The sequence below is a fragment of the Neovison vison genome, chromosome 8 (assembly GCF_020171115.1).
Source record: "Neovison vison isolate M4711 chromosome 8, ASM_NN_V1, whole genome shotgun sequence".
NCBI classification, from domain to species: domain Eukaryota; kingdom Metazoa; phylum Chordata; class Mammalia; order Carnivora; family Mustelidae; genus Neogale; species Neogale vison.
This window is the reverse complement of record NC_058098.1, coordinates 3,696,709-3,839,787: the sequence shown is the minus strand read 5'-3', so window position 1 is coordinate 3,839,787 and position 143,079 is coordinate 3,696,709. Positions and strand designations below refer to the sequence as shown.

At 48.2% G+C, this 143,079-nt stretch overlaps 1 protein-coding gene across 1 annotated transcript; it reads left to right on the top strand.

Moving 5' to 3' along the window:
• The first annotated feature begins 34,558 nt into the window (after window positions 1–34,558).
• On the top strand, window positions 34,559–124,426 carry ZNF831 (zinc finger protein 831). Its single transcript, XM_044262738.1, has 6 exons — window positions 34,559–34,628; window positions 57,793–61,518; window positions 62,565–62,701; window positions 79,153–79,304; window positions 122,264–122,427; window positions 123,140–124,426. The coding sequence occupies exons 2-6, from the start codon at window positions 57,829–57,831 to the stop codon at window positions 123,980–123,982; spliced, it is 4,986 nt and encodes a 1,661-aa protein (XP_044118673.1). The 5' UTR covers window positions 34,559–34,628; window positions 57,793–57,828; the 3' UTR covers window positions 123,983–124,426.
• The last annotated feature ends 18,653 nt before the right edge of the window (window positions 124,427–143,079 follow it).

Below are 143,079 nucleotides of genomic sequence, written 5' to 3'. Positions count from 1 at the left end.
ATTTAAATTGGGGCCGGGCTGAGGGCTGGCTGGAGTGGGAGCAAGATGGAAAGCAAACTGTTTTTAAGGACTTTGGCTCACTAGGTAGATGTAACGAGATGCTTCCAATTATAAATGAACCTTGTGTGTTCAAGTTCAGCGGGAACCGTGCTTGAAAATCAATCCATCAACAAATATTTATTGAGTGTCCCTTATGCACACGTCCCCGGCTGGCTAACACACTTTGTTAGAAGTTACTTCCAATCATTACCTATGCTGGAAAGTAATGAATGTCTTCAAGAAATGCAGTTTCTTCAGTGGTCTGTGTTTCCAGGGAAGCCGACTTCCCCACGGATGCACGCGCACTCGACGGCTGCTGTGTTCCCTTTCCAGTGACGTTGGTCCCCTTTCCCGACAAGCTGTGTGTAATCCGATGCTACTTCTGCCATCTTGACAAAAGGGCTATTCCTGACCTTGTATCTCCCTTCACCGCCACCCCATTTCTCTGCTCCCTATGCCCACGTCTCCCACGAGCAGACTCTCCCCCTTCCCACCTGTCTGCCATCTTCCTTCAGGCCCGGTGAAGGTTGGCCTTCACCCCACGCCCTGAAGACACAGCTCCTCTCCCGCTCACTAGGGGCCTCAGATGGCCCAGCTCCATGGTCTGCCCTCAGCCAGTAGCAGGACACGGTTTAGCCCCTCTCTTTTTCTGGAAATCTTTTCTTCTTTGTCCTCTAGGGCCAGCTCTTTCTTGGCGGTCTACCAATGGCATCCGTGGCCCTGTCTTTGTCTTCTTGGGTGGATTCTTCTTGTCTTCTGGTCTCCGGTGTTGGTGTCCCTGACTCTCTCCTCGGTGAGGCACTGAATGTATATACAACCCACATCTGCCATGTGTCTGCGTGCCCCGAGTTCACGGCGCTGCTCACACCCTTGCCTGTGGCCGCCAGCCCAACGGCCCCCTCCATGGCTGGCTGTTCCTCCCTTCTTGATTCCCCGCCTGAGGCTGCTGCTCCCCCGGTGGGCTGAGTTTCAGTTATTCTTGAGTAAATGTCAACTCTTCTTGTCATTCCGGGTGGAGTTCTTGATACTGTGACTCCTGTCTTTAGCTTATGCCCCCCGGAATCTGTCCTGTGGCTGCTCCAGTTGAAGGACAGTTGGCGTCTTTTTTTTTTTTTTTTTTAAGATTTTATTTATTTATTTGACACAGAAAGAGAGAGATCACAAGTAGGCAGAGAGGCAGGTAGAGGGAGAAGGGGAAGCAGGCTCCCGCCGAGCAGAGAGCCCTGGGGCTCCATCCCAGGACCCCGAGATCATGACCTGAGCCGAAGGCGGAGACTTTAGCCCACTGGGCCACCCAGGCGCCCTGACAGTTGGGGTCTTACCACCTTCACGCTGCCTACTAGGTCCCAGGTGCCCTCTCGCTTCCTCTGGGAGGTGACCCCCACTTTGCCTCCCCCCTACCCTACCCTTGTGTCCCTGTGGTCTTCCCTCTTCCGAGCTGTCCACAGGGCCCTCTTAGAACCGCAGTCCGATCAGAGCACTATTCGGTCGAACCTTCCCATGCTTTTCTCTTACTCATAGTACAGACCCAAGTTCTCATTACGGCCCCGAGGCCTGACATCTTTTTGTCCCCACGGAACAGGGACTCCTTGTCCTGCCTGGGTTGTCCAAACGTGCCTCAGCTGAGACCACCAATGCTTGTTTTCCTCTGTTTTTGGAACTTGCTTCCCTCAGGTGTGTGCCTCGGTCGTTTGTCCTTTTACGGGCTCACTACCCGGATGCATTCCTTTTTATTTACCTGCTGGGCAGTTTCAACTCCTGACTCGAGAGACGTCAAGGTGTTGAGCGTCTGTCACCCTTCCGAACGGAAGACCCTCGAGGGCCAGGCTTTGCCTGTTTCGGTCACTGCCGTGCACACAGTGCTCCGTAAGCATTCGTCCAATGAGCTGGTCAGCCTGTCAGCTGAAACTTCCTGAAATGGGTCTGATCTGGCCAAGACACAGGAACAGGATTTTGGGGAGGGTCCGAGGGAGACAGATCTGAGACCCTCGCTGGTGAGCTCACTGTGCCGCGTGCCCGCAGGGTGGTGAGCCTGGCAGGCGTTTACTCGCTGACCCTCGGCTGCACCTCAGTGGAGGGTTGCTGACCGCGTGGCTGTGCAGTGTGTGCAAGTGTGCATGTGTGTGTCAGGAAACAGGCAACACACAAGGAAACACATAAGAAAAGATGATGACAGACAATGACATGTGCCATGAGGAAAAGAGATAGCAGGATCGAACAGTTGCAATAGGCAGGGGTCTTCGACGCTGTGACCACATTTTTTAAATCAGGTGTAATCACACGAGGTACAGATCTGATCTGCACGACTCCTCCACGATCCCTTGGGCGAGCTTTGGCAAGTGTGCGCACCCATACCACACACTTCCACCCCTCTAGAAAGTTCTGTGTCCCTCCCGTCAGGCCTGGAAGGGGTCCTGTAGACGAGGGTTCCCAACAGTCCTCTCTGAAGAGGTGGTCTCTGGGACCCGGAGGAGGAGAAGGCAGTGGGCGCATGAGATCCAGGCACGAGCATGGCCTGATGCCGGGAGCGTACGGGGGCCACATGGCTCCTGGGGAGCAGAGTAGAGGCAGTGAAGGCGAGGAGATCACATAAGGCCTGTGGCCACTGATGCACCCGGCCTTCGGCCCACCTGAGAGACTGGTGGCCCCTGGGGAGAGCCACAGGGGGGGCAGCTAAGCGATGGTGCAGCTCAGACTGGGAAGTGGGAAGAAGCGGTCAGGTTCTGGAAGTATTTTCGAAAACTTTTTATTGTGGAATAATTTTAGACTCCCAAGAAGTTAAGAAGGTAGTACAGAGAGTTCCTGGGGACCCTTGGCCCAGCTTCCACCAACGAAGGCACCTTGTGGAGCCGCGGTGCGTACGGAAGCCATGACCTTTGTGCCATGCCGTCTGCGCACTGAAGACCTCACTGAGGAATCGCCTGTGTGTGCAAGCACACGCGTGCACGTGCGTGTGTGTGTGTAGTTCTACATGCTTTCATCCTCCGCGGATTCGTGCGACTCCACCACCACCCGGGTACGGAGCGGCCCGCCTCCCTGCGCGGCCCAGCATTTGCCGTGATGGACGAGGGAGGCCGTGAGAATGCCAGGCCGTGTCGTGAGCTCCTTCCCTCCTTGTATTTTTCCAACAGGACGTGAACCATTATAGCTGTTGGGCGATGTGTGGGTTTTGAAGGGTGAAAGGCCCCCTCAGTTTCCAGGATGCCCTGAACTGCTGAACTGTTCTGGTCCTGGCACGCTGGGCCGTCACCCGATGCGTCGCCTTCCAGCCTCCCCATCAGCAGGGGTGTGCCAGGAAATAGGTTTGGGGCCTCTGGCTCCTTTCCTCTGCTAACGTATGAGACGGCCTTTATAAAGGTGCCCGTGCGTGTTTATGCCCTTGAGCCCCACCAAACGGACAAGAGCACCTTTGAAACGCAAGGTGCTTTCACGGGGAGCTTGTCTGTGGTGGTGGAAGCTACTGGTCACACAATTAACCCACAGAGGATAAACGCCCCCAATTCCATGAGTGCAGAAACATGCACGACTGGGGCGTTTTAGAGTTACAGGTGGTTCCTAGCAGGAGGTCCAGGAATTTGGGGGTGGTTTTCCCAATCTCTACTTGCGAGACTTGGACCCAGTGTCCTGTGTCTGACATTTACTTTCGGTGGGACAGAGACCATCACGCGGGTCCAGATGCCATGACTTCCTCCTCCGCCATGAGGGCTGGTGATACTGTCATCAGGTAGTTGCGGGGCCCTAAGATGTGCGTGTGAAAGGGTGTGGTGCACTGTAGTGTCAGGACGTGTGAGCTGCTTCCGAGCGGGCCTCCCTTTAAAACACTCTTCTGCGTGGGCGAGAGGGTCCAGAGACGCTCTCCTCCCGGTGCTAACCTGCCCGCCTCTCTGGGCGTTTCCCGGTCTGAGGTCACTGGTGGAGGCCTCCTTCTGCATGACCAGCGATCTGACCACTGAGGCCCAAGGTCACCAGGCACTTCCAGCTCACCCCTCGTCAGAGTCTTGGTGGCTTCGGAGGGCAGGAACCACACTTCTAATAACAAGGGGGATTCATACGGCTGGTTCTCTCTGTGAAGTCCAGGCCGTCTGGAGCCCGGGCTCGGCCCCCACTTGCCTTAGCTCCGCATGAGGCACAGCCCATTGCATCTCCCCGCATGGAAGAGGAGGTGGGGTCCACTGCTCACTGACACACCGCCGGCGGGTTTACCTGGCTCCTGAAGCCTTGCCCCCCACGCCCCCTTCCCCGGGCTTCCTGCTGCCCGCCCTAGCCCTGCACCCTGGACAGGGTGCTGGCCACCCACTCCCAGCCCTATGCATGTGCCCCTCTGGGCATCGGCGTCCTCACAGGGCCCTGGGGCAAAGAAGGGAGGTGTGCTCCCTGGCACGGGCGGGAACTCGCCGGCAGGGTGTGGGGCAGCAGAGGTCTGAGGCCGCAAGGACCCCTGTGGGCAGGGTCGGCCTTGCAGACGCGCTGCTCTCTGGGGCGTGAGGCAGACTTACCTCCCACCCAGGCCTGGCAAGGGCCTTCGGAGTCTTATCTTCTTCGTGCCTCATTGAATTCGCTCGCTTTTTCAAATGGAAACCGTTTTTATTGTACTTTTTTCTGATTATAAAAACGATGCATGATCATTGTAAGGAATTCCAACCACACAGGAAAGCAGAAAGATGAAAATTAAAATCCCTCCGGTTCCCTCCGAGGAGGGGTAACGTTGGGGTCGGTCTTCGGCGGCGTCTCGTGGCACGCTGCACACAAACGCCCCATCCCATGAGCAATTCTGCCCACGTGGGAAGACCACAGTGCGCTGCTCTGTAACCGGCTGTTCTTCCCCCAAGAAAGCGATAAAGACATCTTTCTAAGTCAAAAAATGTAAAGTTATATCAGCATTTAAAATGACTGCACTGCATTTCATTATGTGAATGTCCCTTAATTTAGCTGGCCAAGGGTCTTTTTTGGGGGATTTAACTATTTTGTTTTGTTACGGTTGGGAGCATTTTCTGGCTTCGACAAACCACCTCATACACACGTGCTGTGAATTTGTCTGATCATGCTGTTGGGCAGAAAACTCCTCGATGATTAATCACTGTGCCAATTGTGCCCAGCGGGACTCCCCTAAAAAGCTGACCTTTGGAGGAGGAGTCAGAGTCAGCAGGGTAGGAGATGACCTGTCTCCGTCACCCTTGGCAACCCATGTTTGCAATATTTGACCTTGTTGTGAGCTCATTTTTACAAGCTTTTCTCTTGATGCTTTTCTTCAGGTGAAGCATCTTTTCATCTGCTCTGTGGACATTTGCATACTTTCTGGAACTATCTTTGCCAACTTTGGACTCTTGGTTCCTTTCATACTTATTGGTAAGCCTCTGGACTGCTAAACTGGTGAATTCACTCAAATCCTCGGCGAATGCTCCACTTCACCTCAAGTGTGCCTTGACTGGAGGAAGGTGAGGCCCTTGGGGGGGCCAGGCTACTTCCCCCGCCTTGTGGGCCCCGGCGATTCAGGCGAAAACCCTGCTGGGCGGTGGTTCTACTCTGCTGAGGTTCCCCGGGCCTGACGGGGCCCCTTATGCTGCTGGCCGCAGCTGGGAACTTCTCAACTGATGTGTTAGGGCCTATTCAACCTCTGCCCCCACATGACTTCTGTGGGGTCGCTTTGGGCTGTTGCTGTGTTTGTCTTTCCAGTAGGAAAACACACCTCGCTTGTCAAGCTCTTGCCCAAAGTCAATTTTTAAGATGATTTAAAGCAACGTATACTACCACAGATCTGCACAGGAGCCTCCGTGCGGAACGAGACAGCCCTGCCCATGGGCTGTCCAGGTGGCCCTATGTGTGGCTCCGTTTGACGGCTGCCAAGCAGGAAGAGGGAACTGAAAGCATCAATTTATAGCTATGAATGCAGGGCTGGGTGCACAGCAGGGGCAGACCAAGGCTGTGCGAGTGAGTGAGGGAGGCTGGCAGCTGGAGACTTGAGGGCTCATCTCGCTTTGCTCTTTCATCGAGAGCTTGGAAAATGAGGCTCAGAGAGGGGAGGCAGACTAGTGCCCAGGGCCGCCCCTGGGTGGAGACCTCATGCCTCCTCCTCCTCCTTTAGGCTCTGCTTGACTTCCACTGTGCTTGTTCTTGGTCTGAAGTTTAGATAGTCACTTCCATGACGTGTGGCTCACTGGCAATCAGCAGGGACGATCAGGGCCCTGATACGGGGACAGGTCGAAGCCCAGAATCTCCTCCTTGGTTCCCAGAGATGCCTTGGGCATGTCTCTGACTTAGCTCTATGCCAGCTTCTCGGTGGTACTGGGGACCACCCCAGACTCCTCCAACATGAACCGTGCTGCCCAGCATCTTACCAAACAGTGGACAGAGGGTAGTGGTACCAGGAGCCAACAGACCCAAGCCTGAAGGGCTCCCTCTCTTCCCACAACGCTCAGATTTGTTCATTTGGTTATTTACTTGTCTCTTGTCCTAACCCCCTTATAGGGACTGTGCCCAGCTTGCTCAGTGAGGTAGCCCAGTGCCAAGAACAGTGCCTGGCATCCAGAAGGAGCCCAATGATTGTTGAATAATGGAGGAACACTCTTAGGCTTTTAGTCTACCTTTCTCTCTGTTGGCCTTTAAATGGATGAAAGTTGTGACCTTTTTCTTCAGGCAGCCTGCTCTTGGAAGCTGGACAGCAAGAACCTAGGCTTCCCTGTAATCCAGGAAGGATGAGAGAAAAACCACTAGCTCCACTGTGGGCCATGCGCGGAAGGCAGGTGGTCAGCTGTGTTTGAACCCAAGACCTGCTGTTCTTGTGGATCCCGACTCCCTACAGACTGGCTCCCAGCTTCTCTTTGCTCACCCCTGCAATGGGGCTGGGGTGGGAGCACCTGGCTCCCTGGTCTCAGAGCTCTAGAACTCTGTGGCTTGGGTGGGGTCTCAGCTTTGTTTCTTACTGGCTGGGTCACCTTGACACTTTGTGCTTAGTTTCCTCTTCTGCAAATGGGACCAATCAAAGTGACCGCCTTATGGGTTAGTGGTAGGCATTGAGTAAGACTGTGTGTGTTAAGTGCCTGCCTCCCTCTGTGTCTCAATGGCCTTGGGATCCCCGAGGTGGAAATAACCACCACCCCGTGGTGTAGCAGGAGCGTGTCTTCATGTCTCTTCCATCAAGGGTCGGTACTGCCTTCTTCTAGCCTCCTATCCGCTCTCAGGAATGATTGCTATTCTTCTTGTGGACCCATGAGGAAAACAAGCTGTAGGGAAGGGACTTGCCCAAGGTCACTGGCTTTGTTTCCTATTGCTGCCACAGCGAATGACCACATGCTGCACTTGAAGCTGCAAGCGGTTAACGTCTCACAGTCCGCTGGTCCCCTGCACCAAGCCCCAGGATGCTGAAATCCAGGGTTCGGCAGGGCTGGACCTGCCTACTTCTCGTCTGGGGGGGTCTGGGGAAGATCCCACTTTTGGGCTCATTTCAGGTTGTTGGCAGAATTCAGTCCCACATGGGTGTAGGACTGAGGTCCTGTTCTTACTCACTGGGGCTTGGGGGACATCCTCAGCTTCTGGAGGCCATCCACACCCTCTGGCTCAAGGCCTCCTTCATACAAGGTCTGGTGGCTGAGCCCCTCTCCTGTTTCAGACCTGTTTTCCCTCCCTGCTGCTTTATCGCCCATCTTCTTCCCCTGAACCTCCGCCTTCCTTGTCTGCCTTGAAGGGCTTGTGTGATTACATTGGCTTCACCTAGATAATCCAGAATACTATTATTATTTTATTAAATTTTTTAAAAAAAATTTACTTGAGAGACAGTGTGCGCACGAGAGAGCTCAAGTACAAGCAGGGGAGAGGGCTGGGGGCAGGGGGCCAAGCAGACTCCTGGGTGACTGGGGAGCCCGACACCAGGCTGGATCCCAGGACTCTGAGATCATGACCTGAGTCAAAAATCAAGAGTTGGACGCTTAACCGACTGAGCCACCCAGGTGCCCCCAGAATCCTTTTAGAGTCTCTGCTGATTTAGCAATCTTCATGCCATCTGCCAACGTTGTCTGCAACTGTACCTAGCTCGTGTTTGATTGAATAACGGCAGCTGAGACTCTTGGGAGAGAGCTTTAGAATTCTGCCTTCACCGTCACCAAGAAACTAAGTGGTGGGGCAGGCTCTATTGTGTGACCCCGGAACCCAGACTACCTTCTACCACCCTGCCTTGCTCCACACTCCTGAGCTGATGCTAAGCCTGTTAACTATCATTTGCGGTAGATACTGTAGCTCCCTCTTGAGTTTGGTCCCCAAACCACCCTGTCCTGTGAGCTTCCATCTCAATAGGTGTTTGGCCCATTCTGGGATGAAATGTTGGAATCTGACCATATGCTTTTCTTCCTCCAGCAGCCTCCAAACTCCTGGAGGGCAACTTGCCAGGGCTTACAAGCTGTCCCCCTTCGTCTCTTTTCCTTTCTGTCTCATAGCTGAACACCTGGTTGCCCAGATAAAAATGAAACTTTCTATCTTCTCTTGCAGCTAGAAATGACCTTATGACTAACTTCTGGCCAAAGAACTGCAAAGGGAAATGAGTTATACACTTTCCACGTCAAGCTCTTACAGGGGAGGGGTGTACCCACCTCCACCCCTTTGTCCATCAAGAAGAGAGGTGGTGAGCCATCTTGGATTGTGTGGGCAGGACATCTGCCAGGGAGGCCGACCAACCAGTTAGAAGAAGCCTGTGTCTTTGACTCTGTGCATCTGCCATTCATCCCTGGACGGCCAGTGTCAGGACTGTTACACAGCAGAAAAACAAACGTCTGTCTTGCTTATGCCACTGTAATTTTTGGATCTCTATTATCAAAGTGCAAAGATTTTATTTATTTATTCGACAGAGATCACAAGTAGGCAGAGAGGCAGGCAGAGAGAGAGGAAGGGAAGCAGGCTCCCTGCTGAGCAGAGAGCCAGATGTAGGGCTCGATCCCAGGACCCTGGGATCATGACCTGAGCTGAAGACAGAGGCTTTAACTCACTGAGCCACCCAGGCGTCCCCAAAGTGCAAACTTTCATCCCAAGATGGTAATATCCAGATTGTTGACATGTCATACATGCTAATATGCCTTTCATATGCTCCCAATAAGCCCTTTTTTGGAGTGAATCAATGAAGCATAGTATACAAGATAAAAATATCTTGTGTTTTCCACTACATTTTTCTATTAGATGTGATGATTCCCTCTTTATTTTTGTTCACTGGCAAAGCTGAAATGGAGAACTGGGAGTGAAGAGATGCTACTTAGTATCTCTGGGCTGTAAGGGGTGGACAACCTCAAACTCAGCCTTTTTAGGTTCTCTTGGTTCCTCAGACTTTACACAGATGCCAAAGCTGCTATTCCCATCAGCTCCCCCCCCCCTTGATGTTTCCTTTAGTTCCTAGTAGTCAGGCAGAGGCTGGGCAGGTATTCCTGTGTTGAGTCGGGTTGTGAGGATACAGTCCATCTGTGGTTTGCAACCTTTGGTTTTCAGCAGCATCACCAACATGGCCACATCCTGGCAAAGTCTCCAGACAGACAGGAACAGTGCGAATGGAGCATCTGCAGTCACCCAATGCTGGGTGGAGCGGCCTGCCCATGGGTGCCCCTGGCTGCGGCTGTGTTATTCTAAGATCGGCTCTGACACTGCACCAAGCCCCAGGCCCTTTGTTTTTATGCTTGCCTCATCTCTGCACACACCCCCTGTTCTGAGAGCAGGCCCCTCCATCCCCAGGCATCCCAAATAAAACTGTTGAGGCCCGTTGGACATTACGCCTTGGCTACCTGCTTTCACAAATGCGTTATTTTCAAAATTCCAAGTGCCAGGTGTTAATATGTATCAGTTACTCAACATATTTAATTGGAGGATTAATGCTGAGACTCAATAAAGTATTTAAGGACACACTACCTGTATTATTTTAAAACTGTGATTAACACTGATTTTGGAGCATTTTGGAAGACTAATTAAATGACTGAAAACCACATTCTGGCGTTACAGTGTTTGCTCAACAAAAGCATTTGTGGAAATTAGGTGTAACTGAACCACCTCATTATACAATTAGTTGCTTAATTCTGTCCACAGGCATTTGAGGTCATAGGATGAAGCTGTGATTTCCAGAGCATGGCTGGGCTCTAGGACAGGTCTCTCCACTCTTCATGGTGGGTGCTGTCTTCTTCTGCCCCTTGTCCCCCCTTCCACCCTTCTCCAGTCACACTGACCTTCTTCCTTTCTCGCCTCCATCCCTATCACCATGTTCTTTGCGCTTGCCCTTCTCTGCTCGTGTTGTCATCATCGTTGCGGTTTCCTAAATCTGACTGGCTCTTCTCACAGACACACGGTAGATTGTGCTCTACTCCCTGTCCCCTGGAAGTTAAACAGTCCTAGTCATGTGATTTCACTAAAGCAACGTGGGCAGATGGACATGTGTCGGTTGTGGGTAGCAGATTTCACAACCTGTGTGGAATTTACCCCCTTCCTTTCTCTTTGCCATGGCAACTGGAGAATTCCAGACAGTGGCTTCTCCATCAACCTTGGGTCTTAAAATGAGAAAGATAACTTCAGTCTACCCGCATACGCACAAGAAGTAAAAATTAGAAACAAACCTTTATTGTTTTATGTAATGAGACCTGGGGGCTCTTTTGTTTTGCAGCATAATCTAACTTCTCATGTTGATACAGTCCGGGACACTTCCTCCTGATTTTCCTTTGGTCCATGGCTTCTTACTTTTCAAACTCTTTTCAGATATCCTGGCCTCAGAAAGGTTCTCTTTGTCCAGCTTCCTCACAGCCATTCTTGATATTTTCCTGCTTCATTTTCTTCATCACAGTTAAGGCCATTCGACATTATTTTATTTATCCACTTACTGCTTTTCATTATTTCTAAGATGAACACTGTTTCTGAAATTAGAATGGATCTTACGGTCCAGAGTGTGTCATGAAGGCCATGACACAGTCAAGTTGTCTGTGCGTGGCACAAACCTGAAGAAGCCCAGCCCCCAAGCCTGACACTCCCTTCTGCAGCAAACACATGTAACTGATACAGACCTGAGCAGTGTCAGTATATCGGAAGATCCTGATTTGGACTGCGAGCCCTTTTGTAACCTCTATGAATGTAGTAGTTGTAGGGACGGAGTGAAGGATTTGAGCAAATCATTCCTGTTTAGTGACATTGCTGAAGTGGGAAGCGAGGCAGAAAAAATGTATATAACTTTAGAGTCTGCTGAAGCCCCATGCTTATGACTTTTAATCCCCTTTTAAAATCTTTTATGCGACATCATCAGTGCTACGGATGAACGCACAGAGGAGGAGAGAGTGTGGAAAAAACCCAGACATTGATGAGTCTGAGTTGAAAAGTGATTCAGAAGAGTTGGACTCAGTATAAAGAAGTTTGAGGAATAACAACCAATTTATTTCCCTTGTATTTTCATTTTTATGTATGCACAATAGTAATATGTGATAAAAATCTGTCTAATTAAGTCTCAAAGAACTCTTTCAATAAGTAAAATTAAAAATTCTAAGCGATAAGAAAGCATTGTGTCATGGTTTAATTGGCAGCTTATTTTTCTTTCATAGCGGAACAAAAAATAATGGTGCTTCTTGCAATTGTGTGTCTTAGAGTTGATGAAATGTGGTATTTCTGTCTGAGGCTGCTCTTATCACAAAGACATCTGCTGTGTCATTCAATTCAATTTCAGTTGGGTTTAAAGAAGGCCTCTGGCCATTTAGAAAGTTGGCTCATTTGGACTCAGAGGCCACTGTGATTTTAAATTTGCCCAGCCCTGAATGGAGACGAGCTAGAGCCCTGCTTCTGACCTCCACTGGCTGTCTGTCTGTGGGTGGGACCAGGGCCGCTGGCACCAGAGGAAGGTCCATCCCCGAACCTTGGGTGTGTCTGTGTTGATACCTCAATTTTCCTGCTGAATTCATGAATTACTTATACTATTATGTAATTTTTTTCTTTTGAAACATTTTTTCAATAATTACAGACTCAAAAATAGTGGAGAGAGGTGCTGTTGACCTTTCATCATTTCAATGGCAAGATCTTAATAACTCTGGTATGATATCAGAAGTAGGAAAGGGACATCATACAATGCAATTAATTATGTTGTAGACCTCATTCAGACTTTACCAGTGTTCACGTGCACTCGTGTGTGTGTGTGTATGTGCCTGTGTGTAGGTTTGTGCAATTTTATTTATTTATTTATTTATTTTAAGATTTTATTTATTTATTTGACAGACAGAGATCACAAGTAGGCAGAGAGGCAGGCAGAGAGAGAAAGGGGAGGAAGCAGGCTCCCTGTGGAGCAGAGAGCCCGATGTGGGGCTCAATCCCAGGACCCTGGGATCATGACCTGAGCCGAAGGCAGAGGCTTTAACCCACTGAGCCACCCAGGTGCCCCGGTTTGTGCAATTTTAACCTGTGTGGATGCTACTAAGATACAGCTGCCTGTGCTGCCCCTTCATGATCTCACTTCACTGTCTGTCCCTAAGCCCCCAGCAATCACTGATAAGTTCTCCATCCCCATGACTTTGTCATTTTGAGAGCATTTACATAAGTTAATCATATAGTGCATAAGATTGACTTTTTTCCCCCTTGGCACAATGCCTTTGAGATTCATCCCGGTTGTGTGTATCAGTAGGTTTTCTTTTTCTTTTTTCTTAATAGTATCCCATGGTGTAGATGCATGAGTTTATTAAAGGACATTTGGGTAGTTCCCAGTTGTTGGCTATTGCTAATAAAGCACCTATAAACATGCATAGGTAGATATGTGAAAATGAGTTTTCATTTCTCAGGGAGAAACACCCAAACATGCAATCACCAAGTTGTCTAATAAGCGTATATTGAATTTCATTAGAAATAGCCAGGATATTTTTCAGAGTGTCCAATTTCTTACATGGGTGATCAGATGTGGGTGATCTAGTTTACTTAAATCTTTCCCAGTATTTGGTACTGTTGGTGTTTTTTATTTTAGCTATTGGGGTAGGTATGCAGTGATAGTTTTAGTCTGTGTTCCCAGACGGTGTTGAGCATCTTCTCATGTGCTTTTTGACCATCTGATTGTCCTCTTGGTGGAGTGTCTGTTCATGTTGGATGCCCATTTTTTACATTGATCTTTTTTTTACCATTCAGTTTTGAGAGTTATTTACATTTACATTTGAAGGTTCTTTACTACATCTAGACACTGGTCTTTTATCCAACATATGATTTGCAAATACTTTTTCCATGTTTTAAAAATAAAGACAATTTTTAAGAGTGGTTTAAGGTTTGGATGAACCATCTTTGATACAGCATCATCACTTAAGTATATAGCTTACAATAAGATCATTCTTGGTGTTGTGCATTTTACTAGCTTGGACAAATGTTTAATAAAATGCATCCATCAATATAGCATCAAGAGTAGTGTCATGGGGTGCCTGGGTGGTTCAGTGGGTTAAAGCCTCTGCCTTCGGCTCAGGTCATGATCCCAGGGTCCTAGGATCGAGCCCCACGTTGGGCTCTCTGCTCGGTGGGGAGCCTGCTTCCTCCTCTCTCTCTCTGCCTGCCTCTCTGCCTACTTGTAATCTCTGCCTATCAAATAAATAAATAAAATCTTTAAAAAAAAAAAAGGAGTATTTTCACTGTCCTAAAGTCCTCTGTGCTCCACTTACTCACCCCTGCCCTCTCATCCGTGGCAGCCTCTACAGTTTTTCACTGTCTTTATAGTTTTGCCATTTCCAGAGTATCATATCACTGGAATCAAACAGAGGATAGCCTTTTCATGGCTTGAAGCTCATTTCTTGTTAGCACTGAATAATATTCCATTGTTTGGATATAACCATTGTCTGGATATACCATGGTTCATTTATTCATTCACTTACTGAAGGACATTTTGGTTGCTGCCAAATTTTAGCAATCATGAATAAAGCTGCTATAAACATCTGTGTGCAGGTTTTTTTGCACACATAAGTTTTCAACTCCTTTCGGTAAATACCAAGGAGTGTGATTACTGGATTATTTGTAAGAGTATGTTTAATTTCATAAGAAACTGCCAAACTGTCTTACAGAGTGGCTGTACCATTTTGCATTCCCAACAGCAATGTACGAGAGTTCCTGTTGCTCCACATCCTCATCAGCATTTGGAGTTGTCAGTGTTCCAGGTTTCAGGCATTCTAAGGCTTACGTGGTAGCATCTTGTTTTTAATTTTCAATTACCTATTGACATATGATGTTAGGCATCTCTTAATATGCATACTTTCTGCCTATGGATCTTCTTTGGTGAGGTGTGTATTAAGGTCTTTAGCTCACTTTTTAACTGGGCTCTTTTCTTTTCTTCTTCTTCTTCTCTTTTTAAGGTAAGCTCTACATCTCGCAAGGAGCCCAACCCAGGGACTTGAACTTACGACCCTGAAATCAAGACCTGAGCTGAGATCAAGACACCTAACTGACTGAGCCACCCAGGCACTTGGGATGTTTCCTTATTGCTGAGTTTTAAGAACTCTTTTTATGTTTTGGATGTCTATTTTCTCCCCATGTGTAGCTTGTTTTCTCATTCCCTTGACATTGTCTCTCACAGAGCAAAAATTTTTAATTAAAAATGAGTTTTAATTTTAATGAATTATAGCTGATTGGTTATTTCTTTCATGGATGGTGACTTTGGTATTGTATCTACAAGATTATTGCCAAACCCAAGGTAACTTAGTTGTTCTCCTAGGTTATCTTCCTGGAGTTTTATAGTTTTGTATTTTGCATTTAGGTCAGTGATTTATTTTGAGTTAATTTTTGTGAAGAGTGTAAGGTCTGTGTCTAGATTCTTTTTTAAAAAATTGATTTTTAATAAATTTTTATTAAATATTTTTAATAAATAAATAAATAAATAAATAAATATTTTTATTATTTGAGAGAGAGAGGGAGACACAGAGAGAGGGAACAGGGAGAAGGAGAAGGAGATGCAGACTCTTTGTTGAGCAGGGAGCCCAATGTGGGGCTCAATCCCAGGACCCCAAGATCATGATCTGAGCCAAAGGCAGATGCTTAGCTGACTGAGCCACCCCAGGTCCCCAGATTCTTTTTTTTTTGCATTTGGATGTCTAGTTATTTCAATACTGTTTGTTCAAAAAAACTTTTTTTTTTATCATTCAGAGTCTTTTGCAGAGCAGAGGATTTATTTTTTTTTCAGAAGATTTAATTTTAATTAAAAAATATATTTTTTTCTTCGTGGGTTGCATTTTTGATGTCAAATCTAAGAACTTTTTGCCTTAACCTGAGGTCCCAAGGCTTTTCTCCCATATATTCTTCTGGAAGTTTCATGGTTCTACTTTTGGTATTTAAATCTACTATCCATTCCAAGTTACTTTTTGTATAAGGTGTGAGATTTAGCATAGGTTTTTTTCTTTTCTTTTTGCCTAAGACGTCCAATTGTCCCAGCATCATTTGTTGAAAAGATCATCCTTCCTTCATTAAATTGCTTTTGCACCTTTGCCAGAATCAGTCAAGCATATTTGTGTGGGTCTATTTCTGGGTTTTTTATTCTGTTCTATTGATCTATGTGTTTATCTCCGTCAATACCACAGTCTTGATTAGTGTAGCTATATAATAAGTCTTAAAATTAGATAGTGTGATTCCTCTGATTTTCTTCATCTTTTTCAAAATCAATTAACTATTCTAGTTCATCTAGATTTACATATTAACTCTTTCAATAAAATTGATATTTTAAAAATCGACTATTAAAATTTATTGAAAAAGGAAACACATGAGTTTGATCTTTTGTACTATTACATTAGAATAAAAATATAACTATGACAATTTAAAATAGTCATCTGTAAGTCATGTGAAATGACCTCGTGGACCACCAGACTGGTCCAGACCCTCATCTCCTAACACCACTGTATTGGGAGGGAGGCCTCCATAGAGTGCTGGCTTTGCCCTTTGGAGAAACTCAGTCCCTTGTCTAGGTCTGGCTCAGTGGTAGCTGGTTCACTCCATAGCAGTCATCTGTAAGGTGGCTTGTGACTCCTGGGTAAACCCAAAGGGCAAGCTCTGATCAGCTGTGAGGCCCTGGATAAACAAAGTGAACCAGGTCCCCTCTTGGCACATTTGAGTGTCAGGTGGAAAGAGTCAGGAATTGGCAGTGGGAATAGGACAGAAGCTATGAAAAAGTAGAGACATGAGGGAGCGAGGAATACAAAAAGCTGTAGACACTGAAGTGTAGAGAAACTTTTTCCCATGGTGGGAAGCACTGGTGTGCCTCCTCTGGCCCGGCAGCACCTAGGGAAGGGTGGAGAACTGCACAGCCAGGCATTCCAGAGCTGTCCTAGGTTCTGAACCTCCCTTGGTTAAGACCTCAAGTCCATGATTGGGATGGTTTGGGTCCTCTTCTTCTTCAACAATGCCTCCACATTTAAGGGACATTTTGTTGATCCAAAGCTTACAGTTCACAGAAATTGTGGAGTGTGAGAAGGCTTTGGATAGCACAGAATCTGGAGTTGTTTAATGATGCATCACCAAGTGGGAAGCTACTCCTTTTCCAGCTAACCCAGCCTAGATTGGTAGGTCTTTAACACCTGGTCCCTCCCATCCCTTTTTAACAAAGAGAGGTGGCCTCAGCTTTAGAGCTCCTGATAAGCATCAGTCTTCACGTAGAATTTCATAAAATTGTTGTTTTCATTGTTAATAATAATTTGCTTGCACAATTTTTTCCTCCTTGAATTGTGCTTAGTATAAAGTAGAGGTTCCAATTCTCAGCCAATGACTAAGTGAATAAATTGGATGTGCCTTTTTCATAATTCTTTGATTTTTGTCTTTTTACTCCATCTGACTATGAGCACTATGAAGGCAAGGGCTGTCCTTTGCTTTTTCTTCACCATTTTGTTCCTAGGGCCAAGTGAAATGCAGGCACAGGAAGTTCTCAGATGTGCGGTTATTGCTTGTCCTGGCTAGAGTGGATAGGTGAATGAGGAAGGCATAGGAAAGTCAAACCTAACAGCCAGGCCTTGCTGTTTTGGCTCCTAGAGGAAGCTGATGTAACTGGCTAGTGTGGGCCCAGTGCACTGTCCACGTCAGAAACTTGGCTTGTCATTCCTTCCTCGAAAGCCTCTTTGCAAGAGTGCTGGTTTCTGCACTGATTGCATACACAGCCTGTCTTCCTTTGCTCCCATCATAGCAGGCCTGGCCCTACCTGCCTCTCCTGAGTTCACACCCACCTAGGTCTTCACTACTGGCCAAGAGAAAATCATTTCTAAGGCCTCAGGTTCCCACTGAATGGGGGTGCATAGTGAGGCATGGTCAGCTTTTCTTTTTGAGGCTGGGACGTGAGCTGGAACAGGAGACCGAACTTTAATTTCACTTTCTCTTTTTGTTGATCTCTAATAATCTTCCATGTACTGTAAGCTTGGCTGAAGATTTCTTTAAAAGAAAACTTCCAACCAGGCTGGACACATTAGTGCTGTCAGCAAGACTGTTACCCTCCTTCAGAGGAAAGGTCAACAAATAATTTCAGCTTTGTTTAAAGCCTCTTTAATGGATTCTATAAAATGCTCTAATTGTCAATGATTATCCTTCGAAGTGCTTGCAAGCTTTTTAAAGCCTTTCTACACTCATTTCACTTTGTTCACACAGAGTTCAAGTTCTCTGATGTACTTAAGCAAGAGGAGGCATTTCTTATTTATTTATTTTTTTAAAATCGTGCAATTTGGAGTATTTGCAAGGCAGGCAGCCTTTCTCTCATCTTGGCCTGAAGCAGAGAGCTTTTACTCGACTTTCCATCTGTTTCCATCTTGTTGCTCAATAAGAAATTAAATGCCGTCTAAATGATATGGAAGTCTCCTTCTCACTAAACATACTGTAATTGCCTTCTGGTTTAGTCAGAACCCCATGTGGTATCTCATTTGAGCCCCATCGAGGGGGCCTGGAGGGTCCACCTGGACTGGGTTCCCAGCTTTCGCTGCCCTGTTGACACCGGGGCTCGATCATTCTCCTTTGGGGACCTCGCCGTGCGTCTCTGGATGTTCAGCCCTACCCTGGATGCTACCTACTGGATGCCGAGAGCACTCACCCCTCGATCTGACAACCCAAAATGTCCCCAGACATTGCCAAATGTCCCCCAGTGGTCAAAATCCGCCTTGGTTAAAAACGGTTTTTAGATGAGGAGGCTGGGGCTCCAAGGCCTTGCCTAGATCCCGACGATGGGGGGCCATAGGGCTGGCAGCTCCTGGCACTGATGGGCCACAGCAGCCCCCCAGTGCAGCGGAGCGCACCATCTTTTCTTCTCCTGTGCCCTCCTCCACGCCCCGGCCTGCCCCACCGGCCATTTCCAACAAGAAAGTCTCTGTCCGGCAACTGTACCTTCTGGAGGCGGCGCGTTTCCCGCTCTGTTCTCCTGCCAGCCAAGCACCAGGCTGTCGCCTGCCAAGCATCATGCTGTCGAGGAGAGCACAGCCCGGCCGTTTTCTGCACTGCGCGGCAGGGGCAGCGGGCAGGGGGCTCTCAGGCTGCTGCTGGCGGGTGCCCCACGGCGTGATCTCCCAGGGGTGCGGCCGTGGGCTGTGCCTCTGGGAGGAAGGAGCCAGGAGCGGACCCATCGGGCTGGGCGCCCGCAGCCCCAGGGGGTCGTCCGCGCCCCTGCGTTTCCCGTCCCGCCGGAAGCGGAACCGCGGTCTCAGCCTCACCGCGTGCGGCAGCCGTGGGAGCGCCCGCGGAGGTTCCTGGGAGGAAGTGAGCGGGCGCGAGGCGCGAGGGCGCGTGCGTGCGTGGCGTGCGCAGCCTGCGTGCGCCTGCGTGGTGTGAGCGACGGCGGCGCTGGTCAGGCCCTCGGCGATCTGTGGGCTGAGGTCTCGCACGCTGTGGAAACGCCGGGTTCAACGAGAGAAACGGGATTCTTAATCGCAGGACTTCTCAGAGCCTTGACTGGCTGACGCGCTGTGTGACTCTCTGAGAGCGATGCCGGATACAGCGGTTACCAAAGTCACTTGAGCGGGGCACCCGCTCTCTCTTCGCGGGCTCCGTCGCGCCGCGCGGTCTCGGGACCTTCCTCGAGGAGAGGGTCGCCCCGCTGGGAGGCAGCGTCTCCGTCCCGGTCTGCGGCTCTCAGGTAGCTTGGAGACTGGCAGGGGCGGGAGGCGGCCGAAGCCCGAAGCCCCGCGCCGCCGTGTTTGACGGCTCCGGGTCCGGGGTCCGGGCGAGGCCGTGCGGAAGGGAGACTCTCCCGGGGACCCGGGCTCCCCCGGGGCGGTGGGGTCTCCGTGGTCCGACGCCCCCGCGCACGCCGGCGGCCGCGGGAGCGGGTGGGGTGGCGGCGGGACCCGGGGCCGGGGGAGCGCAGGGTCGTGTGCCCCTGGGGCACCCTCCGACCCTCGACCGGGGCGCGGCGAGGGGCAGGGCGCAGGCAGGGGGGGAAGACGGCAGTTTCCACTGGTACCGGGTGGTTTGTTTTTTTATCTGTTTGCAAATGTTCAGTGTAATGGTTTGAAACCCAGCCGTGGAGCTGCCGCCGCCCACACACGGAGCTGCAGTGGCACTGAGCCTCGGCAGGCAAACCGTATCACCCGCGTCGGCCATTACACCCGAACCCACACCAGGGCAGGCTGCACACCTTCCCCGGCGTCCCTCTGCGCCCCCTCCGCCCCGGCACCCCGACACCCACCACCCTCCACACACACCACCTTTTTTTTTTTTTTTTAAATTTCCAGCACTCGGTTTTCTCTAGAGAAGGCATAAAGAGAAGCAAGGCAGAGATGGGACGAGCAGGGAGAATGCTCCTGCCTCATCGGAGCCACCGGCTTTCGGGAGAGCGCGGCAGCCCCCACCTGCCTGTGGACTGAGCACGTGAAGGTGAGAGAGGTCTTTGTGATTTCTTTATGCACCTGGAGGTCTGGGATGCAAGGCCGGATGAAGGGACCTTAATCATTGAGCCTTGTCTGTTGCCTCCCGAGTGATTCTCTCAGGCAAGCGTGATGGATGCTTCCTTCCAAGCACACGTCGTTCTCTCTGACACAAGCCCCCACGCAGGTCCCCGTGAGAGCTTTTGAGCCAGGGGCTATGGATCCCCCTCCTCCACCTTCCAGCAAAGCCTCCTAAGCCTGAGATGTAGAACGAGGTCCGATCCTGCCTCTGGCTTGACCTGTTGATTTCCACCGGGGGCTGCTGACCCTTCCTCCCTGAAGTGAGCGCCGACCTGTTCTTTTGGGGCTGTATGGAACGGGGCTCCATCCAAGGGGCTTCGGGAAACCTGTTTCCCCGGTGGCCCTGTGCCCAGTCATCAGAAGCAATCAGACCCAGCTGTCCAGCTAATCTGTATGAAATAGGCTTCCTTCCCAGTAGAAATCAACAAAGTTTAAAATAGAAGGGACCGTAATCGGAAACGCAGCTATAGAGTTCTGTGTGTGATGCAACAGGCAGAAACATCCGCATGGAAAATATTAAGTACAAATTACATAGCTCCCAACCATGTGAGCCAGGAAAAGAAATGACTTCCTTGCTTATTAAGCATGTTTGTGGGTCGGAGGGTAGCCAAGTGGGTACATCTCTTCTGGAAGGTTTAAACCTCTCAACAAGAAGGAGAGCCATAAAAGAAGAACAACAAAGATGGAGGGAGAGAAAAGAGGCCATAATCTAACGTACATGCAGAAGAGAAACAGATACAAAACCATCCGAATTCTGTGCAGTCAGGGGATGAATCAGTTGGAATAGGTCTATTTTTAGTTTCCAAGATCTGCTGTTACATTTTGCCTGGCATTAATTAGTGTCACAGGCATGTTTCATCCACTGGTTTGGAAGGGCCTTCGCATGTCATTCAAACTGGGAGGGGCTGGCCCTCATGTAGGGGTGCTCTGTGGTCCTACAAGTCTGTCCCTGACACACACGTGTCCAAGATGTTCTGCTCTCTGACCTTGCCCTCTCTGGGTGTATCCGTTAATCTCCTGACTCCAGCCCTTGGATATCTGGCCACTGGCCAAGGGAGAATTGTGATTGCTATGCTTTGTTTTTCAAAAAGGAAAGGCTGTACAAGCTGAAATTGGAAAAAAAAAAAAAAGATGTTGGATCATGGCTTGGATAAACAAAAATGGCTTTGGGGGCAACTCCACCACCACGAAGAAGAAGAGTGAGGCCCTCAATCTCCAAACGAGGCTAATTTTGACAAAGTAGATTTCATAACTGAGGAACATATTCCAATGTAATTTAGACAAAGTGTAATATTTTAGCAGGAACTAATTATGGGGCTAGGTTGATCACATGTTGGCTGAAATGGTGTGTGAGGCTAATTACCCTGAGAAAGCCTGTTCGTGTTCCCGAGCCAAGGCTGTAAAGCTGAAGTGTGGTTTAAATGTAGGAGGTACCATGAGCAGGGCACCTGCCTTCCGAGGTGGTAGCAGGACAGCAGCCAGCTTGAGCACGAGCAAGAAGGAGAAGTGGAAGGCAAAGGTAGTCGAGCTGTTGGGACTACTGTTTCTATACGTTTGTGACAATTATTAAGTTAGTTAAAAAAGCGTGAATACATTGCGGCCCTTAAAGAGACGTGCCTTTTACTCTCATACGTTATTCACAGTATTCTCTTGCTGTCCTAGAGTCAGATTGAGTCACTGCTAATTGTTCAGTGCCGTTTCTCAAGACCTATGTATAGTCCTCCTTTAGTTTACAAATCGCTTCTGCTTGGCCCGTCCAAGTCGGGAGCGCGGACAGTCTTCATAGTAGGCTGGGAGAGTTCCCAGGGCCCATGGCTGGCCTCTCTGTTGAGTGGAGAACCAGAATGTTGATGAGCACTTGCCAGATTGGTCTTCAGTCCTGAAGAAGCAATGCCACCACTGAGTTTCTGAACTTCTTGAGAAGAAGGGTCAGAGGGTATGAATAAGCACTGACCTTGGGTCATGCCGTGAGGCCCCACCCATTCCATCCACCCAGACAGCTGATTCAAGGGTCCTGAGCCCACCTGTCTCAGTTATGTGCGTCTGCCCTCCTCACTACACCATGCTCTTTGAACACTGCTGACCATGTCTTTCACCTGGGCGCCTTTGGCCTGGCACCTCAGCACGCACAGTTGGATTATTATGGGCTGGGAACACCTGTGTTCAGCCATGGCAAGAGGTCATAGAAGAGGAGCCAGTGAATGGTCTCTCTATTGGTAATGAGGATCTCTGGCCCATTTTAGGCCGGCCACGTCTGTGGCCGCAGATGTAGAACATGAGTGTCTGTCTTAGGCAGTGGCCTTCAGACTTTTGCCCTGAGACCTGACCAGAGGCTGCCGTTAGAAAATCAAATGAAATCTTCTTCTGGTGCCCAAAGCCCAGAAAGTTCTTTGTTTACTTCATGATTCCTTTATGCACAGGGAGGTCTCATATACACGATCAGATGAAGAGATCGTAATTCTTGCGTCCAGTCTCAGCAGTGATCAGAGTCCCAGTTAGAGAAGGGCCTACTTTTGCCTGGCTCTATTCTGGGGAGAGGCTTTACCTGCATTTCTTTATTCAGTCCTTGCAGTGGCCCTGTGTCTCTGAGGATGGCGTGCTTTCCATCACTGCTTTAAGAAGGAGGAAGCTGAAAGTTTCAAATTTTATTTTCAGTGTTTTATTTAAAAATATGAAAAATTGGCATGGCACTCTATAGTATTTCCATTGATCTGACTGTAAATTAACACTTTCCTTTAAAAAAAAAATCTCGAAGATTGCCACTCCTGTGCGCGGCACATGCTGATTGTAGTGTCACTAGGTGGTACTTCCGTGGCACTCTGCCCATTCTAGAAGAACAGGAAAAGCTCGAGCTCAGCATGTTAGAGGGTCAGACTGCAACATCCTGAGTACAGGGACCATGTTCTCCATGCACATTTCGTGCTCAGGCCTTCTGCATTTGATGGTAACTCCCAGTGAAGGATGGGACTGTCTCAGCACTGTCCCTTCCTGCTAAGGTGAACCGCTGAGTGTAAATTAGGTACTGGATCACCTCTGTGTCTGCAGAGGGTCCTAGTCCACTGGCGTGTAGTGGGGAAGTTGGGCAAAGGGCTAGGGGGAAGAGACTTTTATCGCATGGGGGGCAGGTTCTTTCAAGGGAGCCCCCAGAGTAAGAGCCTCCCTCCCAAGCAGCCCCTGCCCACAGGCCCTCCCTCTTCCTCTGCGACCTGCCATGGGCCTCACATCCTGAGAGGAGCCCTAGAAACGGGCCCTGTTGATGCAAACACATGTACCCTTCGCCACAGGAAATGTGGCCTCACGTTCACAGTGATAACCACCGGGCTCCTCACAGAGACCAAAGAGGAACAGATTGTAGATTTTTAACTAAATTAGGAAATACATGTCCCTCCCCTCTCTCTTTTCCCGCCTCCCATCAGCAGTTCTCAGTTCACCTCCCATGTAACTCTGTTCTCCCTGACTTCGGAAGCTGGACATTTAGGAAACAAAGTCCATGTTCTCTGGGTGTAGGTAAACGCGGTAAGTGGACAGATAATTAGTAACCTCGAGTCCTCGAGTCCCAGGTAGGGTTGTCAGATAAAATACAGGACCCCCAGTTAAAATGAAAATTCCAGGGGCCCCTGGATTGCTCAGTGGATTAAGCCTCTGCCTTCGGCTCAGGTCATGATCGCAGGGTCCTGGGATCGAGCCCCACATTGGGCTTTCTGCTTAGCAAAAAGCCTGCTTCCCACCGCCCCCTGCCTGCCTCTCTGTCTACTTGTCATCTCTGTCTGTCAAATAAATCAAAAATCTTAAAAAGAAAGAAAAGAAAAGAAAATTGCAGGTGTGCAACAGATGCGTTTTTGGTATGTGTCCCAAATGTTACACAGGCCATGCTTATGCTAACATTTTGTTGAGATTTAACTAGGTGTTCTGCATTTTTATGTATTTGCTACAACTGGTAGCCACAGCACAGGGAATCCACCATTTGAGGCTCAGAAAACATCTTGGCAGAGTGTTGGACCATCTACTCCACCCAGACTTGCTTTCTGGTCCCAAGAGCAGGAAAGCGACCAGCTGCAGGCACACGCCGGCACTTCCTGTGCAGGAAGGTCTTCTTGGGTCTGCCCGGTGTTGGTGTAGGCTGTTATTTGTCATTCAGGGGAAAAACTGAGGCCCAGGGTGGCTTGCCCAGTGCTCAGAGTCAGCTCTTGGCCCGTCTCACTGCATAGTACTTTCTGGCAGTGGGTGGTAAGCAGACGAGTGCTGAGAAAAACCAGGCTTTGGAGGAGCAGTAATAACAGGTTAGCTTGGAAGTGCTCTGTGCAGAGATGGGAAGGCTGTGTCAGGGCATGCAAATTACATGCAAATACACCTTGCCCCCTCACAGGCTCACCTATCTGATGGGACCCCCATGAGCACAGCTCCTGCCAGCCTGGCTTTCCGGTAGGGCAGGTGTACCTGGCTGAGCCCTGTTGGACCCCTGGCGAGGTCCACGTTCCCAGGGTGCACGTGGGCTGGGACAGGAGGTGTGTGTGTGTGCGCGTGAGCAAGTGCACACACACGTGCTCTCTCGGCGTGGCTGAGGATGCGAGGGGGCTGGCGTGGAGGTGGACGTGTGAGGCTGGAGGAGCATGTTGACGTGTGCGTGACTTGCCACCTCGAGCTGTGCACACCTGGCAGGCTGCATGGCTCCTGTCTCCTGGCATGACCTCCCGAGGCAGGAGAAAGCCCCTTTCCCTGGGCACCCCCCTGCTGAGGTGGCCGGCCCCAGAGATGACTGATGAGAAGGGTCCGGATGGTGATGCCGCTGTTGACGTTGGCTGAGGCTTGGAGGTCTACCTGTCCTCTGGTGAGCATCTTGTACCTCATTCTCCTGAAGGTGCCTGTGTGGTGATTGTCCCTGCCTGACGGACAGGTGGACGCACAGAGGCGTTGGAAGGTAAAGTAGCTTGCCCACAGTGGCTGAGACACCCAGCCGAGCTCAGCCCCAGGTGCCACTGGCTCTCGGGCTCTGCTGCCCGGTCGGGTGAACCTCTGCTCGCTGAATACAAGGCAGTCTCTAGACCTGGGTCCTGCGCATGAACTCTCTGACGGCGGAGCACTGTCTTGAAAAACTCTTTATGGAGCTCTGCACCGGTAGAACTGAGGTAGTTTGGGATGGGTGCTGGCAGTGTCGGTGTGGTTGGCCTCAGACGTTGGTGCCGTCTGAACACCTCATGCTGGGCGGCGTTCTCCAGGTTGGGCTCTGAGCGCAGGGGGTCCTGATGGGGAGTGCACTGCCTCTTGCTGTCTCTCGTGGGCTGAGCGAGCGGAGCTTGGTTTCAGGGCTACGCATGGGTGGCACTGGTAGTCTGGGTCTAAAGGGTGTCTTTGCTGATGCCTGGCTGAGTATTTGGGTCAAGTTGCCTCACCTGTGTGAGCCCCCTTTCCCCACCTGTGAAATGGTGTGCATGAGGGCTGCCTACCTCACACCGTGGCTTGGAGGCGTGGCTGGTCTCTCGCCCAAGAAGTTTCTGCTGTTATGAGTCATTGCTGGGGCCCTCCCAGGTGCCAATGGGGTGCAGTAGTATGGAATGTGTCGCTCTCACCTTTGATGGTCCTAGAACTCAGGAAACCAAGCTAAATTCATTGCAGTGGGGGGGGGGTAAAGATACCCCCCAGAGTGCCACAGAGTATGTGCTGCTGACGGGACCGCTTCCAGGCCGTTGTCGGGGAGGCAGCATTTGGATCTACCTTGATGAGCAGTAAGTTGTGGGAGCGCCAGGCTGAGGGAGCGGTGTGAGCAGGAGTGTGGGGTGGGGGCTGGTCTGAGCTGTCCAGTTTGAGTGGATGATTTGTCCGTTGACTCACTCGTGCAGGGCAACAGCCTTGCAACTGGTGACAAAGCAGAAGGGTCCCGGCCTGTGGGGTTTGCGTCATTTAGCATGTGATGTTTTGCTATAACTGTGCTGAACGCGGTGTTCTGGCTTGGTTAGGGAGCGGGCATCCCAGCAGCCCCTGCCCCCCACCCCCACCCCAAGGAGCCGGGAACTGGCTGAGAGCTGAAGGGTTAGCGGGGGCAGCGACATGGGCTGGACTGTGAGGGGCTGCGTGGCCAGCAGGGCTGGGATGCAGAGATCAGATGAGAGGCTTGGGGAGGAGCTAGGGAGGTGGTGGAGGCCGGTGCCTGTGGATCATGAAGGCAGAGCCGATCGCTGAAGTTTCAAGAACAGTGGGCACTAAGGGCTTGTCACCAGTGTGAGGTGGTGGATGTAATTGTGTTTGGGAACCATCCCTCTGGCTGTGGCTTGTCGGGGTGTGGATCTGTCAGGAGCCAGGGTGAAGGTAGGGAATGGCTTTCACCGACTGAAGCCAGTCTGACCAGAATCCTGCTTGGCCACCATTGTCATCCCCAACCTGCTGAACGGCTCACAGCTTGCGCCGGGAGCAGCGTGTCATGCAGACCCTGTTCCTGAGTCCCCCCTCCCTTGGCCTCCCCACCACCTTCCTGGGGAGAACACGTGCGTTGGCTGCTAGCCCACGCACTCTCAGTTCTTCCCCTTGGAGCCAATTCTGTGCAGTCAGACCCCAGGAGAACAGGAAGGAGCCCACAAGATATCAGGCATGCTCCAGACCCGCTGCCGACTCTGGAGGAGGTCAGGGCTGATTTCTGTGTGGCGCTCCTCGCCGGGCCGGGCACGTCTGCATGGGCTGGACTTCCCGGGGAGCAGAAGGCTTGGCAGGAGGAGCGGACGGCTCCACTGAGAGAGGCCCCCAAGGTGAAGAGCTTAATTGTGCTGGATGCGACCCAGACAGCTTGGGTCTCCCGAGGGCCAAGACCTGATTGGGAGACTGGACGGACATGTGGTCCCGAGGGCCCCCCAGCACGCCCCGTGAAGGGCAAGTCAGAGGTGGGGTGTCCCTGCAGAGGGACGGGGACTCTGTGGGAAGATGCCTGGGCCAGCGCAGCCTCAGAGAGGGACGTCCTGCCCTGCTGCTTCGTGCTGCAGCGAGCTCCTTTGAAAAAGCCACGGGCCGCACTGGGTCTCCCCTCACAGCTGGGGGTTCTTGCTCAACAGTTGCTTACCAGACACCTACTCGGGGGCTAGGCCGACAGAGTTAAACTCTCGTCCCTGTTGTCGAGGAGTGCGTCATCTAGTGAGAGAGAGTGATGTGTAAACTGATCATGGTAGCACGCCATGCTGAGTGTGCAAGGAAGGACGTGCCCGCGGCCATGGGACCCTGGAGGGGTGGAGGTCCCCGCAGCCTGAGCCAGTTGGGTCATGTCTTATAGAGGAAGGAACATTTGAATAGCCTGGACCCATTCTTCCCACTCAGGGATAGGGAAACAGGCGTCCAGCACGGGGACTTCTCTAAAGATGCACACACGCACAGTCACACCTCCTGCTTGATCCCACAGGATGCACGGCTGATGCCTTTAGAATGGACACTTGTGTGGTCTCTTGTCAGAGCAATTCCATGAGCATCAGGTCCGGGGCGGGAAACAGTAAGTGATTGGATAGTGCGTGCTTCTTTGGATTTTTTCAGTCCCGGGAGGTCGAACCATGACCCACAGCAGCACTTGTAAAATTTCTTCTTTCTTTTTCCATTTACTTTCTCTCATGTAGAGTCCATGAAAAATTCCTCCCTTTGTTCTGACCCTGCTGTTTCTGTCAGTTGCTCTCTCAACCTCCACACCTTGTCTGATGCCTCTTAAGAGTACAGTTGCTCCTGTGGCCTAAAAAGCTCTGCATCGTCAGTCGACTGCCCACCCTTTCGCCTGTCCTCTTTGCTATTGCCCTGATGCCCTTAGCTTTCTGCTGGTCTTAACCTGCTAAGGGGGTGCTTGCCCCGGGGCCTCCCTCTGTCTAGAACCCAGTGCCCTCATGTTTCCTCATGGCCAAATCCTCCTCCTGTTTCAGGTCCCTTCCTAGGCGTGCTCCTCCTTCCCTTTCCCTCACTCCTCACCAAACCACTGTAGTTTTCTGCTGTCATCACCCTCATTTCTGTCTGAGGTTACTCCACTCATTGATGTGTTGTCGTAGTTACGATGATGTCTCTCACTAGAATGTCAGCCTCGTGAGGGCAAGGACTTTGTCTGTCTTATTCTTCCCTGATGCTTTGACCTAGAGTTTGGAACCTGGTTGGTACTCAAGCAGTATTTGGTGAATATGTACCTGTTGAATGCAAGTTCCCAGACATCTGGGAGGGGTAATGTCTTCTTCTTTCATTGCTTTTTTGGGGGTTAGTGTCTGCCTGTTTGGACTTTGTCCTTAATTTCTTTCAATTATCTTGATTATGTATCACATGAAAGAGTGAAGAGTTGTTTAGTGAAGACAAAATCCTCTCAAGCCAGCGGGAAGTGAAGGGACAGCCTGGACCAAGCAGGTTAGGAAAACAGGCAAGGCTGGGGACATGTACCTGGACGTGTGTCTGCAGCTACATGTATGTGCGGGTAACACGATGACAAAAAATAGTGGCAGCCGTCGTTTGGTATTGCGGGGAATGGCGTGGGCTCCGGTGAGAGGTGGGTTCTGGTCCCCCTTCTGTGATCTTTACAATGCGGAGGTGGCTGATTGGTTTTAGCTCAAGTACAGAATCTCACTGGGGATGTTTCCTAGAGGTCCAGATAAAGAGGCTTCCGATGCCTAGCTCTTGGGGAAGAGTGCTGTGACCAAGTAGCCCTGGGTGCCAGGAGGGGCGGGGACATGTGTACCTGCACTTGACATTGCTGGGTTACATGGTCCTTGAAGAAGCTTTCTCTCTGAATTCCAGGCAGTGCTCATCAATTGGGAATGCTAAGAGATGTGTTGGGGACCCTGAGTGAAGGGGCAAAGTCTCCCACATCGGGAGACTTCATCTGCGGAGGCTGATCTTGAGAGATGTGCTGAGAAAGCTCTCCTGGGGGTAGGGAGTGATGGGCGGCTGAGGAAGGTATGGATGAGCTGTGTGTTTTCCCTGCTGCTCAGCCAAACCCCTGAAATTCCCAGCACCTAAGTGCAACTCCTGCTGGGGGCTGGAGGTCTCTGTGCTGCTGGAAGCATGCTTTTGAGGTCACGCCAGCTCTTTCCTCTGGTTGTGGATGGGACTCTGGAGGGAAATTGGGTGGCTTACAACTTGAGCCTTCCTTCCTTCCAAAAATGCTTCGGGGGAACTTACAGTAAGAACACACCCAGAGGCTAGGACAGTGGGAAATAAAGCCAGAACGTGAGATCAGAGGCCCCCAAAAGGAAGAGAACACCGAATCTCCAGGAAGGTCCAGGGTCTCTCAGGCCAGGCCTTGGATTCGAGGAATAATCATCATTTGGTTTCATAAGGACAAAAGGATTTTTGGCTTGGAAAGGCAGCTGGCAGAGGCTAATATACAAATCTGTGTTTTAATCTGTTTATTGAAATGTTTAAACATATTGTTTTTGTGAATACATCCAAAAGACACTGATTAACCAGTCTCCCAAGTGGTGGGGTGTGGTGGGGTCTTAACCCTGCCATTTTGTTCCCCATCTGGACCTTTAAAAAAGTAAAAATAAAAAATAAAGTCCTTACATAAGGAACTTTTTGAAGTGTTGGGGGGGTAGAGAAACCAGTTTTTCTTGTTACAGCTGATATGTAAGGGTTTTCTTTCTGCTCTAAAAAATTAATCTACAAAAACAGTGGGTGACGCCAGCAAGATCACTTCAGGTGCTGGAAATGATTTCATTTTTACACTCTGTGATTAAAAGTCTGATAGCCAAGTGCTCAAGAGCCACATCACATCTTCCTAAACAGGGATACAGTTTGTAGGGAAACAAACGCCCTGCCTTTCCCTCGCTTTTCGTCTGTCACTCAGGCAGCCAGGGCGATGGTTTGGGGAAATGAGTGGCAGCTGGCAATTACGGCAGGAGAGCATCGGGTGTAATGGGCTCTGGGAGGCTTTGTACCTTTCCCCGCCGCCGCAGTCACAGCCGGTGCGAGGCGGGAGCCAGCCTGATGGAGCCCTCTCCATCAGCGTGATGGGAGCTGTTCTGGAAAGGGTCAGGGAAGGGAGGCATTTATTCCCAAATAGCCTCCGCTGCATCAGGACAGTTGGGGGGAAGCTGGCATGTGAGTCACAAGGACATCATCTGAGAGATGTTCCGCCTGGTATCTTTCAAAAGACTCTTTTTAAAAAAGCATAATGCTTAAGGAGTTATTTTAATGGACATCACAAAAATAATTTGAGGCCCACGTCCATTAGTATTATTACAGTAATGATACTGTTTGGGACACATTAAGTGGTGGTAAAAGCAAGTCAGTTTGAAGAAATCGGTCGTAACTATAAATAAAGGTGCCACACAGCTTGGTGCTGAGGGACGCTGTGGTCCAGCCCCTTCCCGTCACAACCCCCCTGAAGGGAAGGGCGTTGGTCCACGTCCCCCAGAAAGCCAGTCACAAAGTCCTGGCCAGGGCTGGGATGCGGCCGCCAGCCCAGCGCCCCTTCCACAGTCCCACAGCGCCTCTCTCCTCTGCGGAAGGAAGGAAGGAGGTGGGGGAGAGGGAAACTCTCGGTGGGAATCAAGTTTCCATTTCAATTATTCAGCTGATCCTTGACCCCCATTACCATGGATAATCAAAAACTGGCTGGATGCATCATGTTTTAAATAAAAACATTGTTTAAGTGGCCCCAAGGACGTGCAGACAGATAATTGCATGGGGGCACTCGCGCAATTACCCTTCGGGGGGGGCCCTTTTCTATCTGCACAGAAATGAGAACGGCAGCCGTCAGCACGAGGTCACACATCTGTGGAGTGCTCCTTTCTGAAGGGGCTCGACAGGTACACCTCATTTCCCAGCCCACATGGATTGTGATTACAAACCTCTTCTGACAGTGAGGACAGCGTGTGGAGGATGTGGAGGGGAGCTGAACCCCGAGACTACTGGGCTTGAATGCAAATTTGAGTATGCATGTCCCCAAGGCAACTCGTTGTAGAGCGCAGAGCTGGCTGTCCCACCGCCCCCTGCCCCCTGGAGAGGCCAGCCTCTGGCTTCCACGTCAGGCAGGTCCCGCCTGGTTTGTATGTTTTTGTAAGGAAGGCTCTTGGTGCAAGGTCTGGGTTTGTCCCAGGGAGCAAGGGGTTTGATAGGGCTCGTCCTTCAGCAGACGCTGCATGAGGGCTGCCTCTGTGCCCGGCCCCATGTGGGCTGTGCAGCTGGGCGTGTGCGAGGGCCTGCCAGAGAGGAAGTGCTGGCGACACACGGGGCACGCGGCCCAAGAAGGGCAGCATGCGCAGAACAGGAGATGGGCTGTGTGTGTCCATCTTGGGAGAGTCTGCAGAGAAGAAGGGGTGGTATCTGTCTTGCTTGGCTTTGTGTGGCCTTGGTAGTTTACGTACTGGCTTCAGACAAACAAATGTTCATTTATTTGGTCCATACTTTTGGGACTGTGACACGGTGCTAGGTAGGCACTGTTCAGTGTCCATTCAGTGCTTTGCAGAGGGCCAGCGGAGGTGGGGCAGGGAAAGGCAGGTGGCACGTGTTGAGAGAGAAGGGCAGCACTGGAGGACAGTCTGGCAGCTGCTCTTGACTTGACCCAGGCAGCAGTGGGAATGACTTCTTTGTGCCCTGCTTGCCGGTGAGGCTGGGCGAGTCCCCAAGCAGTCTGAGGTGGCGGGGGGCCGACTACAGCCAGTGCCTCTCCCTTCTTCTTTCCGCTGTGGGATGGCACACTCGGGGACTGGGGAAGGTCCTGAAACCGAACCCCAGAGGCAGGGGGGCATTCTGCTTCTAGCTGCGGGTTCTCAGTAGGAATGTGTGTGTGTGATTCTTCCTGCCTGGGCTCAATGGGACCCCCCGGGGTGTCTGGTGTCTCTCCTGGTTCTGTTGTTGCTGCTGCTGCTTGTAGCTGCCAAGCTAGCTTTGTCCCGTGAACAGTCCTGGAAGACTGTGGTGTTGCCAGATAAAACTTGCTCCTGGCAAAGGAGTGATCTTTTCTGTTTGTTTCCTTGGGGGTAAAAGGCTGGAGAGAGCAAGTTCACCATTCTTTGGAAATTACGTTTCTTTTCCTTTTTTGGTGACTATTGTCAATGCCAAGCTCACCGGCTATCTGCACCCACTCTGGAGAGTTAGGTCATTCTGCTCAAGAACTCGACCCGGGAGTGATTATTGTTACATTGAGGTAGGAATTGCACACAATGAAACCCATCCCCTGAAAGTGTGCAATTGAGTGGTTTTTAATATATTCACACAGTTGTGCAGTCACCACTATGATCTAGTTCCAGAACATTTTCAGCACCCCCAAATAAACCTTGAACCCATTAGCAGCCCTTCCCCCAACTCTCCCCACCTAAGGTGACCACAAATCCACATTCTGCCCTGTGGGGTTGTCTGTTCTGGACACTTACTAGAGATGGAAGGCCACAACATGAGTCCTTGTGTGTCTGACTTCTGTCAGTGTGACGTTTTCAAGGGTTGTCTGGGGGATAGCAGGTGTCAGGACTTCATTTCCTTTCTGTTGCCTAATGATGGTCTGTCCATCGTATGGGTGTTTGGATGTTTATCTGTTCATTGTTGACATACTTATTTTCGATCAACTCCAAAAGGTGTTTTTTTTTTTTCTATTACTGTTTTTAATCACTGTTTTAGCTCTTATACAGGAAACTTTGTTAATTTATCTTAATGAGGAGTGTTCAGACTGTAACTTTGAGGAAAAAGGCAAATCAAAGTCCTTTTAGGACATAGAGACGAATTTGTCCTTGAGGACCTTCTTGGCTAAGCCTAGGGATACATCTGAGTCCGGCCTCTCAGAGAATGGGGGTGGCAGTGCCCCAGGGAGCCTCACCCCTTTCTGCTTTGGTCTCTCCTTTCCAAAGCACTCAAGCTGCTAGGGCCTACCTCATGGCCGGCAAGGCCCTTGTCTTCACCGTGAGAGCTTGATGTCTTGTTGACTCGTGCTGGCTTGTGTTTCCAGTCTCCCCCATGCCCCTGTCGTCCAGTTGCCTGTGGCCCTCTCCCTGTTGGGCAGTGGAACATGTGAAAGTCTTCGGCCTTCATGAACTTTCCGGCCTTCCCAGCTTGCCTCTTGCTGCCACTTCTGCCCATCAAACTCCTCCACATGTGGCAGTGCCCAGCTCATCTGTCATTTCCTCCAGGAGCCTCCAGGCTCCTGAAACCTTCTTCCTCTGGGCTCTGGCAAAGTTTTGTTTGTATGTCTGTTGTGGCCAGGGGTGTTTCTGACAATATTTAATGTCAGAAGAGGTACAGGCCCCAACAAACCAGACCAGACTAGTCAGAGCCAGGCAGGTATTTACTCCTGGCTGCTGGGTTCGGGAGATACCGGGGCCCAGGGTGGGGGGGCTTGGGGGAGGGGAGGGGACACTGAGGTGTGGCTGTACCACACATGCCAACTGGGTTCCATCTCGCTCACACGGACTGGTCGAATCAGAGCTGGTTCTGCATCAGTCACTTTCCGGTCTTCAGCTGCGCGCTCCCTGTGGCCTCTGGAGCCAGGGAGGTGCCTGCTTCCTAATGCCAGGGGGCGGGGAGTGGAAGCCACATTGATCTGCACCATTTGGTTCTTCCAAAGCCCAGATCACTCAGCCAGATGAAATCCGCCCCCAAACCCAACCTAGCTGAACATGAGTCTTAGATACTTGACCAGCTGGGCATGACTGATGGCAAAGTGGGGCGAGGAAGCCTCTGTCTCCGAGTGAGAACTGGTGCATTCAGAGCAATGGGACGCCAGCCTACAGGAGTGCACATGCCCCAGTGCACCTGTCCAGAGCACATCTGGCCAGCCTGGGCCCTCTCTTGAGTGTACTTCTTTCCAGCAACGGGCCCATTTTGCTCTCGGCCTTCACCTCTTAGAACAGCTGTGTTTTTCATCCTCTATCACGGTCATGTTTGCTCCTTTCAAAGTTGTGGGGAGAGAGGAGGACTCAGCATGGGTGCACAGCTTAAGGGACACCCAAGGTGCAGTCACTGGATCATAGTTCACTGCACTGTGTCACAAGTAAAAATGAACACGGACAGTTCCAGGTTGAACAAAATATCAAGTTGTAAGTGGAGACAGCACCGCAGAGATCCTTGTGAGGTCTCCCACCGTCATCACCTGCAGTGGAAATGCTCATTCTGGGCCCTTGGGAAGCTCCAGGTGTGCATGTGGAGGCTGTGCAGATGCTCTTTCCAACGCCACAGCCAGGAGGAGGACCACACTGGCTCTGCTTCTTACCAGCCTGCCTGGAAAAATCTCCCCTGTGATGCACGGGACCACACACCCTCATTTCCAGGGGGCAGCCTCTGTTTATGGGCTGTTAGATCAATAATCACAATTACTAGATATGAGCTGTGGCTTTGTTTTTTTTTCCCCCATCTGTGTCGTTCTCTTCCTGTTTTCTAAGGGCTGCTACTGTGACATTAAGTAATGTATAGAAAATCATGTACTTCCTATTTCGGAGCCAGCTCGGGTTTCGTCTGGTTGAATCTCCTCCATGCTGCTCAGAATGGTGCTTTTCTAGTTCAACATGCAGTTGACTCAAAGGCCAAGCAATGGGGGAGTCATCCTCTTTTGTTTTATTTTCTAAGATGCAGGGAACATCTCTCTGTGCTTTGAGATTCTGCCTGCGGAGTTGGGATGGTGGAAGATGCACTTTCTCGGGGAAGAGTCGCAGACTCCCTACACAGAGGAGCAGAAGGGCGCATGAGCCCCTCTGTCCTGAGGGAGGGGGGCAGCCCACAGGTCTCTTTGGGATCTATGGCTGTCTTCTCAGTTTCTGGCCAGGTCATTTGTATTTGAGTTGGAGCATCATTGACTGAAAATCACCAAGCTTCATAAAGGTATGTAACATGTCCCCTGAGATAAGCATATAGAAGATGTCAGCTTAAAAAAAAAATAAGCTTTCTTTAAGCCTGTGTTCTTAATAATATATTTATCTTTAAGCATGCAGTTGAAAAGAAATATCACATAAAACTGGGTCTGACCCAGTTCAGTAATTCTCTTGTGTGCTTAACAGCACTGTTGGTTTTGTCAAAATATTTACTGCAATTCATAATGGCTGTCAGAAACCAGGTCTGCAATCCACGTTTGACTAAACATGAAAACAAGCTATAGGAAATTTGTGGCTTTGTAAGCAGTTTTTTCTAGTGATAGACCTAATTAAAATGAAGGTGTGAATTGTTTAGAAATACTAGTTATGTTAGCCTGAGACTGTGCAAAACTAAATGTACGGTAGATTCTAAAAAGCTGTTTGATACAGAGCCTATTTATAGTGCTTCTGCTGATCACCCAAGGGTAGCATTTTTCAACGAGATTTACAAGGGACCATGGACCCTGGACCACGTATTTACACACATACTTGGCTTCCCAGTGTCCAAAATAGCCAAGAGCTGCAGGGTCTGTCAGATAAGCCATGGAGCCGTGCTCTGAGAGGTAACGTGCCTCTCTGTTCCCGTAGCAAATCTTTCTGTGAGAATGAAACCAGAGATGTTATCTGCCAACATGCAGCGAGGGACAGGATGCGAGCTAGAAAAATGATAGCGTCGGCTGGCTGGGAAAAGCAGAATCAACGTCAGGGCCAGTTCAAAATAATGTGCCTAATTCTGCTGCCCCAGATAAGAGCAGGCATTTTGGACCACAAGGCTAATGTCAGTTCGAGGGAGCGTGGAGGTTCTGCAGCCATCTTGGGGACTGTGGGAAGATCCTGAGGACACAAAGGATGAAGATGGGCTTCCTCAGTTGCACTTCAGCTGAGAAATTGAGGGGGGAGTGTGGTCACGGAGGAGGGGAGCCATGTGATCCGGGTCATCCAGAAGAACCTAAATGATCACTGCGTGGTGGCCTGTGGGAAATGAGGCCACCACAAAAGGCAGACGGGTACCGGCCAGAGACTTCTTTCCTTGTAGAAATTGTGAACATGTATGCAGAGAACCAAGCTAGCAGAAGGGAGCTGGGGGAGTTCTGTTTGATTAAGAGGGAAGATCCCAACACGTGGGGCATCTGCTCTGCACACACCGATCACATCCACTGTGTTTCCAGTTCTTTGAAAAAGTGGACATGAGCCCCCTTCCTCATATCCAGAGCGCTCGGTGCGGAGAAGTTGGGTGGCTTAGTCAGAGTCACAAAGCTTGTCAGGGGCAGCAGACTCGAAGACAGCGGTTGTCTCTGGGGTCTGGGAATTCCAGCCCCCACGCGGCCCTTCAGGGTGTGGTGCCGTGATGGTGGCTGAGTGGCCCTGGGATGCCCGCACCGGGGGGTGGTTTCTGCAGGGCCCGTTTGGGGCATCGGGAGGTAGCCTTTTTTCTGCTTTGGCTTGCAACCAAGTGAGCGTGGTCTTTGCAGAACTTCATTGCTTTAGCTGTGGTTTCATGATGACCACTCGGTATTCATAGCCATGGCGGAGCTTTCCGTATGTGGTGGTGATGTCCTGTGGGCTTCGAATATAGGAATACATAAGGAAAAGGGGTTGGTACAAAGAAGACCATGTCAAGGAAAATGAGTGCACGTTGAGGCCGTTTCTCTAAGGGGAGCCTTGTGGAACTCCAGGCTAGGAACATGGTTTTAGTTTAGGGAAACTATGGGCGCTGCATCAGATACATTGATTCACACACTGGCAGGGTGGTTCCTATTTCAGTTATTTATTTATTTATTTACTGTTTATTACTTTAATAAATCAGCCTTTTGTTTTGATATAATTGTAGATTTGCATGTGGTTGTAAGAAATATTCAGAAAGATCCCTTATAGCTTTTATCCAGTCCCCCCTCCTTCACCCGTGGTAACGTTTTGCAGATCACAATTAGGATACTGACGTTGGGAAGGTCAAGTTGCAGATCATTTCCATCATCAGAAGTGTCCCTCCCTCATGGTCTCGCTCACTTTTCTCCTGCCCTGCTCCTCCTAACTCCTAGTAACCACCAGTGTATCCTCCAGTTCTAGAATTTGTCACTTCAGGAATGTTAGATGGGTAGGACCACACAGCGTGTCTTTAGGATTAACTTTCCTCGCGCAGCATAATTCTCTGGAAAGTCATCCCAGTTCTACGTATTAGTAATTTAGCCCTTCTTTTTTTTTCTCCCCTGAGTTTAGCCCTTCTTACTGCCAATTAGTATTCTATGATGTGGATGTACCACAGTTGGTTTAAACATTGGTCTGTTGAAGGACATCTGGGCTGATTCTAGGTTTTGGTTCTTATAAAGCTGCTAAGAACATTTGTGTACAGGCTTTTGTGTGGACGGAACCTATCCTTTCTCTGGGGTAAATGCCCAGAAGTACAGTCCCTGGATTGAGCGGTAGTTGTATCTTTAATTTTTTTTTTTTTTTGAAACTGCCCAGTTCTTTTCCAGAATGACTGTACTTTTCCACACTCACACCACCAGTGTGTCTGGTGAATGCACTTCCGCCCCTGTGTCTGGTGGTGTCACTGTGCTTTGTTTTTGCCATTCTGATAGGTGTGCAGTGATATCTCACTATGGTTTTAATTGGCATTTCCCTGATGGCTGACAGTGTTGAGCATCTCATGCGCCTGTGAGTCTGAGTCTGCAGTACTCTTTTCACTGTCTTCTAAATAGGGGCTTTCACACAGCAACGATTTTTCATCTTTAGCACAGGTCTGAAAAATTTTTTTTTTAGGGAGAAAGAACACAAACAGGAGGAGGGTAGAGAGAGAGGAAGAAGCAGACTCCCTTGATGTGGGGTCTGATCCCAGGACTCTGGGATCATGACCCAAACTGAAGGCAGACACTTAACCAACTGAGCCACCCAGGGGCCCCTGAAAACTCTCTCCTGTGCCCTAGAGCCTGAAGATTTTCTCCAGTGTTTTTTCCTAGAGCTTTCTGGTTTTACGTTTTATATTCAAGCCCATTTCACATTTTGAGTTAATTTTTGTCTACAAAAGGGGTGAGGTTGAGGCTGAGTTTATTTTTTGTACCTCTACATGTCAGTTGTTGAAAAAGTTACATACTCCCTCCGCTGAATTGCCTTTGAACATTTGTTCACAATCAGTTGGGTATGTTCATGTGGGTCTAATTCTGTTTTTTTAAGAAAATTCTTTTCTGTTGATCTGCGTGTCTGTTCCTCTGCAAATACAGCACAGTCTTGGTTTTGTGGCTGTGTAATACATTTTCTTTTTTTTTTTTAAGAAAAATTTTTAAAAGATTTTATTCATTTATCTGAGAGAGAATGAGTGAGAGAGAGCATGAGAGAGAAGAAGGTCAGAGGGAGAAGCCGACTCCCCAGGGAGCTGGGAGCCCGATGCGGGACTTGATCCTGGAAGTCCGGGATCACGACCTAAGCCCAAGGCAATCGCTCAACCAATGGAGCCACGCAGGCGCCATGTGTAATACATTTTCAAATCATGTAGACTGATTTGATCATTTCCATTTTATTATCCATTTTCAAAACTGAGTTATTCCAGTTCTTTTACCTTTCTATATAAATTTTAGAATAGTCTTGTCTATACCCATAAAAAGTCTTACTGGGATTTTGATAGGAACGGACTTGAGCCTGCGCCAGTCTGGTGAGAACGAACATCTTTACTAAGGTCAGTTTTCCACTCTATGGACACAGTGTCTCCTTTTGCATTTAGACCTTCTTTTGCTTCTTCCATTAGTGCCTTGTACTTTTCAGCAGATAGGTCCTGCACAGGTTTCATTAGATGTATTCCTAAGTATTTCCATTTTTGAGTGATTTTAAGTGGCATTGTATTTTAAGCTTTGGCTTCCAGTTCGTTGCTAGTTATGAAAGTAGAATTAACTTTTATATGTTGAACTTGTATCATGTGACTTTGATGAATTTATTAGTTCTAGGAATTTTTTTTTGTAGATTTCTTGGAATTTTCTACATAGACAATCATGTCATCTGCAAAAAGGGGCAGTTTTGTTTCTTCCTTTCCTATCCATAGGTCTTTGATTCCCTTTCTTGCTTTATCGCACTGGCTGGAACTTCCAGGGCTGTGTTGAATGAGAGTGGTAAGAGAGACGTCTTTGTCTTGCTCCTGATCTTAAGGAGGACATATTTCAGCTTTTTGCCATTAAGTGTAGTATCAGCTATAGATTTTTTTTTTAAGATTTTATTTATTTGACAGACAGAGATCACTAGTAGGCAGAGAAGCAGGCAGAGAGAGAGGGAGAAGCAGGCAGAGAGAGAGGGGGAAGCAGGCTCCCTGCTGAGCAGAGAGCCCGATGCGGGTCCGGATCCCAGGACCCCGGGATCACTACCCGAGCCGAAGGCCCCCACTGAGCCACCTAGGCACCCCTCAGCTATAGATGTTTTGTAGATGCTCCTCATCACGTTGAGAAACGTTCCCTCTATTTCTGTGTTCTGAGAGATTTTATCACGTGTAGGTTTTGACTTCCACTGAAAGCTTTTTCTACATTTCTACATTGGTGTGATCATATGATTTTCCTCCTTTACTGTGTTAATGTGGTGGATCCCATTAGTACATCCTTGGAACTCTTGGCCGTGAAGAACTATACTGTAGAGTCTGTTAATATTTTTGTGAAGGACTCTGCCTCGGTATCCATGCGGGATGTTGCTCTGTAGTTTTCTGTTTTGTGCTGTTGCTTTGGTGTCAGGATAACGTGTAGATTCATAAAATTAGTTAGGAAGTCTTCTCTCCTCTTCTGTTTTCTGCAAGAGGTTGGTGTTGATTCTATTCTATTCTATCCTTTTCTTTCTTTCTTTCTTTCTTTCTTTCTTTCTTTCTTTCTTTCTATAAAGATTTTATTTATTTGAGCAAGAGAGGGAACACAAGCAGGGGAAGTGGGAGAGGGAGGAGCAGGCTTCCCAGTGAACAGGGAGCCGGATACTGGACTCGATCCAGGACCCTGGGATCATGACCTGAGCCGAAGGCAGACGCTTAACCAACTGAGCCACCCAGGCACCCCAATGTGTTGATTCTTTTTTAAACATTATGTAGAATTCTTCAGTGAAACCATCAGGGTCTGGAGATTGCTTTTTTTGGGAGCTTTAAAATTACAAATTCTGTCTATTTAATAGAGTGGTATACAAATGATCTCTTTCATATTTGGCAACTTGTGGTAGTTTGTGCTTTTTTGAGGAATTTGTCCATTTTATCTAGGTTATCAGATTTACCTGAGTATCATGTTTATTCACAGAATTCCCTTTTTATCCATTTGGTATCCACAGGGTCTGTAGTGATATCCCTGCTTCTTTCCTGATACTACTAATGGATGTCTTCCCTGATTTTTCCTTTCTCAGTATTCACAGAGATTTTGAAGATCAATTTTATTGATCTTCTGAAAGAACAAGCTTTTTCTTTCATTGACTTTATTATTTTTCTCTTCCAACTTTATTGATTGCTTTCCTTTTCCTTATTATCTCTTTCTTTCTGCTTGCTGTGGGCTTATGATGCTTTTCTTTCACTAGGTACTTGAAATAGGAGGTTAGATTTTTGCTTTGTGGTTCTCTTTTTTCTTTTTTCTTTTTTTAAAAGATTTTATTTATTTATTTGACAGAGAGAGATCACAAGTAGTCAGAGAGGCAGGCAGAGAGAGAGAGAGGAGGAAGCAGGCTCCCTGCCGAGCAGAGAGCCCGACGTGGGGCTCGATCCCAGGACCCTAAGATCATGACCTGAGCGGAAGGCAGAGGCCTCAACCCACTGAGCCACCCAGGCGCCCCGCTTTGTGGTTCTCTTAATGCAAGCCTTTAGTGCTCTCCATTTCCCTCTGAGCACTGTGCTAGCTGCTCCGCACAAACTCCGAGAGGCACCACTTCGGTGGTGGTGTTATTGTTGCTACCCTTGATGCTTCGTCTTTAAACACCTGGGTTGCTTAGTGGTATGCTGACTCTTTCCAAGTGTTGGGAGATTTTCCCATTACCTTTCTGTTATTGACGTCCAGTTTGATTTTATTCTGGGCAGAAAACACTCTCCGTATGATTTCAGTTCTTACTAAGGTTTGTGTTACAGTCTGGGAGATGGTCTCTCTGGGTATGGCATCTGGGTCCTGGCAGGAAGTAGAAATTACACAGGTTATACAAGAGAAAGTTAAAACCAGAAGTAATATCCTTTGTTGAGAGTGACTATAATATGTAAGGAAATTTTGTAGGGTACTTTAGGATTGAGAGGAAGGACAAACTTGGAAGAGGTTTCTACCTCATCGGAGAGGCTATGGCTTGGATCTCGAACAGCAGAGAAGCTGGCTGATATAGCCAGACTGGAGCTTGCCTGGAGTTGCTGGGTGAACAATAGGCCACATTCCGGATCGTAGGCCGTCAGCAGGTGACGGACAATAGGAGACATGGGTGTACATTGGGCATCTGGACACCAGTGGGGGCAGAGGCCTTTGGAGCTAATGGGCTGCATGGGTGGGAGGTGGAGTGGTTGTCTGTGGACACTGCAGCCACTGGAGGGCTGCGCACAGGATACAGAAGAAGCTGCACAACCTAGCTCCAGCCCTAGGCAAGCTTTGATTTCTGCGCGTGGGGGTGCGGACAGCTCAGTGTCAGGCTGAGGCTGCAGGATCGCAGGGGCGTGTGTGTGGGGACCGGCAGGGCGGGCTCTGGCAGATGTCCTTGGCACCCACACCGCTGACCCTCTCCTTGGCCCCTGCTAAAAATTGTAGGAAGCCTCTTCTTCCTGGAATGTCCCTTAACATTGTGCCCTCTTTAAAATCTTAAAGGAATTGCACTGTTTATCATATAGCATATGTCGAAGGGTGCATTTGGTACTGACAGGCAATAAATTCATAACTGACATGGCCTGCCCCTGCTTCCATGTACATATTGGGACTTCCTTAACACAATGAAACAACTCTGTATTTCTGCCTAACGAGATACATCTTTCCTTCCTGCAATTGAAGAAGTTTTAACTCTTTCAAAGTAAGAGTAAACAGTCATTATATCCATCACAGGATATATTAATTACTACCCGGAGTAAGTCAAGGGCTTCCTGAATATTCTCTTCCCTAAAGACCAAGTTGTAAAGTTTACCTCCAATAATAACTCATGCATAAAATCTAAAAGTATGAAGGAGAAGAAAGAAGTAGAGGATGATTACTATATGTAAACAGACCCTTCGGTACAGCATGCTTAGAGATCACACATAAAGCTCTTCTTGTTGTCCTTTCTGCAGGTGGCCATGAGGTTGTGGTCTATTCCAGAGTTTTCTTGCCCTCAGGGCAGGACCTCAGCTGCTATGTGTTCTTTACCCTTGGATTATGTAGTATTCCCTAGAAAGTTTGAGTATTTAGTTTTTCCTCTAGTTACTGTCACTCTAGTATGTGGCTAAAGGTCCCTCTGGGGAAGACTAGAAGGAAGATCAAGTGTGTCTTTGTGGCGAAAGCAGGGGCTCCTCTTTCAGGGACCTGGCACCCCTGTCCTTCAGGGACCTCTGACCTGTGAAATGACTTAGATCTGAAAACTGGATACAAGGTCATGATTGTCCATTTGGTGACTTGAGTCGGGTTGTTTACTACCACAGAGTGTTTCTTGCCATGTAGACCAAGCAATGTCCTAGCAGGTTGACTATCTTTTTCACTTTTTTTTTTTTTTTAAAGATTTTATTTGTTTATCTGACAGAGAGATAGCAAGGGAGCACAAGCAGGTAGAGTGGCAGGCAGAGAAAGAGGGAGAAGCTGGCTCTCTGCTGAGCAGAGAACCCAATACAGGGCTTGATCCCAGGACCCTGGGATCATGACCTGAGCCGAAGGCAGGTGCTTAACTGACTGAGCCGCCCAGGCGCCTCCACCTTTTTCGCTCTTAGGGACACAAGGATCAGGCAACCACTTCTAAAGATCTCTGAGGACCAAAGAATTCTGACTACTGACATGTCCCCCTGCTGTATGGTTGACATGCCTACTTTGCCTTTGACAATTAAGTGCTGCCACTTGGTCTTTGCTATACTGGGATTCAGACATCACATTGAAATCAAGGAGTCTATCCCAAGGGTGGCATCCCCTACAGTCATGCTTGGCTTGTAAAAATAGCAACCACAAAGGTTTTCAGAGACCCAAGTGGCCCCTCACTAATGTATTTCTCAATGTCCTGAGAATCCATTCCCACATATATATTCCCCATGTTTCTGTGACTATGTATTGGCAAAGGCCTCCAGCTCTTTTGGTAGATAAGCTGTTTCCTCCAGGGTCACAGTGTATACTTGTCCACCCAGTCATGCTGAGACATGATTCTTGTTAGGGGTCTTCTGGCAACAGGGGGTGGTAGGCTGGGTTCAGAGAAGAAGGGGCATCCCTTTTCAAGGTGTCTGCCTCAAGTGAGGGTATCACAAGGCTTTTTAAACTGATGGAGACAGGTCTTGGACATCGGAGGGGAATCTTTTGCTGCTGCTAAGAGGGACTCAGGATGACTCAGATGTCAACATTGTCAATTTCTTGAGGTCCAGTAAGATGTCCTTATTCCACGTTTCAAGGATCTCCTTTCCCCCCCATTAATGGCCTCATTTTCACATGAGAAACTTGGCAAGACTGTGAATTCAGCTGCCATTTTAATTCAGCAACTTACACCATTACGTTTTGTGTTTGATTTTCAGCAATGTCAGCCCTGTGGCTATGAGAAAGAAGGGATTTTTTTTAGGGCTGTCATGGAGGCTGTCTGCTTTTCAGACCATGACTTGAGGTAGGAGTTAACAGACCTGAGCTTGTCATTTTCTCTCCATAAGCACTCAGGGGCACTTAGAAACGTTCATCCCACACCACAGCCTTTGTAGTCATCATTACCACCACGTGGCAAGAGCAGAAGGCACTCGAGCTCCCGAGGAACATGCTCCAGTTGGCACTTAATCACAGTCAACCACAGATGATAGCTTGATTAATTGTGACGCCACTGCATGTCAGGGGTTACAAGCAGCACATTTCTTATTGGCAAGGAACTTACCATCACACTCAAGTCCAGGGGCATGACCAGATCAGTCCCTAGATCCATCTTTAGGGATCTGTGTCCTGGGACCACTCCTGGAATTCTGTAGTAATCTACGTCTAATCAGGAGACAGAAACCACAGTAGTTGACACTCCAGAAGTTTAACATAAGAACAATGAACTGTAATAAAAGACCAATTTTTTTTTTTTTAAAGATTTTATTTATTTATTTGTCAGAGAGAGAGGGAGAGAGAGCGAGCACAGGCAGACAGAGAGGCAGGCAGAGGCAGAGGGAGAAGCAGGCTCCCTGCCGGACCAATTCTAAGATATAAGAAACTCTCTGTGGTACCGTAGGGTAGAGAGATTATCCAAGAAAGGGCATACTTGGAAGTGATTTGGACCTCAGTGGGGAAGCTGTGGTTTTGCCATTGAACAGCAGAGGAGTTAACCAGGTTAACCAGATTAGAGCTTGTCTGGTGTTGCTGGGTAAACAGTAGGTAAATACTCTGGAGGGCAGGCAGGAAGCAGGAGATGTGTTTGTATACTGGGAGTTTGGACACTGGTAGGGACAGTGCTCTTCAGAGCTCATGGGCTGTGTGGTGGGAAGTAGGTCTTGCTGAGGGAGCAGCCCCTTGTGTTGACCTCCAGCCACAGATGGGCCGCGCTCTGACTCCTGGGGCCCTGGTTTCTCTGTCAAGAAGGCTACAGACACATCATCTCTGGTCTTAGCCTGTACCGTTTCAGAGAGACCATGTTTGTGGCCTGTGGCCTGACTCCATCGGATATCCCCGTATTGAGTATGAGGTTGCTCTCTGTATGACATCGTAGACATGTAGTTCATCCGAGTCCCCTCGTGTCATTATTTTACCATTGGGAATGAAGTGTAACAACTTTTTCTCCATTTACCCTCCCCCATTTATGGTTATCTTAAATATTCTGCTTGTGTTCAGGGCCGCATCAGACTGCTATTCTTGTCTCAACCATCAGTCATCATTTAAAAAATTCTAAAGGAAATTGAGAATTTTCGTATTTTTTATAGGTATACTAATATTACCCGTATTTACCTGTATTTTTACTCTGTTACTGTTTTTCCTTCTTGATGTTCCAAGTTTCCTACTTTATTATTTCCTTTCTGTTTGGAGAACTTCCTTTGGCTCTTTCTCTAGAGTAGGTCTGCTGGCGACAAAGTCTCTTGGTTCTCTTTTATTTGATAATGTTTTGATTTCACCTTTATTCAAGGAGGGTTTTTTTTTTTTTTCTGGATATAGAATTTGGGTTGACTGCTCCTTTATTTCAGCCCTTTCAAAATGTACCATTTCCTTCTGGCCTTCCAAGTTTCTGATGAGAAATTTGCTGTCATTAGAATGGTTTTTCCCCTCTAGGTAAGGTGTCATTTCTTTCTCATTGTTTTCAAGACTTTTTTTCTTTGTCTTTAGAGTTTAGAAGTTTGACTCTGATGTATGCTGGTGAGGGTTTCTTTGGTTTTATCTAGTTTGGGGTTCACTATCTTCTTGAATCTGTAAGTTTTAGGTCTTTTGCGAAATTAAAGTTTTCAGCATTATTTAAATACTGTTTGAGCTCAGTCACCTTTTATTTTCCCTGCCAGGACTCTGATGACATGAATGTTACACTTTTTGTTAGTTCCACAGGTTCCTGAGGCTCTGTTCATTTTTTAAGCCTGTTTTCTCTCTATAGTTCAGACAAGGAATTTCTATTACTTTATCTTCAAATACATTGATTCTTTTTTCTGTTCTTTCCATCCTGCTCTTGAGCCCATCCATTGGGTTTTTAAAATTTTTGTTAGCTTTTCGGTTCTAAGATTTCCATTTGGTTCTTTTCCTCCTCCTCCTCTTCTTCTTCTTTGTTGAAACTTTCTATTTTTTTTTTTTAAAGATTTTATTTATTTATTTGACAGAGATCACAAGTAGGCAGAGAGGCAGGCAGATACAGAGAGGAGGAAGCAGGCTTCCTGCTGAGCAGAGAGCCCAATGCGGGGCTGGATCCCAGGACCCTGGGATCATAACCTGAGCCAAAGGCAGAGGCTTTAACCCACTGAGCCACCCAGGCGCCCCAAAACTTTCTATTTTTTTAATTTGTTTCAAGCATATTCATAAGTGTTCATTGAAACATTTTTATGATAGCTGATCTAAAAATCTGTGTCAGGTAATTGCAACATTTTTTACATCTTGGTGTTAGCATCTGTGGATTTTTTTTTTTTCCCCAGTCAGTTTCTTCCTGTTTCTTGGTATGACAAATGAGTTTTGGTTGAAATATGGACTTTTTTGGTGCTGTGTTATATGAGCCTGGATTGATTCAACCTTCAGTTTTAGCTGGCTTTCTCGGATACTGCTCAGCAGGAGAAGTGGGTGGTGAAAAGGCCAGGTTGATCACTCTGTCTCAACCCCCAAGGAGGAGCTTCTCGTTGGTCCTTGGGGCGGGGGTGGTTTCGCTCCCCACTGGGCCATCACTGATATCTCCCTGGGAGATAGCCATGCCTGGAAAACATACGATGCCTTGTTGGTGCTCCCCATATGGCTTCCACTGCCACCATTGGCAGGGATGGCCTCCTTGCTGTTAGACAGTGGTGAATGTCCTGACCCTGCAACCTTGGGTTTCCTCAGACCCCACCCAACAGGTGGGGAAAGTAAATAAACAAACTATGGCGCATCCACATATCGGAATACTACCCGGCAATAACCAGGATGAACTAATGAAACATGCAACCACTTGGGTGCATCTCAAAGGCATTATGGTGAGTGAAAGAAGTCCCACTAGAAAAGTTACTAGAAAAATATAAATTCCATTTTTATCCCATCTGGAAAAGGTAAACCAATAGGGCCGGAAATAGATCTGTGGTTGCCAGGCTAGGGGAAGGGAAGGGTCTGATCAGAAGAGATGTGGGATAATTGGGAGGAGGAGGATGTATTCTTCTGTATCTCCGTTCTGTTGGTGGCTACACAGCTGTATCTACTTATCACAATTCATAAAGCCGTATACTAAAAAGGTAAATAGTACCGTATGTAAATTGTAGCTTAATTGAAAAAGTGTGGTGCAGGCTGGAATTGACAAAAGATGGAGAAGTTTGAGGAATACCATCGCCTGTCAGCCAGAGATCATCTTTGTGCCTTTAATGAATAGAGCCCACAGCCCCCTGTAAGGTGGATCTGTGCATTGCCTGTAGTTGTGCATTGCACGCAGTGCACACAAGGTGTGTATGTGCAGAGAATGTCTGCCTGTATGGGACATTCCCAAAGTGGCCAGTTGAATAGGTAGGGGTTGACTCTTGTAATCTTCTGAATCTGATCAACATTTGGAACCCTCTTTCCTATTCTGCTTTGAATTCAGCACTACATCTGTTCGCAGCTTTCCTGCCTAATTAATATAATTATAGAAAACAGTAGCTATCTCCAGTACCATATTCTGAATTATGTTTCATACCGTAAACACACAAATCTATTTATAGCCTGCCAGGTGATCATGAATTGTGTTAATGTACCATTTATTTTATGGGTTCTGAGTTGCAGGGGTCATGATAAGCCTCCAGTGTGATCAGGCCCGTGATACGGAGAACTGGTGTTGGGATGCACGACATCTAGCCAAGGTGACCTTCGAACTCGTGTTCTGTGGATAAAGGGAGGTGGCCCTGGAGGATAGTTCTCCCCATCTCTTCGCCAACAAGACTGCTCTAAGCTGTGCTTTCTCCATCTGCCTTAGAGGAGAGAAATAGTGACGGGGGTGATAGGGACAAGCGTCTTGTCATTTTACTGAGAAGGGTCCCTCTATACCTACAGTTGTAGGTCACTTTGTACCTAGACTTTTTTCTTCTTGCTTGGCAGCTGAGGAAACAAAGATCCAGGGTAATGGACTGTCCCTGAGAAAATCACAAAATAAAGTTGGGCAGGTTGGTATCTGTGAATGAATTTTCCTTTTTGTTTAGGGTATCATGTCTCAAGCATGCCAAACACATTCCCACCTCAGTGCCTTGGTACTGCTATTCCTGCTGTCTGAAACCCTCTTCCCCCAGATACCCCTGCGGCTCACTCCATCAGTAGCTTCCTATGTTTGTTTAGACATCACCTTCTAGGTGAGGCTTAGCTGACCCATCCCATTTCAAATGGTAGCCCTTCCTCCTTGCCTGCCTCTTCCCCCGCCTCACTCCTACCTTTCCTTACCATGCTCTACCTTTTTCTGTAACACTTATTTTCTGATGCATTATATAATTTATTTTAAAAAATTCTCTCAGCTCTCTGTGTACTGGTGTATCATTAAGGGAAGCCAACACATGAAATAGCACCCGACCCAGAGTAAATGCTCCATAAACACTTGAAAGGATCAAAAAATGAATTTTTAATACGTGAAAACTAAGCTGGACTCCTCTATTTGATGTCATCCTGAGCAGTGCTAATAGAGTCTACCGCTTTTTGTTTGAAATATTTTACTAAATAAACCGAGCTTTGTGAATGAGAACACCCCCACCATTTTGGCACAATGTCTAGCTGATGAGACCGAGTGGGGCAGAACATACAGTATTTTCTAAGCCAGGGAGGGTGGGATAGCCCTGCTGTGAGCTCTCTCAGCCAGGGAGAACTCTCCTTTGTGTCCTGTGGCCTCTCTCCTCGCTGTTTCTTTTGCATTCCAACAACCAGTGTTGATCTCAAATGGATGTCGAGAAGCATGCGAGTACTTGCCTTAACCAGTGGAAGATAATCTTGCTGTAGGTTAAAATGCTAACTTATGAGCTGTGGGGGCCCTTCAGAGAAGTGGGTGAGAAAACAGAGGGCAAAGATCAGACACAGAGGCCATCACCAAAGCTTAGTTGGCCTGGGAGGGTGACCAATAGTGGGAAAAGGGAAACTGAAGAAACTCTATGTCAAGACCTTTCGATATTTGAAGACAAAGTACTCTGCCACTGCCAGAGGAACTAATTAGTTCTGACCCCTTTCACCGCTGATGCAGTTGTCTGTCCCAGCAGCGAATCCCAGGGAAAGTGGCTTATTGTGGAGTCACAGCCTGTGAGGGATGTGGTAAGGCAAAAATCGCCGCTGGTCAATATTACCCTCAGAATTCCCCAGGTGGGCACCATGTTGCTATCATACTATTCAGTAAGCTCTTGCTACCTGACAAACATCCCCAAACATAGTGGCTTAAAGTGACAACCGTTTGCTGAGCTTATCATGCTGTGGGTCAGAATCTGAGGCCGGGCTCATTTGAGTGGGTCTTATCCTGGCTGGGATCACTCAGGTGTCCGTGGGCAGCAACTAGCTCTGTTGGGGCCTGGCTGGACGGAGGCGGCCTCCCTGGGAAGGCTTGTCTTGGCTCCACGCGGGCTCTTGTCCCCCAGGCGGCTCGCTGGGGCTTGTTCTCATGGCTGAAGCAGAGCGGAGGCAGATGGAGGGTTTTTGAGTGCCAGGCTTGGAGCCAGCTCATGATCATAAATGCCACTCTGTTACCCAGAGTCGAGGGGTAGAGAAGTCGTCTCCGGATCTCAATGGGAAGAGCAGCGAAGACCCCTTGCAAAGGCTGTGGAAACAGTGAGGGGTGAGGGATTGAGCCGGTTTTTGCAGCCTGCCAACGGTATTTCTCAGTACCTCAGGCTCGGTCAGTTTTTCCTTTGGTGTTAAAGCTTATCTTGTTTCCTTGTTTGAGCACCCCGTGCGGCCGGGGACTTGTCTGTTCAGGGCACGGAGCGTTAACCATACGGCCGGCGCCGCGGTCGTGCTCAGCGGTGAGGGGCTCATGGAGTGAGAAGCAGGCGGGCTTCAGGTCCGCTCCTTTTACCCTGCTCTTTGCTTGTGGAGTCGACGAGGGGCACTGCCAAGAGATTGAGATGATTAGGTTTACTGTTGCTCAACCTCCCCGCTGTATGAACCTTTGTTCTGAGAGGTGAGAGACGGGGGCAGCATGGCTTGGTCCGTGTCAGGTGAGGACTCTCTTTACACTGGAGTGTCTGGCACGAGCCTCCCCTCCCCCTCACTCCTGATTCTGTGGGGACACGGGACCTGGGAGTGTCCTCTGCTTTCATGCGGCCCTGATTATGGTTGACTTCTTTCTTAAGGGGAGAGGGTGGGCAGTCACTGGATGGGGCACTGAATCTGCCACAGCTCCCCATCCAAGCTAAGCCATTTCTTTATCCTCTTCTCTAACACTGCACTCATTCAGCAGTTAATTTATTGAATACCTACTACGTGCTGGGCCGTCCAGACCAATGCTTAATAATATACAGCCATTAAGTGTAATGATTCTGAGAACTGCATGGCACGGAGAAAGAGCACTCACTCTGCGGCTTGGGCACACATGGAGCAGAGCGCGCTCCTGTCCTTTGCCTGTGGCTAAGTGGCTCTTCTCTAAGGCCCTGTTCCTGGCTAGCAGGAGGCAAGAGGAAAGTTAGCACGTGTTTACTGGCACTTTAGGCCAGGCACACTTCCAAGCCACATAGCTCTCACCACCCTGTGGAGTAGGTATTACTGTTTCCCCATTTTACAGTGAGGAAACTGAGTCACAGGGAGGTTGTGCAGGTCATCCGAGGTCACAGCACGAATAAGTGCAGGGTGAGGTTTGCAGCCTGCCTCCCAAGCCCCTCTCTCTAACCTCTCTGCAGAGTAAATTAAAATAAATGTCCTGGGTCTCCTCATCTCACATCCTTTGGCCGCTCCTTCACCCACAGCGTCTCCAAGATGGCATCTGGTGGTCTACTCGGTTTGTTCTGGGGTTTTGTTAACAGAGCTCTTCTTCCTACCATGTAACCCCCTTCCCAGCACCATGTGAGCCTCAAGCCAGACCCTGGTCAGCCTCCAGGAGGACCTGTGGCAGCTCCGGATGGCTTAGCCCCAGGAGTCTCCCTCTGCCCAGCCTTGCCTGGCTCTGGCCATCTCCTTACAAAGGGCTTCAACAGAGTGGGGGACAGCCCGGGATTGCCCAGCCTTACACCCTCTCCTGTCCTGCTTGCCTTCCTCTTCTGGGCCCGTGACCCCTTCGTCATCTCCCAGAGCCAGGAATTGGAGCATTTTCTTCTGTTTCCCACGTGAGTGTCCTGGGGCTGCTCTAACCAAGTCCCCCTGCAACACTGGGAGGTTCGAAACAATGGCTGTGTGGTCTCGCACCGTCTGGAGGTGGAAGTCGGAAATCCAGGTGTGGGCAGCGCAGGGCTTGCTCTGCAGGCTTTTGGGAGGCTCCTTCCCATCTCTTGCCTCTTCTGGTGGCTCCAGGGGCCCCTTGGCTTGCGGCCGCACCCCTGTCTCTGTCTGGTTGCACGGTCTTCACGTTGGCTGTCTGTGTGTGCCTCGGTGGCCTCCTCCACCTTACACACACACAGGGACCACTTACTTCCAGGTGCAGGTCGTCTTGTCTTGGAACTCAAAACGTCAAACGAAGAGAGAAAGTAATTGGGAAAAACCTTTCGCCCTCAACAATAGTATCTGCTCTCAAGATTAACGTCTGACCAGAAATCTATTGTGCAAGTGGGAAGCTGAAGCTTACTTACTGGTTTCTCTGTCCGTCTCCCTTCTTCAGGAGGGAGCACGCTCCCCCGCAGCTTGCCCTTGGGCAAGTCTCTCCTTCCCGCAGCCTCCCGCTCCCCTGGAAGCCCAGCGGTGCCTTCCGAAGCGGGAGCCTGGTGTGTACGGGGCGACTCGCCCCTGGAAGGCACTGGGGCTACTGACTGACACGTGGCAGGCACTGGATAAGGCCCAGCTATGCCTGCTGCCAGCCTGTAGGAATCCTCTCTTTCGGCTGCTACATGCCTCGGGCTGACCAAAGTGAAAGTGATTAACTTGGAAAAGGAAAAAAGAAATGTCAGTAACTGTCAGCAGATTTTTCCCCTTTGGTGCTTATGCTGTCTTACGAGCCTGTGGGGGGGGTCTCTCTCTTATCCTCCTTGTTTATCCCCATTTTACGATTGAGAAGCCTAAAGTGAAAGGAACTTGCTGCAGCCACACAGCGGGGTAAGTGTCGGAACTGGAATTTGAGTCTGGGAGATGGGTCTTCCACCAGGGCCCGTGGGCCCCAAGGATAGCTGACCAGAGATGCTGCCTGGCGAACATTGGGCTTTCAGCAGAGGGAAGGCGCTCCCTCGGAACCAGTCCTGTCCCCTCTCTCCACCCTCCCGCTCTGACTTGCCAGTCTTCACCAGAGGCCCGGGGAGCCGTGGCTATCCCTGAGGGAAGGCACAGGGAAGAGCCTCTGCTTTATCTGGAGGGTCTAGCTGAAGGTGGCCCAGGTCAAGATCTTAAATTGGAGATGATTCCCCACAGCATGGGACCATACCACTCGGTTGTGCTAGATCATCTGAGGTCCCCACAGATACACGTTTAAAAAGACTGTTACATATTTTAATAATAGTTCTAAGGAAAAATAATCTCTTTTTTCCTCCAATTATTACAAGAATATATTCATTTAATTTACTCTGATAGGCAAAACAGGGCATCATTTATATACACCTTGCGGTTCTTGGCTTTAAGGATAAGCGTCTTTTCATGTGTCTTTCAAAACATTGTTCTGATTTTTTTAATTTTAAAAATTAATAGACTTCATTTTTTAAGGACAGTTTTAGGTTTATGGAGAAATGAAGGGAGAGTACGGAGAGCTCCCAGGTAGCACTCACCCCCAGCCTCCGTCTGCTCTGGCCTGTGTTTAACGTCTTGCATTAGTGTGGGATGTTGTTACAGTTGACGAGCCAGTATTAATACGTCATTATTTTTATTTTTTAAAAGCTTTTATTTATTTATTTGACAGAGAGAGACCGCAAGTAGGCAGAGAGGCAGGCAGAGGGAGAAGGGGAAGCAGGCTCCCCACTGAGCAGAGAACCCAGTGCAGGGCTTGATCCCAGGACCCTCAGATCATGACCTGAGCCAAATGACTGAGCCACCCAGGTGCCCCTTAATACGTAATTATTAACTGAAGTTCAGAGTTGACATTAGGATTCCTCTTGGTGTTCTGCATTGTGTGGGTTTGGACAAGTGTATAATGGTACGTATCTGCCATTACAGTATTAAACAGAATCGCTCACTGCCCTGAGCATCCTCTGCGTCCCACCTGCTCATCCCTTCTTCCCTTCCATCAAACCCTGCAACCACTCATCTTAGAATTACCTCCATAGTTTTGCCTTTTCCAGAAAGTCATGTAGTTGGAATCATACAGGATGTAGTCTTTTCAGCCTTGCTTCTTCCACTTAGTCGTATGCACTGAAGGTTCTTCTAGGCCTTCTCACGGCTTCCTGGCTCATTTGGTTCTAGTGCTGGGTGATACTGCACTGTCTGGACGGACCACAGCTTCTCCATCCACCTGCTGAAGGCCGTTTTGGTTGCTCCCAAGTTTTAGCAATTAATGACGAAAGCTGCTACAGACGTCCCTGGGCAGGTTTTTGTGTGAGTGTAAGGTTTTGGCTTATTGGGTAATGATACAGCAACCCATCCAGCCCATACCTTTTTTTTTTTTTTCCTACGTTTTGAAAGTTGTAAGATACACACAACATACAGTTTATCATTGTAACCGTTTTTAAGTGTGCAGTTTAGTGGCACAGAGCCCATTCACTCTCGTGCACACAGCTCCCTTTTAAAGTGACCATATTCCGGGGCACTGGCTGGCTCAGTTGGAAGAGCATGCAGCTCTTGATCTCAGGGTCATGAGTTCAAGCCCCACATTGGGTGTAAAGATTACTCAAATAAATAAACAAACTTAAAAAAAAAAGGAGAGAGAGAGAAAGACTTAAAAGAAGAAAAAAGTAAGTATTCCAGCAAACCCCAGTTACCCAAGGATGGGGAGGAAGTAAGGGTGTGAGAGGTCCCCACACAGCAGGTGACAGGCGGTGGCTTGGGAAACTTGTAGCTAAAACAGTGGACTCAGCACCAGATTCTTCCTGAAAAGTTCAATGTGTTTAACACCTTGGGTATGTTTCTCCAAAGCCTTCTCTTCCATGGCCGCAAACATGCATTTTTAGAACCTATTTGTGGCATTTCCATGCTCTTTCTTTCCCTAGGCCCCTTTATGGGTTGTTTTTGGGAAAAAAAAAAAAAAGGGAGCTTTGGAAATAGTCCCTTTCCTATAACTTTCTGATGCCTCTCCATTTACCTGCCTGTAAAGCTGCACACTCATCCCAACGAGTATTATGAGCTTGGGGAGCTCAGAGGAGGTGCGGGTCTGCACATGTGGCAGAATGGAGGAGGCGAGGGGTGCTTCACGCTCTCCGCACGTGGACCCTCAGGACGGCAAGGAGGTGAGTGCCTCGAGTGAGTCTTGCCAACCATGTGGTCTTCCCCGAGCCTTGCCTGACATGCCTGCCTTCTCCACCTTGTGCTTCAGTTTCCCCATTCGGCCAGTGGGGATAATAGGACCTGCTACTGCCTCGATTCAGAGTGAGAAAAATTAGTGGCGGCCCTTTGAGGTTTCCCTGAGAAAAGTACCATCTCCCCGGAGGAAGGTGTTAGTTGGCTCATTATCTTGCGGGCAGGGATCAGCTGCTCCTAAAGGGCGTCGGTTTTGCTGTGATCACAGAACAGGCTTCAGGGAGAGCAAAATAATCATCATGGCAGGTGTGTCAGAAATGTAGCACACTTTCTGGAATTTCTGCTTTGAAGCCCCTTGCTTCCCTGAGGCACTCTGGGCTGCTTTTCTCCTTCCCCCAAGGGTGGGCTGATTTCAGGGGGCATGTGCTCAGTCCTTAGCTCCCCAAGCAGGACTCCCAGGACCAACTGGAGTTTCTCTGGGACTCTGGTATTCACTTGGGGGCGTGGGAGCCCGGTAGGCTTCTTCAGTCCTGTGCACTGGATGCGCACAGTGGGCTGTTTTTGCTCTGTCCTGGCCCCTCACCTGATTCCCCCAGCGAGTGGGGTCGAGGTCACCCCTCCTCCCAACTCCCCCTGAAGCCAACTGACAGGGCTCCTCCTTTGCCTCCCACTTCTCCTCTTTCCGCCTTCTCCCAACTCAGGGACCATCATAACTGAGGACTGGGAAATGGATTTCCTCCTTGGGGTTTAGGCTCTGGAATCCGGAAACTTGACTCTGTTTCTGCCCTAGCAACTCCAGTGGGAGGCCTACCCATCTCTCCCTGCACTTGTAGGAGCCAGCTTTGGGCAACCCTTCGGGCCTGATGGCACTCTGGGATCCGCAGAGCTGCCTGCCGTGCGCCCGCGGCCAGCTGCGCCTCCAACATCTCACCGCCCTCAGGAGGGCTGTCGGCGTATGACAGCGCCTTTCCTGGGTGGGGTCAGTGAGGTGCGTGCTCTGTGTTGCTCTCTCATCATTCCCCCTCGGGCTCCATTTCTACCTGCCCCACGATACACACTTTGTAGCTTCCCTCCTCTCCTCTCTCTCTCTCCCTTATGAGTGTTTTCAGGGATCACCTCCCAAATAGAGTCCTTGTGATGACATCATTTTGGGGGGAGCCCAGCATGAGACCGCATCTCTTCCCAGAAACAATAACTGGGGTCTGCAGACTGATGGGGGAAGCAACAGGGTAGGGGAGAAGAGAGGGCAGGGGAGGATTCACTAGTGAGTAGTTCAAAATATCACGGTGTACTTTGGAAACCCAAATAAGTGGAGCGCTTGCTCCGTGTCTGGTGCCATGCTCGGTGTTCCCACAGACTGTGTCAGGAGGGCTCCCTGTAGCTCTGCCCAAGTGACCTGCTCTCAGAGAGGAGGGATCTGGATCTGAGGGATTTCCACCGGCAGTGAGCAGGGACAGGAACTCAGTCCGATGGCTCCTCTGGGAAGCATCTCGAAATTCTTTAGCTGGTAGAAAGGACACAGTGCCTTGGGATAAGCCGTTGTCTTTCCTCGATGTCAGTCAGCTCTGAGGAATTCCAGTACTCTCTTCTGATCTCTAAATATTTTTGTCTTTAAATCTTCCCTTAAAAAATTATAACCCGTCCAATGTTTTGAGGCAGGTGGCATGGCGGCACGAGATCCATAGTGTTGGACAGATCTGTGAGGGACAGAGACTGGGAGAGCTGGTTTCAGGATTAAAAAAGGACTGGCTTGTGGCATTTGCTGATTTCTGTGGTGTGATACCCCCCACTGTGGCCAGTCCCAGGCTATGAGTGTGCCATCACTGAACCCGAAGTCAGGACGATATTGGGATGCGGAGTGCCGCACCATCACATGGCATTTCCGTCACGCTGACGCAGTCAGCACCAAGGGCCCCCAGAGCACCGGTAATGGGAAGAAGAAATAGAATAATTAGCAATTGATGAGCTCTAAGTATTTAGAACCTTTGTTATTGAGGTAAAATTCACATAGCATCAAACTCAACATTTTAACTCTTTTAAAGTGGACATCTTGGCAGCATTCAGGTACATTCATGTTGTGCCAGTACCTTCAGCTCAGGTTATGATCCCAGGGTCCTGGGATCCAGCCCCACATCAGGCTCCTTCCTCAGTGGGGAGTCTGCTTCTCCCTCTGCCTGCCGCTCTCCCTTCTCTTGTCTGTCAAATAATAAATAAGTAAGTAAGTAAGTAAATAAATAAATAAATAAATAAAATCTTCAAAAAAATAAAAGTTGGTATAAAATTAGATTTAAAAAGTTAGTATAGAATCACACAAAATGCTATTTATATAGTTATTTTTCTTAAAGATACATTTAAATGTGTTAACAGTGCCAGGTTTTTATTTTATTTTTTTTAGGCTTTCAGCATAAAAATTTCACTTCAGAGGTACACATTTAACATTGTAATCTTTGGTTATATTTTCTTTCTACTTTTTAAAAAATTATTTTTATTATGTTAGTCGTCTTATAGTGCATCATAAGTTTTTGATGTAAAAATTTTTTTAAAATTGCTTTTGCTTTTGATGTCATATCTAAGAATTCATTACCAAACCCAAGGTCATGAAGATTTACTTCTATATTTTCTTCTAAGAGTTTTGTAGTTTTAGCTCTTACATTTAGGTCTTTGATCAATTTTGAGTTGATTTTTGTATATGAAGTGAGATAGGGATTTCAACTTCATTCTTTTGCATGTGAATATCCAGTTGTATACCTTTGTTTTTAATATAACTTATAAGTTTATATAATTGAACTCTTAATTATGGCTATGTTTAACAACTGGCTTGCAAAATTTTGGAAAATCAGCTCTCATGAGCCAGCGTGAGCTGGTATGAACCAATAGGAGCCGGTTCCCTCCTGCCATTACTCCTGCCTTACCCATCTTGCAGTAAAAAGCTGCTGTATGTATTGGTTTTCTGAAGGAGCTGAGCTGGGGGACAATCAAAGCGTGCTTATGGAGCTCCTAGGGAACGGATATCTGAGCAGGAAGCACCTGGAGACCCCCATTCCTGCAACCACAGGCCTGTCCTGCCTCTTGCTGTTGTATTTGTCTTTCCCTCCCATGGTTTGAGGAACGTGGCTAGGTCTCTCCTGCTGCCTTGCCTCACATTGTCCAGCTCTTCCCTCTGACTGAGAGGGAATTGATTGTGTCCCAGTTGGCTCTGGAGGGGTTTTGGAAGCCCCACCTTTGAGCAGAGACCCAAGTGTGATCCTGAGTTTCAGGAAGTGCTCCTTGTCCTAGTGGGTTAACCAGATAAAATACAGGCTGCCATTACATGTGGATTTCAGGTAAATAGTACATAACTTTTAGTATAAGCATGACCTGTGCAAGATTGGGATGTGTGCATACTAAAGAATGCTGAATCTGTTAGGCTTCCCTTCAGGTCAGTTTTCGTCCTTATTGCCTTCATCCAACAGCAGAAGCTAAGAACTCTGAGTGAAAAGGTCCTAGGGAGGTGCTGATTCTCTGCCCATTTTACAGATACGGAAACCGAGTTCCAGCATGGAATCACTTTGAGGACCTTGCTAGGCTACACGACTTTTCTTTTTCATGAAGGCAGCGCACTTTCTAAGTGTCCCCTCTGCACAGACCGTTGTGCTGGGTGTTGGGGGATGACAGAAGCGAGCCTACAGTGTGTAGAGGGCAAGGGTCAAGAGTTCCTGTAAGGCATGTGGAAGAAGAGGCAGGATTCAGACGGACCTGGGTCCAGACCCTGCTTTGCTGTGTATTAGCTGCACGTCAGTTCTCTTCTCTCTGAGCCTCTGTCTCCCCTTTAATAATGTGAGGATAACCCCTTCTGTGGGGGGATTGTTACCAGGCTCCAGTGGGGTGATAAAATGCCAGATGGGGGCCGGGAAGGGTTTACTACATGATGAGAGAAGAGAGGTGCCCGCGGTAAAGTGTGGTTGTTGCCCACAGGTCGCCAGGCATCCTGAACCACCCAGATGACGCAGGATGGAGGTGCCAGGACTCACTTCCCCTGCCTCGCCTGCCAGGGACCAGCCAGCGACCGCTCCTGGACACGCAGGAGCCCCCGGTGGGCAGGTCTCACCTCACCTGACCCTAAGCCCTGTTGTTCTGCCCCCGGAGCAGGGTCTGGCCCCTACAGTGTTCCTGAAGGCCTTGCCCATCCCATTGTACCACACAGTGCCTCCAGGGGGCCTCCAGCCACGTGCCCCCCTAGCGACACGCAGCTTGGATGGGGGCGGCGCACCCTTTCTTCTCAACCCCCTGCTGCGGCCTGAAGGACCTGGCCCTGCCCAGGTGGGGAAGCCGGCACTCGTGTGCCCGGCTCTCACCGTGAACATCGTGGGCACTCTGCCTGTCCTGTCGCCGGGCCTGGGGTCCACGCTGGGGAGCCCGGGCAAGGTACGGAATGCCGGCAAGTACCTTTGCCCACACTGTGGCCGGGATTGCCTGAAGCCCAGTGTTTTGGAGAAGCACATCCGGTCCCACACGGGTGAGAGGCCCTTTCCATGTGCCACCTGTGGCATTGCCTTTAAGACCCAGAGCAACCTGTATAAGCACAGACGCACCCAGACCCACCTCAACCACTCTCGACTGTCCTCAGAGTCTGACGGAGGTGGGAGCAGCCTCCTGGAGGAGGGGGACAAGGCTGGAGAAAGCTCCAGAGCAGACGGCCTGGGGGACGGCAGCAGCCAGAGAGTGGGTGATGGGGCCCGATCAGAGAGACCCCTTTCTCCAGGCACCCAGGGTGCTGGGCACTGCCCGGTGCCTGCCATGCGCCTGTCTTCTGTTGCCAAGACCCTGGGTCTGAAGTTGGAAGCTGTTCCCTGTCCAGGGTCCACATTTGCTGACAGAGAGACCCCTGTAGACTCTGCCCACACAGCCTCCCCTGGGCTCGCCCTGCCTGGCTCCCAACCAAGGTGGAAGCTGCCAGAGCAGATGTCCCCGACCGCCGGCCGGCTGTGCTCCCTACAGCAGCAGCAGGCAGCCACGTCTTCAGAGAAACCCTGGGACACCAAGGCCTCAGAGGGCCAGCTGCGGAAGTGTGAGAGCACTGACTCGGGCTACCTGTCCCGCTCGGATAGTGCGGAGCAGCCGCCGGCCCCTGGCAGCCCCCCGCGCGGCCTGTTGGAGCATAGGGCCGAGTCCGAGGGGGACGTGGCACTGGGGCCTGGGGGGCCCGGCCTGCAGCTGGAGAAGAAGAAGCTAGAGGAGCGCATCTCCTGGCTCATCTCCCACAATCAGGCTGTGGTGGACGATTCCCAGCTGGACAACGTGCGGCCCCGCAAGACAGTCCTGTGCAAGCAAGGCAGTATCGACCTGCCCATGCCCTACACCTACAAAGATTCCTTCCACTTTGACCTCCGGGCGCTGCAGCCTGGCCGGAGGAAGCCTGCTGCCCTCAGCTCGGCCCATTCTACCTTCACCCCCCCAGACAAGTTACGGCCGCTCTTCTTTCACTCGGTCCCCACTCAGCTCTCCACCACTGTGGCATGTGTGCCGGTCACCAGGAGCAACTCACTGCCTTTTGTTGAGGGCACCAGGACATGGCAGGAGCCCCCGGACCCCCAGGATGCCTGCCCCAGGAGGCAGAAGCCTCTGAGCCCCAGGCCTGCCCCCGCCCGACTGGTGGATGTCCCCAGTGGCCACCCCCGGGCCCTGGTGAGACAGGCTGCCGTGGAGGACCTGCCATGTCCCCCTTCTGGAGACAGCCTGGTGCCTGCAGAGGACCCGGATGGAAACAGAGCTGCTGCTGGGGAGGGGGCAGCCAGCAAGGGCAGAGCAGCCAATAAGAAATGCAGCCAGAGGAAGCTGAAGATGTTCTCCCAGGACAAGTGGCAGGTGTATGGGAATGAGACGTTCAAGAGAATCTACCAGAAAATGAAAACCAGCTGCCATGGAGGCAAGAAGGCAAGGGAGATGACTGTGGGTAGTGGGACAGAGCTGGACCTTCCTCTCCAGGAAGAGGTAGCAGGGAATGAGGGCACAGGACCGTCCCAGGACGGGAGGAGCCCTGTTCATGGAGACACATCTGCGGGGGCCAAACCAGGGCCTTGCCAAAATCCACTGGCCCCGGAGGGCTTCTTAGTGATGGAACCCCCCAAGCAGAGGGCGATGGTGGCCCAAGCGGGAGGCAGTGACCAGACTCGGGTGAACAGGGCCATGTCTCCTCCCACCGTCCGCTGCACAGAAGCCTCCTGTTCAGGCGGAGAGAGCCCCCTCCTTTCTCCAAACAGGAGGCTGGAGCTGGGGTGTCAGTTGCCCCCAGTACCTGGTCCCCTCAGGGGAGGTGATGGAGAGACTCCCAAGCTGGTTTTGCCAGACCCTAAGCTGGAAGGAGGCACCCTTGGTGGTGGGGACAAGAAGGAGCCCTGTCAGTGGATCCAGACTGTGCCGAGGCGGCCCAGTGGTAGCTCTGGGGAACCCCAGCCCTCAGAGGACAAGCTCCCCTCAGAGAGGAAGAAGCTGAAGGTGGAGAAGCTGAGCTGCCAGGAGCATTCAGAGCCTCTGGGAACAGAAAGAGAGGCCCCCGGTGGCCCCATGCAGGCCGCCTCCCCACCGTCTCAGAACCAGGACAGTGACCCTGGGGAGAAGCCAGGGGAGCTACGGGAGAGTGCTGATGGCATGGCGAGGGCCAGGGCTGGGCAGCCAGGCAGGCCCTTGGAGCTTGCTGGCGCCGCCTCTGCTACTCCTTCTGTGGCCCAGAGGCAGGCGGAGCTGCGGGAACAGATCTTGCCATGTCCTGCAGCCACGTCCCTTGGGCATCATCCCCACGCGGCACCTGGTGTCCTCACTGCTCTGGCGGACACTGCCTTCCCCCCCAAGTACCTCCTCAAGTTGCCTCAGGGAGAGACCTGCCCACCGCCTTCTGTCACCCCGAGGCCGGGAGAAGGCCAGGACCCTGCGTGCAGGAGCAGGCGGCCTGAGGAACTGGTTTCCTTTGTTGGGTCAGGGCTTGGGACCCGCCTGCCTCCCCGCCCAGCCTCAGGCATGGCCACTAGTGGGGCACACAGTTTCAAGGAGGACCCCAGCTGCTCTAGGCCATGGGGCAGGAGAAAAGGGGTACAGGGAGAGGAGAAAGGAGACTTGGACACTGGCACCCCAGCAGGGGGGCAGTCCCCTGGCTCATCCGCCGGCACCCCCAGGGAGACCGCCTCCTTTCTGCCCACCCCAGTGTGTGCCACCCGGCAGAGCGGGCCCCCTGACACCCGTCACCTCTGCATGGGCAGCACCGCAGTGGGCGCCAGGCCATCCGGGGGTGTCCCGAGTCCCTGCGCACTCAGGGAGTTGGGGGGATCTACAGAGAATGTCCCGGAAGACCCTCCTTCAGGACCTCTGGCTGGGCTCAGTTCCTGCTGCTCCTTCCTCGCGGCCTCCACACCCCCCGGCTGGCCGGAGCTGGCGTCGTGTACCCACTCAGAGACCCAGTGGAGTTTCAGGGCCCACGGCCCTTTCCCGTCATTGAGGGCCGAGCCCCGACTCACATGGTGTTGCTTGAGCCGAAGCCTGCCTCTGCCCACAGAGCAGAAGGAAAAGGCTGCTTCTGTGTACTTGGCACTGCACTTCCTTGGTGGCAGCACCCAGGCCAAGGGTCCAGACACCCGGCCCGTGAGCAGGACGGTGGGAGGACGGATGAAGACAGGCCAGGGAGAAGGAGGGCAGGTCCAGACGTCAAAGGTAACATCCTCCTTTGCCTGGGGGCCCAGGGCTGGGGGAATGTGTTTGGCACACAGAACTCGAATGATGGAGAGGAGGCATGAAGCCACCCTGGGGATACCTGCTCTTTGTGATACGGTCTTCTCAGCCTGTTCCTGAGGGAAGACGGGGCTGCCACATTCATGGCAGGGTGGGATAAAGGCCAAAAATGTAACACAAAATAATGAGAAGATGCATTTCAAATGAGAGAATTATTGTACCGAGATCCAAGATGAGATAGTTTTCATCATTAGACATTAAATTTAACTCTGAGCATCCTGGTAACAGCAGCAAAGAGTGAAATGAAACACTGCCCAGGATTATAAGCCGGAAATTGTTACTGAGAGATACACTGCAGGTAGAACACCATCTCTTAAAAGGAGAAAATTATTGAGGTGCCTGGCTGGCTCCAGTGGTAGAGCATGGGACCCTTGATCTCAGGTTGTGAGTTTGAGCCCCACATAGGTGTAGAGATTACTTAAAAATAAAGTTAAAAAAGAGAGAGCGAGCAACAGAGAGAGAGAAAGAGAGCTATTGTATCAGGAATGTGGGTAACAATTGCTATGATCAGATTCAACTTAATGTCCAAGTTCCCTGGGAGTGGCTAAAAGGAAAGGGGCCGAGTGCTCTGGAGCTATCACTTGGGGACTAGTGCTAAGTTTGTGGTCCCACTTCGAGCACGAATCTATGTGTCTGGACTATGCTGCTCTGGGAAGTCTCAGGCCAGGGCAGCTGAAGAGGTTCTGTTCTGATGTAACCGTGGGCAACACTGGCAGGGCCAGGATTCCAGAGCCTCGCAGGCACTTCCTCATTCCGAGAGTGGTGGTTAATAAAGATGTGCTGAGGCTCAGATGAGGGGGTAGGGTGGGCTGAGACCCAGTTGGGCCCTCCTTCCTCCAAAAGGCAGGGGTTCCTAGAGAGGTGGGGTTGGGGGCTGGGGGGGAGACCTGGCCGTGGTGTTCCCTGGGCCTCCAGTTCACACCACAGGGCTTTGAGCAATATGATGCCAACATGTCTGGTGTTTTCAGCTCTCCTGCCCGGTGGCCTCAGGGATAGTGTCCCAGGAGCGGGTGTCTGAGCCTGAAGGGAAGAAAGGACTGCTGTGGAGGAAGGCGAAGATGTTTCGGGGAAACGGCAAACGGAAGCTGAGCGTCTGCTCCAGAAGGTAGGGGGCGTGGCAAGCTCTGTCTGTCCGGAGCTCTTGGGGTGATTTGCTAACCCAGGGAAGCCTTCACAGGGGTTCCAGCGGCGTCTGTGTGGCAGTGAGGGTCTGGAGATTCATGGAGGTTCCCCATCAGTCCATCCGCACAGCAGACCCCCGGCCTGACTGTGTGCTTTCTGGGGGTGCCTCTCCAAGACCAGGGATCCAGTAAATTTTGGAAATAACAGAGTCGAAACACACCCACCCACCCATTGAAGTCCTGAGGAGAGAGTGCTTTTTTATTTATGCGAGCGGTACGTGTCCTTTGCAGAGGAGTTTGGAAAGAGAGGCCAGCGAGGAGGCCATGCTAAAGCACCCTGGTACCGCCTCTGCCCTGGGGGTGCTGCGGGTGTGCAAGGCGCTCTCTTCCAGACTTCGCTCTGTGACGCGGGCACGCGCAGCATGCCCACACAACAGATGGGACGCACAGGCTTTACTGACCCCACTCTTTCATCACGGATGGTCTTGCCCCTAGGGATGAAGGGGAAAGGCCACTTTTTCATGAGGCCCCACTCCTCTGTGCCACCAGAGAAGCTGTTGGATCTGGTGTTCCTGTGGCCTCCGGTCACAGGCCTCCTGCTCAGGGTGACTTCGTGCTGCCTCCACATTTCCTGTTTTTGAATTTGCACTCTGAGCCCAGAGCCCTAATGCTTTCCTGAATTCCCCCTCCACATCTCAGCCTCCTACTCTCCTCTTCCTGGAACCTGCCTGCCTTCTTCCCTCATTGTTGGTATTTGACCCAAAGCTGAGATATTCTTCAAGAAGCAGTGCAGATTCCTGATTCTTCCCTACAGCTGCTCAGAACCTCCATGGCTAGAGATGATGTGCCGTCTGGACAGGCTTTGAGATGAGGCCTCTGCCTGTTTCAGTTGTCTGCCGGACCGCATGTCCAGAGCTGGCATCACCGAGGGCTTGCTATGTGCTGGGCACTGTGTGACTGTGATCACCGCCCCCGTCCCCGCTGCCATTTTTCCCCTGAGGATCTTGAGACACAGACAGATTGGGCAGCCTCTCCAAGCACCCTGATGTGAATCAGCAGGTCTTTTATTTTATTTTAATTTAATTTTATTTTTAAAAATATTTTATTTTATTTATTCCAGAGAGAGAGAGTGAGAGCATGAGCATGTACAAGCAGGGGGAAGCAGCAGAGGGAGAGGGAGAAGGAGGCTCCTTGCTGAGCAGGAAGCCCGATAGGAGGCTCCATCCCAGGACCCTGGGATCGTGACCTGAGCCAAAGACAGATGCTTAACTGACTGAGCCACCCACCGCCCCTGAATCAGCAAGTCTTACCTCAGAGCCCCTATGGCAGAGAGCAGCTTGCTATCTTGCTGTCTGTGCTCTGCGCTCCCCAGCCTGCAACAGGCACAAGAGTCACCTGGGTTTTCTTTTGATGCTGAGACACGTTCCTCAGGTCTGAGATGGGGCCTGAGACCCTGCATTTCTAACAGGCTCCCAGGTGATGCTCAGGGTGCCGGCCCCTGGGCAACACTCTTGCAGGAGCTGTTCTTTGTGCTGCCCCAAACCACATTGCATCCTTCCCAAAAGGAGCCCAGCTGTTCAAAACTGAGCGAAAGAAGGGTCACTGCCTGTGTGACAGGGATATCCAGCCCTACCACAAACCCCTGAGCCATGTAGAGCAGGGGAGGGATGGCTCCTCAGATGGAATGGATGCTAGCCAGAGTAGCTGCTGATGGATTCAGAGAGTACAGGGATGTTGGCAGGTGACCTTGTGCCCCGTTAGTATCTCACATATTGGTCCGATGTGGAAGAAGCACTAAATTGCATGGAGTGACAGCTGCCAAGCCTGCTTCTGGGCCTCAGTCATGGTCCAAGGAGATGTGGGGTGAGGGACTAATGCTGAGTGCCTCATTGATTCCTTCCACCTCCCCAAGGCTTCAGTTTAGCTAATACAACAGATTGTCACCATGGACCTGCTAGGTGCCAGGTGCCACATATGGAGGCCACAGGGAAAGCGTCCCCATACCAAGCTGGTGGCGCCAGGTTTATTCTCTGGGAGGCCTGGAGAGATGTCTGCAACACCTCCTGGACCAAGCGCAGCCTGGGTGAGAATCTCGTTAGGCTTGACCAAACTTAAATTTTTGACTCTTAGTAGCCAAATAAATACCAAGAGATTTCACATAAAAACCTGAATTTCTAGCTTGTCTTGAAGTATTTGGAGCTCTGGAGAGGCTTGTCCTGTCTTCTTGCATGGCGGCAGCTAGCGGGAACTTAGTAGTGGCCACCCCCACTGAGCGTGCCTGTGCTCTGCACCTTGCTTCGGTCCCCACCTCTTCCTGTTGTGTTACATTTGAGTTTGTAATCATAGTCTTAACATCTGGTTTTGTGGGAGCCAAAAAACTGCCTCCTCCATCAGTGAGCTTCTAGGCAAGGGCCCACAGGTGGGAAGGTAGGAGAGGGCGCAGGGGTAGAAAAAGGAGAAGTCTGAATCCTCGATGAGGACGAGGCTGTTGAGGTGTTTATGTCTATCAAGCATTTATTGGGCAACCACGAATGAGCCATCATTTGTGCCTTTACCGGCCTGTGACTGTCCTTTGAGTTCTTTCCAGCTTGCTGGAGCTTCCAGCTCCAGTCTTGGCAGATCCTGTGCCTCCTCCTGCACAGCTCCCCTCTGGCTGGCCTTCCCTTGTCTCAGCAAAGACAGCACTATCGCGATGGGACCTCGCTGACCCCTGAACCTCAGTGTTCTCCCTCCCACTATCTGGTTTCATTACCTTCCCAGCGTTTTGGCAAAATTTGTTTTTTTTTGAGGCACAGAGTTCATGGTAGCTTGCTTCATCAGCACCAACAATGGAGACAGAATGTGCCTCTGCTGCCTTAAGTCTGATCTCCAGATCTTCCTCTGAAGGGCTTGCCTGATTAGGTCAGGCCCACCTAAGATAATCTCTCTCTTGATTAGAAACTTTAATTGCATCAGCAAAAATACCTTTCCCTTTGCCATATTTGTTAGGAGCAAGTCACACCACACTCGAGAGGATTACACAAAGGTAATTCTAGGGTATGTCTGCCAGAAATGGCTTTCCCTGGCTCAGCCAGCTAATGGGTGAGAAGGCCTTCACTTAGGGCTGCAGTCTGAGTTTTCTGACCTGGTGTCTTCCGTCATACCACTCATGGTGAGTGGTTGCTAAGACTTCTCCTTTTAATGAAGGATACACCTCTCTGGAGAGGTGTTCAGAAGGGAATGTGATGCTGGGCTTATAAGAAAAGAGTTCCCTTTAATGGCAAATTTCTTACTAAGCCTTCTATCAAACTATCACTGGTCTGATAGCCTTTGGGATACAAAGGTTTGATAAAGGAGATGACCGATTTTTTTTTGACTCACACGAGGTCTCAAACTCAGTTCATTTTCTGGTTGGATGATAAGAGCTTCTTGGAGAAGTACCCTCTCCGTTTCTGTCATATTTTAGTCCATCTTCAGAAACGGGGGTTTGATGCCCAGTCTGAGGGGCAATATCGGGAAAACGCTGAGAGGTAGTGCCTGGTCTAAAGGAGTTTTGAGTTCACTGTTCAGGAGGCCATTTGCACAACTTATTTTTCCTCTTTAGTATGTTGAAATCTGTCCATTTCTCACATAGTAACTTCTGGCTGGTTTGTAGCAGACGTTAATAGTAACAGGATTTGTTTACTGTGTACTTATTTTGCAGATAACCGAACAGGAAAACTTTTGATGAAGGGTCTCTCATCTACCCTCCATCCGTCTTTATCGGTATCTACTCTCCCACCTACATGTGGACCATCCCACTAATTAGTTTTCTCAGGGTACTGGGATCGAGTCCCGCATCGGGCTCTCTGCTCAGCAGGGAGCCTGCTTCCTCCTCTCTCTCTCTGCCTGCCTCTCTGCCTACTTGTGATCTCTCTCTGTCAAATAAATAAATAAAATCTTCTATTGTAACAGAGTAACTGCTGCTGTAACAAATTACTAGTTTCGTGTAAATTTTGTTTTGAACACTAGTTTATTATTTTATAGTTCTGTAGATCAGAATTCAGTATTGGTCTCACCTGACAAAATCAGAATTTCAGCAGGGCTGCATTCTCTCTGGAGGCCCCAGTGGGGAATCCGTTTCCTGCTCATTTGGGTGGTTGGCAGGATTCTGTTCCTGGCCAGCAGCTGCGCTTCCGTGTCACAGACCACCAAGGGCAGGCTGGGTCCCCTTCACACTTGAGGTCTGCTCCTTCTTGTTTAGTCTCACTTTTCAGACCCTATCTTCTGCCTCTTCTTTCATTTTGAAGGACTCATGTGGTTAGTTTAGGTTTACCTGGATAATCCAGGATACCTTATCATCTTGGGGACTGTGTCCTTAGTCACATTCACGAAGTCCCTTTTGCCGGGCACGTCACATAGTCACAGCTCTGGGGATTAGCACACAGACATCTTTGAGGGTGGAGGCATTATTCCACACCACCTACCTGTCCGTCTGTCTCCCCACATGTGTATGATGTATATGCACTTGTACACATCAATTTATCTATCTGTCTCTGCACTCACATATGTACGTGTGTATGCGTGCATCTCTCTGTCATTTATCCATCCGTGTGTTCTCGATAAAGAGGCCTGTTTTCTTTCTTTCTTTCTTTCTTTTTTTTTTTTTTAAGATTATTTATTTATTTATTTGACAGACACAGAATACAAGTAAGCAGAGAGGCAGGCAGAGAAAGAGGAGGAAGCAGGCTCCCGGCTGAGCAGAGAGCCCGATGTGGGGCTCGATCCCAGGATCTGGGATCATGACCTGAGCCGAAGGCAGGGGCTTTAACCCACTGAGCCACCCAGGTGCCCCAAAGAGGCCTGTTTTCTTATTCACGTTCCCATTTCACTTCAGTTGTCTTCACATTCACCAGAAAATGAAATACTGCAGCAGAGATTCTCTGCAGGCCTTAGCTCCAGCACATGTGGTGAAACCCGTGTTGCTGAGTATCTGTTGTTTTACTTCTTGTTTTGAGAAACATTTAAAAATGCAGAACAGTTCAGAAAATATGCAACAGACTCCTGGGTAATGATCCAGAATTAGTAAATATTACCATTTTGTTTTATTTGTTTCTGAGCCTTTAAAAAATGAAATAAAATATTACTTTATATTTTATATTTGAAGTATATATTTATATTATACATATAGCATATATATACACGTATACATAAATGTTAGGTAGTTTTACATATTTGGCACGGATTCAATCTGTGTTTTCATAGTTTGCAATTCAGTGTACACACTAATGATATATACAATTGTTTTGAGTCCTTAAAGCACGTGTATAAATATCATATGGAATTAATCATTCTTCAGTTTGATTTTTAAATTCAGTATCATGTTTTTGAAGATCGAGGCATGTTGGTCAAATTCATTGATTATAGGTGCCATAGAGGGCTCCTTCCCATGAGTATAACACATTTTATTGTCCATTCCCCTATTTATGGGCATTGAAATTGTCTCCAATTTCTTTCTTTCTTTCTTTCTTTTTTTTTTTTTTTTGCTGATTTGCAGTGAATGAATGTATATACATATATGCCTCCTTAGGCTCAATGCAAGAGGTTTTCTCAGTGCTAGACCCGAAAGTGGAATTGCTGGGTTACAAGGTAATCACATCTTCAACTTTACATGTCATTTCTGAATGGCTCTTGGGAGCTGACGGGTCACTTTTTGTTTTTCTCCAGCTGTGAGTGAGAATTCGCCCTGCTCCCGTATTTCTACTAAGGTTTGTTATTAGCATATTTGTATGCTGTGCCCATCCAGAATTTGTAGGTTTCAGTATATGTTCTAGGTTTGTGTATGTGCTTTGCCATTACAAACACTGTAGATATTTTCCCAAATCTGTTCTTTTCTCTTTTTAAGCCCATTTCTGTATGTTTTTTACCCACATAATTGCAAATGTGTTTCTCTTCATTCTTTTTTAATATCAGATCTTACTTCTGAGATTGTTTTTTTCTGTCTGAAGCATATTTTTTTTAAGAACTTCTGTAAAAGAAGAAAAATCTCCACTCTCATTAGTCTGAAAATACATTGATTTCTTCCTTGTTGTTGAAAAATGTTTTGCTGGGTATACGACCTTAGGCTGACAGTTACTTTCTCTCCACACATCAAAGCTATTACCACACTGTCATTTGGCTTCTATTTTGTGGTGGAAAATTCGGCTATTAGTGTACTCATCTGTCTTTTGAAGGTATCTTATCTCTGGCTAGTTTTAAGATATTCTTTTAATCTTTGGTGTTCCATAGTTTTACTTTGATGTGTCCAGGTGTATGTTGCCATTATTTATTCCATTAGGAATCCACTGGGCTTTTATGATTTGTGGATTGATGTCTACCTAGAAAATTCTCAGCCATCATTCTTCAAACATTGTCTGTATCCCATTCTCGGTCTTCTCTTTCTGGAACACTGAAGTAATGTACCTTAGATCTTCTCTTTTATGTGTCTTAACCTCTATTTTCAATAACTTTGTCTTTCTCTGCTAAAATCTAGATACTTTGTTCAGGTCTATCTTTAAAATTTTACTAATTTTCTCAGCCTCCTGTGTTATTCTTTTTAAAGCTCTGTTAAAGTATACTGAATTATAGTGTTATGCATATTTAAAGTATACCATTTAATAGGTTTGGATGTATGTACACACCTGTGAACCAATAACAGCATCAAGGTCATGTGTCAAAAATCCCTCAGATTTCCATGTGTCCTCCCTCCTGCCATCCCCAGGTAGCCTCTCGTGTGCTTTCTGTAACTATATAGTAGTTCCCTTTTTCTAGAATTTTATAGAAATGGAATCACACAATACATACTCTTTTTGGGGGTGGGGCATTCTGGCTTTTTTTTTCACTCAGCATGGTTATTTTGAGGTTCATCATGTTGCATGTATCAATAATTCATTCCTTTTTTTTTTTCGACTTATTTATTTATTTTAGAGAGTATGCAAGTGTGAGGAGGGGCAGAAGGAGAGGGAGGAAGAGAGAAGCCGACTTCCCAGTGAGTGTAGAGCCTAACACCAGGCTCTATCTTACCACCCTGAAATGATGAACTGAGCCAAAATTGAGAGTCAGATGCTGAACTAACTGAGCCAGCCAGGCGCCCCAGTCATTCATTCCTTTTTGTTGCTCAGTAGTAAGCCATCGGGTGGATATGTCATAATTTGTTTATACATTGACTTGTTGGCAGACATTAATGGTTTGTTTCAGATTGGGGCTGTTGCAAGTAAAAACTACTATAAATATCCATATGCAAGTCTTTGCATGGATATATCCTTTATTTTCTAAAATTCTGAGTTGGTTTTTTTGGTTGCTGTTCAAGTATAATGAACATACAGTGTTATATTAGCATCAGGTGTCCATACAGTGATTCAGCCATTCTGTACGTTTCTCGGGGCTCATGACGAGAAGTGCGCTCTCTCCCTGCTTCACCTGTTTCACCCATCCCCCACCCAAAATGAACAGACAGAAGAAAAGAGACAAAGGAGCAGACTCTGAAATGTACGGGTATACACTTTAAATTCTCTTGAGCAAATAAGAGTGCAGCGTCCTGACAGTGTAGTGGATGCCAGACTCTTTCCCAGGCGGCAGTATCATCTCATACTCCTGCGAGCTCTGCGTGAGGCTCTCGGCCTCTCTGCAGCCTTGCCGAGACATGGCGTGGCTGTTCTTTTTCCTTCAGGCATCCTCATAGGTGTGTAGTGGTGTCCCGCAGGCTGGAATTTGTACTTCCTTCATGACTCATGGGATGATGCAGCTCTTCATGTGCTTATTTGCCTTTCCTGTATCTGCTTCGGTGAAGTATCTTCTCGACTCTTTTGGCCATTATAAAAATGGGTTGTTTTCTTATTTTGGAGTTTTGAGGATTCCTTATACATTCTGGTTTTTTTTTTTATGATCCCATTTATTTATTTGACAGATCACAAGTAGGCAGAGAGGCAGGCAGAGAGAGGGGGATAGGAAGCAGGATCCCCACCCAGCAGAGAGCCTGATGTGGGGCTCAATCCCAGGACTCTGGGATCATGACCTGAGACGAAAGCAGAGGCTTTAACCCACTGAGCCACCCAGCTGCCCCAAAGAACATATATTTTTAATTTTGGTGAAGTCCAGTCATTATTTTTTTCTTTGGATTGTGCTTTTGATGTCATCACCACAACATCTTTGCCTAACTCATGGCCACAAAGGTTTCTCTCCTAGGTTTTCTTCTGAAATTTTATACTCTTAGGTTTAACATTCTAGCCTATGATACATTTTCACCTAATTTTTCTGTATCGAGTGGTATAGATGGAAGTTCCCGTGTTTGTGTGCGGACATATAATTGTGTCTGTGCCCTTTGTCCATGTCTTGGTTTTGATGCAAACACCACACCGTCTTGGTTACACAGCCTGACTTTAAGACTTACTATAAAGCTAAAATATCGAAGATAGAATGGTATTTGCATCAAAGTAGACGAATAGGTCCATGGCACAGAATGGACAGTATAGAAATAGGCCCCTTGTATTTGGTCAGTTGATTTGCCCCGAAGGTTCAAAGGAGAGTATAGTCTTATCCACGGATGGTGATGGACCTGGGAAATCCCTTCACCAGGAAGCTGAGCAATTACAGGATCTGCCTCATCCATTTCTTTACTCTCAAGGGATCACTGCTTTCATTACATGATGTCTCCTGTCCTGAAAACCATTGTTTTATATATTTGCCTCGTTTTTTCTTTGGGAGAATAAATGCAGTTACTGTTAAACCGTCTTGCTCAGGAGAAAAAGGCCCCGGACAGTGGCAGTAGCTTCTTTTTTTTTTTTTTTTAATTTATTTATTTGACAGATGGAGATCACAAGTAGGCAGAGAAGCAGGCAGAAAGAGAGGAGGAAGCTGGCTCTCCGCTGAGCAGAGAGCCCAATGTGGGGCTCGATCCCAGGACCCTGGGATCATGATCTGAGGCAGAGGCTTTAACCCACTGAGCCACCCAGGCGCCCCGGCAGTGGCTTCTTAATTGCACCCTCCCCCAGTTACCCTCCTATTAATGATTTATCGAGTGTTAAATCTGATTGTTTATGTATATTGTGCTTTATTTCCAAAAAGTTCCACTTAATTATTTTTCAGATCTGCTTGATCATTTTTATAGTCTCTTGCTCTTTAGTCTTCTTTTCTTTATTGAGTTATGAGTGACATACACAAAAGCTCTACAAGTTTAATGTATACATCTTGATGAGTTTGAAGATATGAAAACATCCATGAAACCATCCTCACATATGATGTCCTAAACTTACCTTAATTTCTAGAAGCTTCTTCCTTTTTTTAAAATCAGAAAATTGACAGAAGATCTACCCTCTTGAATTTGTAAGTACACAGTACAGCATTGTTAACTATGTGCACTATGGTGTCCAGTAGTTCTCTAGGATTCATTCATTTTGCAGAAGTGAAACTTTGTACCCTTTGATCAACACCTCCCGATTCCCCCTTCCTCTGGTCCCGGCAACCACCATTCTCCTTTCTGTTTTTATGAGTTTGACTGTGTCAGATTTCTGCTATCATTGGGGTCATGTAGTCTTTGTTTTTCTGTAGCTGGCTTATTCTATTCCAAAGTTCATCTATGTTGCAGCAAATGGCAAGATTCCCCCCCCCTTTTTTTTTTAAAGGCTGAGTAATATTCTGTTATATATATACCGTATCTTCTTTATCCATCCATTCATTGATTGATGGACATTTGGGTTGATTCCATATCTTGGCTATTGTAAACAATGCTGCATTGAATATGGGTGTGCCGTTATCTCTTTGATATCCTAATTTCAATTTATTAGGGTATATACCCAACAGTGTGATTGCTGGATCATAAGGTAGTTCAATTTTTAATTTTTTGAGGAACCTCCATACTGTTTTCCATAGAGGAAATACTAATAGAGGACATACTAATGTACATTCCCACCAACACATGACAAGGATTCCTTTTTCACCACATTCTTGTCAATACTATTATCTTTTATTTTTATTTTTTGATAATAGCCATCCTCACAGGTGTGAGGTGATCTTTCACTGTGGTTTTCTTGTGCATTTCCCTGATGATCAGTGATGTCAAGTACCTTTTCATGTGTCTGTTGGCCATTTCTATGACTTCTATGGAGGAAGGTCTACTCAGGTCTTTTCCCCATTTTTTTAAAGTTGGTTTTTTTGTTTGTTTGTTTCTTCCCTACCTCTCCCCCCCCACCCCCCTGCTATTTAGTTACATGAGTTCCTCAGATATTTTGGGCATTAACCTCTTATCAGATAAATGATTTGCAGGTATTTTCTCTCAGTCTGTGGGCTGCCTTTTCATTTTGTTGATGGTTTCCTTCACCATGCAGAAGCTTTTTAGTTTGATGCGGTCCCAGCTGTATATTTTTGCTTTTGTTGCCTTTGGTGTCATATTCAAGAAATCACTGCCAAGGCCAATACCAAGAAGATTTCCCCCTGTGTTTTCTTTTAAGAGTTTTACAGTTTCATATCTTATGTTTAAGTCTTTAAACGATTTTGATTTGATTTTTGTGTATAGTATAAAATAAGGGTCCAGTTTCATTGTTTTGCATGTGGATATCCAGTTTTCTCATTGTGTATTCTTGTTTCTCTTGTTGAAAATCAGTTTATAGTAAATGAGTGGGTTTATTTCTGGCTTCTGTTGCTCTCTTTTCTGTCCCATTAGTTGATACGTCTGTTTTTATGCCAGTGCCATAATATTTTTATTACTATAGTATTGAAATATATTTTAAAATCAGTAAATATAATACTGCCTGCTCTGTTGTTCTTGCTCAAGATTGCCGTGGTTAATTGGAGTTTCTTGTGGTTGCGTATGAATTTTAGGATTGTTTTTCAAAGTTTCTGTAATCTTTACTCTTATTCTCAACCTTTTCTAAAAACACACTTAATATTTTACATCTGATAATACCAACATGGGGAGTCATGGCACATCTGACTCTGTTTTATGTGTCATTAGCTCTCACTTTGTAGTAACTCATTTCCTTGTTTGTTTTCGGATTTTTGATGGTGAGCTGAGATTTTTGGACTTTGAGACTTAGGGTGGAGGTGGGTTTCTCCAGTAATGATTTGTTTTGCTTCTACTAGGTGCCTGAGCGCATGCACTGGGTACTACTTTAAATAAAATTGTTACTTTTTGGCTTTTTCATGTTATATGCAGTGTGAATTCAGATTACAAACCTATGAGAAGACTGTCTTACTGTTATAAAATCAACAGAAGAGACTTTTGCCCTTTTTACTTAGTGATAAGATTGGAGTTTTTCAGGGTCCCCTGGGAAGGCAGTGAGGGTTGGGTGTAGTATTTCTAATTCACCTGTATATTGAGGGTCCCTCTGAGGTCTCAGCTTTTGCAGGATTAGAGGTTGGATCTTCCACTTGATTTGCACCTAGGGTGGATTCTGGGTTTGAAGCCTGCTCCTCGCACCCCACCAGACCATAGAAATGGAAGATCAGGCTCACGTGATTTGGGAAATCCTCTCAAAATGAAAACCCTCTTACCTTTTCAGGTTTCAGTTTTCACTTGGTTTTTGATGTTAAATATATTTCACTTTCTAATCAGAACATCAATAGATTTATGTAGAAGTATTGAACATTTTTATGTTTTAATCTGCGTTTTTAGTTGTTTTTAATATAGGAGTATAGCGAGTATAGCGGTAGACAACCAGAGTAACTGGTCAGCTGTACTGTTGGAAGTGGACTTCTTTATATCATCAAGAAGGTGTATATTTAGTTGTATTCAAGTGGAGCTGCCTTTTCCTTTATGATTATTACTTTTGGTCTTGTCTAAGAGATCTTTCATCATTCCTAGTCTCCCAGTGTCAAAAACACAAAAATGTATTCCCTTATGTTCTGTGTATATTAATGTAAGGAAGGATTTAGTTTTACCTTTGTCCATATGGAAAACTATGGTTTGTGAGTCAGATTTGACTTTTGACCTGTTTTATATACCCTTGTGAGCTAGACAGGTTGTGACATTTTTTAAAAGCACATGTATGCGCACGCGCACACACACACACGTGTGTGTGTGTGTGTATGATATATATATTTTTATTGTTTTATATACCCTTGTGAGCTAGATAGGTTGTGACATTTTTAAAAGTGCATGCATACGCACGCGCACACACACACGTGTGTGTGTGTGTGTGTGTGTATAAATAAAAGAATATGGGGTAGAGATGGTATGTGGCCTGAAAAATATTTATTTCTGGACCTTTATACAGAGAACTTGCAGAGCTCTGGATTAATTTACCTTTTTTTTCTTTCTTATTTGCTGTATTTTACCTTCCCATTTATACCTGGAGTTTATTTCTGGGCCCTCCACTTGATTTTATTTGTCTTTTCATTTGTTGCCAACTCTAAATACCACACTGTAATGAAAATGGCTGTTTTCATTAGTGAAAGTACATGAGCTAAAGGAGAGGGATTAGAAAATGCAGGATCCATTTTTAGAGGGGAAATGGAAAAACGTAGAAAATTCATACTTGGATGCCTAATTGCCCTGACATAAACTAGAGGCAGAGAGATTCAGAGCGCCCACAGACTACGGCTCTGCCGTGCCCAGAGCAAGCGCTGGACCATGGAATTGGATTTTATTGATGAATTTGTAACTGTGCAGTGTGCTGTATGAAGCGTGCGACGCTTGTTCGGGGACGCTTCTGACAAACGGAACAATGGGTTGTGAGGTCCCGAGTGGACCAGAATGAGTGAGGAAGAGATTGGGGGTCACATGGAGAAGTGTGCACTGTAAACCCTAAAGTATATGTTTGTCATTGAAAGTGGGGGAGAGAGAGAAAACTGGGCCCCGAGAATAAAATCTTTCCCTCTAGAGTGGATGTTTGTCTGTCTGAGGTACGTGTCCGCTCACTTCAGTCGTGACTCAAGTGATGATGTGCTTGTCCTTCTGTAGCTGGCTTATTCTATTCCGGAGTTCATCTGTGTGCAGCAAATGGCAAGATCTCCTTTTCTTCTCCTTTTTTTTTTTAAAATTTTTTTTAATTTTTTTAAAAGGCTGAGCAGTATTCTGTTGTATATGTACTGTATCTTCTGTATCCCCTGCAGTTGCTGCTCATGTCAAGTCATGACACAGTTTACCTGTTCAGGGAAGTAGTGCTCTCAGGGGCGACGGCGCAGTCTCTGAGGTGAGGTGGAGATACACGTAAGAGATATGGTGGTGGCCACCACACCTGGCTGAGACATTTGTCACATTCACCAAGGCGCCAGAGGCTTTGGTCACAGTCCTGCGTCCTGCTTAGCAGCATGCAGAAGGTCTGCAGGCCTCCACTCTGCTTCCTTTTGCTTTCTCATTTCCTGTAGGATCCAGTGGGAGGAACGCTATGACAGCACACGTTCTTTTCCCCCCAGAGCAAGCATGTGTGAAGGGACCTCACTCTCTCCTTGGATGCACCTTCCTTCCCGCAGACTTGGCTGATGAAAGGAGCAGGGAAAGTGTGCGGGGTGGGGAGGAGCGGCTGGAGGAGGCAGGGTGGCCGGTGGCTTCTGTCGGCCTCAGGATACAGGACAAAAACTCCACTCTGCCTCCTTTTGAGAGCTTCTCACTGAACTCTAGTTAAAACCAGTGTCTCCTGAGTTCTTGACCGTGGCCAGCCAGTCACCGGTGTCTGCTGGAGCTGTTGTGGGGTAAGAAGGCTTTTTTTTCTGATCAGTTTTTCACGAGGCCTATCAACAAAACGCCTGTGCTCGTGTTACGTAAGTGTCGGCGATGCAGGCTCTTAAAGCAAGAGCTCTGGAGAGAGGCCGAGAGCACAGGGGGTACTCCGAGTGTAGGAGTTACATTCAAATCTGGACTGTAAGTGGCAGTTTATTAAAAATCCTGGGAGCCACTCTGTAGATCAGCTCACAGCTAAGTAGACACAAACACAGAAACCTAGGTGGACTGGAGCGGTGGCCTCCGGTGAAACCACAGTGAGAGGAAGAATGGCTCTGGAGGACTACGTCCCGCACAAAAGCCACACCATGTATTTATAAGGGTCCTTGCGTATTTAAGGATGTTTGTCGACATATTTGAGCGAGACTCTCTGGGGAGGATGGGCCAAAGGACTCAGAGGAGAGGGAAACACTTGAATTATGTGTCTGGGGTCAGGCTCCCCAGAAGGGAGTGCCCGAGATGGGCATTCCCGGGCAGGCGACCTGAGAGGGCAGGCTCTCGGGAGTGAGGGAAACACACCGGGGTTTGGCAGCCCTACCCGATCCTGTGGGAAGGTCTGGAGTATGAGGTGCACCAGACATTGCCCTGCTCAGAGAGAAAGGGGCTGAGCTGTCACCTTCTGCAACTGTCGGTCAGGGGCTAAGGGCCCTTCCTGGGGTGAGTGCCCGCTTCCCCAGGCCTCTTCAGGCAAGATGGCTCCCATCAGCCAAGGGCAGTCCTCTTGAGAGGGGGGTAGATGTGAATCGTAGCAGCTAACCCTCGAGCCTCTGGGACACAACGTGTAGCCGGGTGAAGGCTGTTGAGAGGGGTCTTCATGGCATCTGCCGAAGTACCGGAGGCCTTGTTTGTCTCGTGCTGGTGACAAGCTAGCCTCCCCTGCCACACCTGTGTGTTCCTGCCCAGAGGAAGGGGTGGCATGCAGGATGCTCTGAGAACCCAGGACAGGGAGCAACAGGCCCTGCCCATGACTCAACAGAATGCTGCTTTGGAAGCTACGTTAGGATCCTCTAGGGCTCCCCCAAGGGCTAAAGGGCCCAGATTCCACCTTCCTGAGACCTGAGTTCAGGGGCCGGGGCTCTCCTGCCGTCTCCTGGTGGTTTTCATTGAGCAGAGTCCCTCACTAGGCCATTTTCCAAAAGCAAAACCTCCCAGCAGTTCAAACTGTGCCATTCTTAACACCTGCAAGTTTGTGGCAGTCACCCACTGAATCGGAGTAAAGGTGACCTGGCAGCACATAGAGAAGAATTCTCCCTGTAACCTCCACCCCCTACCTCCTTCCTCCCTCTGTCTCTACACTTCCAAATCACTCTCCGCCCAGGCCCAGCAGGAGCCCTGACTGGTTCCGGGGCTTGTGATTAGCTCCCTACCCAGGCGCAGATAACTCTTTCAGGAACCTGTGGACTTGACAAGCAGGGACGACTGCTTCAAAGAATAAGGCAGGCACCCCTGGGGAATGACAGCTCCTGCCCGAGGCCAGGGAGGCAGCTGGGTCATGTGACTGGAGCCTCTCCGGAACACGGACTCCAGAAAAGATGAACAAAAAATCACTTTCTCATTGTTTTGATGCTGTAAAAACCAGCACCTAAGAGAATACAGCATCCTGCAGATCTTATTTAAAATTCTGTGAGCAGCCCTGGTGATTAGGGGACTGCAGCTAGAGGCTGGCGGTGGCTCAGACAAATGAGAAAGGAAAATGGCCGAGCAGGTGGCCTCACCTTCCCCCACAGGCTGAAGAGTGTCTGGGAGTAGAATTCGTGTAAACTGAGGCTTGGAAAAGAAAGGGCATCCTGGTGGCTTTGGGGCATAGAGAAGCAGCGCAAAGGTCTCTTCCAAGAGCTGACCGCTGATGGTGGCCTGTCACAAACCAGTACAGAGCACTGGACCCAGGGTCCTAGCTCCAGTTGGTGAAGGGGTCTTAAGTGTTTCAGGGCTCTCAGGCCCTGCTCTGCGGCGGCCCTGGAGCAGCGTGTGGGTCTGTTTCTGGTTACATGTTTGGTTGCACATCCTAATACATGCATAATTGCTTACTCAAATTATACACACGTTCTACTCGACTGATGTGTTATGTATATTATAAAGGGCATACAGCAATAGATTCAAGAAAGTCTGGAAGAAAACAAATATAAATATAAGCTCCAGTATTTTCTTTCTCAACTTTGCCGTGCCTTCCCACTGGGACGGGAATACTGTTTCAGAGATTAGACCAAATGATCTGATCTGGAAGGTCCTCTCCAGATGGAAAATGTACAATGCCCATTTTTTCAAAGGCCCTCTAAGCCTGCAGTGTCCAGTACAGTAGTCAACGGGCACATGTGGCTATTTAAATTCATTAAAATGAAATAAAGTAAAACTCACTTCCTCTGCATTTCAAACACTGCATTTCAAATGCTCAACGGCCGCATGTGGTCAGTGCAGATCATAGAACATTCCTGTCATTGTCGGAAGTTGTACAGAGCCGCGTGTTTGTATGTAGTCAGGACCGTATGGCTCAGGATTTCATTACAGCCACTGGCCTTTAGTAAGCACGCACTCTGCGCAAGGCGGCTCGGAAAGCCCTTCCTATGCACCGTCTCATGTCGTCCCTCCAACGGCCCCTCGAGTTAGGTCCTGCTGTTGTCTCCGTGTCCTAGAGAGGACAAGGAGGATAGAAAGGATAAGGAGTTTCTAGGCTGACCTGAGGGTTTATTGTCTGAGTGTTGCCTTTGTAAATGTTTGTGTGTCTAGGCTTCTGGGCACACGTTCTCAGGGAAGGCTATACAGCACACGTGCTTCTCTGTCCCACAGGTACAAAGGCAGTTCTTTACAGAGCCGCATCCAGCTGAGAGGGAGTGGACTGTGCAGGCCACCCAGGGTGGTGAGAAGAGACGGCCACCCCTCTCCACTCGAGGGGCTGGACCCACGTGGGACCTGCAAGCAGCCTTCTTCCGAAATGGCAGGTAATGTTCTCTTTGGAGGTGAATCCAAACTGGGCACACCAAAGTGCCGGGCTCGTTGTGGAGGCTGGGTGTGCAGGACGGGTGGGAGCCGGCTGGTCTTGCTCTCGGGAGCCTGAAGGTATGCTGACAAAGGTGGGACATCTGTGGGACAGTCAGTGTGACCCCAAACTGGGGCGGGGGCCATACTGCGCAAGAATATGGAGAAGTCAGGGTGTGTCCTTCAGTCCTGGCCACGTGTGCTGGGCCCGGGGCTGGGTACAGATCTCCTCCGGGACCTCAAGAACGCGAGTCAGAACTCTGGGTGCCTCCATGTTCCCCGGTCTTTTAAAAGGAAGTTCACTTGATTCTTTCCACAGGGCCATTTCGAGGCTACAGTGGGTCAGTGGGGGGCCTGAGAGTCAGTGTTGGAGTAGAAAGAGGAGCAGCCAGCGCGCGTGGGAGCTGCAGGGAACATTGCTTACATGGAAGGCGTCAGAGGTGCACGTTTTGTCATGCTCAGAAATAAATCAAGGATGAACTAATGCAGAGTGCTTCCTGGAAAAAGGACTATTTTCAGCTGTAATCACTGGGCAACCAGGGCAAATCACTGCACTTCTCCGGACCTTTGTTCTCCCCTCCGTTTCTCCTCCGCCCCAGCAGCCATGGGCCCAGCTTTAGCCTCCTTTGCAAGGTGTTGAGGGGGGTGGGTGGATGGAGAGCTTCTGTGGAAAGGCTACAGGGTCCCATCTGGCCAGCTGTGACTGAATTACCATCCTTTTGTGGCTGATTATTGTCTGTTTGGCTCCAGGGCTGACCCTGGGCTGTGTCTGATGGCTGAGGTTTGGGTCCCTGGGGACAATTGGCTGGGGGCACCTCCCCCTCCAGCTTTGTGTAGCTCCAGTGCCCCCTGCCGGCAGATGGCTCTTCCGCGCTCCCCCTCCCCACCATCCCCCAAACCCTCTCTTGTAGGCAAGGACAGGGGTTTGTCGTTTGTTTCTCAGTGAGAATTTAAATCAAGGTAAGTATTTGCTCTGGAGGTTGGCCAGGAAGAGCACTGCTAGGACCACGGAGGTTTAGATGGTGGGGGATGGTAGCGCGAAGGCCCACAGAGCCCAGCTGATTCTTCCTTCACTTCTGGGCCACATTCTCAACTTCATGACTACTCTTCTCAGATGGGTACAGCAGAGGGAACTGCCCAAGGGCTTGCTTGGGTGACCCCCGCCTCCTCCAACAGAACCCACTGGCACGCTGCCGCTTGTCCCAAATGGCAGAACCTTCTCAGCAGCTCTCTTCCCAGCGCCTCAAAGGGGGCTAAGTCAGGCTGCTGCTGGAAGCTCGCGGCAGCTGCCGTGCGTCTATTCTGAAGGCTGTGCTGTGCGCTGAGGAGGAGAGAGATGATCCTCTGGGCTGCAGGGAGAAGCCCGATGGGCTGGTGGACCTGCTCGTCCCCCTTCGCTCAGCCACATGGGGGATAACACGGCAGGTCAGTTAGCTGCCCCCTGGGATCTGTGTCCGCACAGCGAGGCTGTTGGTAAAGGTTGTACCTACCCAGTGGCTCAGTGGGCGTGTCGGGCGCACGGCTGTATGCAGTAGGCGCCACGCGACTCCACAGCAGATGATGGGTGCTGACTGTGGCGATCTGCTGGGCACGGTAAGCACAGCTGCATAAAGCAGGCGGGTGCCGCGTGCCAGACGAGTGTGGGGCACACGGCATAGACGTGTTTCTGTTGTGGGCAGAGGATGAGGTCAGTGTTGGGGGAGGGACCGAAAGGGGGAGTTTTCTCCAGAGACATAGGGCTTCATCTATAAATGCAGATGTGGGGAGAACAGAACAGAGGCTTGCTGGGTGGGGAGTGGGGAGTAGGGGCTCAGGGGCAAGAATGCAGACTCTGGATAGGGAGGCTGGAGCCCAGATGCGCCAGTGTGCTGGGGCCGGTGGGACAGGGGACAGCCACTGAAGCCGGTGCCCCACTTGGCTACCACCTATACTAGTTCCTACAGCTGTGGGAGAAATTGCCACCAACTTGGTGGTTTAAAACAACAAAAATTAGTTTTCTCACAGTTACGGAGGCCGGTTGTCTCACACTCTCTCCAGAGGCTTTAGGGAAGGAGCCTTCCAGCCACTTCCAGCTTTTGGCAGCTCCGGCTGTCCCCTGGCTCGTGGCTGCATTTCTCCAGCATCTGCCTCCTTCTGCACGTGGACTTCTCTGTGTATTTCTGTGAATCAAATCTCCTCCTCCTCTTTCCTTGTAAGTATACTTGTCATCGGACTTAGGGCTGATCCCAAACCCAGGCTGCTCTCACTTCCAGTCTCAATGTAATGACACCTGCGAAGACACTTTGTCCAAGTAAGGCCACAGCCACAGGTGATGCAAACTGGGACTTGGACATACCATTTTGGGGTCACAGTTCAGTCACTGTACCACTTTTACAATTTCCCCCCACTGCGAACCAACAGAAGTGACCTAAAAACACGTTTCCGAGTGAGAAAAGCCGCAGCACACGTGGACATTCAGGGTTTGATGAGGCACGTTGTGCTCTTACTGGGTATACGCAGTTTGGGTAGGAAAATTCTGTTCGAACCAAACCAATACACAGTCAGTAAGAGTCACCCAGCCCACCACCAGCAGGACATGTTCCAGATTTGGGGGAAGAGTTTAGGAGTAGCTTCAACACCAGGACCGTTGTGTTGGGGTAGAGAACCCATTAGCTTCTCTTTAGGGAGAAGCCCAGGGACAGACGGGGTAGGGCGCAGGCGAGCCCTGCAGGTATGCCTGTGTGGATTGTGCCCCCGGGGCCTGCAGTTTAGTTCCCAGTGGTGTGTCTGGCCTCACCCTCTGACTATGGGGATGTCAGCCCTGACTTCTCTCTCCTCTGCCGCAGCCTGTAAGTGGAAGTGGGTGCTTCTTCCTAATGTGGACAGGTGCCCCGTGTGCTCATGGACTGGGGACCCCCACGTAAGCAGAGACACCAAGCGGGAAGCCTCTGACCTGTCACTGTCCTTTACACCCCCTTCTTCCCTTTGAAAGTTTCTCTCAGCCTCGGGGGTGGTCCTGCTCCCACCCATATGGACTGATGGAGGGCACCTGGAGACCCCTTCCACGTCGAGACATCCCTCTTCTATCTACCTCCCATCTCAACGGCAGCTTTTCCTACCAAAGCCTCCCAGCAAACTGGGGCACGGTGAATCGTGGATGAAAAACAGACCCAAACAAACAAACAAGTCAGAAACACAGTCTGAACGTGGAGCTGAGAAAGGAGAGGCCATCCATAGTTCAAACGTCCCCTGGGATGTGGCCCCACACGGGGCTATTATAATGCCCTAGCAATAGCCCAAGTGGTGACAAATGTCTCTGCTTTCATGTTTATTATTTGAGAAGCGGATTGAGCCAGAGGTCTGGGTCACTGGTGCCCATTTTCAAAGGGCTCCCTCCGCCGCAATTAGGAAGAACATGGAGGATGTCCATTAAGAGCAGGTGTGAGCCTGCGGGATGTGGGCTGAGCATTGGCCCGTGGAGTATTAATCACTCCCTGTCCTTATTGAAGTGTCCCGAGTGGGAATAGGGCTGGCTGGTTTACCCAACCGGCCAGCCCAGGGTGGACAGGTCATGATGGACACCAAGTCGGAGGGTGGTAGAGTGCATTAAAATAAATACCTCCTGGAAATCAAAGGGGCTGGGGAGTTTATTGCCACTGCTTGCCCCTACCAGTACTTCACATTTGAGTGACAGGCACTCTGAGAGCTGGGTGTTCGAAGACAGAGTGCCGCTACTTCAGAGGAACCGAACAGTGGGCCTTGGTCACCCACCATCTACAAACAACTTTCTTTTATCCTTTGACCTGGCAGGTCCTGCATGGAGAGATCAGTGCTGGCTTCTGAGTGAGGGAGCTGGCCTCGCCGTGTCCGTGTATGTGTGTGTGTGTGTGTGTGTGTGCACACGCGCACGCGCCTGTGCAGGGATGTGCCTGTGAGTGCATGTGGCTGTGGATATGTTTTTGCGGGGGTGTGTATGGCAGGAGGTCCTGTTTCCCATGGCGGGACAACGATAGAATCATCTATTTTGGGTGACCTGAGGGGCTGTTAAGTTTGGGGGAACTTGACGAAATGCAGCAAAGAAATTAAGAATGGTCTTTGGGGGGAACTTCCCAATTAAAAGATAGGGAAAACCTTTAGCCCTGATCCTTAAAAGTCAACTAGAATCAGAAACATCTCTTCAAATAAGTAGGCATGAACACTTGTGTCCGGGGGCTGAAAGAAACTATCATAACCGGTTCTTTGTCTTCTTCACTGTTGGTGACTCTTCCTGTCAACAGTGTATAAAGATGAGAGGAAGAGGATGTTTCTGAAAAATATTTTTTAAAAGGATGCTTAATTTCCCTTTTCTTTAAACTATTCTGATAGCTGGGTACTAATCACTGCAGTTGACAGATGGCTTGGCAGTGAAGTCATCTGCAAACAGAAGGCCAGAGAACTTAGGAAGGATAAAGATCTAATTTATAAGATTTTAGAGTGATTGGAGTCTTTGAGACTCTCCTGAGAACTGAGTCTGTTTTTAAACCTGAATCCAGTGGTCTGTGCCTTCCATGTTTCCAGCAGGAGGGCCAGGGAAGCTGGAAATCTCTCTTGAAATAACAAGTAGGGATGAATTCCTAGCAGCAATGGTGACTGTCCATTGTCAGGGGTGTCGCTGTTTTGGAGCACTGCCTTCCTCGTTCCTGTGCACCTCAGGATCGCCAGAGAAGCATGGCGTTAGGTGGTTTTAATCTCAGAAGCTCAAGGTTCCTCATTGAAGGAATTCATAAAAAGATGCTTTTTAAGATACTAAGTCGTTGAATATCCCAAGGAGAGCATACAGCGATTTGAGGGAAAACATTATAATCCAAACTTTCTTTATGGGACGCCCCAGTCACAGGTTGCCTGGGGAGGTGATGATTGTCAGAGGATGAGAACATTCTCCAATAAACTGACTGCTTATAAATTTAGACTCCTTTAAAGTACCACTTTCTCTGTGTCTCTCTCTCTTCTTAGCATAGCTTTCATTCCTGCCCTTCAGATTAATTTTCATGACATAAATTGATTGCCAAGTGAAATCACAAATCATGCTCAGGCCGTAGAATTTCATGAAGTTGATGGAAGTGACCACTGCCTTGATGGAAACTCAGTGACAGAATCTGACTAGTTGACAAATGGACAGGCGAACTCCAAGGAGGCTAATTCCAAGAGAGCGAGGTACATGTTGGAGAGTTAGGAGAAGCCCCTTGGGAGAATTGAGGAGGCCATATAATATTGGGGAGGGGCGGTCCCTCTTAATCTTCCTGTGAGCGTAAATGTAGATTGAAGAACAGCTCGTAAAACTGCTCTATGGTTTTGTCCCCATCAGCACCGGATTAACCTTCATTGATTTCAACAATTAGCTCACAGTTTGCCGTGAAGGCTTATTTTTATTTTATCTTTGTTGGTTTATCAGCTTACTTTCACAACTTTTGATTTCAAGATAAATTCTCAGAGTCCTTAATAGAGTTCCCACTATTTACTGTGTGATTTTTGGTCCCCATGGTGAATGGATTCCTTTTAGGTGGCCTTTCCCCAGTGGCCTTTCCCAGCTGCCACTGGGGAAGCTTACTCATCTTGGTGAATAAGGGCCCTATTTGCCAAGCTGATGGGTCATCTTTGCCTTTGCGCCCGTGCCTAGCACGTTGTCAGGTTCTTAGCAAGCATTTATGGAATGAGCAACTGAACAAACAGAAGGGAGTTGCCCTGAACCTCAGCCCAGTTGAAAGGATGATCAAAATCAACCCCCAAGGCTTCTTGGAGAATGAAGGAAGGGGCAGGCAGCTGGTAGACTTCATCTCTGGTTGTATTTTGGAGCATTGTCAGCAACAGGAGTCCAGTGGGTGTGTGGTTTGGATGGCAGGGAATGAAGCAGCATAAAAGAAACCTTATCTTTATTTTCTTCATAAAAGAAACCTTTTCATCTAAAATGAAACTTCCATGTTCCCCTACCTTTGCTGGGCTCAGTTTTGTACCGTCTTCAACCTTAAGGATCATCTGTCTGTCTAATGCCACCTCAGGTGTACCGATGGAAGCCCCGGAGAGGTACATACGGTGACTTTGAACCTGAGGATGCTCACTCTGATGTCTCTTAACCTGGGGTCCTCTCTGACACAGTGGTGGGACCAAACCTTGAGTGGGGGATTTGCCGAAGCCCGCACTTCAGTCGAAACAACCTGTGGGCAGCGCTATCTTCAAAAATCCTGTAACTTGGTTGCAAGAGTGCGCTCAGAGTCTGTAGCTCTGAGAAGAAATTCTCATGCACAAGATGTTTGAGGACCACAAGATGTTTGAGTAAAAGAAGGAAGGAAAAGAGGCAGTCTGTCTGTCCCAGCTGTTCGAAGATCAACAACAAACCCTCCCTCTAAGGAGGGGAATGAGGAACTTTCCAGTGTCCTTGCTTTGCCGCACAGTGTGCGCCATTTGGATTTAGCATTAAGCCTCTCAAACCGCTCCGGCATCTTGAGGGACTGGCTTCTTGTGGTGGGATTAAGATACTGGAGTTGTGTCTTCTGGGCGGTGTGGGGAGCAGCGTCTCAGAGTTCAGAGTGTCGGAATGTGCGGTGGGACGCTGGTGTTTCTCATCTGGTGCTGGCTTAGCGCTTGGGGGCGGTTCTCTGGTTGGCAGCTGCTCCGCACCAGTGTGAACCAGCTGGTGTAGGTCAGCCAGAGACCGTCTCTTCTGCTGTAAGGGGCAGTTCGCCACCAACCGTTGTCATGACAGTGGTTTCTTTATTGTTTACTTCCCAAGTTGGGGTCTCATCTAAGAAGAGGATTTGTGCAGATGTGTGTGTGTGCAGGCGCATGTGTGTGTGTGCGCGTGTGCATGTGTGTGCACACGTGTGTGCACAGCTCTCATTCGAAGGTTATTTTTCCATTAGAAAAGCAATCGAAAAACCCACACATCCATATAAAGTAGATGACACCACCTGAGCGAAAGCAGCTACTGATTCTCTTTTGTTGTGGTTACTCAGTTCCCAGTGTGTTTCTCCTGATGAGGTCACTGCTCTGAAATGAATACTTTTCTTTTCAAAATGGGGGGCGCAGTGGAGATGAACACAACATTATTGAATTCTCTTTGCATTTCAAGTGGGACTTTCTGGTCTCTGGGAGCTTAAAACCCATGAGCATGCAACCCTATTAGCGGTTTCCTAATATCACCGTTATTGACCCTGGGCTGCAAAAAAGAATCTCATTAGGTGTGCCCTGTTTTCGTGTTTATATGCACATCCCTTTCTCTCTAGTCGATGACATATCAGTTTTTATTTTTTTATTTTTGAAACCCTTTGTGTTAAAAGGACCTGTTCCATTAATTGAGACCTGTTCTATTTACTCTGATGCTGGGATACATTAAAACATTCCATGGTATAAAGAGCGCGCTTATGTATTTCCTTAGAAATGTGTTTTGCAGAGCTGAATGGGGAACATTGATGTGGCTGAGGTTAATTATTCGGGTTTCGTCGGGCACATTGGCAGCCGTACACTTGTGCTGGTGCACAAACTAAACCTGGAACACTGAGGGGAGCCGAGCACGGCCCTCTGCCTGGATGACATGTCTGAAGTCCTACCGATTGAGGGGGATGTTTTATTGAACCATAAGAACTATACCATGTTTATGGTTTTACAATTTCCTGCAGCCGGCATGGCTTGAAACACCAACATGATAAAGTTCAGGGCTGTGTTTCACAGTGAGATTTTAGAAACTCTCCCAGCAAGCTAGTGATAAGGGACTCTTCATGTTCTTTGCAGCTGGAGAAACCAAGATCCAGAGAGGCGTCAGCAGCTTGCATGGGGCCCTGGCGTGATAAAGCTGGTGGTCAGCAGTGTTCTCTGCATTCACATAATTCACGTGTCACCTCTAGAAATGTTGCGTCTGCATGTCACTTGTGTGAATGTTTGCTCATCTTATCCTTTAAACTCATTCACCAAAAACGCAAATACATTTATTTTAAAGAGAAACTATTTCTGCGCACGGATAATGGAAAGCCAACATCACCTGGCATTAAGAGAGTGCCACAGGGTAAAAACACTCTAATGTTCGATGGTAAATGGATTCCCGCTGCAGTCTGCTGTGGGCAGAAGGCCAGGCGCCCTCGGAAGGCCCCCCTCTGCTGGCAAGAGAGTGTGAAGTCTTGAGGGGCGTTAGAGGTCCATTAGCACCCAGTTGAGACTTTCTTCTTTCCCTTGATGAGAGGGATTCCAAGGGCATGGCTCTCTCACTGTGTGATGCAGTTTTATTTAACTTTAAGCTGGGAATCTCCTCTCCCTGGGACTTTGGTGGCTGCCACACCCTTTCCTTGACCAAAGGAAGGACCTCCCTCAGCTTGTGTTGTCCTAACCTAATGTTTCCTTAACTTTTATAAGGCCTTGCTTGACCTGTATAGATTTAAACTCTGCATTCACCAGAGTCAGCTGCCGAGGCCATGCGATGACCTGCACGGACCCTCCTGGAAGTCTGTACCTTCTCTGCCTCCTTAGGGGTGGGCAGGGCCTGCCAGGGGCCTCCCAGGCAACTTCAGTCTCTGTATATCTGATTCCCGCACAGCGCCCCAGAGGCTTCTGCTGAGGAAGGAGGTGGTGAGAAAGGCCTGGGAGCCCAGGTGCCATCAGAGGATGCAGGAGAGGCCGGGTACTCTTTGGGCCTTTGCAGACATTCGGGTGGGGCGTTGATCTTGCTTCTGAGGAAGACGGAGACCTGCTGATGGATTTGGGTACAAGGAGGAGGGCAGCGGGGAGACTGTTCACTGGAGGCGTTGAAAAGATCACTCTAGGCACAGAGTGGAGCAGGGATTGTGGCAGATGGCATAGTCCCCAGGAGACTGATTGGAAGGCCCTGGAGACAGGCTGGGCACATTTGTGTTTAAAAAGATCTTGGGAAAATTGATGCTCCACCTAGAGGTATAAAATAGTGAATTATTAATTTTTAATTATGTGTGTAAGCATGAATGATACTTCCTTTAACGCATCAGAGTACAGTAGATAAGGCTAATGCTCGCTTTGACCACCTCCCCCCCCCCGCCATTCCCAGCACCCCCTCAGATAAAACGGCTGTTTGGAGTGCATCTGCCAGATGGTTATCTGTGCATGTGCGTGCGTGTGTGCTTAACAGCCACGTGCATGTGTGCTTAACAGCCACATGTATGTCTCATTGTGCAACTCGCTGCTTGTTTTACTCAACCACATTTCATAGTTTTCCACACTGTTAATAAATACACAGAGACCTATCTCAACCTTGCAGATAGGGACAGAGCCTCTCTGTGTGGGAGGGCTCTGAGTTATGGAGCTGTGCTAATCAGGGGGAGTCTGGCATTGCCAGCCTTTCACTGTTGCATCCTGCTCCTGGGACCGGCTGCTCAAACTTCTTGGCCTGAGCGGGGGGGTTTCTATAGGGAGACCCAAGTAGAGGGATGGCTGGGTCTCTGGGTGCTGGGTTGCACATTTCTGATAGATCTCTCCAGATTGCTTCTCTGTTTACATTCCCAGCTGTAGCATTTCCAAGTACATCTTCTTTTCCTTGATCTTCTCCAACTTTTACAAAAAGTTCCTCTGATGGCTAAAAGATACTGCCTCCGGCGCCCATGGACAGCGTGGCCTTCCCGTCCCCTGGGACCACTCCCCAGATGGACCATGTGGAAGGCTGGCCTTACCCAGGGAAAAAACTTGGAGGAATCACAAGACTGTTTTTGTTTTTGTTTTCTTTTCTCTTAAATCGCAGGGAAGTGAGTCTCTCTTGACCAGACTTTAGGGCCACCAGTACAGTTTGATGTTCTCTCCCAATATTAATAGATTGTTCCTCAGTCAAGGCACGACGTCTTAGTCTGCTTTGAGAGAGCTCTGTCACTGTGGAGGACACAGAGCCACGCAGGCCTTCTCTGTGCCTAGCCAATTCATCAGACCCGGGGAGCAGTTTGCAGGAGGGATGGATCGATCTGCCGGCTGCTGAGCCCTGAGCGTTGCCCAGCTCCCTCCCAGAGAGCTCAGGCACCCAGGAGCTCAGGAGAGCAAACAGTCATATGTGAGGGCTTTAGAGAGAGGCTGAGCAGCATCTTAGCTCTGCATTATAAACAGAAGGCAGAGAGATGGATTTCTCAGTCCTTTCTGGTTAGTGTGGGATTTGGGGCCACAGCCCAGACTTCCAGGATAAAATGAGAAGGCTCACAGAACTGTGTCTGCCAATATGATAGCAATGTTTCTCTCTGCAAGCTTTTATTATCCCCAAACAGACACCCTGGTTGTCTTATTCGGAAATGTTGCCACTGGAGGTGGAGCTCTCCACTCTGCATGTGGTGGTAGGAAGGGCTCTGGGTGTAGGGAAAAGGGGCTCCATTGAAACTGGCCTGAGCAAGACGATGGCTGCAGGCTTGGCCAGGTTCAGAGGTATGGGTGATGCCATCAGGACGATGTTTCTCTCCATCGCTTGGCCCCTCTGTCCTCTTGGTTGTCAGCTGTAGCTCCCCTGGGACCTCCCAGCCCATTCACACTCTGCCCAGCTCCTTGCCCGAGTTCCCAGGCTGAATTTTGCTGGCCCGAATGGGGCCATGTGTCTCTCCTGAGTTAATCACTAGGGATTTGAGTGGCCAGGTCTGGATCGCGTACCTGACCTTGTTTGGAGGGACTGGCAGGGGCCTCCTTTGCCACAGCAGTTAAGGGTCAAGGAGAGCTGGTCTCCCCAAAGAAGAGAGGACAAGGCAGGTAAAGAGCACGGATGTCTAGATTACCTCTTACTTCTGGGCTAATGCAGTTCAGCACACGCATGTGACGAGTTGAGTCCCCTTTTGCCCCTTGAGAGCTCCAAGGGGGAAGATGACGTGGGCCCTCTTCTCAAGGAGCTTAGGGACTGTTTGGTGGACGGGGACGCCTTTGTGGCACAGACTAGAGTCACACAGCCTGAGGTTCACATGCAATTACTGGGGCCTGCTCTGTGCCAGGCAGTGTGTGGGAGCAGGAAGAGAGGCAAAGAAGAACATGACGCGGCCCTTGTCCTTAGGGAGAGCCCAGTCTGGCAGAGGGAGCCGGCACAGACTGGTAAACAAGTCATTACAGATGCAGTGCGGTAAGCTCGCTGATATGATTAAGCTGCCAAATGAGGGACTCTGACAAGGCCGGCTGGAGCGAGAAGGGAGAGTAGGCTAGCATAAACAGGAACATAATGAGGGGGGGCCGCCACGCTTCTGACACCCCCCCCCGAAGGCCCCTCCACCTGGGCCCCCACCGCGAGTGGAGTGATGGCAGCACGCGGCCGGCCCGAAGGCAGCCGTCCCCTGTCATCCGTCTTTTCCTCCTTGGATCATAAAGAAATTTTGCCATATACACTAAACTGCTGGAAATGGAGGCGCACAGCACTTAACTACTATTTACTTATTTATCTAAAATGCTAAGTGTTTCCCTTGGCAGTCACTAATAGATTCCTGTAGGAACGGAGCGATACATTCTGAATTCTGATTTCTGTGCCAACGGAAGGTGGGAACGTGCACTCATGGCTGGTTCAGTTGAGGAGGTGGGAGGGCAGGATGATACAGTCATTTAAGGAGAAGTTGAAATATGGGCATTTGAAAGATAGATGTATGTTTATATTGAGAGTTTGAGAGAGAGAAAGACAGACATACCTTCAATCCCAAACCTAAAATGAAAACTGTCCTGCTTTTGAAGGACCTTCTGGAAACCATTCTCAACTTTGAGTTGGAAGAGCCTCTTCTTAGCAGATCCCACAAAAGAAGATCTGAGTCTTGTTCTAGAATTTTCTGTGTGAAATGCTAAAGCCCGTAGTCAGATAGAGTCAGAGGATGAGACAGAATGAGAAATGATGATCTCTGGCATTATGTTCAGCAGACCTCCAGCTGGCATGCAGAATTACCAAGGATTCAGAACTCACCTCGTTGGGTCTTTCTCTTCCCACTTCCACATCATACCTTCTCTTCAGGAGGGGGGAGGTTTGGAGACAGGTGATCCTCTAGGAGTAATTCTGACTAAGGTGTTAGTGGTAAGTTGAGGCAGAATGGTGGCATCGGCACCTCTAGGTGAGCCTAGAGGAGGAGTGATCCTGTGACACATACAGTAACATTAAAATACATCAGTCATAATGAGAAGGTAATTCTCTTCTTAATTCCCCTCTAAGTCTCTTGATTATATCACAGAGAATGTCTTGTTTTGATGCTACTACTTAATGCCTGCTAACCAACTCTTTACTAATCTCCCTGTTAAACAGAGAGAGGTTAGGTTTCAAATCCAGCTAGAATTTGAGAGCACAGTTCTGTTTTTATTACATTTATATTTACAGGTATCCTTGTGTGCTGGACATCTCATCTTACCCAGCTGATTTGTACAAAAGACCTTAAAAAGCCAATAATCCCAGTACCCTCCTCTTAGCCTTTTTTAGGACAAGACTGGTACAGGGAAGAAATTTTGGTTTTGGAGTCAGAAGAATTTGTTCAAATCCTGACTTTTCCTCTTACTGCATTCTTGGGCAAGGGCCATCCCTTCTCTTTGCTTCAGTTCCTCATCTGTCAAAATGGGGGTGTTAGATAGATCTCAGAGGTGTTCACCTGCACTGATTCATTTCACCTGACCCCTGAAAACCCCATGAAACTGGTCTGGGAATCTGTCCAGGGGGCTGTTGAGAGGCTCAAGCTATGTGTGTTGGTGAGGAGAAGGGTGTTTTGTCAACCATAGAGGACTCTGTCAGCATTGTGGCTTTCATGGCTGACAATGGGAGGCTGTGTGCTAAATTTCCACCCCAGGTCTGGAGAAGACATCTACAAGTCCCATGAGTCCATGGCTGGTGAATTTCATTGTTATTGGGGAGCTGTTTGGGGGCACTTTGTGACACATGGTTGCATAGGTTCTCTCCCTGTCTCAGGCGAGACCCTTTGAAGGTAGAAAAGCAAGAAGCATCCGAATAACCCTCTGTGACCCAGCCCCACCCCATCTCCCTGGCAACCCCCAGCTCTGCTTAGGGGCACTGCCTTCCTCTGAAGACGTGCATCCACACTGGCCCTCACCCCAACATTGGATGCTGGCAGGGAGCACAGGAAATCTGCTCCAGCAATAAGCATTGCTCTCTGCCTGAGCATTTGGAGAGTTTCCTCCAAGTGTTTTTCCTCATCTCATTTTCACTATGACCCCGTGGGGTCGGGAGGGGGGTATTGTGGCCATCCTCCATCCCAATTAGGAGTCCTGCCTGAATTCAAACATTGAGGACAAGAAATGCAAGTTGAGCTCCAAGGTTTTTCCTTTGCTAAAACTCTAAAAATTTTGGCTTATTTCCTTAACTTCCAGAGACACGAAAAAGTAATTGTTGTACCCTCCACGTAGACATTAGTGATCATTTCCAGTCATTGTCAGCTCTCCCTTTTCTGCTACAAGGCACCTGGCGTGCCGGGAATGGACAAAAACCATTTTTCTAAGTACTTGCATTTGAAATTATTAAGTGTTCATTAAGCACCCCCGGGTGCAAAGCACTCTCGGAGATGTTTGTTTCTCAATTTTCTATAATTTCCTTATTTTTTCCCCCTAGCTAAAGGCAGATTGAAAAATGAACTCAGAGCATTTGAGTCTCTGAATCATAGTTAATGTGCGACGCCCCCTCCCTTAACTGCGCTGTTTTCCTTCTGCCTCCTCTTGTCTCTTGATTTCTTATGAATCCTATAAAGTTCTCATTCTTTTTAACCCCCTACTCAGGGACTGGAACTTTTGCTTGACTCCTGACTACCTGCCAGGAAGAAATGGGTACAAAATCCCTGACCAGCCCTTGCCCCAGAGTGGGTGAGGGCAGTGGCAAAATCAGGAAGGCAGCACGGACAGCCTTGGATGGGCAATCAGGGCTGCAGGGGCTCGCGGCAGTCTGAGAGCCCTGGTGCAGGATGAGCTCAGCTCATCTCCTGCCTCTGCTTCCCCCCGGCCCCCCCGCCCCCCCCCACTGATTGGCATTAGGGGGCGGTGGGCACCACGTCTTTGCGTGGACCCTTCTAGAAGGAACAAGAAAGCCCAAAGCCCCCCTCCTGTCCGCCCTCTCGGGCTCTGTCATTTGGGTTCTTACATGAGCAGAGAGAAAGGCTGTGTTTTTTCTTTTTCTTTCTTTCTTTTTTTTTTTTTCCTTTGGCAACAACCTCGTATAACCTCCAAAGTTACCCATGAATTTACCAAAACTTTTTATGAAACTGTTTTAACCTCTGGTGGGGGTTAAAAAACAAGCTCTGCGAATTTATTACCCGGAAGAAGCGAAGCACGACTCTTTATTTGATGTGAAACTGTCTTCCAAACTTCAAGGGAGCCCCCTAGCGCCGGTCCGTGAGGACAGGCAGGCACAGCACACGTTTGCAGCCTGCTTCTGCCCGGGTGCCCGATCTCGGCCAGGCCTGGGTCTGGACGTGCATTGGACCTGGCTTTCCCCGGGGTGGGAGCGGGGGGGAGGGCTGGGCACATGGGGGGCTGCTCTGTATACCAGGGGGCCCCTCCCCACAGATTTGTCTCATGTTCCTAGGAACTTACGAGGCTGAACTAATGTGTAAGGCTGCAGCCAGAGAAAGGGAGAGGAGGGTTTTAGAGACAGGGAGTCCTGGTGCTTTTGGAAACAGGCTGGACCCTTGCTGGAGAAGGACTTCCGCCATTGTCAGCAGGAAGACCCTGGCTCTTCTGTGTGATTCTGTTGCTTGTACTTAAATGCTGCCTGCGTGTGCAAGAACAAACATGATTGCCAGACGAGAGGAGGCAGAAGCCCCAGCTGAGAACAGGAGAGTCGGAGAGGGGAGGAAAGGGGGAGGCAGAGAAGATGGGTAAGAGTCGGGAAGGACTGCACGGGGCGCTCAAGCACCTTTTCGGGGTTTGAGGACTGTCCTGAGGCATGTGATGTGGAATCCAGGATTCCGCCACGAACTCAAGCTCCCTGTCTTTGTGTATTGAGCAGGACCTCTGAAGCTCTCTGTGCCAAGTAGGAGATGTTTCTATCCTCCCCAACTAGGAAACACACCGGCTCTCTTTCAGAGTTGGCCATGTTTTTTTAAAAAGCACATGCAAAAATGTTAATAGCAAACCTTCTAAAACAGAGATGCAGGAGAGGAGAGCGGCCGCAGTAGCCTGCCCACCGGGGGCCACGGTGCCTCCCCTTGGTGCCATAGTTAGTAATTGGGAAGCAACGTGGGGGCGGTGGCGGAGACAACCTGGCTTGCATCTGGTGGTCCCCGCCCTCCCTTGCCTGGTCTCTGGGGAGAGTCTTTGCTTCTCCCCATCTTGGTTTACCATCCATAACATGAGGCTCATAATAGCAGTAACTGCTTGCTGTTGAGTTACCATTTATATCATATATATATATAATTTAAAATTTAATAATTATAATTTATAATTTAATCAGATATGATTTAAATGGAGCTGCGTGGTGAGCTTGCCAGCTCATTGTTACTAATCTGTCTTCATAGAGAAGCCAGAGACACAGAATTTTCCATTAAAGAAACTCTCCCAATTTTTACACGATGGTAATGAATTTACACTCAAACACACACGTACACACTGAGCTGGACCCACATGCACTCAGGTAGTTTGCAGCCTTTACCTTAGAGGCTGCCAGGAGGAGCAGGGAGCGGAGAGGAAGGGAGGGTGCTGGCTGCCATCTCGCACCCGGAGCATCTGGGGGCACTCGAGCCAAACGCCGAACCCAGTGTGCTCACGCTACTATGGGGCAAATGATTTTTGGGAAAGTGGGCCCACTCCGCTCCCCCTGGGAGGATACAGACAGCACCCACTGTGAGTTCAAGACCATGAGGAATTCTTCAGTGGCTGCTATGGAAATGTGATGGTGTGACCTCATCCTTGTCCCTGGAGACTTCTCTCTCTCCTTACAACAGGTGCGCGCTTTTTGCCAGCCCACACACCTTGTTGCTTGGCTTCCGTCAGTGGCATCTGTTCCCAGGCTGGCTTCTCCCAAGTTCCAGGGGGTGACACTCCCCTGCACCATGAGAAGAGAACATAGGGGCTGCCCTTTCTGCCGTGGTCCCCTTCTGGCTTTCCTATGTCCCTTCCCGATTCCATGCCCTTCCACCCCGTGGATGGCGCTTGTTGCCCAGGCACGCTTGCTGCCCTGTCGTCGTGACAAGTCTGACTGCTCTCATACCTGGCCCGGTCCTGGCTGAGGCATCTCTCTCAACTTGGGCATCCACACACGCTTGGGGCTGTTTACTGAGCAGCTACTGTGCATTTGACATTGTTTCTTGAAGGGCATATCAAGCATACTTCACTGTGTTCCCGCTGTCTCCTAAAGTGTTGAGACTTTCAAGCTTTTCCAAGTTGAACAGAGAAAACAACAGAAACTGCATGCTAACGGCGATTCCAAAAAGCATTCTCATGAACACTACTGAGAACCAAGGACAAGCATTCCCATTCATCTTCATTCAACTGGATTAAATGTAATATTTTATTGATTCTTAAAAATCCACACATTAGTGGTTCAAAAGAAATCGGTTTTGTATGTTTTAATATGAAAACAATTATTTTCCTTTTAAAACTGCTTCCTGTGTCTGCAGGGCTCCCTGTGCTTTCTACTCTGTAGACCGCCGCGCACTGCTCAGGGGAGAGGGCACATGTATTTTCACTTAATAATCTTGATCCACTCTGCCTTTTGAAGTCTGTGTTGTCTTTAATTTCAACTAATTTGGATTCATATAAGTAACATTTCATTCTCGATCAATGCATAATTTTTTTTTTTAAAATTAAGAAATGGGGAACGTTTTTAGTGAGTTCTAAGTAACTCTGCATTAATGCTAAGAAGACCTGCTTAGCCTGGTTTGCTCCAGAGCCTCCTGGAGGAAGAAGAGGCTCTTCCTGATGTGTTTGCCTGTCCCTGCCTCTGCTTGGATGTGCGTCCACTGGCGTCACCCTGCTTGCTTTGGTCCTGACATCTTGAAGTTCTCGATGCTTCTGAGGACACAGGACATATTTCTTCTTTGCTTCCAGTTTTGCCACTCAATAAATTTGAGGAGTCACGAAGCAGTCATCTGTGTAGTTAGATAAGGAAGAAAATGATGATTTCTCTATTATTTTGCTTAGAAGAATGGGAAACTAGATTAATCAATGTCTGTTGGAAATGTCTCCTTATAAAAAAGACTGGCTTCTTTCATCAAAGTCATGATTGCAGCTCTTAGGCAAACACATTAGATGGTTTTCCAGGGGCTGGTAGCAGACAATCAAGGTCTGAATTTCAGATCTGTCATTAGGTAACGGGAAGGAAATCTGTAATCCCACCTTTAATGTGGTTAAGAGGGTGTTCAGGGTCAGTGGGTATTCATGGCATGTGCCCCTCTCATCCTCTGGGGCACAGGGAAGGGGAGGAAGTCTGTACGAGTCAGAGGACGTTTGGGTATGGGTCGTGATTCTTGGTAATAACTGAAATCCCAACTCAGAAAGGTTTTAAGCACCAGGAAGCTGTGGCTCGCTCACGTAATGCAGAGCCCTCAGCAGTCCTGACTGGGACTCCAGCAATGTCACCTGGGCTCTGATTCTCCCATCTTCCTATTGGAGTTGGCTTTCCTCTGGGTTGCTTTTATCCCATTTCATTCCATTTGCTGACCCCCAGGGGCCCTAGCTTTTATCCTCCCCACTTAGCGCCTGCGGTAGAAAAAGAGCACTCGGGCTGAAACCCCAGCATTGACTCTGATTCAGTGAGGTTGGGGTCGTGCGCCTGGCCCGGAAGCTTCTGTTTGGGCAGATGGGCAGAACATGCCCGTAGCAGGAGATGGAGAGGTGATCATGAGCCAGCTGACTTCTTTTGGAAAAGGATGTTCCCAAAGGACGGTGAAGATGGACGAACCCGCTGCTGAACTCAGAACGAACTCAGACGTTTATCGTAGCTTCTCTCGCTTCCTCGGTGTGGGAGGTCAGAGCCGAGAGGTCAGCTTTGCTCTCCATGCAGGGTGCTGCACGTTACTGTGGGCGGCGGTGGCGGCAGGTGCTCTTGGTGGCCCGCCCAGGTTCCCCTTCAGGCCAGGCGCCCACCCATCGCCACATGCTGCTTCCTGCTCTTCTCTGGGCCCTTCTGCAAAGGATTGCCCTTGGCCGATGGGACCACCTTACCGTCCGCAAGCACAGGGCGTTGCCTGAGTGGGGGTCGGGCTGCGCAGCCCTTGCCCCCCCAAGTGGGACACACTGCAGACCTCCCTGTGGGCTCAGGCAGAGGCTAGACTTCTCAGAAGTCACACTGCTGTCTGACTACTTCTTGTTTCTCCAGCTCCTGTCGGGTTTCTCCCAGGAGCACCCTCTCCAGAAATCACTTGCACAAGAGCCCAAGATAGCAGTCACCCGCACCCCGTGTGTTGCGGCTCCCACCACTCACACCCTAATGTCGGGCCTCCCTGTTTTCTCAACACAAAGATTGAAAGGTGTTTGGGAGCTAACCTGAAATATAATAAGTAAAGACGTAGATGAAGCAGGCAATTTCTCCTAACCATACTCCATTTAAACCGTCCGTGACATAAACTATTAACTTAGCCGTCTTGTGTCTCCTGCTCCCATCGCATGAGCCATTCTAGCCAGGCTTGTGGCGCGCATCTTTGTGTGGCCTCTTGTCACCACAAGGGCCACCTGCCAGAGTCAGGAGTTTCCAGAGCGCAACACCTGCACTTTCATCTGGGCCACTTGAGACTCCTGCTTCCGGAATCGGAGCTCGCTGCTGTCACAGCGCCGCTGGCTGCTTTAGTTTCTCCTGGTCCGTGCGCATATGCGGCTTCCATGGGTCAACAGGGCCTGGTTTGCTTTTTAAGGCAATCTTCAAGAGACTTATCTGCAACAATATCCAGTGCTTATAACCAAGTCCTAAGTGCCCAAGAATAACTAGATTTATGTTAAAGTCCCGCCCTCCCGTGGCCTTTTTCAGCACCAGTTTTGTTAGTGCTCCTGTCAGTGACCCGGCCCACGAGGGGCCAGCATGGTGTGAGGCCAGTGCACCTTCCTAAACTGTATTTTGTAACTCAACATAAAGTAACTGGGGAGTTCCTCATACAGTAGGAGATTTTGTAAGGATGTGATCATAAAGTGGCTCCATCTTTTCTGAAGGATGAGCTGGGGCAACCTCTACTAGTCAGGCCTGTGCCATCCTCCATGTACCATGCCTTCTACACGCTCAGCAGTGGGCTGAGGTGGGACCAGCGGGTCTTGCCTGACTTGGACGTGACCTTCTGAAAGCACAGTATTTCAGAATAAACAGGTACAGAAGAAGACCCAGCATCTGAGTGATGAGTCAGTCAGAGAGGGACATTCGCGGAAACTCTAGCTTCCCACGCGCCATTGTGAAGAACCACTCACTTTTTAGGCTTCTTTAGTGTGAACATCTCTATTCCCAGACTCTGGTTCTGCCCAGTGCTTGATCCCATTGTGATATGCTCGTAGAATCTTACGTTACCTGATAATCACCACAGGAATAATCGTAGCTTGTATCATTGGGGCACTTATCATTGGGCTAGTCATTATTCTGAGCCATTTTATCATCTCCTAGAAGCTTCTGGACAGAAACACAGGTGCTGTAATTATCCTCATCTCGCAGATGAGGAAATCGACCCAGAGGTAGTAACTGACTTGGTGGTGGTGGTCAGGACGAACAGCAGGAATGTAGGCGGTCCAACCCCTTGTTCCAGGTCATGAACTACTGTGCTGCTCTTTCCAAACCTCACTAGCTGTCACTGGAAGCCCTGACATGTAGTGTGTTGACCTCTGTGATTTATAAAGACCCATTCTGAAAGAATTCTAGTTATCAAAAAATATGCCTGTCAATCATAATTATACACATGCATCTTATTTTTTTTCACTTGATTACACATCTTTTAAAAAAACTTTTAATTTTACTTAATTAACATACAGTGCAGTATTGGTTTCTGGAGTGGAATTCAGCGATTTGGCACTCACCAACACCCCGGTGCTCATCCCGACAGGTGCCCATCACCATCTAGCTCACCCCCCAGCCACCTCCCTCCAGCAGCCCTCGGTTTGTTCTCTGTCATGAAGAGTCTCTTGCAGTTCATTTCCCTCTCTTTTTTTCCCCTCCTTCTTTTCCCCCTTCCCATCTGTTTGTCTTGTTGCTTAAATTCCACATATGAGTGAACTCATATGTGATTTTCTTGCTCGACTTATTTCACTTAGCATAATATACTCTTGCTCCATCCCCGTCATTGTAAGTGGCGAGATTTCATTCTTTTTGATGGCCAAGTAATAGTCTGCTCTGTATATATGTACATACACACCCCACACCTTCTTTATCTGTTCTTCAGTTGATGGACATTTGGGTTCTCTCTCTTATTTGGCTATTGTAGATGCTGCTGCTGTAAACATCGTGGTGCTTGTGCCCCTTTGAATCTGTATTTTTGTATCCTTTGGGTAAGTACCCAAGAGTGCAATGGCTAGATCATAGGGTACTTCTGTATATAGCTTACACCAGAGGGGACCATATATATGTCTTTTGTACAGCAGTAGCTAACTTACATCAAATATATGTTTAGCCGTGACTGAAGTTTGCTACTGCTATGTAACAGAAGACCCCAAATTCAGTGGCTCCTAGCAGTAAGTGTTTTAGTCTTGTCCGTGAGGTTTTGGGTTAGCTGGGCATTCTGCTGACCTGATCCTGCCTGGTCCAGCCTTGCCAGATTCGCTCACACGTCTGTGGGGTGGGCTGGGGCAACGGCTGGGAGATGGGAGGGCTTCACTTGCATCCCTGAAAGTTGGTTGGGCTTCAGCCTGGGGAATGAGAGTGAAGAAAAGAATATGTCTCCCAACCTGCACTGATTTCAGAGGGAGTGAGAGTGAGAGAAATAGAGCGAGGAGATTCACACCAATCTCTGGGGGCCAAGGTTGAGGACTGCATATTATTTCTGTTGTAGGCTACTGGCCGAGGAGAATCACGAGACCAGCCTAGATTTAAGCGTCAAGAAATTGACCCCACCTCCCATGAAAGGCCTTAAAAATCACATTGCAGAGGGTGTGGGCACAGGAAATGGTGAAGAATTAGGCTGGTTTTGTGTGTGTTGTGTTATCCGCCAACCCCACCTTCTATTTAGAGCACATGTAGCAATTTAGAACACAATTGTCAGGAGCTCTGGAAAAAAATGGTTCATTTTTTTCATACAACAAGTAGGCTAAGGACAGGAGGTCTGAGCTAGTATAGCTGGCCGGGGAGCCGCCAGTGACTCAGGATCCTTCTGTTTTTCTGCCACCCTGCTCCTTTATTCTGTGGGTAGCGTGACCTCTGCAGTGCCCACAGACCTTAAGACTGTGCTGCAGGCAGGGAAAGGGCCTAAAGCCCAAAGGGGAATGCCTCCGGAATGTTCTTGAGGGCTGCCAGCAGTGCTTACTTGTGTCTCGCTGTCTACGGGTGTCTGGGTCACAAGGCCACCCGTGGCTGCAAGGAGTCCAGGAAAAGAGTGTTGTAGAGGTGCCCCAAACAGCTTTGGGGTCCCGTGGGTAAGAGAGCATGGAGAGTAATAGTGGAGAGACAGCCCGCAGTGCCTGCCCGAGTGATACCAGCATCCCACCTGAGGCAGTAATATAGTTTTTTTTTTTAAATTTAGTTTAAGTGGAAAAGGGTGTTAATTATACCTTTTTATGTAATTAATAGTATAGATGGGAGTCTGCAAACTTTTCTCTATAGAAGGCCAGATAAGGTTTTTTTTTGTATTTAAAAAAAACTTTGCTGGCCATGCAGGCCCTGTTGGAACTGCACAACTCTGGCGTTATAGGGCAGAAGGAGCTGTAGACACAAGGTAGATGTGTGGGCGTGACTGTGTTCCCATCACACTTTATTTATAAAAATAAGTGGGGGGCCAAATTGGCCTACAGGCTATAGTTTGCTCACCCCTGGGTCAGAGAATTTGCAGATGTGGCAAAATGACAGAGGCTTAATACTTTCTGCAGTCAGCAGACATGACAGATTCACCAACGTTGTATGTGGACAAAGTTTAGACTTTTGCACTGTAGTGTTTTTCATTACCATGGTATTAGCACAATAAAGCCTTAGCTTCTCTCGCCACTACTGAAAGTAACAATGATTTTAAAAGGTACATAGTTTATTTCTCCCAGAGACAACCATCTGTGTAGGTAGTCTGGTCTAGTCTGGTGGCTCCGTGGTGCTGTGGAGACCCAGGTTCCTTCTGTCTTGTTGCTCTACTCTCCTTGCCATAGGTTTTCCTTCTGCTGTGGTATAGGATGGCTGCTCCAGCTTCTGCCATTAGGTCTGCATTCCAGCTAACAGAAAAGGGAAAAGAGAAAGGAGAAGGTGTCTACCCTCCCCCGCTTCAGGGCATGCCTTGCAAATTCTGTGGATCATGTCCTCTCATATCTCTTTGGCCAGAACTTAATTACCTGGTCATATTTGCAAGAAAAACTGAGAAATGTAGTTTTTAAGCAGAGCAACAGTGCACCTCACCTAGAAAGTAGGTTCTTGTTACTAAGAAAAGGGATCAGGAATAAGGAGGCATCTCACATGCTCTGCCCCATGAGCTAGAGATACAGACAGGCTGAACGTCCAGAACTCTTTTCCATGTAAAGAGAAGTTTCAGTTAACATTCATGCAGTAATGCCATTTTCCATGTTCTGTTTCCTTGGTTAGATTTCCCTCCGTACCCTGACCATGTGCCTCCCTAAGCAGGAGTAAAATCTTGTTCGTGATTGCATTCTCTATCACAGTAACAAGTCGAGTTAAAAGAAAAAAAATTACAGCTAGAACTTTGAAATGCTCGTTAGAGAAGAGCATGTTTTTGTCTGTTTATCTGCAGAAGGCGAGCGATCCCGCGCGAGCCTTGTTACTAAACAGCCATGTGCATGTTTACAAGCTTGGAGACGTGCCTTTCTTTCCTGAGCGTATACTTTCGGATGCTTCTGTTTCGAAACCTTTTTGCATGGTTTCCTCCCACCCCCCCGCCCCGATCATAAAACAGGGAACACGTTTTCCTCCTTTGTCCCCAAGATTCTAGGCGCTGTACCCGATGGTGGCTTGTTTCCTCCCTGTCACTTCGATTCAGTCCTTGCTCTTTCCCACCGTCGCCCACTGAAGAAATCTCAAATTATATGGTGAGCGTCAGTAGCAGCTCACAGTAGTGGAAACACCTTGCTGTTACTGACACAGAACAAGGTGTGAGCCCGTCATCACTGCAGAAGCGCATCACATCGTCTGTACATATTCCCCTCTTCCTTCTCCGTGCCCCTCACCATCCGCCCAGGGTCTGCTCACGGGTACACCTGTATACCCGCTCGAAGAAGGTTAATACCACCTGTCACTGGGAGGAGAGATGCTTGAGCTGGCTCATAACCCAGGATGCAGAACCTTCCCGCGTGGTGAGGCCCGTTGTGGGAACATGGCTGAAAAACACGGGCACCTTTCATCTTCTTCAAACTCCCTTCACACTTTGGACCTGTCACCTTCAAAATTCAGATTCAGCCGTTAAAGAGCACTACCCCTTTAAAGAAAAACCCTTGATGAATGCAAATTGACACTAAATGGAGTTTAAGAAAATGATCAGGGTTTTTAAATATGATTATAATCAGTGAGAATAGTAGAGCAGAGTCAAATCATTATTGATCTCACTTGTGGGGGTGGGAGGGAAGAACTGCTGTGAATTAATCAGACGAGATTTTCTGGAAAGCCTGTCCAACTGTGAGTCCTCCCTGGGGTCTGCCTCCACTGTAGGACCTCTCCCCCTCGCCCCAGGCTGCTAGACACCTCATTAACCCTTGGAGAGCCTCCCCCAGGATCTGCAGTCACAACAGAGGGGGAAGTCTCTATGCAAATTTGTATTTGCCATCTCAAGGAATGAAGTGGAAAAGCAGGGTGTGGTTTGAGTTTGGAGTCAAGACTAGTTTTCACTCGGTGAGTTCATCTAACAGGTTGTTAATGGAGTACCTGTTATGTGCCACTCACAGTGTTTTAGGTGCTGGAAAAACCTACAATCGGGACCAGGTCCTGTCACTGTGCCAGAGGGAGATGGGCCTAAGCCACAAAGCCATGAGTCAGATGATACAAAAATGTCACAGAGGTGACGGTATTGACAACGCTAAGGCCGTAGCAGCCCCACACGTTTGAGGCACAACATCCCAGGCCTGAGCGTGGCGCGTGTGCTATCGGCTCATTGAATTCTCTCCACCACCCTTGTAGGAAGGGCTAGAATCGTCCTATCGCATAGTTGAGGACACTGAGGCACAGACTGGAGGTGGGAGCCAACGACTTTCTTCACAGCTCTGAGGTGCCAGCATCACTCACTGGCTGTCACCTCCTTCCTCCCTCGGCATGGGCAGTGGGTGTCTCGGTGAGCTGCCATGGGCCCAGGGTCTCCCCCCGACATTTGCCCTTGAGCCCCTCAGCTGTGGTGGGGGACACGCATGTAGCAAGGACACGGTAACTCAGGGGGAGTCTGATGCACCCTGGACAACAGGAGAGCCAAACAACCAAAACAAAAACCAAACCAAACCGAAAAACCACAAATCTGATCAGGAAACAGCCAAGAAGGTAAATTCTACCAAAGCCAAGGCTTCAAAAAACAATCCATTCAGAGGAAGAAGAGCACCCCCCTCCCCGCCTTGTCCCTACCCAGATCCCTCTGGTTCAGTCATCCCTGAAGTACCGCGCGGCCCTGGGGTTGGATGAAAGGTTTATTTATCAGACCTAAGCCACTCCTCTGCTTTATCCCAAAGACATGACAGGAATCAGGGTGACAGCTTGAGGGATTCTCCGAAGCCCCTTTCCAATGTTCCTGAGGATCCAAATTGACAACGATAGTCCTTGTGTGCCAGCTCTTGAGGAGTTAATCCCTCTCTCAGGGGAGAGAGAGAGAGAGAGAGAGAGAGTGTGTGTGTGTGTGTGTGTGTGTGTGTGTGTATGCACGCGCATGCGTGCCCGCCCCTAAAGCCAACAGCCCCCCCTTTTCCACTCCACTCCCACCTTCTGGGAAAGAATAGGAGAGAGAACAACCCAGATCACCGTGCCGCCCTCACGACCCCCTCTGGTCGTGAACGGCTTTTCCCACTGCGGGCCGTCCAGTTCCTCGAGCTGGAGGGGGCGCTCGGGGTTCCCCGGGAGTGAGAGGGCACAGAGGTGTAGGTCCCCCAGCTGGCACACCTCACTTCCTTGCATGTCAGGCTCTATGAGATTCCATTCTCCCCCTCTTCTGCCCTCCAGGTGCTGTTCTGTGGGTCGTCAGTGCTGGTGCTAAGAACAGCTTCATGGCAAGCTGTGAACGCCTCCTACCACAGCCCTCACAGTGTGTGACCCATGTGAGCGCTCAGAGGGCCCCACGCTGGGACCTGGGCTCCGTTTGGGGGGCTTGAAAAGCTCAGGCCTTTGGAACAAGTGCCTGCGTTTTCATTTCCATGAGGTCTGCAGATGAGGCCGTGTGTCTGGACAGCACAGTACCCGGAATTCTGCTGAGGAAAGTGCTTGGACAGGAGAATGGGGGCAAGGTGTATGTTTGTCTCTTCTGGGGCGAAGGAGGCCCTCACGGTCACATGTCAGAAGAGCCGCGTCAAGTCGTACAAGCCGTGGAGAGTAAGGGGAGAGGATGTGGGCTTCCAGGGGGACCTCCGATTTTTGTCTAAGTCTTGAGACCTCTAGAGCAGTGGAAGGGGAAGACCACTCCCTCCACCACAAAGCTCTGGCCCCAGGAGACAGCACCTGGCACACTGGCCTTTCCCTTTTTCCCCAGTCAACCTTTCATTTTAGAATAGTTTCAGACTTACAGAAAAGTTGTAGAGATCATTCAGCGAATGCCCATATAGCCTACCCCCAGTTCCCCATTTTTAACACCTTACATTAGTATGGCATGTTTGTTATAATTAGTGATATATTAGCTATGGGTAAACAATTATTAACTAAATTATATAGTTGATTCAGATTTCCCTACTTTTTTTTCTTATGTTCTTTTTCCAGCCCAGGATCCCACCCAGGCACCACTCGGCTTCTATCACCGTGTCTCCTTAGGCTCCCCTTGGCTGTAACAATGTCCCAGACCCTCCTTGTATTTGATGACCATGACAGTTTAGAGGAGGACTGGCTAGGTATATTGTCAGATGTCCCTCTTTTGGGGTTTGTCTGGTGTTTTCACCATGATTAGATTGGGGTGATGGTTTGGTGAGCAAGACTCCAGGGGTGAAGTGACCTTCTTGACCCATCGTATCAAGGATGCATGCTCTTGGCATGACTCACCGCAGTTGATGTTGACCTTGACCAAGGGGCTGAGGTCTGTCAAGCTCTCCCCTGCAAGGTCACCTGGCCCCTATGCCCACCCTTAACTTTTTACCTGCAGGAAGTTGGCTTCCCTCTCCCATTCCCCCATTTTTCCATGGGTTTCTGTTGGTTGCAGACTCTGCCCTCTGCCCTCAAGAGTCTCCCCATTCACCAGATTCTGTCTCCTATGATGCATGGTGTAATTAGGATTTCTGGAATAGGGATAACCCGGAGCTGCTCTGTGAGACGCAAGTTCACATAGTCTTTACCTGAACCCAGACATTATTGAAAAGTAAATTACTTCTATTTTCCTTGAAAATATTGGTTAGGAACTGCATTAGAATCCTCACTGAGAAAACATACGTAAGACCTATAGTCAGAGGAGAGAGATTAACTAGAAAATAACCATAAGGTACATTTCCACACTGAAACCTGATTTAAGTTTTACTATTTACCCTGTGCTAGTTCATGGGCTCCCACTTCTGCTCTCTGAATTTATTAGCAGGTGGGCAGAGCATTCTCGGCTTCAGTGACCTTCATGATCCTGGGGTGCGCACATCCAATTCTCTTCTGGGGAGCGTGAGGCACGCAAGTAGAGTGATGTTCAGTGAGAAAAATGGATAGCCTTGGGTCCTCAGATATTGGGGAAAAATATTTCTGAGGTAAACAGACTAATAGTTTTTAAAAACAGAATTTTTGATGGCTGTTTTTGCATAGTGAGGTTAAAAATGCCTTGAACTGACAGGAAGGGAATGGGATACTGATTTTTCAGCCTGGCCATTGGTCAATCCTGTACTTTTTGTCTGTGTATTGTGGCCTTCCAGGTCCATTTGAAATCCTTGTAAATTCATTCCTCCTTCCAGGCCTGCCCAGATCCACCAGCGTCAAGACGCTTTCATGAAGCAGCTCACGCCTTTCTCTGCTGCGTGTAACCATGTGATGAACCCCAAAGCAAACACTTGGATCAGACATTCCATTGTGTCCTTTTGCTTCCTTCTCCCTCCTCTAGCAGGTGTAGGAGGGGAAATGAATACCCAAGTGTCTCTCTGGGGGTGCTCGGTTTGTCCCTTCAGGGAGCCCTCCTTGAGGGCAGAGTCCCTTCCTCTGGATGGGGCTTGTTTTCCTATGAGCCTTTTGCCCTTGGGGAAAAAGATGTTCCTGACAGGAAAGACCTCCTGCTCTTTTCTGAAGTAGATGCCATTGGCTAGTTTACCACTAAGAGCCAAAGTTTGTACCCCCACCCCCACCCCCCCCCGCTTCTGGCTTAAAAAGAAGAAAAAGAAGTTTGCTCTTTCTCTCTCCCCTTCCTCTGGGTTAAAGCTCTTGCTGGAGAAGTTATGAGCACAAGACTCTTGTCTCGAAAGTGTCGTCGGGCCTGCCAGTCCTGGGTACTGGCTGGGAACTCTAGAATGCCTTTCTGCAGAATGTGCCTTCCGGTGCCCTTACCTGCGTCATGCCGTTTCTGCTCTGCCTGTCTTTCCCTCTGGCATTTGTTAGAGGCCAGCCATGGTCTGTCGCCCAGAATACCTGATAACCAATTCTACTCGATGGCTTTTCCAGTGAGTGTGGGTTAGGGGAACTTCTAGGGAGGAAAATGAATGGCTTGGGATCCTTGGATACACAGGAGTGGGAGAAATCATGAGATTAGAGAGACTAATAATTTTCCCAAATAGACTGAAGGTTGTTTTCTCGTGCTGGTGTGAAAAAATTCTGAAAATTGGGAGAAGGACTGGGATGTTGGCTCTCTCCCCATGCCAGACCGGGCTTTGGCCTTTGCCTGTGGGCTTGGCTCCTGAGTGTTTCGGATGCATAAGCCGTTTCTCCATCAAGAGCCGTTGGGGCCGAGATGCCTGAATCAGTTGGTTAAGTGTCTGCCTTCAGCTTAGATCATGATCCCTGGGTCTTGGGATCAACCTCCACATTGGGCTTCCTACTCAACGAGGAGTCTGCTTCTCCCTCTGCCTCTTACCCCCTCCCCAACCCCACTCATGCACATGTTCTGTCTCTCAAATACATACATACATACATACATACATACATACATAATAAAATCTTAAAAGAGCAGTTGGTTGGGGCCATCGGACTGTCAGCATGTTTGTGGTGTGCCCTGTCACAAGATCTCTTGCTCGGTAATAACATTGCTCGATCCAGAGCCTGCAGCCATCCCCGGAGTAACAGCGTGTGGTGCCTGGAGCTGCTCAGGGGAAGAGGCTCCATGTGGCTTGTGACCAGAGTTGCCAAATGGAAATACAGGGCACCCAGTTAAAGTTACATTTCAGACAGTGAGTGTATTTTTTCAGCATAAGTATGTCCCAAACATGACATAAGACATACTTATGCTAAAAATGATCCTTTGCTGACCGGAGATTCAGATTTGAGTGGTCATCCCCATTTTATCTGGCAACGCTTCCCCGAGATCCTCAGAGCACTCTTTCTGGCTGAGGCCTCCCTGGGGGTCTCCCTGTGATTCAAAATTTACCTTCAACTTTTCCTTCAAATCTGATTTCACTTCTGAATCGTCATCAGTTTGGAGGTTCCTGTCCTTCCTGCCCCATCTGCCTGGAATCCTGGTGGCTGTGTTGATTTCGGGGTGGTGGAACTCTTACTGGAGTTCCTCGTCAGAGGAGTGGGAGGCCGGCTCCATCCTGGCCATCCGGACCCTCTGGAGTCTCCTGTAGTCAGTCATTTTGATCCTTCTTGGTCTCTTCGCTTCTCTGAATGTCTGTTGGTCTCGCTTCTGGGTCCTTGGCTCAAATATACAGGGTTTCCTCCTCCTTCTCAGGGTCCGAGGCCTCCCAGCTGCATACCCCAACCAGAGGACAGATAGGAGGACAGTGACGGGCCTTCCCCCATTACTTTGCCACCTCCACTTCCTTTTTTGCAAAGCTAAATCATGGAAGGAAAGGGGTTAATTTTCTCTTCTCTTTGAAATTCGTGAGGCAGAAAGCATCAAACCTGCGCCATTCTGGCTCAGAAGATGTACTGGGAAGCCCTAGTAATAGGTGGCAGCGAACTCCGATCTTGTGTACAGGGTAACATTTCTACACTAGAACCTATTTTAAATTTTATTATCTACCTCATGCTATTTCACCTCTTCTTGTCCTCTCCCCCTTGAATTTATTAGAGGCTGGGTATGGATTTCTCTCCCTGAGAGAACTTTCATAATAATGAAGAGTACTTGGCAACCGCTCACGGTGAATACAAGATTGGAGGGTATTTTGCAAGGAAAATGGATAGCCTTGTTTTCCTCTGTATGAGAGAAATATTTGAGGTGAAAATAGACTAATAATTTCTCGAGATAGAAGTTTCGAAGGCTGCTCTTGCACAGAGAAGTTGGAAACTCCTTGAAGTGATAGGATGCGCGTGGAACATCATAATCCACGCATCTCTTTCTCCCTGGCAGGCTGCCATGGGCTCTCTGTCTCTGTATACCGGCGTCCTTTGGGGCTGGAGCCCACTTGCCATTTTTCTTCTGCCTTCTTCTCACTGACTTTTTTCAATTTTCATGAGGGGCCTGAGTGAGCAAATCTACCAGAACCCGCTCCTGGTGCTTCTAGCCTGCATTCTTTGATGGATGTTCATGCAATTTTCTCATTATTTTCCTGTCAGCATTCACAGAAACAGTGTAAACTACTTTATTTCAAAATCATTATGTTAGTTTACTCCATGATAATTTAGGCTGTGTATTCTTTCTCTGATTTGAATTTAGTAATAACATATTTTTAAAGACAAGTCAAGAGGATTTCTTGAATGATTGCTCAGTGACAATACCACCCCCCCCACACACACACCCAAGGCTACTTTCCTCGGACCCTCGTTTTCCATGCTTAATTGAATTTTCATTTCATTCTGTGCACATTCTAAACAGACCCTGTGCCTTCTATGTGGAGAAGATTTTGGACAGCTAATCTTACCAATCTTAGCTGTCTTTACTTCAGGAAAAGGAGCAGGTGGACAGCTATATGGTGAGGGGTGCCAATGCCCCCACCCTGTGCCTGCCCAGGGCCACTGTCGGGGAGCATTCTGGGAGCTGCTCCAAGGCAGAAGCTCCCCCAGATTGTCCCCTCCCCCTCTAGCGGGTTCAAGTGTTTTAAATTCCATTCTTGCCATACCCCCTCAGCTCCTTTTGGTCATTACACGGAACTGTGTATCCGCCTCAAGATTCATCTCCCACTCCACTCTCCACCCCTTCTCCGGGTGGAATTTCTGGGTGCACGATGTTGTTTACAGTCTCTTCCAGACAAAAGTTGAAGGGCACCTCCCATTTTCTCTCAGACCATGGGTTTCCTTCCCTTATTTTGCTTTAGAACTGCAAAACAGACGTACATTTTTTTTGGGGGGGGGGACGGTGGAGTAGAAGTCTTCAGGAAGGGTGTAAAGTTTTTTAAAATGCCTCAAAGTTTGGACTTTCTAGATGGTTCCACTATATCAATGTCTATTTAAAAACGAAATCTGGAAATTTGATTTCTTGATTAGTTGGGATTAAAAATGATTTCTGGGGCAGTATTCTGTCTTTTGTATTCTCTTTCTTTCCTTCCTGTTGCATTGGGGGGTCTTACCCCTATTTCCAGGTAGGCTTTTGGTTGCGCATGTACCTGAGCTTTGGTTAAGTTCAGAGGAGGCCAGAGGCGCTATTCTGAATGTGGGAGAGAATTTCTGAAGTTAAAAAAGAAAAAGTTTGGTACTTCAAGTTTCACATCATAAAAGGGAGGATTTCTAAAACTGCTGTGAGAACAAAAGAGTGACTTCATAGAGTCCTGGGAGAATTTGGCCCCCGTCTTCCTGTTGTTCCTCCTTTCTGCTTTGTTGCCGGTGTCTCGGCTTCTGAGGCACAGGGAACCTGTGAGTCCCAAGTGTCCATGGTCTTCCCAAGCAGGGCACAGGTGACTCTTTTTTTTTTTTTTTTAAGGTTTTATTTATTTGACAGAGATCACAAGCAGGCAGAGAGGCAGGCAGAAAGAGAGGAGGAAGCAGGCTCCCCGCTGAGCAGAGAGCCCGATGCGGGGCTCGATCCCAGGATCCTGGGATCATGACCTGAGCCGAAGGCAGAGGCTTTAACCCACTGAGCCACCCAGGCGCCCCAACTCTTGACATTTCATTACCCACTGGGGTCTGAAAGAACTTGGGACCATCCCCCTGTATTTTCGTGTCAGGATCCTTAGAAACTATGCCGAAGCTTTTGCTCCAAAACCACTGCTCGAGCCGTGTTGCTGCAGCGTTGCAGGGACAGGAGTTCTGTTTCTCTCAAGTCTTGAGAAAAGATGAAGCCGAGTTGCAAGTATTTCAATGACTGGCATAGTTGACCCAGTCGGGGTTCTGCCATTATTAAGAAAACCACACATTCTTGAGTGAACGTTGGTATGAAAGTTTTTAAAGAGCAGGGGTCACCTCTCTTCTTTCCCTTTATTCCGGTCCCCTTGCTCACAAATAGTATGTGAGAAATGCTATTGAATTCTGTCCGTGTACAGGACTTCACATTACTGGAATATTTTAAACAGACTCTTCCACTAATGTTGTTTAGAAAAAGTATCTGAGTGGAAGAGGGTTTCCAGCTTTCCAAACACTTGCCTTTCCTCAAGAAAGCAAAGAGCACCGCACCGGCAGGTGTTCTGAAGTAAGAAATGACCTCCGCGCCACACAAGGTAGCGTACCCAAACATGCCATGGAAACAGAAGAGTGTTCCCTCCTCCTCTTTTCCTGGTTTTGTCATCAAATTTGGTTTTATTAGTCTACAATTTAGAATTGAGGGAAGAGCTAGATTCTCCATGACCATTTATCTTTTCACAGAGACTGGGCTGGGAATGTTTTCTTTCCTAAGGTATATTGGAAAACCAGAATTGATGAGGCTAACTCTAATATTTTCTTTCTTGTCTTTGTTTCTAGTTTGAAATTAGTCCATTTTTCCCCCTTATCAGGATTAATGAAGTAGAAAAGGAAAGATCTTTCTTCCCAGCTATTATCCTTGAAATGGATCAATTTCTTCTTTTTAAGGATGCAAATCTTGAGGAAAAATGATCTCTCTCAAATACCTCAATTATATTTTGAGAAATGGACTATCTTTCATAGACTCATTTAGTAATGAGTAACATTGAAAATAATAATTCAAAGAGTAGATACTCTTGATTTCAGTCTTGGCATTATAGATTTCAAATGGTATTTCCAGTAATTGTATTTTTTGCCTCTTCACCTCATTGTCTGCATTTGCTCTGTAAATTTTAAGTACATGATTATGGCCTGGGTATAAACTTTTAACTTAAGAATTGATTTTATTTATTTATTTATTTTTTAAAAAGATTTTATTTATTTATTTGAGAGAGAGACAATGAGAGAGAACATGAGGGAGGAGAAGGTCAGAGAGAGAAGCAGACTCCCCGTGGAGCTGGGAGCCCGATGCGGGACTCGATCCCGGGACTCTGGGATCATGACCTGAGCTGAAGGCAGTCGTCCAACCAACTGAGCCACCCAGGCGTCCCAAGAATTGATTTTAAACATGACTTTCCACTAAACATCTTTTAGGGAAAGAAAAACTCTCCAAGAGGAAAATCTGAAATTGATTGCCCTTTATCAAAGAAACGAAAAAGAAATGAGTACTACTAAGAAAAGTAGTTTCTGAAACAAAATATATGATTACTTGGAAGAGACAAACTTTCAGAAAATTGCATTAGGAGAGGGAAATACCCAGGCATGTGGGTGAGGTTTTCAGTAAATGTATTTTCCTGTCCCTCTGATGGGTCCTTCAGCCATGTTCTCTCTGAAGAACCAGGCTGAGCCTTCTTCATCATGTTGGCTCCTTGGATGGTTTTGTGAGGTGACATTTTAGTGGGTCTGTAGGCTGGATGCTCCTGAGTCTCAAGCGAGACTAGATGTCCTTGTGGTATGATTCATAACTCATGTTCTTTGTGGTATTTACCACAATACCAGTCATTGTGTAATTATGTCCTAATTTTCTTCCCTTCAGCTACATGCATGCTGCATCAACTAGGTAGAATTGAGCTACTTCAATCATTGACCATAAACCTGTATTTAATTCCAGGGTGAGGGAGCCACTCTATTCTTTCTCTTTTTCTCATTTACTTTCTTTCTCACTGGAATCTCTTCCTTTGAATTATGCACATAACTAAACTTTTAAGTGACTGAAATGTTTTAACTAGATTTTTTTTTCCCCCACGAACATAGTTTAGGGAAAATGCTTCTGAGGCTAACGTTATCAAAGCAGCTGTCTTTCATTGAAAAAACAGAAAAGGTAAAGAGAACTTCTCTGACAGGTACTTTCTGAGATAAAAGGTTTACCTAATTGTGTTGAAGAGGTAGAATAGCTAAATATTATGTGAGCATAGTGATGTAATTCTCTGAAATTAAGTATCTTCTTTTTTTTTTTTCCTTTTTAACCTTTAAACTTCTGTTAGTCTGCCATGAGTGGAATGGGGGTAGTAGGGCTCCCTTGGTGTTGCTCGTGCCCTGCTCCCTCTGTCACAAATCACCTCCAAGTGTTTTCCTAAGAGAAACACGAATGGCAGCCTGAGCTCCAGGGTTCCAAATCCACGAACTCCCTCCCTGCCTCTCTGACGAGAGCTAATGGCTCTGTACCATTATTTTTCCTGTCAGAATTAATGGGGAGATATTCTTTTCCTAAAGCCATTAGTTAAGTAATATTGCTTACAGAATTGCTGAAACAGGATAACACCTCCTTCTCCAGGGTGTAAATCTTAAGAAATGATGAGACAATTGCTTAAACACATCAATTATATTCTAAAGCCTGAACTTTTTTTCTCTAGTTTCATTTAGAGTTAAGAAACTTTGAAAGTAATGGTCCATAAAGTGGATTCTCTTGACTCAATTTTGGCACTAAATAATTCAAATAATATTAGCTATTTTTTGTTCTCCATTTAGTTTTCTTTCTTCCCCACAATTTGTCCTCTCTTCATTTTAGAGCATTCTCTTATTGTCTGAGTGTGATTAAAGTTTCAACCTACCAAAAGATTTTAAGCATACTTTTTCCACTAAATGTGTTTTTTTTTGGAGAAAATGGTAAGTGAAGTGTTCTCAAACTGATTGCCTTTCATCAGAGAAAGAGAAGAGAAATTCGAACCATAGAGAAAAGTGGTTTCTGAAAAAAAGAGATTGAAAAATGATTACTCAGAAGAGGCGAAATTTCAAAAAAAAAAAAAATTAGGGTAGTTCAGAAATGCTCCAGATTTGGTTAGATATGGAAAAATGTATTTTTCTCTTCTTTAGTGAGTCTCCCCTGCTCTCTGCCCGAGAAGCAGAACTTCAGACACACCAGAGTGTGAGTCTTTCGATCCCTGTGTCAGCAGGTGTTTTGCGTTCTGACTGAATTGGCCTGAGCCGTAGCTTTGCCCAAACATGCCGGGCACACCCTGGGGGCTTTTCCTTATTCCGTTCAGTGTGAATTTTAGGGCCAGTGCCTCTTATTTTTCTTTCAAATGAATACAGCAATAGCATGCTTGTTGCAGCAAAGGAAGCAGCATCGGCATATCTGAGGAGAGCTTGATGGTCCCCAGTCTAGGGCCCTCTGCAGCTGCCAGGGTTCCGCTCATGTTCTCGCACACCTTCCCCTGCGGGCGTAAAACTCGGAACACACACTTCGGGCTCCTTGCTTTTTCACAACTAGAGTCATCCCACGTGTAGAAGTGTGCAACTCTTCTTCAGCCGTCTTGTATAAAATTCTGGGCCTCTATTAGAGATTGAATGATCATTTTAATCATGGCATAAAAATCCCTTGACATAACTGTACCACAGTTTTTTAATTCAACCCTGCCCGCGTCCATGGGTGTTTTTGTCGGTTGCTGTCGTTTTGCTGTCACAGCTATTGCTGCAGGAAGTGTTTGGGCTCCGTTGGGTAGTTTCTAGTTACGTGCTTCCCTGCGTAAGGTACTCGCCAAGTACTTCTCCAAGACCACGTTTACTCCTCCATACTTTTCAGCAGCATTTGTAAAAAATTTTTTTATTCTTTTTATAAACATATAATGTATTTTTAGCCCCAGGGGTACAGGTCTGTGAATCGCCAGGTTTACACACTTCACAGCGCTCACCACAGCGCACTCAGCAGCATTTTTTAGAAGAAACTTGGCTCCCGTCAAGCGCGAGGCCCGGGTGAGGCGAACAGCCTCTCCACTGCTGTCGGCGCCCCGGAGCTTTGCGACTGGCGAGCGCCCCAGACGGACCCTCCTCGGCCGAATTCGGGCCGCGGGCACATCGGTTAGCGCAGCGCTGCTGTGTGAAAATTCATCACCGGTGCTGACAGGCACGTGGAATCCGGTGTTTTGGTTTCTCTTGGAAAATGGACGGACGTGGCGAACTGGTCCCTGCAGTGGCAGTTGGTGGCCCTGGGGGGTCTCCTGTGGCCTCGAGCCTGGGCATGCCTTCCCTTCACCACAGCCCCTAGCCCCAGGCAGCCTCCCTCGCTTATGTTCTTTGCCTGAGCCCTACAGCGTTTGAGGTCGTGACTTGGTTTCAGGCGGGCCGTCTGGCCTGCGGCTCCGCTGCCGGGCGTCGGGCCCTGTCCTGGGCACTGGCTCGCCGGCTGCCGCCTCCTCGTATGACATGCCAGGGGCCTGCCCCGCTCGAGTCGGGATGACCACGGCCAGGCTCGACCCATCACCCCCGGTTAAGAACCAGGGCTGCAGACGGATCACAAAATCCTTGTCCTCGGCCGGGTTTGAGGTAAAGCCATCTCCATTGTGTCCCGATTCCGTGGGCCTGGGTTTCACTTTAGGAAGGCGCGTAGAATTCCGTGCACGGCTAAGCTCTCAAACCCCTGAGACGTTTCAGACCGGCCCCATGCGCTGAGTTTGGAGAAACTATCTGAGAGCAGCAAGTGATCAAGACGCATCCCTTTCATCTCAGGAACAGACATGTGGAGACGCCGTGATTACGGTGGCTTCTGAAGTAAAAGCTTTACCTAAGTACACATACAGAAAAGGTACAATTTCTAACTAGTGTATGAAGAGGCTGAGTAAGTCCCTGGAATAAAGGTGGCTTCTGCCTTTGTTCACTGGTCGCTTGGTGGTGCTTCCCTTTTGTGAGTTCATGGTGGCACCTCGGGAGCTAACCGGGTGCCCCCTGGAATGTAGTCCGAGTGTCAGGAAGACACAGGAGGGTCTGGAGAGGGGTCTCTGCAGTGCCCTACTGCCCCGGTGCCTTTGCTCTCCCTCTGACAGGAGGTAATGACTTCTCCACGTCTTCTCTGATTAGAATTAATAGAGAAGTATTAATTCTTTCCCGAAAGCTATTAGTTAAGTCTTAGTGCTCCGAAATCGCTGAAACAGAATAATTCCTTCTTCATTCTAGGGTGTAAATCTTGAGAAAAGATGAGAGGATGTTGCGGGTGTATCAGTTATGTCCTAGGGAAGAGGCTTGCGTAGACAATTCTCATTTAGCAACAAGAAAATTCTGGAATAACGATACATGAAGTAGATCGGCGAGGTGCAGCCTTGGCATTTATAATGTTCCAAATGGCATTTCTTTTATGATCTTTTTTCCTTATGTGATTCTTTAATCCTATTTTTGCTGTGTGCCTTAAAGTCACACTCCTGTCTGGACATGATAAAACTTATAACTGAAAGGAAGTTTTTGGTTTTTTTTTTTTTAAAGATTTTATTTATTTATTCATGAGAGACAGACAGACAGAGGGAGAAGCAGCCTCACTGCTGAGCAGGAAGCCTGATGTGGGACCTGATCCCAGGACCCCAGGATCATGACCTGAGCCAAACGTAGACACTTAACTGTGAGCCACCCAGACGCCCTGTGAAAGCAAGATTTTAAACCACCCTTTGCACTAAACACAATTTAGGTGAAGAGTTTCCAGGTGAGAAGGATTCTTGTCCTGACTGATTGCCTTTCATCAAATATATGGACAAGAGGGCGCCCGGGTGGCTCAGTTGGTTACGTGTCCGACTCTTGATTTCAGCTCAGGTCATGGTCGCAGGGTCCTTGTGTTGAGCCCTACATTGGGTTCTGTGCTGGGCATAGAGTCTGCTTAGAGTTCATCCCTCCCTCTCCTTCTGCCCCTCTACCCTCCCCCCACCAAAAAAATAGATGAAAACTGCAAGGAAATGCAGTTTCTGAAGTAAAAGATTCGTTTGTGATTACTTCGAGGGAAACTCTCACGAGACTGCATCAGGGTGGCACAGAGACACTGAGACTGTTCTCCCATGCCCCTGGTCTGTGGAACTCGGGTCTCAGGCTGCCTCCTGCTGGCTCATGATCACCTTCTGATCAGGATCGACATCCCCCAGGCTCGCTCTCCCTGAGAAGAGGAAGTCCTGTCTTCCATCACCCTTCCACAGAGTCCTTACCAATGAAGCTTGCAGTATGATTGAGGAAGCGGATGAATTTACTTGCAAAAATATTTTAGTACAATGTCTGGCATGAAACAGAGCCTAAAAATTTTTGGCTGAATAATAACATGAATGAATGCCGAGACTTGGTGAAGAGAGAAGCAGCCTGCACAGGTGCAGCGTCCACACATTCTTGCAGTGTGTAGGCTTCTGCTGTCCTCCACAGGTCTAGGTGGGATCAGGGCCCCATTTTCACCATCTCCTGGCTCCTTCCACTTTTCCCTTCAGGGTGTTTACCATGTTTGCTTGGTGCATTTTCTGCGTCCTACTGTGGTGGCTGCATCTCTCCCCCGTTAGACGGTAATTTGCATGAGGGTGTCTGCCTTGACCGCCACAGAATGCGTTGCGTTGCCTGTGCTCAGCGTGGTTCTGGACATGAGTATTGGCTGGACTCTGTGCTCGGTAAACCTGGGCTCACTGGATAGTTAGGCTTACAGATATGGGTTCGTGTATGGGCCCAACAAATAGGGACTCAGAAAAATGGGTTCAGTGAACATCTGAATAAGTGAGCAAACATCTGCCAAAATAGTGGCAGAACTTGAAAAGTTCTGCCCGGCCTTTCTTAAGTCACTGCACATTTTTCTCACCAACGCACTGTGCGTCCTTCCGTGATAGCGATGCTCTTAAACAGTTCAATCTCAGATCAGTTCATAGTCGAGGAGATCACGCCTGTGTTTTTGTTGATGCTTGTACCTTGCTTAGAAGCCCAACACAGTGGATTCATTTTACCCCTTCCTCATACACAATTCAGAGTCTGGTCTCCAGATTAATGGAGTTTTTGGTGTATTGGGGCAACCGAAGGAGATGTATCCGTTTACTTGCATTATCATTGATAATGATATTTGAGTAATATGTTTATTAGCATTTCCATAAAGCCCAGGGATTGAGACAGTGGAAGGAGGCTTGGCTCTGAAGAGGTCGATAGTTCTGTGAGTTTCATCAGCCTGCTTCACTCCATTTTCTCTCTAATTATTTTACAGTTTCTGGTAGCCTTTTCAAGATGGCTAAATTTAAATTTGCTACAACGTTTTAAGCAGTCTCTTCCTCTCAACGTGGCTTGGCAATTATTTCTGAGGGAAATGATTAAAAGCACAGCCTCTCATCAGGGGGAGAACAGAACGGCACGCGGAGCTCAGATGACAGGTGCTTTCTTAAGAAGATTCACGTAATTGTGTGAGAGCGGTTAAATTTCTGAAGGCTGTGTGAAGAAGGCAGACTCCGTCATTTCTAAAGATGTAGGAAGTGATTCACGGAGTGATGCTGTGCCCCAAACAGGACCACATTCTGTGCTTTACCATTTGGCCAGGGCGCCACTTACTTTTTGAAAAGGGCCATTCATTTAAAAGTGAGTTAGCATCCTTCTTCAATAATCCAAATTAGTTTAACACACTTCAGTGACATTATTTGGGCATTTTTCACAATTATTAAAGATAACTCACTTTTCTCTGTAGACTGTAGGTCAAAAGCAAATTAAATCAATGGATTTTCTCCCTTCACGCTTTCAGATGAGTCAGAAAGTATTGGTCAAATGTGCACATGGCCTTTCCGTTAAGCTTCAAAACCCAAACAAGCCTGCTGAGAAGACATTGGGCCAATCTGATTATTTTCTCTATACTAATTGGTTTTCCTTCTTCACTGAATTGAATGAATTGCCTGGTTGTTTTGTCACTGTGGGGACCCAGCTTAATCCACTTAGACTGAGGTGCTTGCGCTCGGTGAGCAGGGGGGCTGGAGAAACGTTTATCATCATTATTATCTTTTGGTGATTTTTCATGGGGGGGAGTGAAAATATAGCTGGAATCCACGTGTTTTCTCCATTTCAACGTCCACTGCCTTTGCTAACTGTCTCATCTGGCCACTGGACTGCCCTGGGAAGCCCCGGTGGCTGGGCAGCAGGCGAGTATGCATCTTGAGAAGATGGGGACCCCTGCACTGGAAACTGGTTTCTTCACAGTGACTGCGAGATAAGTCTAAGCCCCTTTCCACAGCTGCCCGCATCCAGCAACGTCTGGGTCCCTGCTGGCTGCCCCCCCCTTCATCTCGTCTCCTGTCGCTTCTGCTCACTGCCCTCCTCCACGAAGGCCTCCCACTGGTTCCCCGCCCCAGGCTCCTTCCCTCCTCAGGGTCTCTGCATTTGTTCTTCTGTCACCTGGAATGGCCATCCTGGGCTGGTTCTTTCTCACCTGGAAGTTTCATTCCAGATATTGGTTTTTCAGAGCCACTTCTTCGGTCATGGGCAGCAGTGACCCGCCTACCACTCCTGTCCTGCACCCCCACTGACTGCAGCTCTCTGTGAGAACCCTGCTACGGTGATGGGGATGTGCTCCCCTCCCTGTTCACCATCAGTCTCCTTCAGAGCCCCCTCTGCGATCGCCCCACCGCGTGCTCATTTCCTCTTGGCACAACCGGAAATGATATGATCAGTTGACTGGCCTTCGTCTGTCTTCCCCACTGAAGCAGAGGCTCTCGAGGGCCGGGACTCCTTCACCCTGTTCTCCAGTGCTTCGGGGCCAAGCAGCATGGCGCCTGCTTCACTGAACAGGTCCAAGACATGTTTGATGAGCAGATGAACAGAATACCAAGAGTCGGGTTCTATGTTGATGCACAGGTGCTCAAGTGAAAATTGTATTAAAGGAAAAATGACTACTTCCTTCCCCAAATTGTTGCACTTTCCTATAGATTTTCAGACTTGATTTGTTCAGGATTAATGCACTTGCTAATCTGGTAACCTACCCCTCGAGATACGAGCAGATGAACGGAATACCAAGAGTCGGGTTCTATGTTGATGCACAGGTGCTCAAGTGAAAATTGTATTAAAGGAAAAATGACTACTTCCTTCCCCAAATCGTTGCACTTTCCTATAGATTTTCAGACTTGATTTGTTCAGGATTAATGCATTTGCTAATCTGGTAAACTACCCCTCGAGATATAGGAAGTAGATCGTACTTTCCAGGCAGAAGATTGGAGGACTCCTCACACAGAAGCCATCCAGTCCTTGTGGAAGGCCCAGAGAATTATTTCAGGGCTTCCCAATGAAATGTGGCAAGCAGGTTGCCCCCTGCAGGGTGGCCCCAGTGGACCAAATGCCCGTGTAAAGAGCTCACAGTCTGTTGTGCAGTGCCTGTTTGCTAGATGTGGGTGGAAATTTGAGATTGCTTGATGGATATCTCAAGGCAGGCTGTACTCTGAAAGGTAAAGGTGAAAACAAATGAGAACAAAAGGAACTTGGAAGACAGACCATGTAGGGAGAGGCAAACTTCAGCCAGAACAGCAGTGGCAACAAAACATTATCAATATTGCCAGAGACAGAATGGAAGATACTAGAGCCATGAGGTAACAACAGGGTGCTCTAAGGAAGGAAATAATAATAGGCTCTTAGAAATTAAAAAACCTAATAGCAGAAATAGGAAATGAAGAGTTGGAATAGAAAATTCCAGAAGTAAAATAAAAAGACAAGTAGGATATGAGAGAAAAGACAAGAAAAAGAGGATTAGACAAGGAAGCCCAGTAACTTACCAAGAGGGTTCTAGAAAGAGAGGAAAGAGAAAACAGGAGAATAAATATCAAAGAAACAGCACCATGTTTTCCCAAAACTGAAGGACATGATTCAGTTTGAAAGGGCACACTGAATGCCCAGACAATGAATGACAATAGACGCAGGACCATGGAGACACTGAACAAAGAAGAGTCTAGGAGTTTCCAGAGAGACAAAACACAAAAAGGTTTTGCCCAAAGGTTCGTGAATCATAAATCATGTTGGCTCCAGACCTCTTAACAACTAGAACTCAGCAGAGTGGTGTCTTTGGTCCTGAAAGCAAATGAATTCTAATTCAGAATGTTATACCCCAACAAGTGGCAGACTGAAGTCTGAACAATTGTATTTCATGCACCCTTTCTCACGAAGCCGCGGGAAGCTTTGCATTAGGAAAGCAGGGAAACAAGTGGGGGGCTCCAGGAGCCAAGTAGGTGAGGAGAATCGCCACAGTGGGGTGAAGGAGATCTGGGGGCACAGCCACACAGTGGGCCCAGGGAGCAGTGGGCCTCTGGAGGCAGGTCAGAGAATCTGAAGAGATCTTTCTAATGAAGAGAGATCTTTTCATTTCTAAGGAAATGAAAGAAAACCTCAGACAATTGCGAAAGAGGCGGGAGGATGGTTTTAGTAGTAGACGTATGGACAACCAAGCAAAATTTAAAAACAAGGTAGCTGTTCACTTGAGGAGAAACAGTGTTGGCCAGAAAGACTGTGTAGTCACGCCACATTACATGGCTCAGCAGTGAGAGACATGGTCCTGAATATGTAAACACTGAATATTCTCCTAAACGACATTATGACATCATAGTTACGTAACTGTCATAGGAGATGGAGTGGGCAGTGTGCATACGTGGCAGGTGGTGGTGGGGGAATGAAGGTTCTGGATCCAGGAGTGCGGAGAAAGAGGTGAACGCTTGCCTTCCCTCGGGGGAAGCCATGGACTCTCCTCCAAACGGAAAAAAAGTAATCAGGAAGTGCTGCAGTAAGCACATGATTAAAGTGAAGTAGGTAAATATCAAAAGAATCCAAAGTGGGTAAAGGTGAGTGGGTGGGCAAGCATTGTTATTTTTCGTAATAAGTAGAAAGATTGGACTTTTTGAAAGTCTGTGCACATGTAACTTTAATCAAAAGGAAAGCAAATTTGAAAGGGGATCTAATGCTTTTCTCCGGTGGCGCAGCCGTTCTAGAATATTTTCTGATCTCATCTCATGATGTAATCCATCCTTTCTGCAATTCCGTGGTCCTTCTGACCCGTATCCCAGGCCACTGTGACAAAAGGAGAGTGTCGTGCGGGGGAGGCAGGAGGGGAAGCGGCTGCTCCCTTTAAAGGACGCTGCTATGTGGCAGATGCTGTCAAGGTCTCCTCTTCGGCGCGCTCTCCCCACCCAGGTCACAGTAACCGCCACCAAACAACAACACCACCAAAACCCACCTGGCTTCCTGCTGCCCCGTGCTCCAGTGGAGACAAAATCCCATTTCCATGGAGACGGAAATTTCCACCCTCCATCCTGGTTGCGTGACCAGAGAATTCCCGCCAACCTGAAAATGAACCTGGCCTGGCCTAAACGTGGCCAGGAAGATAGTGCTGCTGAAAAACATCCATGTGACCTTTTTTTTTTTAATGCATGTGATTTAGGGATTTTTCTGCCTTGGGAATTGGTTTTACCATTTCTTAGCCAAAGTGGAAACGTTTCATTAGGCTGTGTGAAGTGGTTCAAAGTAAGCTGTGTTCCCGCGCACATTGTGGGGGACTCTGGTAAACGAGCCCTGAGCTGCGCAGGAAGCCAGAGTCCTAGGGAACCCCTGTTTGCTGATGTTATCAGTTTCGGTGTGTGTAAGTGTGCCTCCCCATTTTAGGTCTGAATCTGCAGGAGGAGCCATCTCGTGCCTCTTCAGGATCGCCTATTGGTTGTGGGCACAGAGAGGAGGAGGAGGAGGATGGCTCCAGACAAACGTCGGGAAGCTTCTCTCCCAGCACAAGTTCACGGGCTGGCAGTGGAATAGACCATGTAACCATGAAGGTGGGGACCACGGTTCTGAGCTCTCTGCCCGTGGGTTGTCTAGATTAATGGGTCTCGCTTGCTGTCGTTGGTGTCCTGGGAGGCAGAGAGCTCCCTCCACCACCCGGCACACAGACGCCGGTAGCACACAAACACCTAAAGACATGGTGCGCGGAAGAATGGGGTGATCACTTCAAATCCCAACTACGCTTTTAATTAGTCCCTGAGTAGGACAGAGATGCTGTCAGGTGCCGACATCACTGTGACATGGCTTCACCGCCAGGCAGGATTGGTGGTGGAGGGGCTGGGTGTGGGTTCAAAAGCACAAAAGTGCTCATCCAGACCATACTTCAAAGCTGCTTCTCTGGAAAAACTTAAGTTTGAGGTAACGTCTACCGCACGAGCATGGTAATCTAGCATCAGATGCTTGGAACTAGGGGGATAATTGAGCAATGGGGTTTTTCATAAAGCCAGATAAAAACAGCTGGCAATCTCAGTGACTGATTTTGTGTCAACAAGGGGTTCTTCTCGAGTTAATGCATCGGTTAGTCGCTAATGGGAACTGATGGAGGGCATCCTGTTGAAGTTCACGCTTGGTAAAGAATCATTAAGAACTCAAGACCTAGTTTCATTGAGAACCACATTTCTGACCACAAGGGTTTTGTTTGCTTGTTTGTTTTGTACCAATTAACCTTTCTTCCCCCATTTATTTTTCTTTGCACTTTTTCTGCAGGTGATTTCTCCAGCTGCCGGTGGGCACGGTGACCGCTGCCCTCGGAACACTGCTGCTGGGTCACGACTGTCAGAGCACTCCGAGTCCTGTGTGGCACCGGCTAAGAATGACAGCCTCCTGTCTCGAGGCAGAGGTCTCGGCCCGGGCTTGCTGGAGCCCCAGCCACTGGCCTCCCAGGAGCAAGTCTCCGTGGATCTGAAACCATACGTTTTCTCAGATGCTCAAGAACCTTCTTCCCCTGAGTCCAAAGGAACCTCCCCCCGCAAGGATGTTGCTCCCTCTGTGGGTGCCATGTGTGCTCCGGGGGAGAGAGCAGCTCACACAGCCCTGGGGGTTCACAGTGCAGAGCCACAAGACCACAGGGCTGCAGGGGAGGCCCGGACACAAAGCTCCCCAGACAGAAAAGCTAGAGCGGAGGGCATGTCGCCACCAGTACTGCCAGGGAAACCTTCATCTGGGCAAAGAATTTCAGGTTTGGTTTTGCTGGGGTCAGCTGGAAAAACTCAGCTTGAAATACCAGCTTTAGGACCAGGCTTGGCTAGTTCATACCAAGAGGAAGGGGAACACAAGATGTTTTTTCCTACTGGGGGACAGTACAGGTGTGGGGAGATGAAAGTCCCCTGCCCTCCCTTAGGAAACGACAGTGGGAAATGTCGAGGCTCTGGATTAACTGCTCTAAAGGACCGTGTGGTTACTTCTAACCCAGGGCAGCCCAGAGAAGCTCCTGAAGTCCCTTCAAAGACTGTCAAGAGGAGGGGTCTGGAAGGACTGAGAAAGCAGACTCGAGTGGAGGTCAGTGACACCAGCAGTGACGACGAGGACCGGTTAGTGATAGAGATGTGAAGCTTCTGAGCCTGCGGTCGGAGAGCAGATGCTATCAGGCTGGCAGGACAGCTGAACGCTCTTCACCAAGCACCTCCCTGCGAGGAAAGCCACTGGGGATCTTTCCAAGGCATCCCCAGCCAACTCCAGCCCACATTCCCCCGGCCCCCTTGCGATATACCAGGTGCCAGGAAGGGCAAAGGGAGCAATGGAGCCCAGTCTAGGAATGCTTGGTGCGCAAGGATTGCACTCGCCTCCCAGCCACGTCCTCTGCATCGTTCCCCACTGCCCCGTCCATGAGGTGGCATTAACCAGGACAGCCGGTCTGCATGTTGATGTGCAAGTGAACCTGTAGAGTCAAGTGGACCGACTTCCTCCATCAGTGAGCTGAGGGTTTGCTTCAGAGGTGGTAAGCACACGTGGGTGATCGGGGTCGCTCGCAGAGGAAGTGGGTATGAATGGGGCATCAAGATACATCTGTTCATTCTGGAAACAAAATCCAGATTCATTAAAACTGCAGTTTGGTTAGAATAACTTGCGTCCTTAGTGGAAGTTGTAAATATACTCCAAACGCCTATGATCTGGTGAAATGCTGATTATCTTAAATGTTCCGCCAGTGGTCAGTGCTTACATGTGATCCAGCGACACAAGCATGCTCTGCTCTTGGGCCCGGTGCTTTTTCTGTTGAGACCTCTGAAACCCTTGGTTTTTTAGCTCTTGCAAAGGAACGCTGTGTTAAAAGTTAATAGAACAGTCTCTGTAATGAGTCATTTTTTGAGGGGGAAAAATTCAGTTATTTTTCTCTGATTCTTTCTGTCATATTGTGCTCTGAGCAATTTCAATTAGAGGGTTACATTTTAGTAATCTCTTCAGCTTAAATTGATGCCTGCTCATCGTGACGGGAGCCTTTTAGATTTCCTCCAGAAGCTTCAAGGATACAAAACTAATTGGAGTTTTGACGCTGTTTTACATCTCAGTAATTTTATTTTGGGGGCTTGGTGTTACTTTGCTGTCAAATTAAATCAGCCTCTGTATTGTGCAAGTCAGAACAGTACAGATAAAATTCCCCCGTATTCCAAGCCAGTGCGCCCCTGTGCAGAAGAAAATAGCTGATCGACGTCAGCCAACTCAGTGAGCGAAGAGTTCTTCTCCTTCTCCTTAAATGGGAGAGGAAAAACTTAAAGAGATTTACACTGCTGCATTTCAAAAAAAATTTTTATACTTGCTTTTGGTATGATTTTGTACAATTTGAAATTTATAGCCAAGCTCTTTTGGCTTAGCTTTTGATGTGATGAAGTATATATGACATCTTGAACCTTCAGGAGCAGCAGCAATGCACAGTATCACATACACGTGAACACACTTAACGTGTCCTTGCCTGGTACTAAGGATGGGCAAGTCTCAAGTATTGTCAACGTGAGTTTTCTGATTTTGGAGTTATTCATAGGAAACTTCAATACAAGACCAGCTTCCCCTGGTGACTTAGCGTATATGAGACGCACTCATAAATATTCAAGTGATTTCAAGCCCAGCCAAGGAAAACGTAAGAAGGGAGGGGAAAGGATGCTAGGTACTCACTTTGTGTACGTTTTGTTCTTTGTGTACTTCTTAAACCAAACAAAAGCGATGTGGTGATTATCTACCTTTGAATGTTCCATGCTCCTGTAATGAGAGAGGAGGTCTAGGAAAGTGGCTGAGTCTTGGAGGGAGAGTAAAAAGCCTACCCGTGTCCTTACGGAGCTGGGAAATCATGGGTAAGACACAAGCCCTCTGCACCTCAGTTTCTCCAGCTGAGAATCAGAGTTGGACCAGATGAGCTGGATGTGTCTCCAGGCTCCAGTCCTTGTCAGATGAACTCCCTCTCGTTTACCTACAGAGGTTTGGGGGCTCTGAGGTGGCCTCCATGGGGAGGGCCCCCCACAAGACATTTCAGGGGGGACCATGGAGAGCTGAAGCAGGAACATCTTTAGCCAAGTATTGCCATGAAGAACATGAGCTCAGAGAAGCTCCATATGATTTCTTTTTCCTTAGAGTTCCAGATTTTGGGGGTACAGTCATCCAGTTTATACATTTGGCTCGTAATTCAAAACTTGAAAGCAAACCCAGAACACTACCATGTGAGGGGAAGACAACATGTCTATGGGCTGAATTGACTACTCTGTCTGGAGATGCCATGGTTAGGGGAAGAAAATTATCTTCCAGATATTTTCTTCCTGGTGGCTGCTAAGCTGTCAGTGAGATTGCTGATCTATATCAGTAAGTCACAGTTCCAAATAGCACTGACCTTCAGATGGTGGTGGAAGTTCTGTCCTTCTGAGAGCCACCATTGCTGGCTGCCACATCCCAGCCTGGATCCAGTCTGGTAGAACATTGATTCCATCTCCCTGACTCCTTGTATGTGTGTCTTATCAGGGCGAGCAGGTTTCTAAGCCATCCCGTCAGCTGGTCATTTGCAGTGGGTGGCCGTGTTTACAAGGGTGCCTCACTTTATATCAGCATGAATTGTAAAAGCTATATTCCAATGGATTTAAAAAAAAAAACAAAGTATTTTGAGTGACTCTAGGGAAATTGGCTATTGGAAATCATCCTAAGGTATAATTTTTTTTTAAAAAAAGAATCCTTTTATAAAGCAACAAATACTCTCTGATTTTATAAATCTTAATTTTCCTGTGGGGCTTCTTAAAGAGAAATGCAGTCCCTGGGCTACACTTATCAGCAGTCTACAACCCAGTTTGTGTTATTGAAAATAAAATTTAAATATTATTAATTGATAATTGCTGCAGTTTTTACTCTTCAGGTGTTCACTGTGTAGTGGCGAAGGGAAAACAAATTGATTTCAGAACAAGGCAAACTGGAGTGTACAGATCACCGACTCCCCCCTCTCCCGAGGGCTGCTAATGTTATTGTACCTTCAGGTGAGGGTCTTAAGCGGTTGGTGCTCAGCTTCCTCCACTTCAGGGTTTCTGGTGTAGACTAAAGTCAAGTGCACTTTGAATTCTTCGCTGTTCTCTCAGGGCTAGGTATACAGGTGCCATGACTCGTTATACTCAAGGCTCACCACCCGGTTTATCTCTCCAGCTGTACCTCCACCTGGCCAGACATCCCTTGTCAGAGATGCATGAAGGAAAGGGGTTCCTCCCTCCTTGGCAGCCTGTACTGTTAAGTGACTTTTGAAATCACATGGTGTTTGACAGACAACCTGGATCCTCTTTGTTGTAAGGCATGATGGAGCGCATCCCTTCTGTTATGCATGTATGACCTTGGAGACTGGATGAAATGAATATCCCTTCGATTCACAACGCAAGAGAACCTATGGTTCATTTGCCAAGAGATTAAAAAAAGATGGGTGGGGTGCCTCTGGATTCCGATCAAACCCTGCCAGTAGCATGATGGGTAACTGCAGGCAGGTTACACTTTCTCCTCCTAAAATCCCTCTTCTAAGGCTCATATGGGAAGAGTAGCCTTGCGAGAATGCATTGTGGCCACGGTTCTTGGCATGAAAGATGAACGAGTTGCAGCCTTATGCCAAAAAGTATTTCCTTGCATTTACATTCATTACTTAGAATGATCACATTATTCATTTTTTCCCCAGCATAGAAATTTGCATTTTGCACAAAATTTGCCTGGTGCAGCAGATTTTTATAGTTATGGAAACTGTCATCATTATTGGAATGTGCTGCTGTTCAACTCCGCAGACATAATTTAATATGGTGAGGAGAAAATGGTCTGCCCGGCTCCATGGCGATCGGATTTCTACAACTGCAGCAAACAGATTTGTGTATTTTTCCTCACTTCAGTTGTGATTCCCAGAGTTCTCTTTGGCTTTTGAAACACTACGTTTCTTGATATTTAAGCACAATCACGTTGTCTTTATCTTTCGGAACTCAGTAAATATAGGTGTCAGGACCCAGAAAATCTTGTGTGCTAGATTTGCACCTGTACAGTTCTCTTTACCCATGGCTTTTGTACTTATGTGGGCACATAATGTCATTCGATGTGAAGAAGTCTAGGAACGTTTGACCATATTGCTTCACCATTGGAAGAAAAGGAGCCAGGAAAAATAGCCCATCTCTGTCACTTGGAGCCCTAGAGGATGACTCAGCATCTCCTACATGCAGTCAACTGTTCAGAACTTCCTCTCTTGATTGTTCATAATCAGGAAAGCTATTGGCCTCTTGGATGTTTGTTGAAATTTATCTCCTCCTTTATATAGTTAAATTATTTTGTTTTGATAAAAATAAAACTGAAAAGAAAAATGTGTTGTGTGATTTGTTAACATTTGAGCCCAAACTATCACAGGCAGTAGCCTGTATGAATATGATATCTGATTACTCCCAAGCAGTTAACCAGACATCCTGTCCACCATATTGGTATCCCATTCCACTCAACAAAAAGCTTGGGTAATGGCAAATTACCACATTTTCTTGTGCTGTTTCCGTTTCCCACATGTCTCACTTGTCATCGTCTGCCGTATTTTAGACTTCTTAACTTAAAAACGTGTTTTTAAATTCTTAAATGTAGGGAAGTTTTGAAGCCACATGAGGGCACTATCCACAGTGCAATAATCCAAAACTTTTCCCCCTTAGAATTGATGTCTCTTTGATATTTAATATTATTCATGAATAGAAAAAAATTCTTAATTCAAAACAGTACCTCCTTATGAAGAGTCCATGTATTCTTCACAAGAATAAGTAGAGTTCTTTTACATACCGATACAACACTAGTCTTCTACATCTGTACGTCTTAAAGGCCCTTTAAGTCAATGGAGACACAATGCTTCGAGAGAAAAAGTACGAATGGAAACATGGAAGGCACAGATATACTTATTGATGGCTCTGAGACTTTTTTGGCTAACTCGTCAAACTCTAATAGTAATAAATTAACCCATTATTTCCAAACTTCAATCATTTGGGAATCATCTTAGTGCTTTTTGCCATATGTGTCCACATATGGGTGTATTATTTACTTAATACTTGTGTTTAACTCATCTTGTTTTCCACATGCTTTTATTTAAGAAAGTTTTTATTGTTGAAATACAGTTGACGTGCAATGTTACATTAGATTTAGGTATACAACATAGTGCTTCAACAGTTTTATACAATTGTCAATGTTAAGTGTGGTCACCATCTGTCACCACACAACATTTTTATAATAATAATGACTGTATTCCCTATGCTTTTTTCTTCTGTGACTTACTCTTTTATAACTGGAAGTTTGTACCTCCCAATCCCCTTATTTACCCCATCCCCCTACCCACTTCCTCTCTGGCAACCACCAGTTTATTCTCTGTATTTGAGAATATCTATCTGTTTTTGTTCTTTAGATTCTGTATGTAAGTGAAATCATATGGTGTTTGTCTTTCTATGTCTCATGTATTTCACTTAGCACAATAGCCTCTAGGTTCATCCATGTTGTCACGGATGGCAAGATTTCATTCTTTTTTATGACTGGGTAATATTCCACTGTGTGTGTGTGTGTGTGTGTGCGCGCGCGCTTGTGTATTACATCTTCTTTATCATCTCTGTCTCAAAGAAGTGATTATTACCCTAAATAATATCTGTGAAATCTCAGCCTGAATTTGATAGTTTTATTTTCTGATCTGTAACAAACAAAACTACTAAACATTACTCATCCATGTACCAGTTAAATACCATCTTTACACTGCCAGTGGTATAGCCCTCACAGTTGCGGGAGCATTGAGTGAATCTGAAAGGTCCATGCATTGTTAATTTCTTTAGCTATTCTAGTTCGTGGTAAGCACCGCTCTCTCCCCATTTTTTCTCCAAGCCAAATGAACTGGTGACCAGAAGTAGACCTGTAGGTTTGTCAGATAAGTTTCATCAGTCAGACTTCATAGGTGAGTGATTGACATTCCAAGTCAAAGGATTATGGTATCCTTCAGCTGCAAAGGAATAGTCACATCATGTCTTGTGATACATTTTTTGTACATTTTTTGTTGTTTTGGTGTTTGGTGGCTGGGTTGGTTGATAGATTGGTGGCTGGTGAGTACCACGTGGTACACAGGAAGGCACATTCGCGATCCATGCACAACCACAAGGACTATCCTCAATTCTGCTTCTGCTCAAGGACCTGTCTCCATACTCCTGGATTTGAAGTGAATGGATTTGGCTGCACCATGAACCATGGAGAGCAGCTTCCAGTCTCCTGCTTGGTGATAGCCTGTTGATCTTTGGGCTGTGAATTGCAGAAGGACTTGCCCTGTGGCGTCTAGGACCTTGGTCTCCAGCTGTGATAGACATCTCTGCTTTCAGTCTCCCTCCCAGAGGCAAGTTCAGCACCCTTTATGATTGATTTCTTCCCAGAAGTACATGAATTGTTTTTCTGCATAAATGCGTGAGTGAATAGATTCCTGTAAGAAATTGGTGCTTTTATATGTGTAGCATCTGGAGCAGAGTGACATAGTCCTATCTCTGGCCACAGTGCAGATCTGGTGTCTTCCGCGTGTACGTAGTGTGAAATGGGATGTAATTTGGCAGAAATGAGGTGCCAACACCCTTATAAATGAAAGCCTGGCTATCCAGGCTTTTTTTTTTTTTTTCTATATGCTAGTGTTCTAGTCAGACACGTTTGCTCTAAGGATTCCTGCACACACGTAGAGGCCATTCATGGAGGACCTACATAAAAGGTCCTCTTGTTCAAGAATGAGTGGAGCAGGGCTGGTGAGCTAGGAAATGAGATGGCCACATAAGTAGTCCAGGAGGGATCTCCTTGGAGCACAGCCCGCAGCGTCTACATCTGGGTGTCCTCAGCAGCTGGAGCAGTGCCTGGCTCCCAGCGGGTACCAGCGCGCATTTGTTAAGCAAGCCTGGGAAGTGGCTCACTGCTCCGCAGGGAGAGGAAGGAGAGACTCACAGATGAGTGATTCGGCCCAGCCCTGATGCTTCTTATCAGAGATGAACAAAAGCGTATAGCAAAGTTTCTGTCCACCGATTTCAGAATGTACCAACACTTTCCATGATCTCCTCCATCCTGTTTGTCAGCCGATATTTACCGCGTGCTTAAGTATGTAGTAGGCATATAAGGATGTAAGATTGAAAAAGTCAGGCTCCGTGGAGCTTTAATTTGGGAGGGGGAGTGTCCATTAACCAGACAGACGGATATGTAAACCGTATACTCTCAGGTGGTGCTAAGGAGGTATTAAAGAGTGTCTGTCTCACCCTAATTCCAAACATTTAATGCAAATAAACGTTTCTCTCTTACTGTCCTCAGTAAAGCAGGAGAAGTCCTCTAAGATCTATCCCACTTTGTGCCAGCCACCTCGGTTCTTCTCACATGGGTCAGAGCATTGCAGAGTGATCTCATGAGTCTTGTGCTTATTTCTTTGTTGCTTCAGTGTCCGTGGCATATCCTGACCCAAGCATGGTGACTTCATGCTGATCTACAGGGACCCGAGCACTTAGGGGTGAATGCCTCTTGGATCCCACGGTAGCATGTGGGCCCTGTTTTAGACCTAACTCCCTTGACAGAAACCATCAAAGTCCTCTTGAGGATCTGAGTCCTGGATTCTTTTTCTCAGGAGAGGTTAACCGATCACCCTTAAAGGCAGTGGTTCTCAAAAGAGGGTTCTTGGACAAGAGGGGAACATTGGACAGTGTCTGAAGACAGTTTTGATGTCTCAGCTTGGGGTGAGGGGTGCTGCGGTGAAGGGCAGGGATGCTGCTCCACATCCTGCGGTGCATCTCTTGTGGTGGGCATGGGCCGGCCCCGCACAAAAACGTCTAGTCCACTGAGCTGCTGGTACTGAGCTGAGCGCCTGGGGCTCAGGAGGTGAGGTTACAGTCCACGAGAGACCCACAAACAGCTTGCTCCTCATAATGGTGAGGACACTGGACCCGAAGTAGAGTCCAGGCTCCACGTCCCAGGCCAGCACACTTTCCACAGCGTCACAGGTGCCTGAGGACATGCTTCCAGTCTGCACACAGGAGGCCATCTGTAGGTTATGATTCCGATTACCCTGAATCTCATTTGCTTTTTCTACTCTGTATTCCTCCTTGAGGAGAAAGAACCAGGACATGAGAAGGTAAATCCATGTGAACAGGTGTTTGAGTATTGAGTAGACATTCAGGAAATATTTCTAGATCAAAAGCTTGGATTTTCCTGTGAGGGTGAATGCAGCCCAAACTCTCAGATGGCCTCCAGAGCCAAAAGGAAGGAAAGAATATGGATACTGATGTCGGTACCAGGAAGCTTTTGGATTTGACTGAGCTGAGCCGGCTTGTTGGCTTGAGCTTTCTTCTTTTTAGGGGAAACAGAACCAGAGGATTTTGTCCTGGCTTGAGTCAGAGTTAGCCATGACTAACACTTGGGCTTCAGCCCTGAAGTCCAACATTCTTGCCATGACACGGTCACCTTCTGCCTCTGAAATGTTCCATTCTGTTCTACCATCCTTGCTAAAAGTGCAAAGAAGAGCAATACATTATTTATAAAGATTCTCTGCATCAGGGTTTGAAAATACTGATCAATTCCTAGTTAACTGGAAATTACCCAGATAATGAAATTATCCGGACTATCCCATTTCCTAAATGTTCTAGTTAACCAAGGTTTGATTGTGTTTATTTTGCAAAAAGGAAACTTCTGTCCTAAGACATTAGACTCAGCGATGTTAGCAGCGCCTATGTGGTCTTATAATTTATGTACTTGAGCTGCTGTTCCATGGGCAATTTGGCAGGGACCACAAGCATAGACAAAGATGACGCTAACAGCAGAAAGACATCACCAGAAAGCCTGTGGAAGACAAACACTTCACATCTTCAATTATAAGACAACCTGATGCAGAGAGAGAATAAATTAATTTAAAAACCTCCTGCACAAAGAAAATAATGGAAAAATACATCACAAGTAGTTATCCCTTTTGTGCTAAAAACAAGTGATTTGAAGAAAATAACTGCATGGGCTGAATGTGTTAGTCTTATTATCTTTTTCTGGTTTTAAATTCTTAGGGGAGAGACAGAGAATAAGGAAAAAAAAAAACAGCTTTCATTGTTTCAACAAACATTTATTGGGTATTTGGTATGTTGCCAGGCACCAGGCTATACTTTCTGTGACTTTTTCTACTTTTAAAATCACTTTCAATCAGGTGAAAGAAACTTCCGGATGCCTCATTGCTGATTCCAGTGGTGGGTCCAGAAAGGCCATTCTTCTAAGGTTTTTGCCAAAACTGTTATGGCTCATCTTGGAGGTATAGCTGGGGAGTAGCACCCAGGATTTTCCCCCACTGGAACCCGAGATTTAGGGGCTGGCTGGCTCCTCCTAAGAGAGCGTCCACTCGCAAGGAGAGGTTTGTGAGAGTTTCAGATCGGCTTTCTCTGGAAACAGACTCTGAGACAGAATTTAATGTTGGAGATTGGTTTGGGAGGGCCCTTGGGATGACCGACAGCTGTGTAAAGTAGCACAGGGGAACAGAAGGGGCAGAGGGAGGGGGCTGGGCTCTAATACAAAGACAGCCTTGGCCAACCCATGAGGTGCGTTGCAGAGGGGCTGTGCCCCTGGGGGAAGCAGCTCTCTGTGGCCCAAGTGGGCCTTGGAGGGACCACTGCTGCCTGGAGATAGCCCTCTGGCCCTTCCCTGGGGGATTTGGGCTGGGACATCACAGGATCTACTCCAATGAGCTTCCACTCCAGGCCCATCCTCCCTCCCTCCCCCTCTCCATCCCTCCCTCGTCCACTTCCTATCCCTCCCCTCCCTCCCTCCCTCCCTCCCTCCTTCCCTCCCTTCCTTCCTTCCTTCCTTCCTTCCTATCTAACAAATGTGTACTGAGCATCTGCCATCTGCCCAGCATAGCCTGGTAGAGAAGATGTCATTGAACAAAGTATTCTATATTATTTACTTACAACTTAACAAATGCTAACAAGGGACTATGCCAGGTGAGAAAATAAAAAAATATGGGGAAACCAATAGACTCAGGGAGACTTTGGGCTGGACCCAGAAGGCTGACCTGGAGGAGGGTGATGGTGCTCCCGGAAAAGGAGCGCAGAGCTGGAAAGGAGCCGACAGGGGTGGCCTGTGGGCCACAGGGGAGTGGCTATGACACTGCTGGGCGAGGCTGGATCTGAGGAGTCAGTGGACAGAGTTAAGCAGTGTGCTTTTATCCTGAACAGTACAACCTAAAATTTCACACCATGTTTGGGGAGCTAGGGAAGTTCTGGGACCGGAAAGCTGGAAATTGGTTTAAAATGAGAATGGCAGTCCTGCCCAGGAAGTTTGTTTAGTTTTTGAGAATGGGAGCAAACCTAAGATGAAATCAGCTTCTTTCAATGTGGTGCAAGGGGGCACTGTGCAGAGCCGTGCAAAATTTCATCCAGACTTATTTAGGTTTTTGTCATCCCACTGAACCTGGCCACTTTTTCACAACAGACCATCTACATGGGATTATCTAAGCTATAACACAAAATACTTAAAGGGTTAGTCGACCGTGGGATTTGAGAACTGCGGTCCGTAAAGCTTGTAATGAAGGAGTAGGTGGCTGGAATAGCCTTGCAATTTTTGTGTTCATCTGGTTGAAAAGATGAAAGGAAAAGGTCACTTTAACATCCAGAAGATTCTAGATGTCTGCCATCCAGTGTTGTGCCTTGTGGGACTCACGGAGTAAGAGGTTTCTCTTCCGACTTCATGTAGGAGCAGAATCAAAATCAATTAGAAAATGATAAAATTCCAGAAGGGACTCATGTTCGGAGTCTGTGGCTCCCTCTCTGTTCTTCATTCTCTCTTCAGTCAGAGAGAATGGCAGAGAAGCATTTGAAAAACAAGCCTATTTTGGGCTTGAAGAGCAGGCTGTAAGAATTTGTGGTCTTGCTCAGGCTTGTCTTGGGGCGTGCACCACCCCCAGCTCCCGGGCTGCCTTATTGCCTTCGGCAGGCTGAGTCCTTATTTAACATAAAGTTTAACCTTTATGTTAGCTTAACCTTTTCAATTAGTAGCTGAGGTCTCCCCCATGGAGATCATCCAATTAAAAAAACAATTCCTGGGTCAGTGTAGATGAGTCATCTTTTATTTGGCACTTACAAAAGTGGTCCATGTCCTCCAAGGAGCGCATCAGGGAAAAGCACTTCAAAATGCGCTGTCTTCAGAGTGTCAGATCCCACATCAGGGCCGGAAGCCGGGGAACAGACATGCATGTTGGTCTTTAATTAAGGAAACTGTTGAGAATGAAGAACATTTAACTTCTTAAACCACCGGTGGCTTAAAGGCGGCGTGGAGCCCCTGGGTCACAAAGATGGGCTTCCTGTCCCAGCTGTCCCAGTACCTGCCTTGGCCTGTGCCGCTGACCCAAAGCTAAACGCCGCTCAGCAGGAAGGATTAGAACCGACTGTAGACCCCTCATGCTGTGAAAACTCAATTTTCACAAGTGGCCAAGAAAGTAAAGCTGCAGTCCCCTCCTGGGGGACACACCTGCCACAAGACATGAACAGGGCCGGAGAAGTAAGAGTCCTCTGCCAGGAGAAGCCCGCAGCGTTGGGAACAGGCGAGGGCTGCGTATGACCAAGGATCAGAGCCCCATTGTGCAGGTTTCATCACTATTTCATCTGGGGGAGAAAGAGCCTATAGGAGGATGGATGGAGGGGAAAAAAGCCCTACAGATTGTACCTTGATTTTATAACCAGATTGTGGGAAATTACTGACAGATTGAATAAAATAATATGCTTTAGAGCAGCAGGGAGCTTAAAGGTGGAAATCTAATTGACTTCTACCCTAAACCTCGGAGCTTGGAGGGTGGGGTGGGGGAGGCTATATTATTAATCACCACTGTGGTCACTGCTTGGTGGCTTCCTGCGCTGCGGGAGGAAACGTAGCTTCCAATTACATACATGTGAATTTCAAATGACTACGTGGCGTACCAGAGAGGGGAATTCACGCGGCGGGGGCTGCAGCCCGTGTGTGTGTGCATGTGAGCAGAACCACGCCACCCCATAAAACGATGCAGTTAGGGGGCGAAAACCCCTATCTGTAAAGGCCCCACCTTGCCATCCCTCTGTCGAGGCACATGATACTTTCCTTACTGCAAAGCCGTTGCGGTGGCCCTGGCCTGAATAGATTTCAGATCTGCCTTGAATAAGAAAAACCTCTGGATACATTCAGCCATTTCCTACCCTGAAAGTCAGAGAGACAAAAGGTGGATTGTGTCTGAATTTCAGGGATATTTCAGGAGTTCACTAATGTCAAGATAAAATGAGGGACAGACAAGAAGTCTTTTCTGAATTAATCTAAATTCTTTAGCATCCAAGTTTAGAAGGCCCCCTTTTGTTAAGCTTCCAGAGATTTCTTCTGGTATTGAAACAAAAGACACAATTTTTGTGGTGGGGTTCATTGTTAGTATGGACACTGGTTTCCTTTAACAAGTCTTTTGCTTCCCTGGAGAACAGACCCCCAACAGTCACCTGGGCTTGCCAATTTGCACAGCAAGTAGCTCCTATAAGCCCACCATTGTGAGACACCGAAGACTCAAGAGATCAAGACAGACTTGTTCCTGCTCTGGGGAAACCTGTTTTAGCCCCTGCACACGCTGGCATGTGGTGGGCCAAGATATGTCCAGTTGTACAGTGTAAGCTGGGAGGCTCGGTCATGGATTCACTCACTCGATGGGCCTTTCCAGAGTGCCCACTGCGTGCGGGGCATGGTCGACTAGTCACTAGATAGCACAGAGGACTGCAGGAGAGTAAACTCAATGTCGGGCCACACACACAGTCTTTGGACTCAGACGGACCTGGGCTAGAGTCTGCCTCTTCTCTGAATTTCTGTGCCTCACTTACCTTTCTCTAAAACAAGGACAGTAGGAAGCCCCACTCAGACTGGTGACATTCGGCAAGCGCTTTACTTGTATTAGCAGTTCTGGCCTCGGGATTCCTCGACACCCTTAAACATGATGGAGAACCCTAAAGAGCTGTTGTTACAAAATCTCTATTATAGCATAGCAATCGATATTTATTGTGTTATAAATTAACACTGAACACATGCAGAATAATTTATTAACTCATTTAAAAATAGCAGTAATAAACTCATTATGTATTTTTTAATGGAAACCAGTGATATTTTCCAGGGTATTTAGGGAAAAGAAGGGCATTATTCATCATTTTTGCGCATCACCTTTAGAGTCTGCTGCAATATCACTCTCCATGTAATCTCCCCTGTGTGGTCCTGACAGAATCGGAGTTTTGTTTATCTTTTTTTTAATTGAAAAAAAATTTTATTTATTTATTTGAAAGAGAGAGAGAGCATGCACGTGAGCAGTGGCAGGGAGGGGCAGAGGGAGAGCAGACGCCCCGCTGAGCAGGGAGCCCGACTGGGCGCTCCAGCCCAGGACCCTGAGATCCTGACCTGAGCCAAAGATAGATGCAAACCGATTCACCCAGGCGCCCCTGAGGCTTTTTGTTAAAATAGAGTTAGACCCTTGAAAGGATCTAGGGGACCCAGACCACACCATGGGCACCAAGGTGGGAAGTCATTAGATTTTCACTGCAACCCTCCAGGACGGAGGCTATTTTCATTCCCATTCTACAGATGAGGAAACCGAGGCCTCACCAATGCCACACAAGTGAAGCAGCAAGCTGGCATTTACACCCAGCTCTCTGCCCCCAGGGACTTTGCACTACCACCTTAGGGCAGAGCAGAGAGCACGAAGCAATGCCTGACGCTCATTGCTCCAGGGAAATGGGGGCACTGGGACAGCCCTGAAGCATGTGACATTCTTCTCCGGCAGGGATGAACCCCCCCATCCCCGAAGAGCCAATCATCTCAGTGCCCAGAGAAGCGGGCAGAGTGAGGCCACTGGAATCTCAAGACGGGAGGCTTTGGAAAATAGTAAGATTCTGACCACCCCCGAAATACCTGAATCCCTTCCGGAACATCTCTAGGAACCAGAAGTCACTCACAGAGGAAGAGTCTGTCAGATCATCTAGAAAGTTTTAGACATCCTCAGCGACCGAGCAGCTCGCTCCCACTGTGGTTTACCTGGTGGCGGGGCCTGCCCACAGCACACATTCGTGGAGGACCAAGGAGGCAGGCTCGTTTATGGGCAGGAGCAAAATGTCATAGCAGCAAGGGTCTCTCCTGCTTTGACCAAAGATCAAAGGGCTTGCCCCCGAGAGGAGGCCCGGAGCCCTTGCAGCTCTGAGGTTAAGCAAGTGCGGAGGAACGTTCCTCACTCCCCCTCCCCACTTTTGTTTACATCCACAGACCATTTGTTCTTTTTGGCTGAAAACACCCTAAAGACTTTGCAACTCGCCTGTTTCCATTTGCCAGTTAGGAAAAAAAAAAAGATGAGAGGGAAGAAACCCAGCCACATTAGAATTCATGGGAAGAAATAAGATTGTTTTTGAGACACTAGCAACTGGATTTCTTTGTTTTATTAGCATAAGTGAATTATTAATTCGGCACAGAAAAAGCATAGATCTTTGTCATATAAAAAATCATCAATACCACAAGGGACTTTCACAACCCCAGATAATAATGGTATCTTACTTACATTTGCATAATACTTTACAATTTACAAGCCCCTGTCATCTACCCCATGGATTTCACTCTGATAGCTGCACGGCCGGAGAGTCCGTCCCGGGTGGAGCTAGCGGGAGAGGCCGGCGATTTTACCGCATTCCTGTCCTGCCCCAAATCACGGAGAAACACTCCAGATCCAATCAAAGCGCCTGCAAGGCGGGGGAGGGAGTGGGGTGGAGGAAGTCATTAATAGTTAACATGTTTTTTATTGTATCTTTAAACTCAACAAAACTTTTCAGAGCTTGCTTTCCAGAACCAAAAGTTCTGGGCCCAGCACCCGGGCCAGGCCCCGCTTTGGGGAGGGAGTGGTCCAGGGGGAGTCGTGTTCTCCCAGTGCTAACTTGATGGAGCCTTTGCCGTGGGGACCACCTCGTCCTGGTTCTCCTGGGCTTTTCCGGTTGGGAGTATGGGAAGCCCAGTGTCCCCCCCGCTGCGTCCCTCAGGTCTGGGCACAGCTGCTCAGCCGGGCGCCCTACATTTGACAGTCCCACACAGAGGCACGCATGCTGAGCCTCCCTCGGCCCTCTCCTCTCTCTGGTTTTGCTCCAGCCAGTGGCTTGCTCAGACCTTAGTGTTCCCCAAGTGCCCTTGGTCTTAATGGCTGGAACTGGCCTCACGCCTGAACCTGGAGAACTGCTCTTCTCGTCTCCCTCTTCTTCTGCTGTGTCAGAGCAGAGAGGCCGGAGCGGCTGCTTGGCGTGGGAACACACGTTCTCTCTGGGGGAAGTCCCCTTAGTGTGGCCTCCCTCCATCACTACGGGGACCAAAAGACACTGGAGGTGCTGGTTCCTTTTCCCCACCCCATGCGACTCTGGCTCTGGCGCATGTTCTCGCTTGGCTAGCCGTATGCTCTCGGCCAGGACTCTGAGTCTTGAAGGAGGCACATGAAGTCTCCAGGATGATTCAAGCCTGCCTGCCCGAGACCCGGCATTCGGGCTGTCTCTGTCGCAAGCCCTCTGTGGCTTCTCAGCTCCCTTTGGGCTGGCCTGCTTTCTGAGCCCAATTTCCTGGGTCTATGACCTCACCTCTGTCCTTCTGATCAATTTGTTCAATGCTGAAGCTAGCTGGCGTCAGCTTCGGATGTCTGCTACTTGCACCTACTGTGGTAGATCGAGATCGATGACCTTCGACCTCCCCACCAACTGGCCTTAGGTCGGCTTATCCCCATCCGCACATCCGTCCACACATCCATTCATCCCCTTCTGTCTCTCGGTCCTCCCATTTTTCTAGCCGTCTCTTCGTCTGCCAGTCCTCCCTTTCATCTATCCACCCATCCATCCCTGGACCCCCCGCCCCTCCATCCATCTAGCCATTCATGCTCATTTAGCACCCTACTCCACTCCCCTTTCTTTTGACTCCACTGCCCAACATTCAGAGGGGTTCATCATTTTGTTTGTATTAATTTGCAAAATATGTATTATTATTTTATGTGCATACACACATATAAACACGAGTCTGGAAGTGTATATTGCTCAGGGGACATCAGCGCACGTCTGTAACTCAGATGCAGCTCCCGGAGCAAGGTGAAGGTGACCTCCAACATCCAGAAGCCTCTCCCATGCTCTTCCCAGTCCATCACTACCCACCCTGCATCCCAAGGGAACTGCTATTCTAACTTCTGTTACCATAAATTTGGGGGTGCATGTATTTCCAATTTATATAAATGATCTATATATCTTGTCCTATTGCTTCATTTTTAAAATGAAGTCCTTTGTTGTTACGATCCATCCGTGTTGCGAGGCATTCACAGTACCCATCACTTTTAACTCATGTATTTATTTAACAGGATGGCCCTATCTGCCTATCCCTGCCCACTCTTCTAGGTTGACTCAACTCCCAGTGCCGGGCATTCTAAATGGCTCTATTGTCTTTATGCATAGGAATGTGCTGGGTTTCTTAGCTGATACCTCAGAAGGTCAAGTTTTAACTCCCAGGGTGGAAGGATGCGGGTTTACAAGGTGAACTTTTTTTTTTTTTTTAACCCCCCCACTTTTTTTCTTTTCAATGTACCAGAATTCATTGTTTATGTACTATACTCAGTGGTCCATGCAATACTTACCCTCCTCAATACCCACCACCAGGCTCACCCAACCTCCTACCTCCCTCCTCTCTAAAACCCTCAGATTGTTTCTTAGAGTCCACAGTCTCTCATGGTTCATCTCCCCCTCCAATTTCCCCCAACTCCCTTCTCCTCTCCATCTCCCTATGTCCTCTGTGTTATTCCTCATGCTCCACAAGTAAGTGAGACCATATGATAATTGACTGTCTCTGCTTGACTTATTTCACTCAGCATAATCTCTTCTAGTCCCGTCCATGTTGATACAAAAGTTGGGTATTCATCATGGAGTCATCATACTCCACAGTGTATATGGACCACATCTTCCTTATCCATTCGTCCATTGAAGAGCATGTTGGTTCTTTCCACAGTTTGGTTACCGTGGCCATTGCTGCTATGAACATTGGGGTACAGATGGCCCTTTTCACTACATCTGTATCTTTGGGGTCAATACCCAGGAGTGCAATTGCAGGGTCATAGGGAAGCTCTATTTTTAATTTCTTAAGGAACTCCACACTGCTCTCCAAAGAGGCTGTACCAACTTGCATTCCCACCAACAGTGTAAGAGGTTCCCCTTTCTCCACATCCTCTCCAACACACGTTGTTTACTATCTTGTTAATTTTGGCCGCTCCATCTGGTGTAAGGGGGTATCTCAATGAAGACATACACAGGGTTATCGGACACATGAAAAAATGTTCATCATCACTAGCCATCAGGGAGATTCAAATAAAAACCACATTGAGATACTCCCTTACACAAGGTGAACCTTTTATATGTTATGTCCCTGATGCCTTTGCTGAACTTGTCAGTGCCTCCATCCCAATAGACAAGGTATTGTTGGGAAAGGTGGCCATCCTTTCTAGTTGTAGAACTTCCTTTCCTCACTACTTCCCCCCACCCCTAACAGACTCACCTCCTCTGAGCCACACAAAAGTGGTGCTGGTGACTGCGGTGACCCCACAGTCATTCCATTGAGACTCACCCTTCTGGCCTGGCACTCAGCAGCCTAGAAATTCTAAGCGAAGTCTTCGGAGGAAGCCATGGGGAAGGAAGCAAGAGTGAGAGGACAGTAAAGCTAGTTTGTCCACAGAGTCTTCTGCTGTTTCCCACAGTGTTATGCCCCACCAGCAGCCGAGGAACATGGTGGCCCCAGCTCCAGAAGACAACTTGCTTTCCATTTGGCTTCTAATGCATTCCGTGTGTGGAAGAGTTTATGTGGGCTTGTTGATGGGGTGTTGAAGAAATGTGTTTTCCCTGCACAAACCAACAGTTTATGGGCAAAATAGGCCAAAAGATAAAGACCTTGGAAGCACCGTGCCTGTGGGGCCGCCTAACCCACCCTGAGGAGCAGACTTGCTGAGGACACAGTAAAGCCTCCTCATCCGGTGCAATTTTGGGAAGATCCGGAAGGTTATACTGAGGTGGATTTAGTCACTGAAGCTGATAGAAAAAGAAAATAAATGAATAAGAGAAAATAATCACTCTCCTCCGGGATGTAGCATGAAAAATATCAACATAATCCTGATTTCATAATTCAAACCAGATGAAGAGAACTTCATGTCCAACCCCACCCTGATCGCCCTGATTTCTAATCGATTATTGTGGAAATGGCATTAACAGGGTTCAGGAAGCAGGGCAGACTAGGAAAATGTTCCCAGTTCCAAGACACACAGCCACTGGGAGGGAGCGGGGAGGGTGACAGGCACAGGCTCCAGAGCTGGGCAGGATTGCAGTCAAATCCGTACTTTCTGTGTGCTTATCAGTTATGCAATTTTAGGCAAATTCCTTACGTTTGCCAAAATTCAGTTTTCTCATCTGTGAAGTGGGGGTAGGAACTGCTCCTGCTCAGGGTTCAATGCACAGAAAAATTCTACATGCTGAGAGATGCATGGAGACCAACACCCAGAACATGCTCCCTAAAGATGAGCCCTCTGCTCAGGTGGCGGCCACGGAGGAGCCCTTGGCGTGCTCATTACACACATTCCCTTTCAAGTGATGTGTCCACTGCTAGACATTTGCCCTCCAAAAACCCGTTTACGAGGCCACCCGAGACATTTTTATGAGAGAAGGCAGTGCTGTTTGTAGCGACAGAGTGGGAACAACTTCCACACCCGTCGGCTGGTCAGTGTGAAGCACACTGTAGTACAAGCATTTGGTGGATTTCCACGGCGTTGGAATGAAGGTGTAGATGGACAAGTATGACAGAGAAGGGTGACCGAGTCCGAAAAGGAAGGGGTGTAACCGTGTTGCACCGTGTTGATAGGATGCTTGCATTTGTGGGAAAAAACAAGCGGCAGCACTGTCTTCGAGTTGGATGTAGAAGAAAAGAGAGGATTATGGCTCAGACAGTTGATGGTGACTTTCTCAGGGGTCAGGTGGCACCATAAGTAACGTAGTCCTATAACTAACTGGCCAATGTGGGTGCGGAGAGGGGTAAAGGGGTGCACGCCACCTGGAGCACCACCTAGGAGCAGTTCTCCATGACGGAGAGCACTCAGGACTCTCTGTTGCTGGAGACAATTTAGGTCAAGCCCCCTGGGTTTGTGGTCCCTT

Excerpts from the sequence above, each read along its gene's own strand:
- ZNF831 (XM_044262738.1), top strand. The coding sequence starts at position 57,829 with ATGGAGGTGCCAGGACTCACTTCCCCTGCCTCGCCTGCCAGGGACCAG. Across the intron at positions 79,305-122,263 it reads GCCTTCTTCCGAAATGGCAG|GTCTGAATCTGCAGGAGGAG; the intron begins GTAATGTTCTCT and ends TCCCCATTTTAG. Across the intron at positions 122,428-123,139 it reads TAGACCATGTAACCATGAAG|GTGATTTCTCCAGCTGCCGG; the intron begins GTGGGGACCACG and ends CTTTTTCTGCAG.